Source organism: Lemur catta, chromosome 7 (genome assembly GCF_020740605.2).
Source record: "Lemur catta isolate mLemCat1 chromosome 7, mLemCat1.pri, whole genome shotgun sequence".
NCBI classification, from domain to species: domain Eukaryota; kingdom Metazoa; phylum Chordata; class Mammalia; order Primates; family Lemuridae; genus Lemur; species Lemur catta.
This window is the reverse complement of record NC_059134.1, coordinates 96,498,555-96,636,258: the sequence shown is the minus strand read 5'-3', so window position 1 is coordinate 96,636,258 and position 137,704 is coordinate 96,498,555. Positions and strand designations below refer to the sequence as shown.

The window sequence follows — 137,704 nt, the reverse complement described above, 5'->3', positions numbered from 1 at the left end:
AGGGAAATGGGAGCTCCTGAGGGGGCAATTATAGGGGCAGTCACTTTCCAAATCAGTGTAAGGAACAACTTTCCACCAGGGAAGTTGTCCCAGATGGAGGGGAACCCAGGCAGGAAGTGCTCACCTGGCATGAAGGCTGGGATGGATGAGAGACCTTTTCTCTTCTTCAGACTGCAATGCTCAGTATGAGAAGTTCTCGCTCGTCTTCACCCTGGCATCCTCCATGAACAACTTCATGACATTCCCCACCAGCTACATCTTTGACCGTTTCAAGACCACTGTGGCCCGCCTCATAGCCATGTAAGTCCCAAAGGCCCAGTCTGGGCAGAAGTGGGCAGGAGGAGTTCTTCGGGCAGCAGCCCAGCTTGGAGAGAAACCCAGATTGGGCAACTGGGCAGCCGTGCCAGGCACGGAACAGCTCCAGGAGGGTACGGAACCTCTCTAGGTCCACCCTCTTCCCACAGCCCTGCTTCCGTTTCCTCACTGCCTTCCCTACTCCACGTGAATGTGTCTTCTGTGTCATGTGCTGAACTGAGCAGGAGCCCGGGCTGACTTCCCGTGAGGGCTGGCCTGGGGCCAGGGTTCTGAAATTAGCAAGACCTAAAATTGCTACTCTCTCTGCTTTGTCCTCATCTCTTACACAGCCTCACATCCAGGTCGCTCAGGCTTAATCTTCATCCTTCTCACCCCCCCCCCCGTCATCCCCCAGTAGCTAAGCTAATGAAATTTCCAGGGTATCTCCAGTGGTAGAATTTCAGGTCCCTTCTGACTGGAGGGGAGACAGTGGGAGTTCCCGTGCAGATGACTCAGGGCGTTAGGGACTTGATCTCGCCCACACAGTGTGCTGCTGCGTCCTGATCTCTGTGCTCTGTGGCCAGGTTCAGTGATAAGCAGTACCTGCTAAGGGCTGACAATGCCCCAGAGCAGGTGACCCTGGGGAGGCATGTGTGAGATCAGCTGTCAGAGAGAGGGACTGGCGGGCTGGCCTGGTCTGGGCCAGGAAACAGCTGGAGAGTAAGGCCAGCCCTTACACGTTAAGCCTTTGGGTACATGGTGATTGTATCTCAGTCTGTCTTGGTCTTTGGCTGCCTGTGTTCTCCTCTTCCCTTCCTTCCTGTGCCCCTGCCTTCTTCTCCAGCCTTAGTGCACTGCTTTGATTACCCTATGCCTTACAAGACCCCCAACAGCTAAGGCAGCAGTCCCTAACCTTTTTGGCACCAGGGACTGGTTTCACGGAAGGGGTAGCGAAGCTCAGGCAGGGATGTCAGTGACAGGGAGCAGCTGTAAATACAGAATGAAGTTTTGGTGGCTTGCCTGCAGCTCCCCTCCTGCTGTGCAGCCAGGTTCCTAATTTTCATGGAAGATGATTTTTCCATGGGGAGGGTAGGCAGAGCTCAGGTGGTGACTCGGCCAGATTCCTAACAGGCTGTGGACCCGGTATCAGTTTGTAGTCCCGGAGGTTGGGGACCACAGGGCTAAAGGATCTCTATAACCTTGAGATTGTAGTCCTGAAATCATAGCACTCTTAGATCAGTCCAGTCATTTCCTTGTATAGAAAAGGCTTCTGGGCCGGGCGCGGTGGCTCACGCCTGTAATCCTAGCACTCTGGGGGGCCAAGGTGGGAGGGTTGCTTGAGGTCAGGAGTTTGAGACCAGTCTGAGCAAGAATGAGACCCTGTCTCTACTAAAAATAGAAAAATTAGCTGGGCGTGGTGGTGCACGCCTGTAGTCCCAGCTACTCAGGAAGCTGAGGTAGGAGGATCGCTTGAGCCCAGGAGTTTGAGGTTGCTGTGAGCTAGGCTGATGCCACGGCACTCTAGCCCAGGTGACAGAGTGAGGCTCTGTCTCAAAAATGAAATGAAATAAATAAAATAATAAAATAATAAAATAATAAATAAAATAAAATACTTCTGAGGCCCAGAGAGGGGCAGCACCTTGCCCCAAAGTCACACCAGAGGAGGAGTTGTAACTCCAGATTTTGATTTGCAGACAAGGCTGGAACTTCTTTCTCCAAGGGGTTGAGCTGTTGGAACTTCCAAGTGGGAGGGCCTTGTCTCTGCCCACTCTGCCCCTGCCTAAGTCCTGAGACAATCATTGTCCAGGGCTCCCCAGCCTGGCCTTGGACTTTGGGATGAGCAAAATGCATTGTGTGTGAGGTCGGGACCACATCTCAATCTTAAGACTTCTTGCACTTGGGTCTGAGCCCGGGGCTGAAGAGGCGCCGATGCCCATTGAGCTACCAGTTCAATGCCGGTTGAAAATGCAGTCAAGTCCTAAACTTGGAGGTTGGGTGAGCAGAATCATGTTTTGTCTCCTAGGTTTCTCCTTTTTTGACAATATTCTGCTTCTCCTGTTCTTCATTTCAGATTTCTCTACACCAGCGCCACGCTTACCATAGCTTTCACCTCTGCAGGTGAGTGCTGTCAGGTGCGTGGGAGAGACGCAAGCTCAGGGGGCACCTGGTGGAGGGGGCAGGTGCAGAGGTCAGGTCATGGGCAAGACGCACCGACCACATGGTTATTCAGAGAGTCACAGCTTGAAAGAATCCTTGAGGGATGTTGAGTTATTGCTGGTCTATGAAAATAGTTTCGTCTGCTGAGAAAACATGAAAAAGGATGATGGAGAGGGATTGCTTTAGAGAGCAGAATTCATTTAAAGCATTACATCCTTTTTTCTTATATGTGTTAAAATATCTTCTCTCTTTTTAATGAAATGGTAATATGAATGACAATTTTGAAAATATCCTTAGCAGGGTAAAAGTTGACAGCTCTGCTGTACTCAGAAGCTTGGTTTTCAAATTTTACCACTTTATAAAAGTCTGGGAATTGCAATCTGGTTTATCCCACTCACACCCCTTGACCCATTACATAGAGGAGAAACTGAGGCCAGAGAGGGACCCCTTGCAAAGACTTGCCCAAAGCCACAAAGAAAGTGAGTGGGAAGTGGGCCTGGGCTGCAGTCCCTGGTGGTTCTGTCCTAGCGCTTTGGTTATGGCGGCCACCAGATACCTCCCAATATTCCTCCCCAGTGTCAGATCACATGGCTCCGTTTTTGGTTTAGGAAAGGAAAGTAAGTAATTCTAGTGTGTGTGGTAGCTATGCTGAAGCCAGACAGCGTCATGAGGTCATCTCCACCCATGCTGGGCAAACAGATCTCAGGAGACAGCCTGGCACTTCAAGCCGGTTATTTCAGACCTCTCTCTCTTTATCAAACCAGCATCATCTACTCTAAAAGCCTGTAAATGATTTTCAAGAGGCCGACCATGGAAGTGGTAACTGGCTAATGTTTGACTCACTTTTAGGGATAGTCTGAGCAATAATACCCGCCTTTCCTCATAAAATAGCGCCTTTTGTTTTTTGGAAAAGGTGTGGAGGCTGCAAGGACTCTATTGTGAAAGGGATCTCCCACCTTTAGTACTGGGAGAGATGTACATTTTACAAAGACAGATTGGTGGTAAATAGCGTGAGAGCTCTAAAATTTGCTCTTTGCAGGGCTTCCCAAGGTATAGCACAGTAGTTAAGAGGCTATTAAGGGCACACATGTGCGACATTAACTTCACTAACCAACACTGAATCACCTGGTGGAAAAGTTGTTCCCTTTTTATATTCCCTTTCAGCCCTGCTGATTTCATGAAAGAAAGTCTCAATGCAGGGCCAGTATGATTTTAACACTGATGGCAAGAGCAGGTCTCAGGCTTTGAACATTCTAAGGGCAGCTGCATCTGGCTACAATTTAGTAACGTTGTTTTCCTTTCATTGTATTTATTTCTATAGTTACTTCCTATTCATGACAAGCAATGCAAATGTTTTCATCTACAGTAGTGATATAAAGTGTCCTTTAAACAATAGGTTTCTTTGGGCTACAAGTGAGTCAACTTAAAAAAAAAGCAACACATTTTAGCAAATAATAGGACAGGCATAGGTTATGGCCAGAATCCTGAAGGTGGGCCGAAGTCTGTGGTCTTTGAGAAAGACTAATTTATCAGGGACTCCTGTAGCTCTTGAGCAGTTCTGCTATCAGCCGACACTTACCAGACCTGTTGTAATGATTTGTTTGTCATCAGTCTATTCAAGGGCAAAGAGTTTGTTTTACTTATCCAGCATTTCTGATGCCAAGTACAATGCCTGGCACAAAGGAAGTACTCAGAGCTTAATGAACAAAGGAAAGACTGTGGCCATGCACCCCTGCGAGGTGGGAAGAGCAGGGACTGTTGTTCCCATTTAACAGATGAAGCGACTGAGGCACAGATTCAGAACCAGCTCAGGGTCATTCAGTAAATTAGGGGTTGGGCTTGGGGCCTGAACCAGGGGGCTGAGTCCAGGGTCCTCTTCCCCTACAGTGTTGAGGATGAGTAGGAGAGCTTCTCGTGGTTTGGTGAGGGAAGGGAGTGGTCAGCGGCTTCGCTTAGAGTAGGCGTCCAGGTCTGCCATAGACTGAGGACCATCTTTGATGGGGAAGAAAGTGGCTCAGGAGACCTCAGCAGGGACATATCAGGGAGCCTTGGCCAGTATCTTAAGACCCTTGGCCAGTATCTTAAGACCCTTGAAGGATGATAGAAGGCTGGCCCTGACCCCAGGGTTGTTGGGATTTGGAGGAGGTGGGAGCTGAGTTCGGAGCTCCATGTTTGGGTTGCACTATGACACACTCAACCTCTGTCTTTGGTGATCCAGGCTCAACTGTGCTGCTCTTCCTGGCTATGCCAGTGCTCAGCGTTGGGGGAATCCTGCTTCTCCTCACCAACCTGCAGGTAGGAGCCTGCCCTAATCCCAGCCACCTAGCAGGAGGGGATGATGGAAGGGAGGGTGGCGGGCGGAGGGAGGAAGAGGCACTTTCTGTGGTTGTCCACCTCAGTTGTGATTGCCCCAAGCCAGGGTGGAAGCCCTTGGGGTAAAGGGTGGATTCGGGTAGAGTGAGAACCTGGCACATGCTAGCCACTCAGGAAATATTTGTTTTATGAATAAATGATTCAGCTTGGTCCTATCTTTCCCAGATTGGGAACCTATTTGGCAAACATCGTTCCACTATCATCACCCTCTACAATGGAGCATTTGACTCGTCCTCTGCAGTCTTCCTTATTATTAAGGTAAAAAATAGCAATGGCTATTTACTGAGCAGTCACATATGCCAGACACTTGTCTTGTGAACCTTGGATGATTTCTCTCCGTCAACTCTCTCATGTAGGAACTGTTTTATCCCTATTTTACAGATAAAGCACTAAGTCTTAGAGAGGTTAAGAAGCTTGCTGAAGGTTCTGCAGCTAGTAACCATGATACTAGAACTTAGAGCCAGGCCTGTCTGGTCCTAGAGCCTGAGCTTATAACCACTAAGCCCCTTCTTCACACTTGCCCAGGCTTTTGGGCAGAGGCTAAGGGAGGGTGTGGCATGATGTGCTTGGGCAGGTGCTGGGCAGAGGCTGGGAGCCCTTTGGAATGGGGGTGTTTGCTGCTGTGAGCTTCTAGTTTGCACAAGGAGGTAGGAAGTGGCTAGTGGGGCAGGAAGGGAAGACACAGGCCTGTTCAGCTCTCCCAAAGGCTGATGTTGTATGTCAGAGACATGAACTGTTGCCAAGACTGTTAGTCCATCCACCGCCATTCTGCCTTACTCATTGCTAGCAATTTTATCTCGGCAGTGACCTTCCCAGCCCGGGGGATGGATCCTGACTGACCTAAGCCAACCATGGCAATCCCTTTCTCCCCTGCCAGTGGTGGGTAGAGGTAGGCAAGTGGTCCGGTCCTTTGTAATGAGATAAAGGGGATGTGTGTAGTGGAGGCCTTGGGGGACATTTCCTTCCTGATGGAAGGTGAGAGCAAAGTAAAAAGAAAGCCTTCCACCTTGGTCCCCCTTCTGACCCTTCCTCTTTGAATGTTGCAGTGGGAGGATGTGATAGCTGGAGTTGTGGCAGCCATGCTTTGACTATAAGGCAACACGCTGAAGGATAAAAGCCAACACACTAAAGATGGCTGAGCGAAAGGAATGAAAGAGTGTCGGGCCCAAGCTGCCTAACTTGGGACTTCCCTCTGTGTCCACCTGTGGGCCATGGGGGAAGAGAAGGGTCTCTGGCTGTCACTACCCAGACATGAGCCCAGTTTAGTCCTATAAGCACCTTGGCCCTGGGGCACCCAAGCCTTTCTACTCTTGGTACAAAAGCCACTTTCCAGGTTCTTCCTTCTCCTGGGTGCACCTTCCTTTCTCTCCTCTCTCTTTAGAGTTGGCAGGGAAAAGGGTGCTGGACCAGGAGCTGGAATTTTCAGTTCAATCTGACTTTGCTGCTGCTCACTCTGACCTTGGACAATTCATTGCTCCTCTCTGGACCTCAGTGTCATCCTCTGTAAAATGGGGAGGTTGGGCTAGATCAGTGGTTTTCAAACCAGGTATCGGGAACTTAGGGGCTCCCTTGGTGTTTTGACAGTCACCAAGAAGAATGCAGGGGAGGTTGAGTGGGCAGCTCCCCATTGATGTGTTTTGTAAGTTGAATTTTTGTGTAAAATCATGTTTGAACAAAAGGATTTTGCTGCTCTTGGGGAAAAAAGGCACTGGGCTAGAAGATCTCTAAGGAGCCCCACTAGGAAGCTCCACAGGCTGTGGGGATGGGTCACATGACGACTCCCTTGCTGCTGACTGGGCCCTGGGGGGAGGGTGAGTGTACCAGGTGTCCTTAGCTTCCAGGATGGTAGGCAAGAGCCTGTACTAGGACTCCCTGGAAACTGAGGTTCCAGCCCCTGCGTCTTGCACTGATGTTACTATGTATGATAGAATACACATAACATCAGATTTACCATCTTAACCATTTTTTTATTGATACATAATATTTGTACATATTTATGGAGTACACGTGATTTTTTATTATGTGCATAGAATGAGTAATGATCAAGTCAGGGCATTTAGGGTACCCATCACCTTCAGTATTTATCATTTCTATGTGTTGGGAACATTTCAAGTCCTCTCTTCTAGCTATTTTTTTTTTTTTTTTGAAACAAAGTCTCGCTGTGTTGCCCTGGCTAGAGTGAGTGCCGTGGCTTCAGCCTAGCTCACAGCAACCTCAAACTCCTGGGCTTAAGCGATCCTACTGCCTCAGCTTCCCCAGTAGCTGGGACTACAGGCATGCGTCACCATGCCCGGCTAATTTTTTCTATATATATATTTTAGTTGGGCAGATAATTTCTTTCTATTTTTTAGTAGAGACGGGATCTCGCTCTTGCTGAGGCTGGTCTCGAACTCCTGACCTGGAGCAATCCACCAGCCTCGGCCTCCCAGAGTGCTAGGATTACAGGCGTGAACCACCGTGCCCGGCCTCTTCTAGCTATTTTGATGTCTTAACAATTTTTAAACGTACAGTTCAGTGGCATTAAATATATTCACATGGTTGTGCATCTGTCACCACCATCCATCTCTAGAACTCTTTTCATCTTATGAGATTGGAACTCTGTACCCATTAAACACTAACTCCTCATTCCTCCCACCCCCTATCCCTAGCCCCTGGCAAACACCATTCTGCTTTTCGTGCTATGGACTTGACTACCCTAGGTACCTCATATGAGTGCAATGATGCAGTATTTGTCCTTTTATGACTGGCTCATTTCACTTCGCATAATGTTCTAGTGGTTCAATCCAAGTTGTAGCATGTGGCAGAATTTCCTTTCTTTTTTAAGGCTGGAGAATATTCCATGGTATGTATATAGCACACCGTGTTTAGCCATTCATCCATTGATGGGTGCTTGGGTTGCTTCCATCTTTTGGCTGTTGTGAATAGTGCTGCTGTGAACACGGGCGTCATGCTGACTCTTTCCTCCTCCTTCTGCAGCTGCTTTATGAACAAGGCATCAGCCTCAGGGCCTCCTTCATCTTCCTCTCAGTCTGCAGTGCCTGGCACGTCACGCGTACCTTCCTCCTGATGCCCCGGGGTCACATCCCCTACCCACTGCCCCCCAACTACAGCTATGGGTAAGGACTGTGATCTGGCAACTGTGGGCCAAAGCCCCTCTCCTGACCTAGGGTGGGAAGCAGGGGTGGGACAGACGGGGCAGAGCACACCTGTCACAGGAGAGGAGGACTGGAGCAGGGCTCTATCAGTTAGACATTGCTGCATGGTGAACTGCCCCAAAACTCAGCAGCCGAAAATGCTACGCATTTATTTTTCATGAGTCGGTGGGTAGCTGGCTGGTTCTACTGCTCAGGGCCAGACTGGGATGGTCCTGACAGGGCTTGCTCATGGCTCTGATCAACATCATGCAGACTAGCTGGGGACCGGCTGGCCTAGGATGGTGGATGGCTGTCTGGGTCACGTGGGTCTTGCCCTGCAGCAGGCTAGCAGGGGCTTGAACACACAGTGGTTTCGGGGTTCCGAGAGCAAGTGCAGCAATGCACAAGTTTTCCTGAGGTCTAGGCTTGGAATTAGCACATCACTTCTGCTGCATTGTCTTGGCTAAGGCAGTTCACAAGGCAAGCCTAGATTTAGGGCAGGGGGAAATAGAGCTGCAAAGCCCCATTGCAGGGAGTGGAGGTGCAGAGGAGGTGAGGAAATGGGACCATTTCAGTGACCACAAGGACTAGAGGGGGGCGTTCATTTGCTACTCGCTTTACGGATTGTCAGACCCGCATGCTCTCTGATTTCATCCTCACAACAATCCTCTCGGATGTCCTTGTCTCCTTTTGCCAAATGAGAAGAATGAGGCTCAGAAGGGTTAAGTCTGAGCCATGTTTCTGCTGGGAAGAGGCAGAGCTGGGATTTGAACCCAGACCTGTGCTACTCTTTCCAGGCCTCCAGTGGTTCCCAAACATTGCTGCATGTCAGAATCACTTGGAGATCTTAAAAAATAAAAAAAGAAAAAGAAAAAGAAAGAAAGGCCGGCTCTCACCTACAGACATTCTGATTTAACTGGTCTAGACTGTACACTGGACATTGGGGTGGTTAAAAGGTGATTCCAAAGTGTGGTGAGATTCGGGGTCCAGCCCGTGGTTCCCTCCAGTCTGAACCTCAGGTTCAGCTCACAGTCCTTGGCCTCACTGGTGGGGCTTCCATTTCCACAGCCTGTGCTCTGGGAACGGCCCCACAAAGGAGGAGAAACCAGCTGAGCATGAGAACAGGGAGCTGCAGTCAAAGGAGTTCCTTTCACCAAAGGAAGGTGAGCCCCCGCTTGTTCACCCGTCTCCCCCAGAACCCGCCTCTCCTCTTCCCTCCCCAGCTCCTCCCCTGCAGACCCCCTCACCGCCCCACCCACCAGAATCAGGAGAGGTCAGGCAGAGAAAGGACCTTAAGGATCTTCTGAGCCCCCTCACTTTATAGAGGGTCCAGGGAGAGCCTCTTTTCTGTCCTTGTCTCTTTTCTCTCTTTCTTATCCCCCCACCCCCACCCCCAAAGTCTGTCTGCCATGACTGCCCTCTTCTGTGATGTCATTGCCCTCAGTCTAGTTCAGTTGTCCCCATTTCTGCAGGTCTTCCGAGTCTGCCCTCTGTCATTGTCCCAGCTCCACCGCTGCCTCCTTTCCTTCCTCTGTCTGTTTTGGGTCTTCGGTTACAAACATCACAAACCGCAGCTGGCTACAGTGGGAATAAGAATGGGCGGGGGAGGGTAGAGAAAATGGGAGAGGGAGGTCAAAGGATACAAGCAGATACTCAGGGTGAACATTCTAGAGGTCTAGTGGACAACATGAGGACTATAACAAAATTATCTTGTATTTGGGATTTTTACTAAATGAGTAGATTTTAACAGCCCTTGCTACAAAAAAAAAAAGGTAAATAAGTGAGATGGTGGATACATTAATTTGCTTCCCTATAATAACCATCTTACCATCTGCATGTATCCTATGGTATCGTGTTGTATACCTTAAATATACACAATGGAATTTATTATTTTTTTTAAAGAAATAAGAATAGGATTCTGGGAGCCTACAAAATCAAGGGGGAAATTGAACTTGCCAGGCTCTAGGAAGAGTAGCACCAGGATACCTCTGGGCATCCCAACCTAAAAACCATGGCCAGTCTGTCTGTTTAGGGAGAGCAGTCTAACTGGTCAACCCGGGGTAAAGGACAGAACTCTCAATTCACAGTCCCATGCGGACCACGGAGAATAGGGCAGGGCATGGATTCCCAGGGCTGCTGGTACCAAAGGAAAGGGAGGGGTGAGGAGCCGGCAGGAGCAGTAGCTGCCCAGCCCTCATCCCCATCTCACCTCTAACTCTCTCCTCCCTTTGTCCTTTTCACCATTCCGGCTGAGAAAGATCAGGAAGGTGTTACTGCAAGAAGTGTCATTGACCAGGCTGTGCGAGACAGATCGGATTTCAATAGACTGAGAACTTGCGGGGAGGGTCATTCAAGGTGGTGGGGCCAGGATGACGAAGCAGGGAGGTGGGGAGGTGCGGGTTCTGAGACAAGGGCGGAAGGAGGGCTTGACCCAAGGCTGTCTCATGAAGGCCTCTGTGCTCTCGCCCATCGCCCATCGTATCCCTCCACTTCCCTTGTAATTCATGCCCCGATCCTTTCCCCATCAGAGATCCTAGGACCAGGGCAGCAGCAGAAACCCCGCTCTTTCTGGAGCTACGTCTTCTCTCAGCGCTTCGCCTGGCACCTGGTGTGGCTGTCTGTGATACAGTTGTATCACTACCTCTTCATCGGCACTCTCAACTCTCTGTTGACCAGCTTGGCGGGCAGGGACAGGGTGATAGGTATGTGGCGGGGCTGGGAGGCAGCCTGTCCTCCCGTCCCAGCTGGGGACTGGGGCCTCTGGCAGGGGTGTGTGCTCCAGGGGAGGCTCTGAGCGTGGAGGAGGAGGGCTGGGCAGGCCAAGTGCAGGGTGAGAGAGTCCTATCATGGAAGGCAGTCCTGGAGCCCTCTCATCACCACCCCCTTCTCTATCCTCTGCAGTCAGCACCTACACAAATGCCTTTGCCATCACTCAGTTCTTCGGAGTGCTGTGTGCCCCCTGGAATGGCCTGCTCATGGACAGACTTAGGCAGAAGTACCAGAAGGAAGCTAAAAGAACAGGTGAGATGGGGGGTTGGGGAACAGGGAGGGGAGAGATCTTCATTTACCCCCATGCCCACCCTCCCTTTTGTTCTTAACCCGTTCTACTTGCACTCATTCATTCATTCATTCAGCCACTAGTCACTGGGTGACAATTATGTGCCAGCCATAGTGCCAGACAGCGGGGATCCAACAGTGGACAAGACAGATAAGCCCTTTTGCTCAAGCTGTTCTCAGTCTAGAGGATGGAGAAAGGCAGGTCATCAGGCAATTGCAATTGGCAAAGTAAACCTACAGGTGGCTGTGGGCACACAAAGAACCACACCTGTTCTGGGTACGGATGGGGTTGGTGTCAGGGACGGCTTCCTGGAAGAAGTGAGTCTGAGCCAAGACCTGAAGGATGAGTAGGAAGTGAGGAGAGGAAGGGGCGGGGCCTGGGAAGGTGGCCAGGAACACAGTGGGGTGGAGTGGTGACGGGGACAGTGAGACACTGAGCAATCGGAGGGGTCTGGGAGGTGAGGCAGGCTGGCCAGGGCACAGAGCGCGCCAGGAGTGTCAGGGAAGAGGCTGGGGAGAGACGTAAGGAGGGGTCAGGCTGCTTCCCACGCCAAGGAGTTTTGGGGCCTGATCCTTGGGCTTGACTGGAGAAGGGAGCGGTGCTGAGGGGTCTTACCCTGGGGGCATCTGGGGGAAATAAGAGCAGAGAGTGACATCTGCCAGCATGTCTCTCTGTGCCCTCCAACTCCGTGCGCTGCTCCTTGCACCCGTCGGGGATTTCAGAGCAAATCTCAGACATCGTGTTGTTTCACCTGTAAATACTTCAGTACGTGTCTTCAACAAATAAGGCCTCTTTTACTTAAATATCACCATAATACTACCACACCTTAAAAAAATGACAATTTCTTAATATTATCTAATATGCAGTCACTGTGCAAATTCTCCTCATTGTCTCGAATATGTCTTTTTACAGTTTTTGTCCAAGTTAGGATTTGTACATGGTCCATGCACTGTGTCTTCTGTATCTTGGTTGCTGTGTCCTCTGTATCTTTTCAAATCTTTAACAGTATTCCCTCTCCCCACTTTTTATGTCTCATTTTTTTGTTGAAGAAACTGGTCATCTGTCCTGTCAGGTTTCACACATTTTGGATTTGGCATCCTTTTGGCATCATTTAAAAGTGTTCCTTGGATTATTTCCTATAAATGTGTGATTAGAGGCTTGGGGGAGATGCAATTTAATTTTTTTGTTTTTGTTTTTGGGAGAGTCTCACTAAGTTGCCCAGACTAGTCTTAAACTCCTGGGGTCAAGTGATCCTGCCTCAGTCTACCGTCAATTTATCATTATTGTTATTATTTTTGGCAAGCATAGCGCAGAGGTGGAGCTGTGGGCTTCCTCTGTCTCCCATCAGCAGCCCCTGGTGTCTGTTGTCTCATTATGACGTTAAGATTGATCAACTGGTTCAGACATTGTCAGTCTGATCCGTCCATCATAAAGTTTCCCATGGACTGTACACCTAACGGTTTTAGTAGCCATTACTGATCAATACCTAGACCCGTTATTTTATTAGGGTTGCAAAAGGAGGATTTTCTATCTTCTGCTTTTAATAGCTAGAATTCCTTCTAGAAAGAAAAACTTTCCCTTGCTATTTTGTCACCCTGAAATAAATGCTTGGTTTTCCCTTCTGTTTACCAGTTGCAAAATAATGAGTTGGTGCCCTAGCAACCTCCAGGGATGACTACTAGTTATTTCTTTTTTTAAAGTCTAGTTTTAAATACATTTGATATCTTTCAATCTGTTTATGATTCTTCTTAATGCTCAAATTGTCTCACCTTTGGCCATTGGGAACTTTATCAGTCCAGCATCTATGTCCTTTAGGCAGAATCCCATTAGTTTTTGACAGTGTCCTTACCTGAAATTGGCCATTTCTCTAAGTAGTCCTGGGGCCCTTTTAATGGGAAATAGTGTTTAGAGACTTCAGGCTGGATATGGGGTTTCCTATTGCTCCTGGGTTGTCATTGCTTTTGGGCCTTGGAGAGAGTTAAGGTGTATATAAATTTTCCTAAGGAAAAAAAATCATAAATACTTAATACTGATATTTTCATTCAAATTTTTATTTCCTTGATTATTCATTTCCAACTCTTTCTCTTCTTCTGAAAATCTTGGTTCCTCATAACACTATATATGTGTATATATACATGTACATATATGTATATGTATATATATATGTATAACATTTTAAATAGAATTACTGGTTTTAGCAACATCAATATTGCTAATAACAACACAATGCCTAAATGCTGTTGCTCTTCTCTGACTTCCCTCCCTCCTTTCTCATCCTTAAGATATATCCCACGAGAGATGTACAAATGACTGTGTTTTAAGAGTCCACCAACTTGCTATAGGGTTATGTTCATTGGTTTCATTTTATTTTGTTTTTGATTTTGGGGAATTGTTTTGGTTGTTTTCCTTCCTATTATTTGTATTTAATTTTATTTGCAAAACATACACATATCAAACATTCACATTTTACCAAAGCTAAAACTGCGAAACAAGATACATTCAAAGCAGTTTAGTTTCCTTCTCTGTTTACTGTAGCCCTCTCCTTCCCTCTTCTTTAGGTAACCATTTCTATTGTTTTTTTTAGGACAGACATTTTGTGTGTGTGTGTGTGTGTGTGTGTGTGTGTGTTTCCCTCCTTCTTAGATAAAAGGTAGCGTACTATATACACGGTTCGGCAGGGCTTTTTGTGTAACTCTGTTCTGACACTGCTCTGCGGCAGGGCCCTCTCCTCATTCCTTCTACCCACTGCCTAGTTCTCTGTTATGTGGCTGCTGCGCAGTTGACGCACCTTCCTCTACTGATGGCTCTTTGGGTTGTTTCCAGTCTTTTCTACTGCCCGTAGTGCTACGAGGAGTATCTGGCTACAGGCTCGAGGGAGCAAGAGCAGGTGTGCAGCCTGTGAGGAGGCCACTGCAATAATTTATGAGTGCATTAATGGTGGCTTAAAGCTAGGAAGAGTTAGTGGGGTTGGAGAGGAGTGGACCATTGGAATGGTGTTCAGGAGGTGAATGATCAGCATTATTGATGGACTGGAGATGGGGCCTGTGGGGGCAAGGGGGCTCAAGGATGACCCCCAGGACAGGTGGGTGGGCAGTGGCTCCACCTCTTCCCCCTGTCTTGGCCCTCCCCTGCCCTTGGTTGGGTTGGTCTCCAAGTAGTCTCTCCTCCTCCCTTTCGGACCAGGCTCCTCCACCTCAATGGTGGCCCTCCACTCGGCAGTGCCCTCGCTGACCCTGACGTCCCTGCTGTGCCTGGGCTTCATCATCTGTGCCTCAGTCCCCGTCCTCCGCCTCCAGTACGTCACCTTCATCCTGCAAGTGATCAGCCGCTCCTTCCTCTACGGGGGCAATGCTGCCTTCCTCACGCTCGCGTAAGTGGCCTTGGGATGTGCTCCATAGTGGGGACACTCTGGGACAAAGGGAAGCAAGCGAGGTAAAGAAATTGGGAAGCGAAGGTGGGCCTGGAGGTGGTCAGGTGAGGGAGATCGGGTTTGGGAGCAGGTGAGGAGGGGGTGATGCCCAGAGTTGGAGGCTGGTGGGAAGGATCTGCTGTGCCCTCTGCCTCTGTCCTCTACCTGGTGAACTCCTATTCACCCTCCAAAGCCCACTTCTGTTCCAGCTCTCCCAGGGAGGAATTGGAAAGAAGGTTTCTTCCCTTCTTTGTGCCCTTGGTACTCTATTCTTGCTACCTTTGGTGTGTACACATAGCCTGGAATATTGTGTTCTGTTTATGTGTCTGTCTTTTCCCTAAGGCCTGGGCACAGCCTGTGTCTGGGTCCCTGCTGTTTTCCCTGGGCCCCACGCGTACCTCCTCTGTATTCTGTGGTTTGAATGCCAGAGCAAAGACGAAGAGGGAAGGGTTGAGCAGGTATGGTGGGTGGAGGGCAGGCTTAGGATAGGCAGGTGGGAACAAGTGGCTGACAAAGGCCCCCTGAGGCCAGCTGTCTGCTTGGAGAGAGGGTTCCTGAAGCTCACTGGAGCCCCATTTTTTTCTCTCCCCAGTTTCCCTTCGGAGCACTTTGGAAAGCTCTTTGGGCTGGTGATGGCCTTGTCGGGTGTTGTGTCCCTGTTACAGTTCCCCATCTTCACCCTCATCAAAGGCCCCCTCCAGAATGACCCATTTTACGTGAGTACTGTGGGAATGGATGTCCCCAGCAGGGGCCCCGGCCTCAGACCTGGAAGGGGGCACCCAAGCCTGGCTGCCTGGGTGTGGTCCCTGCAGCAACAGTGCTGCACAGGGGTGCATCCTTGGTCTTGCTTTTCAAACTAGGGCGGTGGAAGTACCCAGGCTTGTGCTGGGAGTATCCGAAGCCACAGGATCAGTGTGGTGCAGCTTCCCAAAGAGTCCATGCTACTCAGATTTGGGCAGAAAATATTTTTGTGTGTATGGGGAGCAAATAGACATATTCTGGAGTAGGATGAAAAATCCTTGCAAAATTTCAAACATAAACCTAACACTTCAGGGGTCTTTTCTGCCTGTGGTGAGTGCAGGCCCACCCTGGCCTCTCCTCCAGGGCTACCACGTGCATCCATTTCCACCGCTGGCCCGAGGGGCAGGATGCCCCTGTGTCCCCACACCTGGACGGGTGCTCATGGGCCCTGCCCGAGGACATGGGCACGACTCTCCTGCTTTTTGCAGAGACCGAGGCTCAAAGAGGTCACGTGACTTCTGTATTCCGAGGCACCCAGTAAGGAGCAGAAATCTTTTGACTTTGAATTCAGTGTTTTGACCACTGCACAGCTCTGTTTGCCTCATTTTGTAAAAACTGGCAAAGTGTAGAACAGGAGTTTAAATCAGTCCCTTGGAGAAGAAAAGACTAAACTTAAAAACTGAGAATTACTTGATTATGGTATCAGGTGACCTGATCTAATATTCAGATGCGATTTCTAGCCGGTGCCTCTATCAGCTCTCCATGTGACCCTGAGCAGATCACTGAATGCTCTCTAGGCCTCTGTTTCCTCACCTGTGAAATGGGCATAATATTCCTCCCCCACCCACCCCAGAGGGCAGAGTGAAAAATACTGAAAATCCTTCCTCCAAGGCACCAGGGTGTCAGGTGGAAAGTAGAATATAAACTAGACGCATTCTGGTCCCCTTGTTGGTTATGGGCGGGGCCCAGATTTCCAGATTTCTTTGCCTCACTCCATCCTCCCTCCCATGCAGGTGAATGTGATGCTAATACTCGCCACGCTTCTGACGTTCGTCCACCCCTTCCTGCTGTACTGGGAGTGCCGTGCGCACAAAGAAAGTCCTCCTGCAGTCGCATAGTTCAGAAGCCCTCACTTTTCAGCCCTCGGGATGCTTTTCCTAATCATTCCCCCTTTGAGGACTCTGTGTCCAGAAAGACTCTGCCTACCCAGGCTACTTATATTAAGTAGCCATGATTTTTTCTTAAAAACAAAAACCCAAAACCTTATTTAACTGCCAGCCTGGACTTCTGATCAGCAAGAGAAAAATCTCAGTAGCCAAGCGGATTGATGTCACACAGACCGAAAGCAAAGGCAGGTGGAGGCTGGAGTGTCTCCCTGCACGTGGCCTTGGCAGACCTTGGCCCCAGGAGAGGTGACGGGAGGAGGAGGGTTGCCACCTACTTCTGTAGGCCTGTTTGGCCCTGAAGCCTGTGTGTGCCTGGACCCTCCGCCGCCAGGTAGATTCCCAGGTGAAGGGCGAGATTGTCGTGGCCTCAGCTACACCGCCTGGCATTCAGTGGCGGTCCCAGCCGCAGCCCCGGCTCTCCCTCAGTAGCACAGCCTTGGTGAGAGAACTGCAGTGAGCTTTGGGGGCAAGAGGAGCAGATGGGGGGGGAGGCACGTCCTGGTCCTGGTCCCAGCTCCGCCACAGATGCTGGATGACCCTGGCTTGGCCCTTTTCTGATCTGAGCATCATTTTCCCATCTGTAAAATGAGAGTGTTTTAGAGTTGAAGGTTCTTTCTAGAGCTAATGTCCTAGAAGGTGTTAAGAACAGTGACAGAGTCAGGCCACCCCAAGGGCCTTGGGAACCAGCTGACATGCTTGAGCGATGGATTTCTGATGAACCATCTTGGGGATGTTTTCCTCTTCAGTAGTTATTTACTTTGGACATTTTATAAAAAATTCTCTGGGCAATGATTTTATAGAAAAATAAAGCCTCTGTGTCTAAGGCAATTACTGTTTCCACCTCTCTAGGCTTTGGGGCTGGGGTGTGTGTGTGTGTGTGTGTGTGTGTGTGTTCCTGAGGTTGCCCCCTCCCCCACCTCGCCCCCCGGGGTATGAATGTGCTGGAGGAGGTGGAGGGGTCTGGCTGCACCCAGGGCTGGGGCAGGAGCCACCAGACTAGGGTCTACCTGCTGGTCCTGGGTTGCAGGCTCAGAGACTCCCTCCCCCGGGAGTCCCTTCTGTTGCCTCCTCTTCCTCCCCACATCCTTAACCCTCCACAGAACCCCCCACCCCCCCACACCCCCCCAGCTGGAGGCACTAGACGGAACCAGAAGGTCACAGTTTGAGTTTCAGTTCTGCCCCTGGGCTGCTGGGCAAATCCCTTAACTACTCTGAGTCACGATTTCCCCATCTGCAAAGTGCAGTTACTCATTTCTCCCCCTGGGGGCGATCGTGAGAACGTAAAGTAATCGCTGCTCCTGGCACGTGGTGAGTGCTCCTGTGTTTACTCACGGCGGGTGGGGAGAAGGATGGCAGGAAGGGGCGAGGGAGGAGAGAGGGTAGGTGGGCGAGACAGGAGAACCTGGAGCACACCAGCTGTTTTATTCCAATTAACCAAAATGGGGATGAGGAGTGGATGGGGGTGGGGCAGGGAGGGGACTGGCGGGCAGATTGGTCGTTGGTTCATCCATCTATTCAGACATTCAGCAAATGTCTTTTGAGCACCTACCCCTGTCAGGCCGGGAATGTGGCGATGCGCAGGGGTCTGAAGCACAGCGCTTCCTTCTCCCAGGGCCTGGGAACCTGTGCCTGAAGACGGACGCCAGAGTTGAAATGGGTGGATTTGATCTTGTTTCCTTGCTTAAAAACTTTCAGTGGCTCCGCTCTGCCCGCAGGACAAAACCCAGCATTCACGGCTCTCAGCAGTGTGATCCCACCCTCTCTCTCACCCGCTTCGCCTCCCACCAACAGGGGCAGACCCCATCCCCATGGACCGAAGGTCCTGATCTCTGGGCCCGTGTGCACACCAGTCCCTTTGCATGGGTGGCTCACTCTGTCCCACCTTGGGAAATCCACCTGGTCTGCTGGATCCTGTTCAAAATGCCTCTAAAGACCGTTCCCTGGGCTCCCCGGCATGTCTGAGGCCCCGACACTTGGCCATACCCTTCCTGGTGAACTTTCCTGACCTGCGCAGCAAGCTCTAAGAGTGGGGGGGGTCTGGTGTCCCCTGGCTCTGATCACTGTGTGTTTGTCATCCCCTCAGTGCCAGCTAAGGCTTTTGAATGAATGATCATTGGATGAGGGGATTCTTGTTCTGGCTTCAGAGTTGAGTGGAGGGACACAGAACACTTGGGGGTGGGGTGCAAGTGTTGCAGAGGGAAGGATCCTTTTTAATCCCAGCTCTGTCACTGGTGTGGCCTTGGGTGGGCCACTCCTCTACATCTCAGTTTCTTTATCAGCGTGATGGGAGAAACAGACGTGCCCTCTGGGCTGTTGTAAGGATTAGAAATTAGGCCAAGAGCCTGGCACATGGTAGATACTGAACAGATCACAGCTAGCATTACAGATAATATGTTAAAGCCAAAAAACATGCCTAATGTCCATCAGTTGGTGAATGGGTAAATAAAATGTATCGCACAGTGGATATTATTTGGCAATAAAAAGAGCTAAAGTACTGATCCATGCTACAACACGGATGAACCTTGAAAACATTATGCTAAGTGAAAGAAGCTAGTCACGAGAGATTGCATGTGGCATGACTCTATTTGCATATGAAATGTCTCGAATGTGGCATGACTCCATTTGTATATGAAATGTCCAGAACAGGCCAACCTATAGAGGCAGAAAGTCGATTCGTGATTGGCTAGGCCTGGGTGAGGAGGGAGTGAGGAGTGACTGCTAATGGGTTAGGAGTTTCTTTTGGGGTGATGAAAATCTTCTGAAATTGATAGTGGTAGTTGCACAACTCTAAATATACTAAAAACCATTGGATTTTACACTTTACATGGGCGAATTGTATGGTATGTGAATTATATATCAATAAAGCTGTTATTAAAAAAGAAAAGCCTGGATTCCCTGGGAGGTGCAGAGAACCTTTCTATTCTGAGAGTCAGAGAGGATATGGAGGGAAGAGGGGAGTGAGCTGGAGAAGCAGGCTCATCTTTCTGCCCCGAGGGCCCTCTTCCTGCTCAGAGGGGACCAACTGCTCTCTCAATTGGCGAAGCAAGCAAGCCAGGAGTTTCACAAGTTTTGATTTCACTCAGCAAGAGGCTTCCAATGCAACCCTTGCCTCCAGCTACCAGCCTCAGCAGAGAGGAACCGGAGGCGAATGTGCCCCCACCGGGCCCCACGGGTGGCAGGCCGGGCCTCCCATTAGGAGGACGGCACCTCCCGTGTGAAGCACAGCCAACCCCATGAAATAGGAACTTTGGGTGACGATCTCCTTTAAGCCTGTTCACCCCAGCAAATTGCGTACGATCAGCCCCAGTTTACAGATGGGGAAAATGAGGCTCACCACTTAGTGCGCCGTGGAGCTGGTGTTTGAACCGGGTCTGTCGGTCTCCTAAGGTCACATTCATTTACACGTGACCTTTACTGTACATTTATTTTTATGTAAGAAAGGTATGTTTGTTGTAAAATAGATCAGAAAATAAAGAGCTGCATGAAAAAGAAGCATCGCTGTTAATCGCACCATTAGCTGTGGTTAACGTGTTGGCGTCTTTCCTCCCGTCATTCGACTGGAGGTGTGTGATAATTAAAATAATCTCATAAGCTTTTCTTTATGTTATCAAATAGTCACCGAAAGCATGATTTTAAATGGCTGCTTACACCCCATCTTATGGCTAGGCCCCCATTTCCGTTCTGCTCCCCTCTGCTGCCGGTGCAGGGGTCCCAGACAGTGAGCCAGACCGCAGCTTGGTCAGCAGACCCGAGAGTACAGATAATATTTAACAACAGAACTCAGGGGCGTGAGATGTTGTCAAGGGGGCTTATCACAAAAGAGCCGCCTTGGAAGTTTCCAGAGAATGGCCTCATGTCCCCTAATCACTGTCCATAATCTGGTGCCAACTGTTTTTTAGCCAAAGGTGCCAGCTACCAACGGACTGGGTGCTGCATACCTTTCTCCCCAATCCAGAGCTCGGAGCAATGGCCCAGTGGTTACGGCCTGGAGGCCCTTTTCCTGCCAGCCACCCCCCCCCCCCCGGGGGATAGATGATTCCCCAGTGCTTTGGATGTGACTCTGGGGCACAGCAGTGAGTCCTTCCTCTAACATTCTTTGGGGAAGGACACTTCCCATCCAGGCTCCAAGGCACAGGCTCCGGCCCTTTGTCTGGCGATGAGGAGTCCCCGATGGGACACATCTGGCTGCCCCTGGGCAGACTGCAGCCCACTTCTGCCCACCTGGGGGCTGACTCACCAGCAGGTGATGAAACCCAAGATCATGGCTTGGGTTTGCACCAGCCCCTACTCCAGGGGTTTTGATTTCTTGTTTTCTAACCACAAGCATCTGCTGACAGGCCGCTCAGCATCTTTCGTGGGTCCAGTGTCACCTCCCAGGCCTGACGGGGGCCTAGAGAGTAGGGTGCAAGGGAAAGGCTCTGGGCTTTGCAGGCGCTGGCCAGCTGTGTGGCCTGGAAGAATCCCTTCAGCCCCCTGAGCCTCAGTTTCCTCACCTTAATGGAGATAATAAGTACCACAGGCGTTTGTTGCAAGGACTTAGAAACTTGGGGAATAAAAGGTAGAAGCAGCTTGGATTCAGGAGTTGGACTGTCCAAGACCAGCGTCCAGCTGTTCCCCACACAAGCTCTGGGACTTAAATTCACAGAGCCTCCGTTTCTTCACCTGTGAAATGGGGTAACAGTAGGAATACATTTGTAAGGATTAGGTGACTTAATGAACATCAAGCACTTCAAAGAGGACCTGGTGCGTGGTGAGTGATAGGCACAAACCACCTGGCTGGCAGCAGGCCTGCGGTGTGTAGTTGCAGATGTTAGTAACATCTGTGGTTCCCTGGGGGGAAGGCAGGGTGAGACACGTTCACGTTTCAGTCCTGCTGGAGTCTGAAATGCCACCGCCATCCTGCAAGTGCTTGTTTTAGCTTGTTTCTGCCTCACAAAGAAAGCGACTCGAGTTCTCCTTTATTATTTGGAATGAGAAAACTTCAAAGGCAAAAAGAAAAAAAAAAGAGACTTTCTAATTACCCAAAATCTTAAGCCAAAGTCAATGAGAAACATCAATCTTCATATTCAATTTTTGTGCTACTTTTGTTTCCCCAACAGTCAGTGTAGAAAATCCGAGTGCACAGAGATGTCAATTACTAGGGGCGGGGCTGCATACTCCTCTCCCAGAGGGGCCCGGGAGGAGCGCGGACAGTGCTTGAGTTCTCAGGCTGGGTTTCCTTGATAGGGTCATGTAGCCTCTAAACGCCTTTGTTCCCTCACCTGAAAACGGGGCTTACAGTACCCGCCTCAGAGAGTGGTGAGGATAAACGAGGCTCCACATGAAGAGTGCTTGGTCATGGCATATGGTAGGTCCTTAATTAATGGCAGCTGTTGTTATTATATATGCAAAATCGCCTTACAGGTCAAGTACACTATTTAACAGTGAAATGGTTTTCTTTTCCTTGCTTGGAATGTGTCCTACCCAACCCAAAGTTAACTCCTGCAGTTCCCTCAGCTCTCAGCTCAGATACCCCTTCCTTCCTTGTTACCTAGTACAGGATTTCATAGCACCAGGTACCGCTCCAGCATAGAGCTTGCCACAGTTGCAGTTTAGTGTATGATCATACTATCATACTATTAAAAATGGAGGCTCAGTAAATAATACTGGATGAGAGAGAGAGAGAGAGAGAGAGAGAGAGAGAGAGATACTCAACTTCCAATCCCAGCTGGGGAGAGCAGAGTTATAATTCCAGGTGCTCATGACTTAGCCCTTCAGTGGTGGGGACTGTGACTTGTCCCACACAGTGATGAGCATGTAGGTAGATGGTGCTCAGAAAATCTCTCCTGATGGATGACAGATGGGCTAGAGTTCTTTTCCAAGCTCCGCCATTTTGCTACTATGTGAAATATGGACCATCACTTAGCTTTTCAAGACTTGCTTTGTCTGTTTATAAAATGGGAATGGTTGTTTGTTTGTTGAAGGCCTATTATGTTTCAGGCACTTAGTAGATTATTGCAGTACTGCCTTTCAGTTAGTCCTCCCCAAACCCCGTGAGGTGGTCATCTTTAACTTAACTCATAGATGGGCAAAAACAGACTGGGGGATGAGGGGACCTTGGCAGAGGTGGTCCAGCCATGGGCAGCAGAGGCAGGAATAGAGCCAAGGACTTTTTAAATTGAGGACCACAGTCTTGTGTTTGTTTCCCAAATCATCACCTGCCCCCTGTAACTTACACGGTAAGTTACATTAGGGAACGCATGCAAATGCCTTGCTCCAGGGAGGCAGGAGAAGAGTGTGGGCTCTAGATTCAGGTCCTGGCTCTGGCACTTACCTGGCAAGTCACTTTGCCATTCTGAGCCTCAGCTTGTTGTCTATAATTTAGGGATAGCAATGGCACTTGCCTCATAGAGTTGTTTAGAAGATTAAATGATATAGAGCACTTAAAATACTTAGCACATAGAAAGTACTTCCTAAATACTAGTTGCTGCTGTTGTTGTCCTTATTAAAATTCCTGCAGGGAGTATCTGCCCAGCTCAATCTGTGGTGAACTTAAACAGGAATTGCTTTTCTTCATTTACTCATTTATTGGGCATACATGAATTGAGCCCCTGTCGAGTTTCGAGAACCATGCAGGGCCAGAGGTGCCCAGGTGAGTAAGGCAGGGCTCCGGCTCTACTGGGGAAACAGCAAGGAGACAGCTGCAGTGAGGTGGGAGGAGGGCTGGGATAGAGAGAAGCCCTGAGTAGGCTCTGTTCCTCGTCTCTCTGGGGGAGTCAAGGTGGGCTTCATGGAAGAGGTGATCCTTGGCTGAAACCTAGATGAAGAGAAGGAATAAGCACAGTGGTTGGTGAGGAAGGGGCAGTCTGAGTAGATGAAATGGCGTGTGCAAAAGCATGCAGGCCTGAGAGATCATAGAATGTTGGCGAAATAGCAGGGTATTCGATATGATTGGAGCACTGTGTGTGTGTGTGGGTGTGTGTGTGTGTGTGTGTGTGTGTCTGTCTGTCTGTCTTTCAGTCTGAGATGTGATGAATTCACCTTGCTCATGGGATATCCAAGTGCAGAAGCTTCTTGGGTGACCACATATGTGAGTCTGCAGCTCAGGAGCAGGTCTGGGGCTGGAGATGACGACTTTGGAGTGATCAGTACATATATTTGGTAGCTTGAGCCCTGAGAGTAGATAACATAACCCATGGAGGATGTGTAGAGTTAGGAGAGAAAGGCACCAAAAACCCAGCTGATTCCCAATATTTAACTTTCCAGAAGAAGAAGAGAAGCCCACCAGCAGAAACGGGGAAGGAATGGCCACAAAGGTTGCTAAGAAAGGAGATAGTTTTTAAGAAGGAGGAAGTGAAGGGTATCACGCACTACGGAGGTCAAGCAGGATAAGAACTGAAGAGTGTCTGTTGGGTTTGGCAATTGGGTGGTCAGTGGGTACCTTGGCAAGAGCAGTTTCGGTGGAGCAACAGGAGAACAGAAACCAGATTACTATGGTGTAAGGAGTAAGAGGGGGTTGAGGAACTGGCCAGCAAGTCGACCCCGCTTGCTGGAGGAGCTTGGCTTTGGTACAAAGCAGAGACACCATCTCATTCATGGACTTAACCTCCAGGAAATACCAAATCATCCATATCCTGGTTCAAATTCCAGCACTACAGGCCATGGTTTGGCCCCCAGAAGTGCCCTCTGACGTCTCCTTTGCCTATCCTATCCTCTCTGACAGTCCTCCTGAGCCTGGGCCAAGTGCCACCTCCTCAAGGAAGCCCACTCTGCCTGCCCTAGCCCTTTCTGTGACTCTGGTCACTCTGAAGGTTTGTGTCTTCCAGTCTGTGTAAGTTCTACACTTCTGAGTATGCCCTCAGTACAGTGCCCTGTCTTAATAATCAGCTCGTTCTGTTGGCCTTATTTGTCAGCTACCTTCAACCTCCCTGAGAGTAGAGACTATCTCTGAGTACTTCTGAGTGAACAAACAAATCAGTGATCCAGAGCAAAGGGCCTGGTCGAGGATTATGTCTAAGGTGGGTGAAGCTTGGAAAATACCTGTAGAGATTCATCCTCCCTAGTGATCTTTTATTGCCACTCAACAGAATTCTTCTCCCCCCACCCCATAACCCATGTTACCAGAAAGGCATATAAGCTTCTAAACCCCATCGCAGCGTTGAGTTTTCATTCTGAAGGCTCTTGTGTGTATACATGGTAAATAAACTTGTATCTTAACAAAAAAAAAAGAAAAGAAAAAGAAAATACCTATAGAATTGAAACAAATGCACTTTTACTCTGACCTAAACTCAGCTAAACTTTCCCCAAGGGTTGAGTTCAAGTTAATTAGTCAATTGATTAATTAATTCAGCATGTAATTAAAAAAATTTCTTCTATGACCTAGGCTGAGTTCTAGGCAGTGAACAAGACAGACAAAGTCCCTGTTGTCAAGAAGTTTACGTCCTACTGGGGGAGACAGTAAACAAGAAACCAATAAATACACAAGCTCATATCATTTTGGTAAATTCTCTCATGGGAATGCATGGAATGATGTGGATCAAAGTTACCAGATAAGGAGGGGGGTGGCAGGTCAGCTTCTTTAGAAAGAGTCCTCAGAGAAGGCTTCTCTGAGGAGGTGACCTTTCAGCCAGTACAAAGGCTTTTGCTTGGCCAATGGAGCTGGAACCAGTATGACAAGGGTCACTGGTTCCAGGGAGTTTGGACCAGTAGACAAGGGCCTGACCACGGGGGGCCTTGCAGGCTGTGGTAATGGGTTTGGGTTAATTGCTAGACTTTGAATGGGAAGTGTGGGGACAATGGGCTCTGATGCATGTTATCAAACATGGTGGTGGGGCCAGCAAGGTGGCAGCAGAGATGGAGACAAGTAGATGGATTGGGATGTACCGGAGGTGGAAGGTGGGCAGGGGAGGTACTGACTGCAAAGACATATTCCTTTTAAGCTTGCTGAGTGTTCATAGTCTCTGGGATAGGAGGTCCCTGGAGGGGAGGAGGGACATCTCACTGAGGAAGCAGGAAGAACACTGAACTGGGAACCAGGATATCTGGGTCTAGTCTGGGGCATCCTTCCACATCTGAGACATGGGCCTTGGACTGGCTCCTCTCTAAGGGCCCTTCTGGATCTAGCATGTCAGTCATCTTGGTCTATGTCAGTTGTTGGGGCATACGAATAGGGAAGTGTCAGAGGAGCTGTTGTCAAGGCTGATTTCACAGAGCAACGGCCCAGGTCCCTATCTCCGCCTGGGATGGTGTTAGCTCTTTTGCCACCTCTTATCTGCCCCATGGGGATGTTGGCCAAACTTGGCTGGCAAGCAGTTGATCAAGCCCAGAAGTTTCTCTGAGGGCAGGGAGAGTCCCCCTGAGCAAAACTTGGAACTAGAAGGGGCTATTTAGCTTCTCATACCCTGAAGGAGAGGAAGGTGGGACCTCTGGCCTGAGCCTAACATCTCTTTCTTTCTGTCCATCTTACCTGCTCTGCTGTCCCTGGGTTCCTTTCCAGCAGGTCCTCAGCCCATTCCTTTGGGACCCTTCTCTGCCAATCCCCCCACCAACTGCACCAACTATAAATTTCATCCTGGGAAGGAGATGGGACTTGAGGACTGTATTAGTCTTCCATGCTGCATAACAAATTGCCACCTGAAATTGAGTGACTTAAACAACATAAGTTTGTTAGCTCACAGTTCTGTAGGTCAGCTGTGTGGGCACATCATGGCTAGGTTTTCTGCTAAGGATCTCACAAGGCTAAAATCGATGTGTTGGCTGGGCTGCATTCTCATCCAGAGTTCAGGGTCCTCTTCCAAGCTCATGCGGTTGTGGCAGAATCCTGTTCCTTGTGGTTGTAGGACTGAGGTCCTGGTTTCCTTGCTGGCTGTTGGATGGGGCCACTGTCAGGTCCTCAGGGCTGCACACATTCCTTGCCATGTGGCCTTCTCCATTCTCAAAGCCAGCAGTGGAGAATCTCTCGTGGGCTGCATCTCCCTTGTGCCTGGAATCTCTGACTTCAGAAAGAGAGCTCAATCCCCTTTTAAGGGCTCACCTGATTGGCTCAGACACAACCCTGTACATTCTCCCTTTCCTAAAGTCAATTGTGCCATATAATACAATGTGACCACGGGACGAAAATCCAGCCTACTTGCAGTCCCAGGGATTATGCAGTGTGTGTACACCACAGGGTGGAGATCTTGGAGGACATCTTCAGATTCTGCCTATCACAAGGGTCAAATAGGACTTTACTGGGAAAGCAGGGGGGGAGGTCATTCTTGGCTATACGTTGTTTCTGATTGCAGAATTCATGGTCCCTGGAGCCTATCCTGAGTGCTGAAGAGTGTGGCTGCGTATCTGGAGCTGCAGTTTTCTGCCTTCAAGCTGCTGTGTGTTGGGAGATGGGCATGGGAGGGACATACTCAGAGTTCTTTGGTATTAGATGCCATTGTCCAGGTGACATCTGCTCAGTGCCTGGTGCACACACATAATACACCTTATGCAGCAGCTCACACCTGTGAGTGCCAGGTCTGCCTCTGGACAGGTTGTACCAGGCACTACAGCAAGCTCTCCCACAAGCCTAAATTTGGGATGAGCCCCTGAGGGTGAAATTAGGAAAGAATAAATGCAGAGGTGACCTGTCAGGGTCCACCATGGGAGCACTCTTATTGAGTTGGTTGATCGAGTCTGTCTAGGGCCATCCAAGCTCTGTAGTAACTTTAGGGGTAGAAAGGGGGATTCCTAAGACTAGGGATCCTGCAATGTTGATTCAACACTTCTTGGGGAAGGAGGCAGGTCTGAGGCTGAAGTTGAGATGTTGGGCATCAGGCACCCCTTCCTCAAATGCACCGGACCCCAAGACTTCTAGCTTTCTGCTCCCATTCAAACTCCAGGTCTACTGAGCACACTGTAGCTTGTGATGCAGGGAGAGAATGTGCTGATTAGCGGGCCCAGGCAACCACTTGGGGGTTCAGGTCAACCTAAATTATGTCATTGGCACCAGAAGTAGACATCAGTCTCCTGAGAGTTTGATTAATGTGGGTTGGCTCCAAAGACCCTGATCACTTTGGGGCCTAATAGTATAAATAGCGTTCATTTATGGAGCAATAACTAAATGCCAGCTCCTGTGCTAAATGTTGTACCTGTCAGGGTTCTTAGTGGCAGGCAACAGAAACTCTCCTTGGCTAATTTGAGCAGAAAAATGAATTTATTGAAAGGAAATGGGTTAGTTCATAAAATTGCAGGAAGGGCCAGAGAACCAGACATGGGGCCAAAACTGGGCTGCAGAATGGGTCTGGGGAGGATCCCACTGCTGCTGCTGAGATGCAGACCCTGTGCCTGGCACCCAGCATGTTGTAGGGCTCAGACCCTGGGTCCATCCTCTAGCACTGTGGGCATTGCAGCCCCAGGAACTTGAGCTTGTCGTTACCAGTGCCAGAGAAAAGTCTTCTTGGCCCCCATTTTTTTGGTCGTTGCTCCAGGTTGAACATCTGGAATATGGATGTTTCTCTTTGATAGAGCCTAGTCACATGCCTTAGCTGCAAAGGAGGCTGGAAATCTATTTGGTATTTTGTCTTCAATAGTGAGATGTGCATCTGCCACCAAGATATTTAGAAAGAAGAATCCCAGAAACCACAGGGAGGGGTGAGGTGGCCGGGCAGCTCACAGCTAGTCTGCTACCTACGCCTTGTCCCATTTGTTCCTCTCACCACCCCGTGTTGTAGGCATTGTTATCTCCACTTTATAAATGGTGATAATGAAGTACAGAGAGGTTAAGCAACTTGTCCAGGGTCACACAGCTATTAAGTGGTACACCCAGTCACCTTGAGTCTGACTTGGACTGTCTGACTCCAGAACCCACCCTCTCAGCCACTGCGCTACACCCCCCACCGAATGTTGATGAAATGGAATTTCCAGGGTCACTAAACTGTGAATTTCAGAGCCTGGATTGTGTAACCTAAAAGACAGACTTTGCTTAGTGGTGGGGTTGCCAGAGTAGCCAACTGGCTTCCAAGAATGGGCCCCATCTTGCTGCTTTGTGAGTGTTGTAGCTCTGCCCAGAGCACAAGGTGGCCCCGCAGGGAGGGCCTGGGATGGGACTGAGCAGAGCCCAGCTCAGAGCATCTGTCTGGGCTCTTCTTGAGTGTTCTCTTAGTGCCTGCATCTGTCTTTTTCAATCAGTGGTGACAAGGGAAGGCTATCTCCATCCTTGGCTCATGATGGGATGCATCCTTCTCTCTTTTTCCTGCCTTTTCCCAACGTGTATACTGTTAACTTTGGTTATGAAGGAAAAACACTGTCCTGTGCATATGCCAAGGTCGTCCCACTCCACACCTTTGCTCACGCTGTTCCTTCTACCTGGAGTGCCTGTGTCCTTCCCTCCTAGTCACACCTTTCCATCCAGACAGTTCTCAGGGAGCTTTTCCTGCCCTCTTTCTCTGTGGATGGACTTCCTTCTGAATTGGCAGAGAGCACTTCCAAGCTTGGGTCTTAACCCTTCTCCTCGTGTTTCACCTGGATTTGTTCCGTCTGACGTCATCTTACCAATTAGATAGTAGCACATTGAGGACAAGGACCATGCCTCACTCTGATTTTGTCTCCACCTGGACAGCATCGTTTTTGACACAAAGCAAGTATATGGGAGGGGAGAGAAGTTTGGCGCTGGAGAGAACCGAATTTAAATCTCACCTCTGAGCAATTTACTTAACCATGCATTTATCCACTCAATGAGTAATGATCGAGAACCTACTATGTGCCAGGACCTGTACCAGGCACCCAGGATACGCTGCTGAGTGAAGCGTCTCAGCCTCTGCCATCATGGAGCATATCATCTAGGGAGGGAGATGGATGTTAATCCATTAACCAGATAATTTCACAAAAAAAGGTAAAACAACTACCTGCCATAAGGACAAACCCTGGAGCTACAAAATGGCACATGGAGGGGAAGCTGCTCCAGTGTGGGCAGTGGGAGTGGGGACAGGTCACAAGCCACCCTGAGCCTTAGGTTCCCCACCTGGAAAGTGGAGGTAGCAGATACCACGTGCACTTGGTATTTTTAGAGGATTAAGTAAGATAATACTTGCCATGCACAGCACTTAAAACTGTGCAGTATGTTACCATAACGAAGGCTGGTAGGCTGGCCAACTGAGCGGTCAAGTCAGGAGGGAAAGGGGTGAGGCACACGCGAGCATTTCCTGTGCCTGGAGAGCCCCGGGACAGTGATTCCCAGACCCGCTTTCCATCAGAGTCATCTGGGAAACTTACAAAGTGTAGACATCTGCCCTCCACTCTAGACCTATGGGCCAATTTGAATTTCCCAGGGTGCGTATTTTAAAAATCTTTAATAAGGCCTCTTCCAAAATTACAGATTTAGCACACATTTATCGTAACCATGGAAAAAGGCAAAGTTATAAAAAGAAGGAAAACAACAACTTTCCTCAGCTCCCTTTTCCCTCCTCTCTTGCTCCTGGAGGCACGAGGGTCACCTGTCCGGTGGGAATCATTTTCTGTGTTCCAGCTCTATCAACGGTCACATAAAGGAAGCTCAAAGATAAGCACTTCCATGGAGTTTTCTCTTTGTAAAACTATCCTCATACAAATGTTTTCCTCTGTATCTTGCCCCCCTCCGCCCCCCACTCCATAACATAGCAGACCCATCACTTCAGGTTTATAGATACAGGTTCAACTCTTCTTTTCATAGCTATATAACATTCTGTAGAATAGATGTGACACATTGTATTCATGGTCCAGTTCACTATCCGTGTTCTTTTCATTTCTACAAACAGTCAAATAATTTTGTACGAGTTTTCTTACTTACAGGTGCTTTTCAGTCTCCAAAGAGTGAAATGGATCATATGAGAATTTTAACCCTAATAGATATTCACAGATTTGTTCCTGAAATATCTGTGGCAATTCACATCCCTACCAGTAAAACAGAAAACAAGTGTATTTTGGAAAAACTCCCTAGGAGATTCAGAAGTGCAGCCCAGGATAAGAACCATCGGCCCAGGGCAGCTCCAGATGGGCCCAGGCTCCTGAAAGGGGCGTCAGTAGAGAACAGGCAGTGAATGAATGAGTGGGCTCTCAGGGGAAATGAAGAAATGGTTCTTATCAGCCTTCCCATCTCCTTCCCCTCTGAGGCAAACCTTCCTGGGTGGACAGAACTTCCTCCAACGCCCCTATATGTATTAATGTCTTTGTGAGATGGAGTCAAGGAGGGCCTGAGCTCTGAGGATTCGCAAGGACCCAAGGCGGCTTCTGGGCAGGTGAGTGCTCTCTCTGTTGAGCTGGAGCTGACTCCAATGGTGGTGACGGTTGGGTCTCCTGGGAGGTGCCTGGCTTTGGCTGACAGGTTCTGGAGGGTTGGCGTGTCTGCATGTGGCTTTTAGGGTACAGGTGCCAGCAGGGCAGCACATCTCATCCTCTGCCTTGCACATTCCTTTGAGGTACATGAAAGCTCTCCTTGGCTGGGGAAGGCAGATGGTGGTGGGGGGAGTATGTGGCTTTTTGAGCTTTGAGGAAGGGACACATTTTATAAGTGCTGTGTGTTCCTAGGAAGGCCAACGATCATTGCTCTTCCCTCCTCTCTTGTACCATAGGCTCTAAGGGACCTATTAAGTACAAACAAATAAGCGTAATATTCCCTCCTTCACGTCCAGGTCTGCAGGAAAGCCAGCCTCGGACACATCATTCTATTCCGGAAGAGGTCTCTGCATCCTGGGTTCTGGAGCATCCAGGGGTGGGCTCAGCTTGAGCTTTTCTGGGCCATCCTGATTTCTATTCATGCCTTCTTTTTCTGCACCTCACTCCCACAGTCCCCTAACGGTGTGGCTGCAATGTGTGTGTGTGTGTGTGTGTGTGTGTGTGTACGCGCGCGCGCACAGGTATTTCAATGACGAACTGCGTTCTCCATTGTAGGACAAAGCCAAGATGAAACTCCCCCTACTTCTGGCTCTTCTATTTGGGGCAGTTTCTGCTCTTCATCTGAGTAAGTGTTCTTTGCCTTCAGTCTCTGCTCCTCTATTTTGTTCCTTTCTATAGTAGACAGGGTCAGAGTCACATACCCACCCCCTTCTCTGATCATCCCCTATTTCAGAATCTCTGAACATTTAAAAGGATACAGACCCTACGGCCAGGAGTTGAAAGGACTCCTCAGGGCAGCTGTTATGTCTGCGGTCTTGGTTCTACTGTGACATTCCCAATTTTGTCCTTTCTACGTGATGCTAATGATGGTCACAATAACAATAGCTCTCTTTCCCTTTGAGCTTACTCGATGCTTGGCGCTTGGCGCTAAGCATTTTCTGTGCATTATCTCCTTTAACCCTTGTGGCATCCCTGTGAGGTCGGTCGTGTTGTATACCCATTTCACCAATGAAGAAATGAGGCTAGTAAATGAAGCAACCTTGCTTTTAACCACCTTGACCTTGTGGGGGAGGTTGGGTGCTCCTCATGGAGACTTTGGTCCAGGTTCCTCTTTCCAGGCGGCGTTGAGCCCTCTGGTGCCCAGAGCAAGGTGGGAGCTGTCCGTGGTTTGGGCAGGAACAGGGGCAGATGTGAACGTGGGGAGGAAGGACATGTGGCCTTTCTTCCTGCCAAGGGCTAAAACCACCAACTTTGAGAGCACCTTGGACCCTGCCCCAGGATGGGGAGATGCCAGAACAGGGGGCCGAGGAGCCCCCTCCTGGGGAGACGGCACTGCTGGAGAGAGAGGAGGAGGGGCGCTGTGGCAGTGAAGATTCCCTGGAAGAAGAGGGGACTGTTCAGTCGGCCTCAGCCCTGGATGTGGTGGACAAGGACTTTCAGTGTCCTAAGGAAGAGGACACAATAAAACTGGAGGGCAGCCCTGGGTGCAAGACCTGCCGCTTCCTCGTGGTGACAGCTGCCAGAAATTTTAATCATGCTCAGGTGAGCGGCCTGTGGCTAAGGCTGAGGCCTGAGGGCAGGGAATCGGGGTGGAGAGTGGGGGACATGTCTCCAGCCTTCATGTCACTGGTTCTTTTCCCCATTGAGGGCCCTGGGGGTGTCAGCAGAAGCTGAGGCCCACAGAGGTGTTGGGGTGAGAGGGGAGGGCCATATGGAAACAAACAAATTGCATTTTGGTCTCCAGCCTTCAAATGGCTGTAGCAGGGGAGGGTGGGCATGAACTTTGGGGACTCAGAGACCCAAGACTGTGGTCATGTGAATTCATGTAGGAGGGACACTCCATTCTTCCCCTTTTATCCTGCCCTGCAGTCAACTTGCCAGAGGTGCTACCGGGGCAACCTGGCCTCTATCCACAACTACGGCTTTAATTCACAAATCCAATGCACCGCCCGCTCCTTCAACCAGGGTCAAGTCTGGATCGGAGGTGTGGCCACAGGCTGGGTAAGCTCTAAGTGGGGGGCACCTCCTGACCCCAGAAAGTTCTCAGTTCTGCAGATCTGCCTTCCCTTTGTCCCTTCCCGAGCCCACCCGTTCCCCTCTTGCCTTCCCCAGGGCATCTGCACACGATTGCACTGGGTTGACCGCAGCTGCTGGAACTTTGCATACTGGGCTCTCGGCCAGCCCTCGATCTTCAGTGGCAGATGTGTGTCCATGTATACCTCAGGTGAGGGGGGCTGGGGATGAACGGTGGGAAGGCCCAAGGAAGAGGCACTAGGAAGAGGCTGACCTTTCTTGGGAGAGGCTTCCTGGGTCTTTAGACTCCACCTCTACTGAGGTGTGGAGACGGACAAGGGGAAGACCCTCCTGGGGGCAGAGCAGGGGTGGACAAGGGGCTGAAGGTACCTTCCCGTTCTGCCTTTGCAGGAGGCCAGTGGAGTCTGTCTAACTGCAACGCGTGCCTCCCCTTCGTCTGTTCCTATTGAGCCAGTTCCAGCCGGGAGTTCAGAGCTGCTTCCTCCTGGGCAGCCGCCTCCCTCCCCTGCCTGCTGCCCCTCCCTCCAGCTCCTTGCAATAAAATGGCTTTACTGAAACGATTGGTTTTCTTCTCTGATCATTGATCCATTCTGCTTACCCTCACCCTTGACCTTTCTCCCTTGTTGTCCCTCCCGATGACACACCTTTCAGAGAAAGGGTCAGAAGTTACCACTCCTCGAGGAGAATGGAGGGTGGGGTGGGGTCTACGGAGCCTTTTGGACACAGAGGAAGGGGCTCAGATAGCTCTCCTCGTAGAACACCCAATTTCTGGGCCCCTGAGTAGCAGGTGTTGCCAGGACCCCACCCATACCTTTCAGACCTTTCAAGATTTTAGGTGGATTCCTGAGGGCCTGTGTTTGTATCTCCATGTCTGAGGGCCTTTTCTCTGTCTCCCCTGCCCCAAAAGTGTGGTTGGTTTGACATGCAAGGAAATTTACATGTCCCTGGGGACAAGCCACAACTCTCAGGAGTGAGTGTTTAGGTACCCCAGTCCCTTGCCCCTCCAGTGGCATGAATCTGACATGCACTGGGCACCATCCCCCAGGGTTTCCCAGTGAGATTAAACTCTGGTGACCTGCTGAGGTAGCTGGCCTTACAGCACACATTTTGTTGGCTGACTTCCCTTCCCTGTGCGAATTCTCTGCTCCCTCCTGGTGTCTCTGCAACTTCCAAATAAACTACTTGCATTCAAATCCTTGTGTCAGGGTCTGCTTCTGGGGAAACCCCACAGAGGACAACTTGCCATGCGTCAGACTCTAAATGAGGCCACGGGATATGACAAGACACAGTACCTGGCATTCAGGAACATATAGCTGCTTGTCACATAAGCACAACAACATCGACTGGTTGTTACCACTTGCAGAGCACTCACACAGTATCCTCTGCTGTGGTAGGCACCGTACACAGACGGCATCATGTGATCAATAATTATTATCCCCACTTTACAGAACCAGGTTCAGAAAAGTTATGACCTGGTAAAAGACCTGTGCAAGGTTGAACATCTCTGTGCCGACCAATGCTGGGATGCGACTCTATCTGCTCCAAAGCATGTTCCTTTAACCCTTATGCCTCCACGGCTGGAAGTCTCTGGCTTGCTGTTTGCATTTATGTTTAGAAGGGTTTCAAGCTCTGCCTCTTGTCCCAAGATTCATTCCAGGCCCACATTATGCAGAGGCTGGGCCGTGGCATCCTGAGAGGCAGTGTGGTGTGATGTATAATGAAATCACAAGCTTCTGGGCAGCCCCTCTCTGTCTCAGTCTTCCCACCTGTAAACTAAGGTTAATGACAGAGCCTGGTTCTAATGAGATCAGCACGAGAAAAGCTTTCAGAACAGTGTCTGGCACAGGGGCCACCCTCAACAATGTTGGCACCATTGGCTAGATTGTGTGGGGCAACACATCTGAGTGTATCAAAGAAAGCAAGGACTGGGGAGTCAGGCCAACCAGGGTCCAAGGTACCACTTGTTACTAGTCGTGGAAGCTTGGGCATTTAACCTCCCGGAGCTTTGGTAGTACATATGTAAACGAGAGACAGCCATACCCAGTTTGTAGGATGACTTTTAAGGATTGAGTAGGATAATGAATATAAAAACCTTAGTGAAGAATCATGTCTGGTCCATGGTGGACCTTCCAAAATGTTATTATTGTGACCATTGGCAAGGTCACTGAAGTCCTTGGAATGTCTTTGCCCAGGGTTTGTGTGCAAAGGAAACAGGGTTAACTGAGAGAGGGAGGAGAGAGGAGGCTGAGGAAAGGCAGCTATAGGGCGGACGAGGAGCTGGAAGACCTGGGTTTAGGCCTGTCTCTGACTTGCTGTGTGATCTCGAACAACTTGTTCAAACTCTCTGAGATGCCATTTCCTCATCTGTAGAAGGAGACAACACGTGGAAAGCGTATAGCGGTGCTGGCTCGCAAGAGTGGACAGCCTTGTTGATCAACCCAACCACCAGGGGAAATGGTGCCCCTGGCCCAGGCCCCTGGATGAGGAAGAATGACCCTCATCCTCTTCCATTAGGGAGGTCTCAAGCTTGAAATCTGGAAACCAGGTTTCTGGGCCCAGGAATTGCCTAATCCTCCCACAGTTAGGTAGATAAGGGATCTGGTCCGTTGGACTGGTGAGATAAGTGGTCAAGGCCGTTACTCTTCAATCAGGCCCAGAAGGGACCTCTGACTTACTTGTGTGTTTGTGGGTCCCTTGGGAGAGCAGAGGAGGAGAAGGACTCTGGGCCTTCCCACCCTCTGGACTACTTGTCCCTTCTGCCCGGATCCCCGGAGGGCTGGGCTAGAATACAGGGGTTGGATATGCGATCCCCGAGTTGAGTCATCCACCCCGACAAGTCCACTAGTTCCTGGCAGAGAGATCCAGCAAGTTCAAGGCTCATCACTTGCCGGCCTCTCTCTAAACTGCAGTAAATTTAGCTGGGGTTTGGTTAAAATTCTGATATTTTGTTCATCATAGATGTTTTGCATTGATTTCGATTTTTAAGAAAGATTGCATTCAAATATTACTTATCTTGAATAGTGAATTTCTTCGTACCCCCTTAAATTTTGCCTCATTGGCCTCATCCTAGCCCTGAGTCTGTGGTGGTGACAGGGGAAATGGGAGGTGAGCGGGGTGGGGAAGGCTGTCTACAGAGTGTGAGACTCTGCAGGAAGCTTTTCTTTGCAGCTGTTGCCTCATTGCCAGCCCTGAAGATACACCTTGAGGTTGGACAAGGTGGCACATTCTACACCAGTGACCCTCAGCTGGGGTCCTTCTGCTCCCCTGAGGACATCTGGAAATGTGTGCAGATGTTTTTGATTGTCCTAACGGAGGGAGGTGCTACTAATATGTAGCGGGTAGAGACAGGGGGTGTTGTTAAACCTTCTGCCACCCCCAGGACAGCCTCCCACAGCAAAAAGTTATTTGACCCCATGTATTAATAGCATGAAGGTTGAGAAACCTGGATCTAGATTCCCAGCACAAAAGAAAGAGCACAGGTTTTCCACACACTAAAGGTGAGAAGGAGAGGGAGAGAGAGAAAGAGAGAGCTAAAAAGACTTAGAAATTCTAGAGCCCTCACTTCCTGTGCAACCTTGGCAAGTCTCTTTCCCTCTCTGAATGCCATTTTGGGGTGGTGATGAGTGAAGATGAAGGTCAGGGACGGGTGCACATACAGCACCTGGTGTGGATAGTGCTCGGGAAGGCCGAGGCTCTCCCTTGCCTCAGGTGGGACGCCCTGGAGCTGATGACCCGCCTGTTAACACCTGCTAAGACCCAGGGCCGGCAGCCTCTCCAGGCTTCTCCCACGTGCTTCCTCTCCCCGCTTCCTGGTCTCTCGCCAGCTCCCTGGGATCTCCACCCCACTTCCTGGGATATTGACAGTAAGTGGGAGGCTGCTCCTGAAGTTAAGGCGTATTGTTCAGACTGGGGCATTTTAGGGGCACTAATAATAATCGAGCTTGAACAACAGGCATAACATCTGGGGCCTTCTTAGGCAAACTGGGTGTGTGTGTGGGCACCAAACAGGGCAGGAGGCCCCAGGAGGCAGGTCCCTGCTGTTCCAGTAGAGAGCAGGGCCCAGGGTGGGAAGACTGAGCAAACTTCGTTATCAGATCCACTGCCTCTCACCCTGGCCTGGGGCAATCATCCTACTTCCCCAAAATCCCAGTATAAGGGCTGCTTCTGGGGCCCTGCAGCCAGAGACACAGAGTGGAGGCCTCAGATTCTTGAGAGGTGAGTTCTCTCCTGGCTGCCCAGGGAGGAAGGGTCTGGGCCTGGGAGGAGGTAGCACCCTGTATGGCAAACACCTAGAAGGCCTGTCCTTAGGGCCATGCTGGCCACTGTCCTTCCCCCTCCCTCTTCCCTAGCATGAGTGAAATCAGCCCTGACCCTGAGCAGACCTGTCCCTGCAGGGACAAGGGTCTGAGCTGAGTGTGGTTCCAGGGAGCAGTGATGGAGATCTGAGGACAAAGGGACTTTTGTACCTGAGTTCCCCTCCCTCCATTCCTTTTCCACATTCTCCAGCTCAGGGTCTGTTCACTGGAGGAGGAGAAAACAATCTAGTTTGCTCTTTAATCAAGCAATTAAACACTGCATCTATGCTATGTGCCAGGGCTGTGCCAGACACACAAGGACGGCCCGGAGAAGGAAGGTGGAGCTGTGTTTTCGCACAAGACCGAGTAGATATGAAGCACCCCCTGCTCCTGCTCCTTGTCCTGCTGGGGACAGTGGCTGCGCTTCATCTGGGTAAGTCCTCTTCTTCCCTTCTCATCCCTTTTTCCTACGTGCTTTCTTGCTCTCATGGGGTTAGGGTCACAGCCGCCTCTTTTCAGTTGCCCCAGTTCATCGCTGGTAAGATTTCTCCTGGCCTCAGAACCATGACCCAAACTTTCAGGAGGAAAACCCACCCACCTGTTAAGATGAAGGGCTGGTGACCATTCCAGGCTTCTCACATGTGCTTCCTCTCACCCCCAAAATACACACCTGTGGTGGCAGCCAGAAGTCAGGCTCTTGTTCATTTGTGGGTGTGACCCAAGAGATCTCTTCTCAGCTAATACTGAGGAGATCTCCAGTCCTGGATCTAGATGGCTTGGCTAGGAAAGTCTTGAGTGAGGTTGTTGGAGCTGTCCATGGTCCTGGAAGACATTGGCCAGTTTTCTCTCTTTTTCCCAGAAAATGATGCTCCCCATCTGGAGATCCAAGAGCCAGAGGCAGACCTGGGACAGGATCTGGATGGTTCAGGGGATCAGGAGGGAGAGTTGGCCTTGACTGAGGATGTGATTAAGTCAGAGAGGGAAGAGGTTGAGACTTCTGCCTGTCGAGACACCTTTGAGGACGAGGAGGCCATGGAGTCGGACCCAGATGCCTTAGACGAGGACTTGGAGTGCCCCAAAGAAGAGGACACAGTTCAAGTGCAGGGAAGTCCTGGGTGCAAGACCTGCCGCTACCTGTTGGTGCGGACGCCCAAGACATTTAAGCGTGCTCAGGTAAGTAGCAGGGAGGCTACTGCAGGGAGAACAGAGTGGATTTGACCTGTGGTTCCCTATTCATTTAGACTAGTGGGTCTCAAAGACTAGCATGCATCAGAATCACCCGGAGGTCTTGTTAAAACACAGATTTCTGGGCCCCATCGCACAGTTCCTGGTTAGGAAGGTCTGTGGTGGGGCCTGGGAATTTGCATTTATAACAAATTTCCAGGTGGTGAAGATATAGTCGGTCTGGGGGCTGCACTTTGAGAACCACTGATTTAGCCAAGAAACTTTGGTATTATATATACCCATGTTAAATCCTGGCTCTGCCTTTTACTGGATGTGCTACCTGGGCAAATCACTTCACCTTTCAGAGCTTCAGTATCTCCATTTGTAAAATGAAGTTTTACAAATATATATAATATAGTGCCAACCCTTAGAGTTGTGGTGAGGATTAAATAAGATAATACATGGGAAGTATTTGGAATAATCCCTAGGTCATAATATACTCAATAAATGGTGGTTATAATTACTATCATTATATTATATCATTATCATTATATCCTACAAGATTATCCTGGCAGATAATTAAGGAGCAAAAGAGGATTGAGGGAAGCAAGTAGATCCCTTATTTTTAACCTGGAAAGGGGCGTAGGGCTCTTGCGTGTAGACTCAGAAACTTGATATAAATGAAAGGGCATTTCTGACTTCTCTTCTCTCTGCAGAATGTCTGCAGGAAATGCTACAAAGGCAACCTTGTCTCCATCCATAGCTACAGCCTCAACTCTCAGATTCTTTATTTCACTAGAAGACTCAATCAGGCCCAGGTCTGGATTGGAGGCTTCATCAGGCACTGGGTAAGTAAAGGGTCAACTCTCAGGCATAGGAAGTTTTTTCTGATTGTCTTGAGGGACCACCTGCTGGTGCCAAGCCTTAGCCCAGCAGCTAATCTGTCCTTAGAGTGGCAGGCAATGATGTGCTGGAGCTGGCTGGTACTGGCTCTGGAGAACGGAGGGTGCACATCTGTTCCCAACTCCCTGTTCAATGATTACATGCTTGTGGCTTGAAATTAGCCATGGTGGGAGTATTTACACCAAAGAAATTGGCAATTGCTACAAATCAGGTCTCCTTCCTACTCTCCATCTTCTCACCCTTTCCCAGAGCTGGTTTTTAAATACCACTGGAGTCAGGAGACAGATTCCAGGCCCAGGTTGGTCACTTACTAGCTGAATAACTTTATCTGAGTCTCAGTTTCTTCATCTCTGAAATGGGAACCTTTTTCTCTCAGGGTGGCTCTGAAATTATGGATGAATAGTGCCATGATATTTGGAACTCAAAGTGTGGTCCATGGGCCAGCAGTATCAGTATTACTGGTAGTTTGTTAGAAATGGAGAATCTGGCCAGGCACAGTGGCTCATGCCTATAATCCTAGTGTTTGGGAGGCCAAGGCAGGAGGATCGCTTGAGCCCAGAAGTTTGAGACCAGCCTGGGCAACACAGTGAGACCTCACCTCTACAGAAAAAACCCCAATTAGGTGAGTGTGGTGGCACACATCTGTAGCCCTAAGTACTCAGAAGGCTGAGGCAGGAGGATGGCTTGAGCCCAGAAGTTTGAGGCTGCAGTGAGCTATGATTATGCCAGTCCATTCCAGCCTGGGTGACAGAGTGAGACCGTGTCTTTAAAAAAAAAAAAAAAAAATTAGCATAATTGTAATCTTGGGCTCCACCCCAGATCTCTTGAATCAATTTGCATTTTAACAAGATCCCCAAGAGATGTGCATGAACAGTAAAGTTTGAGAAGCCTACTCTTGATGTGACGGCTGGGACAGACAGGTTTGCTCTTCCATTGTCATTGCCTGCAAACCCTCAGGGATGGGTCTTGAGGGTATCTGGCTCCTGGCCAGGTGGGCAGTGAGAGAAGCCAGCAGTGGGTATTCTCTGGGGCCCTGGGTCTGCCTGTCTTCCTGGACCTCTGCCATCTGACCTAACCTGTCACTTCTCCAGTTGCTGGGTAGGCGGTATCGCTGGACTGATGGGAGCCGCTGGAATTTTGCATACTGGGCTGCAGGGCAGCCCAGGAAAGGGAGAGGCCACTGCATAACCCTATGTACCAAAGGTGAGGGGGAAGGGCACCAGGGCAAGGAGAAGGGGTGGGTGGACTCACTACTGTCCCTTTGAGCTGCCTGAACATACCTCCCCAAAGTCACACCCTCCCATCACCATAGGAGAACCAAAGCCCTGCCTGTGAGGAGGGCTGAGACACAGAGATTCCTTAAACAAAACCAGGCGATGGGGGTGCTCTGGAGGGGGCTGGATGGGGACTCCTTCACCACCTCTGATATGAGGGTGACAAATTTGAATGACAGATGTGACAAATGAGAGCAGCAGATGTGAATATAAGGTGTGGATGAGGGAGAAGAAAGGATGTGGGAATTAGGGATGGCTGAGAGACAAGATGCCGGGTTCTAAGGGCAGATGTGGGCAGCAGCACGGATGCCAGGTGTGAGGGAGTTTAGTATGGCGGCCAAGACCCTACGTGCTGAAGCAGGACCGCGGCCATTCGCATACAGCGGGGCCACTTGCCAGCTGAGACGCTGAGACACAGGCAAGTTATTTAACTCCACGAAGCCTCGGTTTCCTCATCTGTGAAATGGAGAGGGTGATAGCGTGCACGTCTTGGCGTCATGCCACGGTGCATCTGAAGTACTCAGCACACCGCCTGGCTTGCTCTAAGAGCTCAATAAATGTTAGCTAGCAGGGCTGTGCGGGAAGTATACAGCCGGCAGATAATGACAACCGGCGTAGAAGGAGACATGACAGGTGCCCGAGGAGGGAAGGAGGTGGGGCGCACGCCAGACCCAGCCCGGCCGCTGACGTCGCTGTGATCTCTGCTGCTAGGGGGTCGTTGGCGACGAGCGCCTTGCCGGAGGCGCCTGCCCTTCATCTGCTCCGCCTGAGCCGGCGCATCTGCTCCTCCTGGGAGCCCCCTCTCCACACCTGCGGTGTGGCCGCCCCGTCCCCGCCTCGGCACGACCCGTCCCTAGCCTCTCCTGGTCATGAATACAGACTTCCCACAGCACTTCCTGACTGTCGTCTCGTTATTGCTCGCTTTGGGTGCCCCACAGGTCGGGAAATCCCGTCCCCTGCAGGCGGCGCTCCGGGGGGAGGGGAGCAGCTGGTGGGGGTGGGGGTCGGGGTGGGGAGCTGGTGCTCCGGCTTTGTTTGGCCGCGGGGAGGGGCGGCTTTCCAAAATGGAGACGGCGGGGCCGATTCAAGAGCTGGCGTGGAGTATTGCGATCCCAGCTGGTGAACAGACCACCAGGAAGTGCGGAGAAAGTCGTCTGGGGGCAGCCTGCTCCTCAGGCCCCAAGCCTTTTTTGGCCCCCATTTCCCATTCCCCGGCCACCGCTGCGTGAGTTCAAAGCCCCCAGCCTCTTCTGAGGTGTGTTCGGGTCGGTTCCCAGGAGGACCGTGTCCTCCCGTCCTCCGTCCTGGCTACCTCCCTAGAGGGGCCACATTCTTAGCAGGAAGCTGCCTCTGTCCGTTGGGCCTTGGACCAAAGGCAGGGTGTCTGGTAGCATCGTGGTTCCCATGCCCAGTTCTGCAGCCCAGGCCTCAGCTTCTGTCTGTCCCCTACTGTCTCAGACGTTGGGGACATGAGAATACTGTTGTCACTCTTTGTGCCAGGTGAGCTACTGGGCTCCAGGAAGGGTTTAGAGTTGAAGAAGTAGGGAGCTCAGACCTGAGACTAGGCAATTAAGAAGTTGAGAGAGACAGACAGACAGACAGACAGACTGAGAGACTGAGACAGAGACAAAGACAGAGACAAAGACAGATACTGACTTTTTGGGGGGAGGTGTTTCTATATGGGGCCCAGGGAGAATATATAACGATTTGTGTATGTGCACGTGTACATCTGTACATACATATCGTGGTGTGTACATGAGTTAATCTTTGTATATATGTGCATACCTGTATATATGTGAATCTATACATGTAAATATGCATAAATCTGTGAGTCAGTGTGTATTTGTGTATTGGGTGTGCATACATTCATACATCTTCGTATATTTATGGATATGCCTGTATGTGTACACCTGTGAATATGTATGTCTGTGTAGCTTTGCACTATTATATGCCTGAATCTGTGTGTACGCACATATGTATTCCTCTTTGTGTTTAGCCAGTATGTATGTGTGTGTGTGTCTGTGTCATGTGTCTGTGCACACCTGTGTACAAGTCTATGTTTGTGTGGGTACATGTGCATCTACACAAGCATCTGATGGGATGTGGTTTCAGGAGCAAAAAGAACAGTTTTCCTAGGTGTGCTGTGTCTCTAAGGGTGTTGGAGTTGAGGGAACAGGACAGGATCAGAGAGTCCTGGGGAAGGTGGGTGGTGGAGAAAACAGCTGGGATGAGTCCTTTGAACATGAGCAGGCCTCTGGCAACAGGAGAATAGGCCCTGGCGCTGCCATGAACCTCACCGACACTGGGCCCCAGGAATGGTCTCTAGGTGACAAGGCCGGTCCTCAGTAGAGGGATCTATCCATCTGCCTTGGCTGGAGATTGGGTCAGGCAGCTCCTAATCACACCAGGTTGACAGGGGTGGGCATTCTCCCCAGGGGCATGGAAGGGGAGCTGCCCAGGAGTTTGGGCCCCACATAGCCCCTGTACTGCACATTGCAATAAGCCAATTCTTGATGCCATGCTTCTAGAAGAACAGTGGCATCTCAAGGACAGGCAGTAGGGGAAGCTCTACATAGGTGACTCTGGGACTGGTATTTCAGCTGATTGCAAGCCCCTTTTATCAGCCTTCACTTATCTCCCTGATGGGGAATGGCACTAGCCAAACCTAGTGGCCCAACATCCTGCCAGCCCAAACCAGTAGAGGTAGGGAGGAGAGAGGAGATGGGCCAAGACCTCTCCAGGCTGAAGCTTACTTGAGGCAGGCCAGGGTAGATAAGATGTCCCTCAAATCTTGAGCACTATCTGTTATTGGGCCTTGACTTCAACCCTTACATATTCATTCCTTTGGCTGCTTAAGGCCTTCCAGTCTTGAATAGCCCTTGATTAAAAAGCAAATACTCTTGAGAGAAGAAATTCCCCAGAAATGTTATCTATTAATACCCCTGGGAGGCTGATAGGCAACTTGCTGAGAACAAGGTTTTGTGAGAAGGAACACAGAAGGGAAGGATGTGTGGAATTGTCAGTGGGCATGCTGGGGGAGGGGTGAGAAGGGGGAAAAAAGGAGCTATTAAAAAGGAGATAATAAAACAGAGACAGTGCTGTGCTCACTATTTCCAAGAAAACTAGGAATTTCCCAGTATTCCTTGCAGTAAAGATGGGCTCTGCACTCAATCCGGCCAATCGAATGTGGTGGGCAGTGAAGTAACCCAGTTCCGGGCCTGGTCTTTCAATGATCTCTTCTGATCCTCCAGTTTTCGCTTTCCCTGCCTCAGTGATCCCATGTCAATATCTCAAATGGCACAGCTACCAGATGGAGGGGGCTGTTTGACCTACTTTGTTGTATTAAACCTTGACATTTTACTTCTTCCTGCAGCAAAACCCGAGTTAGCCAAAGTAACACATAATAAAAGGTGCCAACAAATTTCCAGATATAGCCCAGAAGTCAAAATCCCCAACTCTAGACTCATAAAGTTCTAGGTTCAAGTCCCAATTCTCCCATTTCAGTTTCTTAAGCCTCAGTGTCTTCTTTTGTACAATGAGGGTTGAATTAGACAATGCCCGTCACCCACGTAGTCCAGTGCCTGCCGATGGTGAGCAATCAGTGAATGTTAGCTTTCGTGCTGAGTGATTAAAGCAGCAGTGTAGTGTTAGGCATGAGCATGGCTGCCAGTTCTCGTTCCCACGTACTGTAAATTTCTTTTTCTATCAATAGATTAATAATGAACCATAGCAACCTCACCAGGGTTGGTGTGAGAGTCCATGTGATTATGCTGGTGACTGTGCTGGGTAAACCACCATGCAACAGAGACAAGTTAGCTGTTGTCTTTACTACTGATATTAAACCTACATCTAGCACACAGAAGCAGTAACTTAGTTCTGATACAGGGAGGACAACATCAGGCTCACTGCTGGCCACACTTGCTGGCCAGCCCAGGACCACCCCAGTCTGAAGGGAAGGGAGGGACTGGGAGAGAGGGTCCCTCTAGGACACAGCTGCCTCCATCTCCTCATTAGAGAGCATCCCTGTGACCCCAGCCTCTGTCCAGCCTCCTGAGAGCTGGATTCACCAGGGAGGCGTGGGGAACTCCTAGTTGGAGGACATGCTGTTGCCTTCACTGATGTCTCTATCGGAGAAATGAAGTCTGGTCGGATCTGTGGACCCTGCCCGATTCCTGAGGCTGGCCCTGGGGGGATACTGCCCCACCATCCTGAGGATGGGGCAGTGGGTGAGGGCAGAGGGAGGGGAGGGGTGATGTCGGGGGAGTCTTACCCCTTCTCCCCTGGGGTGGGGGATCACTGGGGTCAGGCCTTTGCAAGTGCCCACTGTTTGAGCCTCCCGAGCTACTCCTGAGGCTGTCCCCTCCCCCAGTGCCTGCACCTTCTGTTGAGGGACCAGCTCTCCATCTGCAATTAGGCTCCTGTCTGCTTAGACCTCATGATTACGCCCACTCCAGCTTTTCCAGAGCCTTATCGTGAAGCTAATGAAACATATACTTTAGGGCCGGTCACTTGCATGAGCCCCTCCTAATATCTAATTCCATATTATTTTTCAAAAGATGCCCCCAGATTGCAGGTTCGCAGAACTGAGTCTGCCCCTGAGCTCTGCCCAGGTGTGATTTCTGGGCTTCTCGCTGTAGGAGGAGAGGCCAGAATTGGGACGGGAGACGTCTGGGCCAGTGGAGGCAGGGGTTCCAGCTTCCTGTTCTTGCCTCCTTCCCTGAGAAGCAGGACACCTGGGTCTCTTTTGGCCGCTAACTCTGTGTCACTGGACAAGTCGTTTTCCCTTTCTGGGCTCAGTTTGCTCATCTGGAGAGTTGGACGAGACAGTTTCTAGGGCCCCTTTACCTTCTAAGCTTAGGGGACTGAGCACCGTGTTGGGACTCTGTGGGGACAGGCCTGGTTGACCTGGCTGGCAGCTCTCAGGGAGTCGGGCCTCACTGGAGCCTTTTCACCACTGTGAGGACTGCCGACTTCCGGGAACAGGGCCCCCGCCTACAAAGACAGGACCCTAGGTCTGGAACCACCTCTCCCCCTGGGGGTGGCCTAATCAGGCTTCCAGAGTGGGGGGCCCCAGGTGTGTGTGGGAACGTGTGGGGTCCCAGAGGGAGAACAGGAATGGCCCCTTCCCTGGTTTGGGGACAGAGCTGTGGGGTGAGGGAAGGAAACAGTCACGCCTCCTGTTTCCTTCTGAATTTGAGCCCCACCCAAGTCCGAGATGAGACCTCCCACCACTGTCCGACTGGCCTCCCCTAACATGCGGCCGAGCTCCTGCGGAAAGCATGGGGCTTACTCGTTCTTAACCGAGGCATGGTCAGGGTGGAGGCGGCTGAAGCAGCAGAGCTGAACCCCCAGGAGTTCCTTCTTCTCTCGAGGAGTGTGGGTGGTGGAGTTAGTCAGACCCGGGTTCAAATCCCAGCCCTCCCACTTCCTGGCTACGTGGCCTGGGGCAAATGACTCAGTGTCTCTGAGCCTTGGTTTATCTTCAAAGCAAGGAAAACTAATATCTACCTTGTAGGATTATTCTAAGGATTAAATGAGATAATGTGTGTGAAAGTGCCTGGCACTCGGTAGGCCCTCGTGGCCACTTGTCCTAACAATATTATCTCTACTCTTTGGAAAGGGGATGACTCAGGTGCTACTGCCCCTGGGGTCCTGGGAAGCAGGGGAGGCAAGGGGCGAAGGTGAGACTGGGGTCTTAGCAGGGAGCCCCCCTGTCTGCCAGAGAGAGGGAGGCCCAGATGCCCGAGTCCCAGCTGCGGCCTCATGGGGTGAGTGGAAGAAATGACAGCCCCTCTTCTCCCCCACCCCCTTGCTCAGCTGGGGTCCCCTGTGGGAGGCCCGGAGCCCAAGGGTGAGTGTGGGGCCCTGGGAAGAGGCCCTAGTGGCCTATGGAGTATGCGCCCGAATCTGTGGACTGCTTTTCCTCCGTGGTCTGGTCGCTGGGGTACGCTGGGTTGGTCAAGGTGGCGACTTTCAGCGTGGTCTCATTCACCTGCAGGCAGAGGGTCCTCCTATGTGCCCCCATGTGACAGACTCAGCAGTGAGGGCCGCTGGCCTGGTCACTGGGGCAGCTAGAGCAAGTCTGTGTGACCCCAAGACTCTTTCCGTGTAGCCCAAGGGCAAACAGAAACCTGAGTCATCCCACAGCTGGAAACGGAGAGGGGCGATGGCGGGGGGGGGGGGTGGGGTGGGGTGGGGGATGTTGGCAGTGATGACCCGCAGAGCCCCCAAGATTCTCTTCAGAGCCCACTCTTGCCCAAACTCTCTTATGCGGACCTGAAATATTCACTGAGGCCCAGTGAACTCCCCTTCAGAAGATCCCAAAAGGGGAGCTCCTGAGAGTCCCCTGGGGCCCAGTGCCACTCCCTGCCCTGTCCCCAACTCACCTCCTCAAACTTCTTGGCTTTGTACTGGTCGGCCCCCTTGAGGAAGTTGAGCAGGATGATGTCACAGAGCACGGTCCCCTGGAGGAGGAGAGGCAGGGCAGGCTCAGAGGGTGCCCTGGAGCGGGTAGGGGCAGGGTGGCAGGCAGCGGTGGGCTCAGGCAGCGCCCGGGCTGCCCCAAGTGTGCAGACAGCAGGCCAGGGTGGGAGGCGAGTCCTTTAGAGGGGCCTGACGGATGCCCAGGGGCTTTGCAGGGTGTCTTCAGGGCCTGCCTTCCCCGCTCCTGGGGTCGTCCCCAGACCACAAAAAGCAGAGACAGGACTCACTGGGAGGAGCAGGACCGAGGGGTAGAAGCCCCTGGGAGCGGGCCATGTCCCCACCCAGCCATGCGGGCTCTGCTCCTCATTAAGGCATCTCAGGTCTGTGGCAACCCTGGAGTCTCTTCCCCACCTGCACAGTCGGAAACAGCAACTGTGTAACAGGTGGAGCCTCCTGAAGCCGGGAAGGCGCTAACGGAGGTGACGAGCGCTCCGTGCCTGGAGACGGTGCAGCCGGGGCCCACGCAGCAGGGACGTGCTGCAGGAGCTGCAGCGCCTGGCAGGGGGGCCTTGCCCCGGTCACTCCCCTGCCCACCCGTGCCAGGCTGGGCCCCACGCTGACTGGCCTCCTGTCAGCCTGCAGGGGCTGGACTTACCACTCCCACGGAAGTAAAGGCCGCCACGGAGCTGATGATGGTGGGGATGATGTTGAACTTGCCAGCCTGTGTGTACAAAGATCAAGGCGCGTGGGCAGAGGGTGGAGGTGAGACTTGTGGCTGAACTTGGCGCCAGAAGGGTTCTTGGTGGATCAGCGGGTCCCACCCCTTCGTGGCACGGGTGAGGATACGGGAGAGCCACTGAGGGTGTCAAAGCCGGTCAGCAGCAGACCCCTGCCCGCCTAGCGGAGCCTTTTCAGGGCCCATGAGCAGGTCTGGGCTGCCTCCCCTGTCTACCCGCCCTGTCCACCCCATCCGCCTGGCCCCGGAACTCACATTTCCATACACCAGCACATCGAAGCGGATGCCAAAAGCCTTCAGGAGTGTGCGGTACTCACTGCCGTTCTCCATTTTGTAGTACTTGGCGAACCTGGAGGCCACAGGCGAAGGTGGGTCTCACCGTGGGCTCCTGTCTCTCCGGCCTGAACCTTCTGGCTCCCTCACCTACTGAGCAGCCCTTACTGATGGTTTGTGAGACACCTGCCACGGTCCTCCCTGTGTGGTGAGCTGACCCTCTGCACCGGCATCATCTTGGGGGCTTGTTAAAAAAGTAGATTCCTGGGCCAGACCTCGAACCCACAGAATCAGCATGTCTGTGGTGGAGCCCTAGACTCTGCCTTTTAAATAATTTCCCTAAATGATTCTGGTGCGTACAAAAGTTTGAGCTATGGCTGGACTCCGGGCTTCTTCAGTTCTAACTATGTGGGTCTCCTCTACCACTCACCAGCTGTGCAACCCTGGGCCAGTTACTTAACCTCTCTGAGACTCAATTTCCTCATCTGTGAGTGGGAATGATACAAAAGTCTGGCTTCATAGGGTTGCCGTGAGAATTGAGTGAAACTACATGCGTCAGGGGTTTAGAACAGGGCCTGGAACATAGTAAGCACTCAGGGAATATTCGCTCATGCTGCCTGTTGTTATGGCTAAAGAAGTATGCTCACATTTATAGAACAGTTTTAAAAAGTGCTTTCAGACACCTCATCTCCTTTCACCTGTGCAACCAACCTATGGGATAGTGCTATGGCTTGAATATCCCCTCCAAAACTCATGTTGAAATTTAATCCCCGTGTGGCAGTATTGAGAGGCAGGGCCTTTAAGAGGTGATTGGATCGTGAAGGCTCTGCCCTCATAGATGGATTAATCCATTCATGGCTCCATGGATTAATGGGCTATGGTGGGAGGGGAACTGGTGGCTCTGTAACAAGAGGAGAAGAGACCTGAGCTAGCACATTAGCACGCTCAGTCCCCTTGGTACCCTGTGCCACCTCGAGACTGCAGAGTCCCCACAATCAAGAAGATTCTCACCAGATGTGGCTCCTCGACCTTGGACTTATCAGCCTCCATAACAGTAAGAAATAAATTCCTTTTCTTTATAAATTACTCAGATTCAGCTATTATAAACAGAAAACAGACTAATACAGACAGGCATGTGCTGCTCTGTTTCTCAAATGAGACTCCAAGGGGGTTAGGTGGCTTGTCCAGGAATTCCCAGCCAGCAAGACCCAGTGCTAGATTTGCCCAGGTTCAAGACTTTGACCTCTACACCTTCTCTGCCTTGGCTGCTGGGCGCCGTGTACTACGCTGGGGTCTTAGGAGAATGATCTGAGGTGGGTGTTTAACACGAAGAGGTGAGTGTTCATACCCGCATTTTGCAGATGCCTGTGGTGGGGAAGAGATTTGCCTATAGTTTTGCAGCTATTAAGCGCTGGACTTGGGATTCGAACTGCATCAGTTTTTGGCTTCTAAAGCCAGTGCATGTTCCCATGTGGCTGTGCCCATCACAGGCAAAATTCTAACATTAGCCAAGTGTAATCTCTTTGGGCTACTGCCCCCCAGCTGTAAAACGGGCCCTTGAAGTCAGTATCCTTGGAAAGTGGCCAGGATTGAGTGAGATGCTGGGAGTCAAAGGGCCCACAAAGCTCCTTCACGGTCTGGAGTCGACATCGCTCTTATCTGGTACGTCCCTTTCAGCATTTCCAGTCCCCACAGGTTCCCACAGCTTCCCAGGCCTCTCCCAGCAGGGTTCTGGAAACTCATTCCCTCAAAGTGTTCAATGATTGATGTGCTACTCCTCCCGGAGATATCTGCATTTGAAACTGTACGCCAGGTAGAAGGGTACACTCGGCCCAGGTGCATTAATAATGGAGGGATTACAGGTGCGGGAGGAAGAAAATATATGATGGGGAAGGGTCACCTTAAATCACAAAACATCGGCCACTGTCTGCTCTTGCCACCATCTGGTTGCGGGGAACTGTGGAGTCAGGCAGAAAGGAGCCTAAATCCTGGCTGCACCTGGCTAGCAGCTTGGCCTTTTGTGTTACTTAGCCCTTAGGGTGTTTAGTTTCCACGTCTATAAGAGTGGGTGTGCTCACGCGCCCCTCGCTGGTCTGTTGGGGAGAAGCGTAAGCACTTGCTGAGACCAGCCCTTCTAGCCGGGCATGGTCGAGATTCTTTTGTTAGGTATTCTGTCTGCTTACACGCCCATTCTCTGCTCCTTCTCTGCCTGGCACTGGGCCCTGGGAGTCTGTTTTGCAGAGACTAATTCCACCAAGCTCCCTGCCCTCCATTTCCAGGTGTGTTCAGCCGGTGGCAGGCCCTGACGGGAGATCAGAGGGTGGGTGGAAAAAAAGGTGCAGGGTGTTCAGTCTGCTGAGCCTCTACCAGTGGCTTAGCTCTGCAGGTTCTGGGAACTGCTCCCCAGCGCCCTTGCCCTTGCCAGCCTAGGTGATAGCAGGTGGCCCACGTTGCCAGCTCTGAGGTCCTTCACCAGCATTGCTGGTGCCCTTTGCCATGAGTGCACCTTTGTGCACAGTCCATTCAGGCACCCCTTTTGAGGCCACCCACTGTTTCCTCTCAGGACAACCACCCTCACCACCCCCATTTTACAGAGGGGGAAGTTCAGGCCTAGAGAGCTTTATCTGGGTCGGGAAGGAATGCAGAGAACAGGTGGCACATCTCCTGTCTCTGCCCGAGTGTGGGCAGGGCCGGAGCTGTGTGCCGGAGCGAAGCACCTGTTGCCCGAGTAAGGCTGGAAACTACTCAGTGAGAAAAAGGTTTCCGGGAGAGCCTGACCCGGGAAGTGTTTGCCTGCGCACTTTGCCACCGAAGGGGGAGGCAGGGAGGCCAGAGGATCTTCTCGAGAGAAAGGCCCAGAGTCGACATGACAGTGGCCCCAGGAAGGGGCCTGAGAGGAGTGCAACCACCTACGTGGAAGGAGCCTTGGAGGTCGGGGAAAGACGGGAGGGGCTCACCTGTCTTCAAAACTGTGGTCGGTTACGGTCTGGGTGGTGGGGGAGGGGAGCTTCACAATAAGGCAAAACAGAATGAATTCTAGTCGCAGCAGCAGGAGAACAGCAGGACAGACACCTGAAAGGATGCCACATCTACAAAGATGATGAGGTCCAAGAACATCATTCTCCAAGAGGCTTTCAGATTATTGTAAAGAAGTCTAGGAAAGAAGCATCTGGACTGGGCAGAAGGCCCCAGGAAGTCCTCACTGTGGCACTCAGGTTGGGCCGAGGGTATAGACCATCACCATCTCCACACCCACTGTTTATAGAGCCCCAGAAATAGAGGCAGATCCCTCGATATAAGCGTCTCCATTAATCTCATGAAGACCACACTGTTGGTGACCCACGTCACAGGTGAGGAGACAGATGAGAAGGTAACTGGCCTGAGCCAGGCTTCCCACCCATACTGACGCCCCCAGAGCCCATGCTCGTGCCCCCTGAGCTGTCCTGCCTCTGAGCTCTAGGTGGCTGGTAAGGACGGGGCAGCCCTTGTGCAAGATCTCAAAGCCCTTCCACATCCTGTGTTCTGTCTCACATCACTGAAGAATTCAAGGCCCTTGTCTCAGAGATGTGGCAACTGCTGCCCATGGGGACTGGGCAGGGGTGAAAAGGTGGGTCGCAGACGTTGGGGGCAGGGCAGAGGCTGGGCCTGTGGTGCTGAAGTCTTCATTGCTGGCCTAAGGCTGCAACCATGAAAATGGCTCTGACATCGACTCCGGGAACAAAAAGTCGCATCCCGGGCACTGCTGTTCAAAGCGAGGGCTGGCTAAATTTATCCTGGGAAGGAATGTGAAAGGAACAGGGAGAAAAATCAAAGCGGACTTGATTTTTCTCCAGCACCTGCCTTCCAAGAGGCAATAAGCATGGTAAGATCATTATCTCACCAACCACCCACCCTGTGAGGAGGCTTGGCAGGGACGGGTTCTCTTCCTGGGTGAGGGAAGAGGAACAGAGCGCAGGGAGGGCAGGCCCAGGCTGCAGACCGGGGATTGAACCGGGAGCCCCAACTTCTGCACTCCAGTGTGGTCGGTGGGGATCACAGACTCTGGCCCACCCGTGCGGCAGAGATGGCTCAGTGGTCACCAGGGTCTGGGTTATCTCCTCTCTTTGCACGTGATTGGAGCATGTTTCGCAGGCCTTTGCACCTAGCTGGGGCCCCATGACTATCCCTGTCAATGAAACGGGAATGGAAGTGAGGTTTGTTACGTCTGTGCTGAGGTGGTTTAGAGGAGTCTACCTTCCACATCCTCCCTGTCCTCACCTGATAGCCAGTTGCTCTGGAGCCAGGGGAGGACTCTGAGGCCCTAGGGTAGACTGAGTCAAGATGGCAGGAGCCCAGATCCCTGAATGGGTGGAGCTCTCCATTGCCCACCCCCCACCGGCCCACAGTGCGCTGAGCCAGGAGCAAGAAATACATCTTTGTGTTAAGCCACTGAGACGAGGGGTTTGTTTGTTACAGCAATTAGCAACACTAACCCTGACTGTTACAAATTCCCAAGACTTCACAGCTGGGAAGATTGAGGCTCAGGAAGGAGAAATAATTTGCCAAAGGACAAAGAATGAATTGAAGCTGGGGAGTTACTCAGGTTTAGACAGAGAGAAGGCAAGTTTCCACGATGCTACATCCTAGATTCAAGCCTCGTAAGAAGACCCTAGGGGAGCTGGGTGTGGTACGATGGCCGATGGCCATCTGTCGTGAATTAGCTTCTTGACCCTGCACAAGTCACTCCACCTCTCTGAGCTTGTTACCTACGCTGAAAGTGGGAAGAGAAAGGGCCAGGAGGAGGATGAGTTGAGAGAGTGCCCACATATTTTAAGTGCTTAAAACATGTCCGTTTTCTTTCTTATCCTAGCCTAGCATCAGGATAAAATGAAATAACTTCTACATTTACTTTAACCGTTATACTCTTTTGAGTCCTGAGGACAATTAGCGATGATAACAGCCACCATATATTGAGCGCTTACTCTGTGCCCGGCATTGTGCTAAGGGCTTTATACTCATTAGCTTGTTTTATGCTCACAGCCAAGCCATGAAATTAAGTTCTGCTGTGATTTCCATTTCAAAGCCAAGGAGTCAGGACCAGAGAGGTTAAGCTGCTCGTCTGAGGTCACAAAACCAACAGTGAGTGAAGCTGGGATTCAGACCCAGGCGTCAGCTGCAGAGCCCACACCCTTAGCTAGCATTCGAGATTATTCTTTCTGTTGCCTGATTTCTGTTAGGTCCTGACTAATTTCTTTCTGTTCTCTAGCTGGAGGTCCCTTTGGCATTTGCTAGCCTCTGGGACTTCACAGCCAGAGAGTCACTGACTGAGAGTAGAACAGGAAGCACAGAAGAGCCACGCAGTGTCGGGATGACCCCCAGCCTCCCCATCTGAAAAGGGGGAGGGCTGAGCTATTCCTTGGTTTCTCCCAAGTCCTCTGATTCTTACCAGATAGCTTTGGTTTTCTTGGCTGGGAAATGGGGTTGGTGAGAATGACACCACCATTGGTCCCTCTCAAGCTGGGCCAGGCCACCTGCCTCATCTGCAGGTCCCCCCACACACTCAAGTTCCAGTCTCACCAGACTACCTCTATTTCCTGAACACACTCCATAGACATGGACCTCTCTGCTTCTGCCCACTGCTCCCCTCTACTCCTCTATTCCACCTTGCAAACTCCTATTCATCCATTAGGGCCCCGCTCAGATGGCCTCTCATTCTTTCAGCATTCAACAAATATTTAGAGCACACCCACTCTGTGCTGGACACTGCGCTAGGCACTGCGGATGCATTGCTGAGCTCGGCTCTCATGAGAGGGAGAGAAATATGCACTAATCCCACAATCCCATGCACAGCTAACATTAGACACAAGGAAAGGCTGGGAGGAGAGGAGCACCGCTCTATGGGCCCAGTTAGGCTGGGGTCAGGCCAGGCTTCGTGTGACAGTGACACTAAAGCTGACACTTGGAGGAGAAGGGGTTAAAAGGCAAGAAGGGCAGAGGCCAGAGCAGCTTTCCAGGCGGAGGGAACTGCAAGCTCTCTCCTGGGAAAGGACAGGGTGTTTCTGAAGAAGCTGGAGGGTGGGAACTAATGGAAGTGGAGAGGCTGCCTCCGCACGCCCCAGCTGGCAGAGCCAACTGTGTGTGTCCCTTCCCAATTCCACGTTTAGTGGCTTCATGCTTGTAGTCTGAAATTGGCCATGGTGGTGTTCACACCACCGGAAATTGGTGAACACTACAAAGCAGGGTTTTGTTTTCCTTTCCACCAGGGAGCTGTTTGCCAGCTGAGCTGGGAAAGCCCCTGGGCTTTCCTGTCCCCACTAGGACTCAGGCCTCCACTACAGTGTCTGCCACACCAGACTGCAGTTATCATTTGGACCATGGACTATGAGCCACGTCTCACTGTCTCTGTTTGCCCAAAGGCCCAGTGGCCACAGTGAGCGGTGAGTAGATGCCTGCTGGGAGAACGAATTTCTGAGGTTCTGGACATCTCAAAGATTGGGTTTAGGAATGCCGTCCTCAGGGCTCCATCCTGCTGACCTTGACTTCTCCAAATGCTCCCAACTCTGCAGGTAGAGCTAGGTAAGGTGGCAACTGCAGGCTGTTTCTCTACCAAACAGAAAACATTTAGATACGGCAGCTGTCTAGGCGGAAAAGTAGGTGCTCTTGGTGGGAGCCAGGCCCTGTACCGAGGAAATGGGGAAAGAGGAGGTAAATAATATATGCGGAGCACTCACTCCTGCTAAGCACCAGGCTAGAGGATTCCATGCCCATTATTTCATTTAGGCCTCAAAACAAACAACAGTGCCAAGCGGTAGCTGGGGGCTTAGGGACCTTGAAATGAGACAGTCCTGCCTTTGCCACCTGAATTCATGTATATGACCTTGGGCAAATTACCTCTCTGGGTCTCAGTTTCCCTATCTGTAAAATGGAGAGAAAAGCAATAGATGTAGGGTTGTTGAGAGGATTAAATGAGCTACTGGATGTGGAGGCTGAGCACAGTACCTGGCACACAGCTTTTAATTAGTATTATCTATTGGTCATCAGGCAACACTGTCCTGATTTTACAGGCTGGAGAAAAGTACAGCAGTGCTCAGGCTACTGGGCCTGCAGGGCTACAGCTGGGGTCTGAACCTGGGCCGCTTGAATCCAAAGCACCTGCTTACCCCTGCTGCTTCCCTAGGAAAACACCTCAGCTGTGGAGGGAAGCACAGCATGGCTGTGCCTACGTGGATGCCATTAAGTATCAGAGAGAACAGAGCCCAGACACCTGCTAGCGCTGAGCTGGGGAAGGGGAAAGAAGCCCCCAGGGCGCGGTCAGGGCTGGAGTTGTCTTGGCCAGGAGCTTCTCTGATGGCCCAGCTGGAAGGGCCACCTGAGCCCAGGCACTGGAAGGAAAGTGGGGATGGTTACCTGGGGGGGGGGGCTGCTTGCCCTGCACGTGTTCCTAGACCCTGACTCTGGTCTCGGGAGTCCTGCAGGCTGTCCTCTACGGGCTACATTCCCTGGCTCTCCCCCACTCTGGTTTCTGAGGGGTTGGTCTGCAGGGGAGCAGAGGCAGGAAGGAAAGAGGTGGGGGTTATGGTTCCGTTCACTGCCTCCCTGCTTTGCCCTGGTTTTGCCATGGCTGTGTCACTCTGGCAAAACCAGGCTCCCATTTCTGCTACGGCGGCTGCGGGCCTGGGCTGGTAACAGCTTCCCACTTTGGTCGTGCCCGAGTGCCTCTGTGTTGGTTCCTGTTGTGTAAGTTTCTCCATGAACCCTGGCTGAATGTTCTTTCCCGCTGGGACCTTCACTGACACATCTGTTCTGTAGCCAGACAAAACACCCCCAGCACAGGACCAAATTGTGCGTGCCTGTGCTTCCTTGTGCCATTAGCAGCAATAGATAAAGAATGAGTAAGTACAAACGTCAATTACCGTAATAAATCATTTGTCAGACGTGCTTCTGCAGGGCAGGGCTGGAGCTCCATTCCAACGTGAGAGGTCTATAAATAATAGTGAATGCTTCAGCAGCCCGAGTTCCCAAAGCCCTTCCCCAGACACCCACACACACGGATTCAGACTTGTGGAGCTTGAAGGGACTCAGAGATTACTACGTTTAACAAGCCCATTTTACAGAGGAGGAAACTGAGGCCCACAGAGGGGATGAGAATTGCTTACAGTCCCACTGAGCGTCCATGGCATGGCCTAAACCCTAGCCCACAGCCTGGGCTCTCTCTGTTTCTCCTCTGCCCCATCTTTATTATCCTTGGCTTGCCGCAGCACAGAATATTTTTTTGTATAAACATTTTTGTTATTTGGGTTCAGATTTGTCATTTCCACTAAATTAAAACTCCCTTGATTCTAGGAACTGGTCTGGCTCATCTCTGTATCAGCCACAAAGCCCAGCACATGACATAAGCTGGAAGTTGGAAGAGACCTTGAAAGTTCTCCCCACATTATCCATGAGGGGGTTCCCTGCTGATGCCCAAGGAACCTCACTACCTGTAGGAGCAGCCCGGTTGTAGCTTTGGCTAGCTCCAACTGTTAGAAGCGCTTCCCCATGCTGAGCTGACATTTGCAGCAGTCAATAAACGTTTGCTGAATGGAGAAGGGTTTTCATCACGATGTACAAATCCCCTGGAAGCTCTCACTGTTTAGAAATGATCCATCCTCAGATAGAGTGGTGGAAATTCCTTCCTAAAGCAGGGACACGTAACTGTTGTAGCAGCAGGAAAAACAGCAACAAACTTGCCGGGAGCCTGGTTCAACTTGCAAGGGAAAACTTGGGCCTGGAATTTGGGTTTCTTAGTAAAGGAGGTGGTGTTCTCAGCAAAGCTTTGCCTGGTGAAAAGTAAATTTGCCAGCTGAAATACACTTTTACAGTTGATTTCATGCTGATAGGAAAATATCTCCTGGCAGACTCTGCATCAGGGTGGGGCAACCTCTTTGAGCAGGCTGGAACTCCTCCCCTTACAGAAAGCCCAAAGCCATGCTTACCTACCCGTATTCCAGGAAACTAATCAACTGCAAAGGCAGACATTTAAAAATGGTTTGTTATTGATCTTTTAAAAAATGTATTACTATTAATTTATCTTTAATTAAGGAGGTGGGGAAAGATCAACAGACGTGGAGCCAGAAGATGTACCTGAGAGTCAGGTGACTAGCTGTCTGCTCCCGGAAGTGATCTTCTTGGCCTCAGTTTCCTCATCTGTAAAGTGGGGGTAACCACATTGGTCCTACCAGGATACTTGTGGTTGCAAGCGCAGGCTCTGGAGTCAGGCTGCTGGGGTTTGAATTCCCGCTCCAGCAGTAGAAGCTGTGTGGCCCTGGGCAGGTCAGTGAAACCCCTGAGCCTCAGCTTTCCAGCTGCAAAATGCTCTCTCTTCAGGGTCGACGAGATGCTCCACGCAGAGCACTTGCCAAGTCCCTGGCTCATTGGTAAATGCTCAGTGGATGTTAGCTAATATTTTGTCCCAATAATACTGGTTGTTGTGAGGATCGGGTAGACATGAACGTTATAAAGGGCTGTGTAAATGCAGGATCGCTCTCATCGCCTCACCTCCCACTGAAACCTGACGAAGAAGGTGAAGAAGAAAACGGATCATGAGAATTCAAGCAAATGCATCCCCCGTGGAAGAGAGCCTTCAAGTGTTTCTGTGGAAATGATGGTGATGGCTGCTTTTAACACATATTCTATGACTTTTGGAAGGAGAAAAATCCAGATTGTAGAGAGAGTGATCAAAGCCAAGGGTGTACTTCAATTCTGTCTCTGTCAATTGGCCTAAGATCTTGCTGATCCACACGTTTCTGCATGGAAGTGGAACGGGCGCCAACTCTTAGAGCTCCATGAAAGCTGCTGTGGGTATATTTCCAACACGAGACGATCACTAGAAACACCTACTGCACCAGGAACATCTAGCAGCTGAACAAGTGTTTTTTTGTCCCAGACACCAAGAGACGAAATCCAAAACTGTGTTGCCTTTTAGTAGCAAAGCTGTCTTAGGAACTCACAGTGTAGAAACAATAAATCAGGCATTGCTAAATGCACTGTTTTGCTTCTCTCCCATCAATCACTCCAGCAATCACCACCGGGTATATCTCTTACAGCTTTTTTTTTTTTTGCAAGTCCTGTGATGGTGGAAGGTGTGCTAAGAGCGATGGATATAGATCAAGTTCCTGGGTTTGCATCCTGATGCGCCTCTTAATTAGGCTGTATGATCTCAAGAATCTCAAAATCTTTCTGAGCCTACCATTGGGGTGGATGGTAAGCCTGAATCCTGTCAAAAACAGGTGTGGGCCAGGTACAGTGGTTCATGCCTGTAATCCCAGCACTTTGGGAGGCCAAGGTGGGAGGATTGCTTGAGGCCTGGATTTCTGAGACCAGCCTGAGTAACATAGTAAGACCCTGTCTTTAACAAAAAATTAAAAAAATTAGCCAGGCATGGTGGCATGCACCTGTAGCCCCAGCTACATGGGAGGCAGAGGCAGGAGGATGGCTTGAGGCCAAAGGAGTTCAAGGCTTCAGTGAGCTATTATCGCTGCACCCCAGCCTGGGCAACAGAGCAAGTCCTCATCTCTTAAAACAAACAAAAAGTAGATGTGAAAGGGCTTTGAAAACTTAACTCCAGGGCTCTTAATCTGAGGTCCACGAATAGGCTTTTAGAGGTCCTCATACTCCTGGAATTTTATGCTGCATAAATATAAACACATAGAAAAAGACTGAAAGGAAACTCACTAAACTGTCCCGATGTTACCTTCCTGCAAGGGGAGCAGGCCTGGAGGATTGAAGGAGAGTTCCCATGTCATTATTTTGTGTATATCAGTATGGCTCGGATTTATCAATCTGAGAATGCATTTATATCTTAATCGTAGAAATACAAAGCATCCTTTAAAAAAAAGAAATTGTCTGCAAAATTGCTCATGTCTGTGAATACATGCATTTTTCTTGGGCAATGGTCCCTGATTTATTCAAGGGAATAAAGAGGTTAGGGGCCTCTGAAAGTTAATGAAGGGCTATGATTTCACAAATGAAAATTGTGAACAATTGTGAACAATTCTGCAGGTGCCACTTGGATCCACACTCCTCCCTTCCTCATCCACCCTGGGCTGCCTCAGTGGGCTGCTTTGCCTCAGCTCTGGCTTCTGGTGGGACTTGACTGGGTCACAGCCACCCCTCCAGGCTGCCCTCTGCTCACAGCTCTGTCTGTCTCCAGGTTCCGGTGATGGCTTCCTCCCCTCGCCCCTTCAGACCAAGGTCCTGTTACTGTTCCAGGCAGGGCACTCCCCTCTGTGGTTTCCATACACCTTTGAAACAGTCCCTTTAGTAAACTTGCCTCAAATTACCCAGTTTGAATGTGCCATCTGTTTCCTGCTGGGACCCTGATGGATTCAGTATTTTTAATCTGTCATTGCACCATCAATGCCTGTACGCTCACACATTCACTCACACACTGACACACTGACACACTCACTCTCAGCCTCACACATCCCTGACAAACACACCCACTCTCTAACGCACACGTGCACACGCACACTCATAACCCTGCCTGCCTGGAGAACACAGTGCTCTGGTTAAAATCCTGCCCGGGTGAACCAAGGGTCCACCTGGGCGGCAGGAACCTGGCCCCCGGCGCAGAGCCCCTTGTCTGAGATTCCGGGTGCTGCTGGCGGCGTCTCTCACCTGTGCACCATTGAACTGGTGACTCCTACTGGGTCTCATTTTTAGAAATGCTACACTTTGTCCGCTACAAATCCAGATGACCCCACCAACTGCACTCTCAATGTACTTGGAAAGAGGCTTCATAAAAATACTAAAACGGCCCACGGAATCTTTTAGCCGTGCAGAATAGACTGAGGAGGAGGAGAAGAGCAGAAACCAGGTAGGAGAAGAGCAGGTAGGAGAAGAGCAGAAACCTTTAGGGGTCACACAAATAAAGATTAACGTAGATGGACAGCACCAAGTACACTAGGTAGGAGTTGAAGGGAGACACGTGTTGGCTCAATGTGAGGCCACCTTTCCAATGACTGAAGCCATGCAATGACGGACAGGCCACCTCGTCTGTGGCTGTGTCACAGAGACATGATGTAGAAGTTGGGATCCAGTGACCTCTAAGGCTACTCTAAGATGCACCTGTGACCTTGGACAAGTCACTTCCCCTTTGGAGCTTCTGCTTCCTCATCTGTAAAATGACCACCTCAGTCTAGGTGTCTCCAAGGGCTCTTCAACAGCTATAAATTCTTGGAATCTCGGATTCTGCAGGCAAAGAGCTGCGCAAAGAAGGGGAGGGGGTGGCATTTGCAAAGGAGCTGCAGAAGTAATTAGTGATGGAAATGTGAATCTCTAGCTGCCTCTGGATGTCTGAGTTTGCAGATTAAAACAAGGCCAAATCTTGGCTGAATAATTCCTTTCCCTCCAGAGCAAACACGTTGAAAAATCTGGCCTCTGTTGGAGGGAGAGGCAAATGAATTTGTTTGGGAGACAAAAGGCCGGGCTATGAATTATGCCGCCAGCATCTGCTAGTCTTTTAGCCTCTCTGGAACTCAGATTCTTTGTTTTTAAGCAGGGATGAGAGTATCAACCACACAGGCATGTTTTTCTGAAGATTTACAAGTGCAAATGTCCCAAGCCTTACCGGCTGGGTGGAGATCGTCTCGGAAAATATGTTTTGCATCCAGCCTCCCACAGTTACTCTCTCTGTGACTTTGAGAACCTTATTCAACTCTGTGAGCCTCCGTTTTCTCATCTGTAAAGTGGGAGCACTGGAGCACCTATTTTGTAGGGTGGGTACGGAACAATGAGCCAAAGCACACAAAATGCTTTGCACATGGGGCAACCAGCATCATTCCTACTGATAAGTGGTTTTGTGAGATTCTAAAGAACAGCGTACATTTAACCATATCATAGAAACCATACTGTGGCCTGCCCTGAACCTGGCTTTGTGACCTTTTGTCTCTTATTCGAGGACTCAGAAAGGTGGCCTTGCAGCCTTCCACACGTGGGCTCTCAGCTAGGCCTTGGGTGTCAGTGTGGTGCCAGTGGCTTGAAGGCAGCATGAGGGTGGTTGGGGCATCCAGGTGGAGGGGGTTGGGGGGGCTCGGGCAGAGCCCTCTGCTTGCCATGGATGTTAGATGTTTCCCCACGTCAGGGCTGTTTCTTGGGCCCTCTGGAAACTCTTAAATCACAAGGGTTCAGTTAAGCAGCTTTGTCCCTTTCAACTCTGGCCTGGAGGCCTTTGGGGAGGGGATCAGTTACCTGGGGTCCAAAGAGGGGCCCACATCTCTCAGATGGCTTCCCTTAGGCCTCTGGGAATTATGCCAGCAGGGTCCTAGAGACCCTCTGTTCTGTCTCCCCAAATACAACCCAAGCTGATCCAGGACTAGGTCTATCACACGTCCTGCTGTGCCCAGGTGTGGAGGGAGGGAAGGCAGCTGTGGACCAATGCACTGGAGACAAAGAACTCCAAACCAATTCTTCTAGACGCTGTTCTAAAACTGTATGAAGCCAGTAGTTTGGGGTCTTCATAATAGTTACATTTTTCACAAGTGTTCCTGCCAAATGAGTTACTTGGAGGATTGAAGAATTCCCAACGGCCAGAGGGAAGTTATGAAGATGAAAACTTGCATTTTAGATCATGAGGATTTTATTAATATGTTACTATTTTAAGCCACCATACAAATATCCTTTGTATTGATCTCAGTGTGATGCACTGACTGAATAAATATGCCAATTTCTGCCAGTGAGCCAAACAGTATTTTTAACCTACTTTAAAATATGTGTTGTTTCCTATGATTTTTTTAAAAGTTTGGAGTTGATTATGAAAGCACTTTCAATTTTTAAAAATTCTTCTTTCCAGAGAATATACGTATTTTTTAACTGTTAAATACAAAGCTTAATGGGGTGGGTGATTTTTTTCTTAAAGCTACAAATTAGGGTAAAAAAGGGTGAAATGATTTTTTTTTGGGCCTACGTATGCCATTATATTGGAGAATATCACTACAACAGAGGACATCTGAGTAACAAATTCTTTGAATATATAACTGAAAATATGTGTATATTCTTACACATATTTTTTTCCCTGATCACTGCCCATTTACTCTACTTAGCCTGTTTAGTGTATTACACTGTGTACTTAATCAGGACCCTGCCAGAAACTTCAGGATCTTCAAATATTAAGAGAAATCGACAATGTATACATGTATCGAAACATCACATTGTACCCTATAAATATATACAATTATTATTTGTCACTTAAAAATAAAATATAACTTTAAAAAAAGTAGTGTTGGAGAACTGCTGACCTAAGATAACCATCTATGGTCCCTAGCAATAGTAGACAATCCGTGAGTGTTTAATGGATGTGTCAATAAATGAATGGCAAAGAAAAGAAATTAAGAGAAACACAAAACAGAGAGCCGAAGTTTTCATGAATTAGCTAGTAGGATCCTCACAGCCGTGCTATCGCCATTTCATGGGGTGGGGGGGGGGATATTAGGACAGGAGAAGGCCAAGGCCTTGCTCAAAGGCTTTCAGCTGCTTCCAGATAGTTTGTTCCCTGCTTCCTCTCTTTCCCTTTCTTCAAAATGGAAAAAAACCCCAAAAGATCCCTTAAGTCTCAAAGCCATTGGGATACTATAAAGACTGGTTTGAGTTCTTGTTTGGAAAGGCATTGAAGAAGAACTAGTAACAGTTATAATTGTTATCTGGGACTCATGAAAGTTCTAGTTATGGACAGAAATACAAAATTGCCATCTAGTAAAATGATAACCAGTTATCATCCTTTTTGGGGGGAATGAGAAACCTTAGAAAATTCAGGCACTGGACAGGAAAGGGGCCGTATGGGAGTTACTTAGACACATTATATTTCAGGGCCGGTGGAGCTAAGAAGAATCACAGAACCCCAACACTTCGAGAGACCTCGGCCATCTGGTCTAACTACTGACCTGGCGCCGGAACCCCTGGCATGAACCCTCCAGGGATGGAGGCCATTGTCTCCCAAGACACCCAACCATCACCACGTGGCTGTTAGAAAATCCTTCCAGATTTTGAGTCAAAACCTGATGGCGGGTTGAGCGGTGGGAACGTGGGACCTTCCCTTCCCAACACACATTGCTGCTGGACGGGAAGCTCTTTACAACAGCCCTTGCCTTCTCCTCCTGAGGTCCCAGGGAGCCCAGGGGATTACCTGAAGTTGTAGCCTGGGGAGACGCTGCTCTTCTCAGAAACGCTGTCGAGCCGCGTGAAGGAGTATCTGGGGATGCACTGGTCCCAGGCCTTGTCCAGGTCGCACACCCAGCCGATCTTGATGCCCAGAACTCCGCCCTGAAGAAAGGGGCCAGATGTGAGCTCTCCCCTGGCCCTCTGACCCCCTGTACCTGGCCAGGGTAGGAGTGGGGCATTTATGAGAAACAATTTCTTTCCATTCCCTAGGTGGAAAGAGGCAGGGAGAACAGTGGCTGGTCGCATGTTGCTCAGCGGCCAGGGTGAGAACACTGAGCCTCTGGATCCTACTTTAGAATCTCCGGTCCCAAGTTACACTTTCCCACTGGGTGGCCCTTTCCAGACATCTGAGGCCTCTCCCTGAGGTGAAGTGTGAAGACGGGAATGGGAACCTGAGGCTTGGGGGAAGTGGGTGAGGGGAGGCAAGACCGTTCCGGGCAGGGGTGGACACAAAGGATGCGGCCACAGAGCCAGCTGCGGGCCCCACGCGCTTCCACCAGGTGACGCTGTCTCGCGGCAGCTCCTTGCCAGTCCCCGCGGGCCTGCTGGAGGGCCAGGGGTTGGGTCGGGAGCCGACTCTGGGGGGGCCCTGAGTCTGGGGGAGGCCTGAGCTTCCCGGTTCAGGTTGTGCTAGGTCCTCACCGTGCGGGCCAGTTTGGCAAAATCCTGCCCCGCAAATTTGACCACGTCCCCCACCCGCAAGATGGGGCAGAAGGGGGCCTTGTCAGGGTGGAAGCGGCAAGTCTTCATGTCCCTGGCTGTCAGGTTGGGAAGGAGGTTGCCCCTGGGGAGGAAGACAGGAGAGAGGCAAGGCCACGGTTAACGCGAGCGGGCGGGCCTCCCCCTCCCCTCTTTCCCTGCGTTTTTCTTGTCCCACTCATCACCCTCTGCCCCTATGAGGGGTATGTGTGTCCCTGACTGATCTCCCCCAGCCAAAGTCTGGGGTTCCAGGAGGGCAGGAGTCCCTGCTGAGCACTCCACGCCCTTCTGCAGGGCCTGGCACTGCGCTCTGCACAGGGAGGGCGGATGCCCACCCTCTAGCCGGGGAATGAATGCGTGATGCAGGGGGCTGACCTGAGAAAAGGGTTATCCACACGTGGGCTTCATGTAGGGAATAAAATGGAACCAGCCCCTCGGCTGGACCTCTGAAGGCACCTGTGACCCAGGAACCTCCCCTGCCCCGAGCAAAACTCCCACTTGCGTTCTGAGCCCGCGGGCGGGGAGGCTGGCAGAGAACCTGGCCCCAAAGTCCACCTGCTACTCAGTGGTCAAGGCCCACTGGGAGGTTGGGACTGGGAGCCCCAGGGCGGTGGGTGGATGGGACATTTGCCCGCTCCTGAGGTGGGGTGGGGTGGGGTGCCTGCATCTCTGCTTTACAGAGGAAGGGAGGACTCACTTCTCAAAATTGAAGAGGGGGAAACGGATGCTGTTCTTGATGAAAATGGTGAAGTTTTCGGCTTCCATCATGATGGGCCTGTGGGCGACAGGAGGCCTTTGCCCCGGGGGCCACCTCTCCTGGGGGACTCCTCCAAAGGGGGCCTTGGCAGATAAAGGGCCCTCTGAGAGCTGGCACCCAGGGAGGGGCAGGCAAGATGGGCTGTGGAAGGAGGTGTTCTGAGGCCACTTCCCCACCCCAGCGAGGGACAGTGCTGGGGGAGCCACAGGCCCTCCTCCAGCTCAGAGATGCGCAGAGACACAGGCTCCCACACGTGGGGCCCTCGCTCCTCCCACCTGGCTCAGGGCCTTACATTTCCACCGTGTCCACCTCGGCGGGGCACCAGCCCTGGATCTCACAGGTCCGGAGCGCAGAGCTGTAGTTCACGCAGCGGCCAGTAAGGATCCCTGAAAGGGGGAGCCACAGCTGCTGGGGACACCTGCCCTTTCCACTCCCTTCGCCCTGCCCACCCCTCATCAAGGACACCCCCAGGCAACCCCCCTCCCAGGGACTGTGGCAGGTGGAGGAAAAGGACAAGCACACAGGCAGGGAAAGAGAAGCCGACCTCTCCCTCTTCTTCCAAGCCCCGGCCCCAGCCGAAGGGAGGTGACTGCACTCTGTTCTCATGTCCCAGCCACCCCGGGACCCTGGCATCCTTGCTCTTCCTTCCTTGCCTCTGAGCCTGCGCTGCAGCTATTCCTTCTGCCTGGAATGCCCCTTCCGAAGCCCCCTCTATCCTCCAAATCCTACTCATCTTCAGGGCCCATCCCAGATGTCACCTCACGGAAGCCTTTTGGTGCCACCCACCCCAAACTGATCTTTCTCCCTCCCCCGGCCCCCCTTTGTATTAATATCTCCTGGATAGCGCAGTGCCCCTGTCTGTCACCATCATCCCTAGACTGGGAAATCCTCTGGGGGTGGGGACCATGCCACCTTCATACACCCCACTGGGTGTGGCACCCAGGGAGCCTCTATAAATGCCTGCGGAATTATCTGGAACAGGCTGATTCCCACTTGCTCTCTTAGGGTGGGCTCTCCTCCATGGAGGTGGGGGCGGTTCCTGCCCCCAGGTCCTGCTAACACTTTGGGGTTGTGAGGAGCGGGGAAGGGGCTGCACTCACCCCCACCAGGGAAGCGCTCCGGCCCGCACTGGCTGTCTGACACGCAGCGGTACTTCTCCTCACTCTGTGGGCACACAGGTCCGCAGGCTGCTGAAGGACCCTGGCCAGGCCTGGCTCCCACAGCAGGCAGCCTCCGGAGGGTGGAGGCCCCTCCCTGCCCTCATGCCCACCAAGGTTCTCCTCCTGCACCTGCTTCCCCCAACCTTCCTCCCTCCCCTCACCTCTGGGCAGAATCCTTGCATCTGGTTTTCGGTAACGATCATCTTGGTGATGATGACAAAGACAGAGGTGCCCTTGGAAGGAGAAGGAGGGAGGGAAAAAAATGCAACAGTCTCAACCCGTGAGGCAGGAACTATTATTATCTCCACTCTACAGATGAGGAAACCGAGGCTTGGGTTAAGTGATTTGGCCAAGGCCACGGGGCGACTAAAGAGCAGAGCTGGGATTCATACCAGGCTCTTTCCAACCACAGCACAGTCCCTCTTGCCCCTCTGTGTGTTGTCCTTGACTGCAGCGAAAGTTGTGGCGGAGCCTGGAGAGGCCCCCAGCTTTCCTGATGCCCAGCATCGCAGGCCCAAGCTTCCCCCACGGCTTCCCTGCTGCTGGGAGAGAGTCTCTGGATCAGTGAGCCCACGGATTCTGGTCTGGGAATCCCGTCTGCACTCTCCTTGCCCTGCTGCCTCCTCTCCAACCCACCCAGCGTGTGGGCACCCACATGTCTCCCTGGGGCAGGGGACCATACCTGGGGTGGGGTCACATAATCAGACACATCCATGACCCTGTTGGCATAGAGTCCGAAGCCTTTCACCTTGGTTACCACCGAGGACTCAATGGCCGAATCCCGCACCTGGTATGCCTTCTCGTGCAAGAAAACCCACCTGGGGCCGGAGAGCAGAGATGAAGAGAAAGACAGGAGTCCATTAGACCCAGCAGGCGGAGGCCGGGAGAGGTGTCCTTCCTACCAACGTTAGGACGTGCCTGGCAGGGTGTGTCTGCAGGGGGGACAGCCCTTGCTGGAGGCCTGGGACCTAGACTGAGCCCTTGGTTGGCTTACCTTTTCCCCCGTTACCACCCGCCCTTGTGCCTTTTTAGACTTTCCCCCCTAATTGTTCTCCCCTTCATGAAACTTTAATGTCACAGGTATCTGTTTATGTAATGTCTGCATATTTGTGCTTATGCATAAAAAGAGTGAGAACCAATTTTCACCCCCTTGAGGGCCATATGGCCCTGTTGAGGATGCACGGGTTAAAGTCATTCCCTGCCAGCTGGAGGCCACCTTTCTGGCAGGCATCAGAGAGAGAGAGAGAGAGGGAGAGAGAGAGAAGGGGCTGAGAATCCTAGGCTTCTGGTCCTGTGCATCTCAGCTTTGTTCACGGCTGTATCCTGAGTGCCCAACACACAGTAGATGTTCAGTAAACACATCAATCTGCCAGGCACACCCTGCCTTTGGGAGCTGGGTGCCTGGCAGAATCTCCATCTGTCCAAATGTCAGCTGAGAAGGACACAGGAGGAAGAGAGGGGCAGTGACTGAGCCTTTACCTGGAAGGTAAATGAAACTGGGTTGGGGATTGGGTGGGGACAGCCCTATATCTTATTCCTTGGATCGTGCTGCCACCCGGTGGCCATTTACCTGTACTGCTACCTCCCTGCAGCTTCAAGCCATTATGGCAGTGGTCCCCAAGCTTTTTGGCACCAGGGGACTGGTTTCATGCAAGACAGTTTTTCCACGGGATGGGGGGGCGGAGGTTGTTTTGGGATGATTCAAGCACATACCTATATTGTGCAGTCAAACCTCTCTGCTAATGATAATTGGTATTTGCAGCCACTCCTCAGCTCTAGCATCACCACCTCAGCTCCACCTCAGATCATCAGGCATTAGATTCTTATAAGGAGCACACAACCTAGCTCCCACCCATGCGCAGTTTACAGTAGGGTTCGACGTCCTATGAGACTCTAATGCTGCTGCTGCTGTGACAGGAGGCGGAGCTTATGTGATGATGCGAGTGATGGGGAGCCGCTGTAAAGACTGATGAAGCTTCCCTCACCTGCAGCTCACCTGCTGTGTGGCTCAGTTCCTAATGGGCCCATACTGGTCCACAGCCCAGGGTTTGGGACCACGTGGATGGAGCAGGGCCTCCTTCCCTCCTATCCCCACCTGCCTCCTCAGACTCTCCCAGCCTTCCCTAGCAGCAAGAAAGACCTGCAGACACTCACTGACAACATTGCTTTCCTCTGCACTTCTGTTAGGCGCCTGCCTTCCATTTCCCTCGCAGCCCCCAAGGCTCAAGCCATGCTCAGCTTCACCTAACACTGCACTTACAGCCCTCTGTGCGGCTCCATTTATTCCTGGTGGCGCACTGGAAGGTAGCTGCTGTTACTGTCCCCATTCTACAGATGAGAAAATCTTACTGAATACATTTGGAAAATGCTGTGCGATACTCACCCCCCCTTCAGAGAGAAACATACAGTATCAACAAGCAAGTACGTATCTGCTAAATTTTGTTAACCTCATTGTCTCCCAATCTTATTTGACCTTAGAGACTAGGTCAGGTTTGGGAGAAGTGCCAATGACATCCCATAGAAACGAGGAGAGGGGACTTTTAGAAATGCTGGGTTAGGGTCATTGTCTGCATCTAACCAGGGTGGTACAAAGATGGAAAAACACATCGGATAAAGGTGAGTGGAAGGGACTTGAGACTGTGTAGCCCAGAGAAGACAAAGCTGAGGGAGTTCGAGGCCGAGAAGCTGCATGGCAGCACTTGGGCTGACCCCAGGAGTTTATACGGAGGTGGGTGAGGACGTCAAGCCCAGAACCAGGCCAGCTGCTGTGGGAGACGGTGAACGCCGCGTGCCTGGGAAGACTCCAGGACCACTTGATGCTCACCTTCCGGGTGTGCTGAGAGAGGGCTCCTTCCTTGGGTGGAGGTTGGCTTGGATGACCTCCGGGGTCTCCCACTGTTGGAAGACGCCAAGGGGAGCAGCTCCCAGGACATGCTGGGGTCACAGTCACTTGTAGGTTGGATGCCACTATCACATTTACTGCAAACACAAGCTGATGTTTTGCAAGTGGCTCCTTGTTCAGTTTCTAGTTGGAGGGTTTGGAGTTAGCCCCATAACTCCATTCACTCACTTGAATTCTTTTTTTCCTTCATATTTAAATTTAAATTTTTATTTTGATAAGTAAATAATATTTACCATTGACAAGTAATAATTATATATATTTATGCGGTACACTGTGAACTTTTTTTGATATATGTATACATTGTAGAATGATTATATCAAGCTAATTCACATATCCATCACCTCACATATTCATCACTTTTTTCCTTTTAACTTTTTGTAGAGACGGGGTCTCGCTATGTTGCCCAGGCTGGTCTTGAACTCCCGGCCTCAAGCAATCCTCCTGCCTCGGCTTCCCAAAGCACTGGGTTTACAGGCTTGAGCCACTGTGTCCGGCTTATCATTTTTTGTAGTGTCACTTGCTTGAATAATGAATGTTTGCTTTCCTGAGTGGGAGGGAAAGGGTGGAGTCGCAGCAGTGGCAAATAGCTCCAAACCTGTTACCTCTTTTATTGGCGCTGCCTTATAGCAGGTAGCATCCTGATTCACGCAGCATTAGGAGTTTATTCTCATGCTTGTAAAATGCTTTTATGAACACCGTGCCTCTATGGAGGCCTGTGATGTCGTTTGCTTTACCTTCCCAGCACTTCTGTTATCCTTTTTTACAGAAGGAGAGGGGTTTTATTAAGATCTCACAAGGAAGTATGCCTTACATGGAAATCTCATCGGCCATGTTATGTCCCAGCAGAAGAGCAGGGACCATCCCTGTTAGAGAACACAGTGAAGTTATCTAAAACAGCATTGTTAGCTCAAGTCCCCGGGCTCTATAGAGTGAAAGGGTGAGGTCTCGGGCCCAGGCTCTCCGCTCCCAGCTACGATGGCTTTTGCCGCAGCTGTACACTCACCAGAGAGCAAGCCGTAGTCTAAACACACCCTTCTGGAACCTCAATGTGCCTAGCCACAGAATGGACACATTTCTCAATGTTGATCTAAGGAAATGGTTTTCTGAGGCCGCTCCACCTGTCCTTAAAGTCCACAAAGATTTGCAGATGAGAAGCAGAGTTCAGATTATTATTATCATATAACCAACACAACACATGCTAACCTGAGTCCTTTGATGAATCCTTCCCGATAAGACAGCTTTATTACCTTCAGGCCATAAATGAGGAAGCTGAGACACAGAGGGGTGTGCCAACTTGCCCAAGGTCACACAGCTGGTCTCTGTGCTCCAAACCAGGCAGCTGGCTCCAGACCACTCATAAGCACCTCAGTCTGGGGTCTCCAGCTGTGTCCCAGCTCAGGGCTAAGCCATGCTGGCCCCTCAACTGGATGCTGGTGCTTGTCTTGCTGGCTCTGGCTCATCACCAGGGAGACCATCTCCTAGCTTAGGAAAGTCTCAGGAGGAAGGGGCCAAGGACTCTGAGGGACAATTAACCAATCTCTTTCCTCCTCCTCCTCCTCCTCCTCCCCTGCCTTCAAGGCTCCTTCTTGTGCCCAGCGGGGAGGAGAGACCACATTAGAATTCTCTCTGAGTTAAATAACAAGTGGAAGAATTTTAGCGGTCCCACGGGGCCTGAGGACTTCATCAGGGCAGCTCGAAAGAAGGGGATGCTTCATTTCCAGAACGGAGAGGCTGAGTCTGTCTCTGGAGGCCAGGGCTTAGGAGCTGGGGCAGCACTGAGCCTTTAGTTCTTGGCATTTACTCTGCGGCTCTGACTTACTTTGTTCTCGCATTCCTGGTTTATTATTTATAGAGCGGAAGGCGGGTGGCAGCTCCTTGGCAGGTGGGATGTGCAGGAAGGAGGCCAGAGCAGCGCCCCAGCACCCTCCCGTCCACCCCCAGGGAGTCAAGGAGGCGGCCAGGGAGCGGGTGTGAAGAGTGTGTGCTGTGTGTGCAGGAGGAGAGGGGTCTCCTAGGAAAGCGGGAGCTAGGCAGAGGGAAAGGGGGAGGCGCGATGGGGAGGCTGTGAAATAATAATAGTCACCAGCTCTTACTGAATCACCATCTCAGGCAAGGAGCTTGACATATGGTACCTCCCCTCCCCGTAACTCCCCGGGAGGAGCTATTCCTAAACCCATTTTCCAGATACAGGGACTGAGACTTAGAGATGTGAAGTGATTCAGCCAAGCCTTCGCTCCTGGCTGGGGTCAGAGCCAGGCTTCTATCCGGGTGCTCCATGTTCCAGCGGCTGCTGAGAGGCGGGAGGCAGGCGGGACTGAGATGCCCTCCTCTCTCGCGACCAGTGTGCTGACGAGGGCTGCGAGGATGGGTGGGGGGCCAGGAAGGTGGGATTCCAGGTTCTTCTCTTTAAACCAGAGCAGCTCCTCCCTTTTAACTGCTTTCTGCATTGAGTGCCTACCTACGATCTGAAATGAGGCTGAATATTACAAATCAAACGGGGTGGCCACGCAGACGGTGAGTTTGCGGATTGTGCCTCGTAGGGGGAGGGACAGGGCAGGGAGAACAGGGCTGTGATTGAGGCTCCATCCACCACGGCTGGTCCTCCTGAGGAACAGGGCATCAGAGGGCTGGGAAGTGTCCTCCCTGCTGGTTTTCAGGAAGGCCCTGGAAGGCAAGCTCAGGCCAAGCACCAGCCAGTGCTTCCGGGGACACAGGTCCCAGGGATCTCCTTCTCCTTGCTCCTCAGGTCCCCACAGGATCCAGAAAGGGGACTGGCTCTTAGGAAGTCCCGCCCCACAGAGGACACCGGGGATTACCACCTGGGCCCAGAAAAGATGGGAGAAAGTCCGGGCCTCTCTGTTCACCTGGGCTGGGGAGAGGAAAGCAGTGGGGAAGGTGCCGACCACAGATGAGCAGCTGGGGCGAGGGGTGGGGTGAGAGCACGACAGCCGCCAGGCCAGGCTGGTGTTGCTGCCATAAACGCTGGCTCGGGTTATGCACGCTCTGGAGAGGCCGTGCATCTTACCTGCCTGGGAGGCATAATAGGGAAGATATTCGAGTTAACACTGCAGCATTAAAAATCCTTTCAAATTCGAGTGCGTCCAAGCCATCATCTGTCTGCACAGGGCTGCATGGCCTCTGCAGGTTTTCCGGCTCTGTCCTGCTCCCTCTGTCCTCTGGCACACCAGCCAGGGCCATCTCCCCGACTCAGCTCTCATCACGTCTGTCTATCTCAATCTCACACACACATGCACAGGTTAAAACGCTTTTGTAGCTTCCTGTTCATTCCTTTCCTGTAAAAAATGAAAGCTCTCTCGGGGTGTCTGAGGTCCGGCCTCTGTTCCCATCCACCTTATACCACTCGCCTCTGCTTCCTCGACTCTGGCCACAGCGACCTTCTTTTCTTCCCCCTGTCCCCCTACCCCCGGTTTGCCAGGCTCCTCCCCTTGGCAGAGGGGGGCTTCTCTGCCTTGGACCCTCTTCCTTTCCTTTTTTTCACCTGGGTTGCTCCTACTTGTCCTTCAGGTCTTGGCTCCAGAAAACCTCATTCCCTGAGCTGGTCAAACAGCTCCATAGAAGCTTCTCTCCTGGAACTGGGCACCTCTGAGTCCAGTGAAATTTTACATTTGTTTGTGGAGATTAGTGGATTCATGTCCATCTCCTGCCTTACGCTGCAAGCCCCACGAGGGCAAGGACCCCGCCGTCTGCTTTCGCCCACCATTCTGTCCTCAGCGCACGATGCCTGGCATGTAGAGACACTCCGTACGTTTTTGCTAAATTACTGACAGTGGATTCATGAAGTCACAATAGCGCCTGGGTTTCTGTGCACACAGATGGGGCTCGGGCCAGGGGCTGGGCCACAGAGTGCACTAATGCAGCAGGAAGACGCTGTCCGTGGGGAGCTGTCAGGCTGGAAGGTGGATGAGGTTGGATATCAAGACGCCACAAGCCTCACATGCTTGCTCTGGCAGGCTGGGCTCCAGCCCTGAGGACTGGAGGATTCGATCTGATCACGATGGGGAGAAGAGACAAGGGCTGAGTGGGCCGGCCCAGGAGCTGGCTGTCTCTAGTCCCCATCAATCTCCCGCCTGGAGCCAGTGGAGCTGGGCTAGGCCGGGAATGTGGTGAGCCAGCTTTTGCACTCACCTGGACCAACATACCATCTTGCGGCCATAAACAATCACAGCATTGAATATACATGCAAACACCGCACATTCATGAACTAACTTTGAGCCAAGCAAGCCCTGGAGATACAGACATGAAATGTTAGCAGATCTCATGTCTCACAAAGCCTCAACATTGGAACTTCAAGGCCATTTAATCCTACTCCAAAGTTTGAATCCTTTTCTAATAGCACTGGATGTACAGCCTTGTTACAATACCCACGTACGACCGGAAGCCGACTGGCTCTCGCTGAGCACGCAGAGCAAAATACATCGCTTACAAAGTCGAATCTAGCCACCCTTCCACACACGTCCTCACACACTGCTCCCACCTTCCAGGCAAGCAGGCCGGGGCACACACAGCTCCAGCCCACATGCCCAAGGGATGTCCCCTTTGACCTGCTTGAATTAACTCAGGACAGTTAGGCAGTGGCTTGTTGTCTCACACAGGGACCCATTGTTTCAGGAACAGCATGACACCAGAGACCCGCACATCAGCAAAGAAAACCTTTGAAGTTTCTGCTCGTGTTTCCTGGTGCCCACCAGTGTGGAAATGACCACAAGAAAGACAGAACCTGCGTTTCTTCTGCCAGCCATTGTCTGCTCCGTGGGCCTTTGTGTGTGTGTGTGTAGGTGTGTATGCCCCCAGGACGTGGGGGCTGAGAGCAGGTGGTTGGACCTTCCTGGCTCTTCCGCAGCTCCCAGGATGGGTTACGTGGCCCAAAGTCAGGGGGAGGTAGAGACCTTATGTTTTGTGACAAAGGAGCATTTCTGGATTCTTAGGGAATCTGCCCTACGTTCAGAAAAGCTACTTGTCTCCTCAGCAACTCTTCCCTTCAGCGTTATTTGTGCCTGTGTTTCTCCCCACCTCAAGGGGCAGTTCCTCCTTTGTCCTACCCTCCAAGAGCCAGAGCTTCTTCCCTTGCCAAGCTCCCTCACCGTCTCAGCCGTCCATGTCAGGAGGGAATTCCTCCTTCCAAAGCAGATCCAGCTCTCTCCTTCCCCCCCATCGTTTTCAACTTGATCAACCTGCCATCATCTCCCTTGTCTCAGTGCCTTCCCTTCCCTCTTCCTGTGCTCCCTTGTCCTTCTGAGACCCCAAAGAGTCGACTGAGGGGAATGGGAAGATGGGGGTGGGGTGGGCTGCCTGTTCTCTCGTTGGAGGGATGAGAGGAGGGAGAGTGGAGATGGAGCACCTGGGACCTCCCTGGTGGACGGCAGTGCCGGGGCAGAGATCTTACTCCTTAGAGTGTGTGTCTCGAAACCACTCTCCAACACTGGGGGATTTACTGGGAAAAAGAATTCATCTGTGGACCAGATCCTGGGTGGGGGTGGCAGAGGCCAGACCTTAGGACACGGCTCTGCAGAAGAAAGGATTTCCCCCAAGAGAGGAGAAGCTCAGGAAGCTGGGTGGTGGCACTGAGACAAGAGGCGCGGGACAGGATGCCAGGCAGCCCTCCCTTCCTAGGACCTGAAGGGCCACAGACTCACCCCACAAAGTAGGAGATGATCAGAAGCTGAACGACTCGGTTGATGATCCCGATGGTCCAGCTCTTCACAACTACCGACTTGGTAGTCTCATAGGTGAAGAAGTCTGATATGCAGTTCATGCCGAGAGAGTGCTCAGGGGCCACTCGGACGGGCCGGATAGCGGACTCAGGAGAGCGAGGTCCTTGGGACAGGGAGACAGAGATCGCAGCCTGGAAGCGGCAGCTTAGAGGGGCTCAAGGAATGGGGAGCCTGTTCCTTTCAGTCAGGCAACCCTAGTCAGTGTCCAGGCTCTCTCTGCTCTTGTCACTCTGGCTGCCAAGATGCCAGGGCCAGGGCGGGGGACCCCCTTTATGTTCATCTCCACTCCACTCCCCTGTGATGTCACAGCAGGGGTGGGGTCTCCGGTTCTGGGCTCCTGATTGCCTGGGATGTAGCTGGCGGGGGCCCTCTGGGACTTGTGTTTTATCTGCACTCTGTCTACTATTTCTGTTCCGTTCTCTTCTGCTGCATCCTCACTCCAGCTCACCAGCTGCTCACGCTCTCCCTAAAGCCCCTTGCAGCATCCCATCCCCCAGTCACTTAACAGCTTTGCCTGAGCTGAGGACCTCCTTCATTCCTGAGTGTCTGTCGAATCCTACCCAGTTCTGCAGCCATCCCCTTCCTTCCCCTGAGTTGCCTCCGGTGGCATGGATTGGGGGGGGGGGCGTCTCTTGAACATTTTTCTGGGACTCCGGGGTTGGGATGAGTAAAGAGTCACATATTTCTAACTCCAGTTGGCTATGGCTGAAGGTCTACCTGTAGCATAACAGTTATCACATTTTTTTTTTTTTTACCGTCAGCTTAGTTACCTGAATCATTCATTAGATTATGTTTTCCTGAAACTTGTTCACTAGTTTCTCAAATGAATTTATATTGCCAGAGAGTGCTGGAATAGCCATACCCAGCGGTTAAAGCTATAAGTTCAGGGGAGACAAGGATGCATTCCTGTTATCTCTTATCCCAGGATTGAGTTAACAAACTGGTGTAATGATTGTTAGAGAAATCTTGAGTTTAAATATTCTGTCCTAATGTCTTTGTACAGGACATACATAATCAGTCCTTCTGAACATAGAGTCACTGTGATTCTGACAGAAGAGAACTGGGTTCTAGTCTCCAGGTTTGTTGCCAACTCACTGGTACCTTGGGCAACGCCTCTTTGGGCCTCAGTTTCCCCATCTGCAAAAGGAGGTTGGAGTAGAACTCAAACATCTCTTCCAGGTCTGGCCCTCTGTGATTTTGCAAGATGCACCCTGGGACTGTAGGAGGGAGGCTTGGCTTCCGCAACCCCAGGACCATGTGGTTTCAAATCAGTTCTGCCTCCAGGGAGAATCTGACACCAGCAGTTGAACTTGACACTGACATTTGCCAGCCTCCTGCGGGGGATCCATAAATTGTGGTTATGGATGTGAAGATTTTGGATGTAGACTCGTTTCAAAAACGACCTAATCCCACGACAGTACAGCCAGAGAGCAGTACAGTCACAAAGACACCAACGCCTGCATTTCTCCCCACGACTCTTTAAATTTTCTTCTTGTCCCACAGACTCCTTTCCACGCCACACAAACTATTTGGCAGAAGAGAGCGACCTGCATCATTCCAATGCCAGCCCTCCCTCCCCCGGAGAAAGTCTGATGAAATAAAAGATAAAAGTACACAATTTCCCTTTAGAATCTGGTCTCCACTGAGGAAGTATCTGCAGCTTTCTAAAGAGCCTCACACTGTCCCATTTATTCCTCAGACCCCACCTGGTGCGACTTCGCCGCAACCACCCTTCCCTCAGGTCATCCAGAGTCGTCGACGCTCTATGTGACCGTCTCGTAGGAGGGCCGGTTTGTGCCTCTCTAGCCAGCTCATCCTCTCTATGGTCCGTGCGCGGCTTCCGGTGGCGGGCCGCGGGGCCGCGCACGCGGGAAAAGCTTCCCCAGCGTTCCCCCCCAATCCCCCGCGTCCCCGCCCCCCTCCGTGTCCCCCCCATCGCGCCCACCTCCCGCGCCCGGGCGGTGGCGAGGCTGCAGCTTGAGGAGGTAGGTGGTCGGCGTTTCCTGGCCCCAGGGAAGGCCCCGCTCCCCCCCGGGACGCTCGAAATGGACCGTTCCGCGTTCGAATCCGCGGGCAGCGGGCGAATCCATTTTTAGGGGGAGGGGTGAACCGCGGGTCTGGGGCCGCGCCGTGGTGGGAACGGTACGAGGGGAAACCCTGCACTGTGAGCTGAGTTGGGGCGCGGGCAAAGTGCAGGCTCTGGGCAGGCCCTGTGGTTCCGCTGCTCGTTGCCATGGCTCCCAGTGGAGCGCCCAGGGCGGATGTGGGGTTGGGAAGTAAGCGCTACTCCAGGCCCGGTTCTCCAGCCAGGCCCGGGCCTGGCCCCACGAGCACTGCAAAGCGCGCCTGTGGGTTTCCAGGTAGAAGAGATGCCGAGACATCCCAGGCGTAGCCAGAACAAGCCACCTGGCTCCATCCGTGAGCAAAGTGAAGTGTTGTGTTTCTTGCTTATCTGTCTCCCTCTTGAATTCAGACTCCCAACCTGCTGAGTATCTGCACAGCCACCCAGGAGTTGGGGCCCAGCTCGCAGTTTATTCGGTTCCCCTTGTGCAGCCTAGGGCTCTGTGCCCGGGCCACCACAGGCAGGGCAGCATGGCAGAGACACTGGAGTTCAACGACGTCTATCAGGAGGTGAAAGGCTCCATGGTGAGAATGGCTTGGGCATCTAATATAGGTGAAGAGAGGGAAGGAGGGTAGAGTTTTTATCCGTTAACAAGAGCTTCGTTTCATAAGCTATCACTTTGGAAGAGGAAGACCCTGTACAACGTGTACACCTGGTGTTTTCCCCAACACAAGGCAGTGCTGAGTGTCTCAAAAGTCATGGGGACCGTATATGCTGTTCAATCCTAAATCTCTATGTTACAAATGAGGAAACTGAGGACCTTCAAGTGTTCTGGATGCCAGGGCCAGGTTTAGACTCCAGACTTCCTGGCCACTTGACTCTTATTACTGACCCTCACCACTTTAGCTGTTGCTCTTGCATTGCTAATTTGGCCAGCCCTTAGCAGCCAGAATGGGTGTTGCGTAGAGAATTGTACCCAGTACATGCTATGTACTGTCGCCATGCATCTGGGCCTGCTTTTCCCACAGAATGATGGTCGGCTGAGGTTGAGCCGCCAGGGCATCATCTTCAAGAATAGCAAGACGGGCAAAGTGGACAACATCCAGGCTGGGGAGTTGACAGAAGGCATCTGGCGCCGTGTAGCTCTGGGTCATGGACTTAAACTGCTCACAAAGAATGGCCATGTCTACAAGTATGATGGCTTTCGAGAATCGGTGAGATGTCCTGTTGGTATAAGCCTCCTGTTTACTGTGCCGTCTTGCTTTAATCTTCTTGAGATTTGGGGTTCCTTCCTCTGATAACCATGTAGTTGCTAGTTTGAGCTCCTTAGAGCAGAGCTACGGATGCCATTAAGCAAACAGTGTTCAGCTTTGAGTATCGAAGTCCTGTGAGTTTCCTTGTCTCTTGACTCCAGAAGATTTACTCCTATTTTGGTTTAGATGGTGGTTTCCACTTTTATCTGGGTTCAGAATCTTGATGCTTCAGCTTGGGTTTCATTTCTGAATTTGAACTGCTTGAGTTAAAGACTTGGTTTTCATTCCCACTTTTATTAAAGCAATACCTAGACAGAGTTTAAAAACTCAGATAGCACTGTGAGGCCCATAACCAGGAATGTCAGTTTCTTACTTTACTCCCCTAACCTGAGATCCAGTTCCCAGAAGCAACCTCTTTCAACATGTTTTAAGCAATTTTAGAGCTTGAGATGCTAAGTCACCATGGATTTCTGATAAAGCGTATTTGGGACAGTTTCTCAGAAATAGATAATCCCAGGACATTCAAGTCTGTGTTAAGGCCACCAGGGTTTATTGGGATTGTGCTTTCTCCCCTCCACCCACAGGAGTTTGAGAAACTCTCTGATTTCTTCAAAACTCACTATCGCCTTGAGCTAATGGAGAAGGACTTATGTGTGAAGGGCTGGAACTGGGGGACAGTGAAGTTTGGTGGTGAGTCCCAGGGAAGGTTGAGGTTTGGGGGAGAAGGTAGGATGAAGGGTTTCAGCCTTTAACTTGTTTTGCTCTCTTCCCTCTGCCCGTGTCTCTGATTCCCTATCAGTTTACATATTCATCGTGTATTTATCAAGCAACTACAGTGTGTTAGGCACTGTGCCTGGTCTTGGGGTACAGTGTGAACAAAATAACCCTAGTATGCTATTCTCATGGAACTTACAGTTTGGTGGGAATGTTTATACAGACATTAGAGGAGGAGCTTGTGGCTTGATAAGCTCTTTCCTCACAGGGCAGCTCCTTTCCTTTGACATTGGTGACCAGCCCGTCTTTGAGATACCCCTCAGCAACGTGTCCCAGTGCACTACAGGCAAGAATGAGGTGACATTGGAATTCCACCAGAATGATGATGCAGAGGTGTCTCTCATGGAGGTGCGCTTCTACGTCCCTCCCACACAAGAGGATGGTGTGGACCCTGTTGAGGTGAGGCTTCCCGTGGTTGCCTTGAGAACAGATGGAGCTTAGCAGGCCTTGGCTGGCTTGGGAGCAGGGGCCTGCTGCCTGATTACCAGTGTGCTTTTGCAGGCCTTTGCCCAGAATGTGTTGTCAAAGGCGGACGTAATCCAAGCCACTGGAGATGCCATCTGCATCTTCCGGGAGCTGCAGTGTCTGACTCCCCGTGGTCGTTACGACATTCGGATCTACCCCACCTTTCTGCACCTGCACGGCAAGACCTTTGACTACAAGATCCCCTATACCACGGTACTGCGTCTCTTTTTGCTGCCTCACAAGGACCAGCGCCAGATGTTCTTTGTGGTAAGCAGCAACCCCGGAGGGTGGATAATTCAGGTTTTTACCTCAGTTTTTAGCAGACAGATCTCACTGGGTTCAGGGTTCTATGTTGGTTAATTGCAAGCTCTTGTGGAGCATCTTGTTGTCCTCTTTTCATTACCAGATCAGCCTGGATCCCCCCATCAAGCAGGGCCAAACCCGTTACCACTTCCTGATCCTCCTCTTTTCCAAGGACGAGGACATCTCCTTGACTCTGAACATGAACGAGTGAGTGTCTCCCTGGACTTGCTTCCTGCCACTGTTTAGGCAGGAGACAGGCATGCTGTTAGAAGGCAGTAGTGCGTGTGACCTCATCTTGCTCTATTTCTAGGGAAGAGGTGGAGAAGCGCTTTGAGGGGCGGCTCACCAAGAACATGTCAGGATCCCTCTACGAGATGGTCAGCCGGGTCATGAAAGCACTGGTGAACCGCAAGATCACAGTCCCAGGCAACTTCCAAGGGTGAGAGTGCAGGCCCAGGGCCCTGGCCTGCCGGGGGATGGGAAATGCCTGGACTCTTTGGTAAACCCCTTTTGAGTTGGGAATGCAGCCTGCTAGAGGCCTGGATGGGACCTTGTGTCATGATGGGTGTCAGCACCTTTGTCAGAGCAGCTTAGTGAGATTTACTCAGTTGAGGGCCTGAGGACACACGTGTCATTGCTGCTAGATATGCCCTTTGGCTCTGCTGAGGTCGGCACTGACTGGGCTCCCTGCACACTCAATAGGCACTCAGGGGCCCAGTGCATCACCTGTTCCTACAAGGCCAGCTCAGGACTGCTGTACCCGCTGGAGCGGGGCTTCATCTATGTCCACAAGCCACCCGTGCACATCCGCTTCGATGAGATCTCCTTTGTCAACTTTGCCCGTGGCACCACCACCACTCGCTCCTTTGACTTTGAAATTGAGACCAAACAGGGCACTCAATATACCTTCAGCAGCATTGAGAGGTGAGAGCTCCGCCAGTCACTCCTGGGCATCCTGGTCCTGGTCCTGCTCCACCCTCGAACGGCAGCCTGGCATGGCCGGGGCCCCTCTCTAAGCCCTGAGCAGAATTTTTCATTTGCTTCATTGGGATTTAGTCCTTTTCTCTGGAGTAAGCAGATTTGGATGCCTCTCCGTTGCTTTCCTTCTGTTTGTTAAAAAAAGTTATTTTCCATATCGTGAAAGCTATGTGTGTTCAGTATTAGCCCTTTTTCTCTTCTACTCCCCCCATGATGGACATTCTGTCTCTTTCTTTCCTGGGATGAGCTTTGTGCTTGAGAACATAGCAGCTAGTGTCTATTGAGTGCTCACTGTAGCCTAAATGTTTTGCAAACATCTTCATGTTTAATCCTCACATCAACGCTGTGAAGTATGAAATGCCAATAAAAAGATGAAAACGTCCCCTCTCCCACACTCTTGCCCTGCTCAGTGCATATTTGGTAAACAGATACACACTCTTCTCTGCCTTTTCTTTCTCAGAGCTCTTCAGAGCCATGCAGGGCTCTGTCAGGCTAATGTCTGACTCTTTCTTGCTGCTGTCCTTTCGGGGGGGTCTCTGAGCTGTTGGGTTGGATAGTGTGGTCAAGAGCTCCAGGTCCCATGGTCTACCCTGGCCCATCGGTGTCAGAACACTGTTTACTCCACCCCTGTGTTGGCCCTACCTGTCTGCTGACACAGTGCATCTCCCCTCACAGGGAGGAGTATGGAAAGCTGTTTGATTTTGTCAACGCAAAAAAGCTCAACATTAAAAACCGAGGATTGAAAGAGGTACCTCTGTGTGGGAAGGAAGAGCCTCTCTCCTGTTCTTTCTGTAGGGGAGAAAGGGGCAGAGATTTTTCCAGCTTCTTTTTCATTCTCTCTTCTCTTCTTACCCTTGTAGAAAAAAGAGGTGCGTGTGACCCTTTCCCTTCCTGGTGCAGGTTTCCTCTGCATGACTTTAGATCAGTCTCTGCAGCCCCTCAAGAGCCCTGAGTGGGGCCAAGGGAGGGAGGGGCTTGGACTAACCCAGTTGGCAGGAGTACTTGGGCACAGGCCCTGCACGTTGGCTGTGTGTGGACATTCCAGCCCCAGGGTCTTCTGGGAGCTGCTGCTCTGGCTTTACAGGCATGGGGGAGTGCTTTTGAGTGTGCAGGGATTGTGGCTTGAGGGCAAGTTGGTCCTCACTCCGTCTCTTCCCTGGCTAGGGCATGAACCCCAGCTACGATGAGTATGCCGACTCTGATGAAGACCAGCATGATGCCTACTTGGAGAGGATGAAGGAGGAGGGCAAGATCCGGGAGGAGAATGCCAATGACAGCAGCGATGACTCGGGAGAAGAAACTGGTGGGCTAGCCTCAGTGCTGGGGCATAGGGACAGTCAGACTTTCTCCTCCTCGTGGCCTGGGTGGGGCTTGCCCTTAGGCCACAGCTGGGTGTCTGGGAAAGGGGGCGGGATTTCCACTGGGGGAAGCTGATGCATCCTGTGTCCTTTTTCAGATGAGTCATTCAACCCAGGTGAAGAGGAAGAAGATGTGGCAGAGGAGTGAGTTTTGGTTGTACCTTGTTGGGGTGAGATGGTGACCTACAAGCTTTAGAGACCAGAAGATTTCTGGACATTTCGTGTGCCCCAGCGTTAGGCACTGACTCAGGATGGGAAAGTGACCTCCAATGAAGCGATACACGAAAACATTTCAGAAATTGGCGAGGGGTTTATAAGTATAAGACATGTTTTGGAGTGAGAGCCCATGCTTGCCCACCTGCTCACTGGGAGTTGCTGGACAGGTCATTGAATCTGTTTCCTCATCTGTGAATGGCAGTAGTACCTGTGCCAGATTGGTTAAGGCTCTTGATTGCCAGTGGCAGAAATGTGACTCAAACTGACCATAAAAGGGAATGTATAAAAGGGAATTTTGTGAGTTCATGTAACTGCAGAGTCCGGGGATACACCTGGCTTCTGGCACTACTGGATCTAGGCACTCATCTGTTTTTTCCGATTTTCTTAGTTTTAGATAAGTTTGTCCCATGGGGTGCCTGGTGACTTTCAGAAGCTTTGGGCAGGCTTAATCTTACTGGTTTAATACCCAGAAGTGCCTCTTCTCTTGGTGAACAGCATAGTGAATGGCATGGTCACCTGCCCCCTCCTAGCCTGAATTAGGAGGATGTGCATGGCTCCAATGGGCCAGGACGAGGCAAGTGCCCACCCTTAGAGCCTATGGTTGGGTGAGCCCCTCCTGAGTAGGGGCAAGGTAGTTTCAAACAGAAAATTGGGACTCCACTGTCTTATTCCAGAAGGATTGGGAATGAATGTTGGGCAGCAGAAAACTCCCATATGGGTGCACACTGGGTTGCACTGAAGTTGATTTTCCTCATTTTTGGTAGTAGCCAATTATCTCTTAATCAGAATGGACTGTAGGGTAGATTACGATGATTAAGGGAAGTGGTGAAGTGGACCTGGGCCATGTTAGGCCAAGACCAAAGAGAGCAGCTAAAACCTGTTGGTTCATTTGTTTTTCATTGATTGATTCAATAACTAATCCATTGCTGTGTCTGGGTCTGGAGAGGGGGTTATGGAAGAAGCCACCTCAGCAAATGGGAGGAAGCAGGATTGGGGATTGGTGGGGGGAGACTGTCCTCTGGTCTTCCTCCCTCGCCCTTTCTGGGCACGTGTTTTTGGATTTATTGTCCTCCTGTCCTGAGGCTATGGGGTCTGGTCTTCCCTCCCCTCCCTGAGTGTAAACCCTACGCTCTGGCAGGTTTGATAGCAATGCCTCAGCCAGCTCCTCCAGTAATGAGGGTGACAGTGACCGGGATGAGAAGAAGCGGAAACAGCTCAAAAAGGCCAAGATGGCCAAGGATCGCAAGAGCCGCAAGAAGCCTATGGAGGTGCAGACTCTCCTCTAGATGGGAGGGGTGGGTGTGTGTCGGGAATCCATTCTCTTTACCTTCTGCCTACCACCAGTAGGACCTGTTGATTCGTCTTCCTGGGGCTGCTTTTTGTAGCCAGTAATTATTACGTTGAGGGGTATCATCTTGGAAATTTTTGTCTCTGGTCCTGAGGTAATTAGCTTCTAGAAGATCTGAATTAGCAGACAGGCTTCTTCTGTCTCAGGAGCCCAGAGGAAATGAGGTCCCTAGTAAGCTAGGCACTGGGGGACAGAGGGGAAGACATGATCCCTGCCCTTAGGGAACTCTCAGTCTAGCCTGATGCTGTTTTCCTCTGTTTTTTTCCCCAAGTTCGGTGATCCAAATAATTTCTTTGGGAGAATGTTGTCGTGGGGGAGTGGTCTGAGGGAAATAGATAGCTGAAGGCATTTGAGTTCTCTCTTACATAGGTGAAGAAAGGCAAAGACCCCAATGCCCCCAAGAGGCCCATGTCTGCCTACATGCTGTGGCTCAATGCCAGTCGAGAGAAGATCAAGTCAGACCACCCTGGCATCAGTATCACAGATCTTTCCAAGAAGGCAGGCGAGATCTGGAAGGGAATGTCCAAAGAGAAGAAAGAGGTGAGTAGCAGCAGAGAAGAGGGTGGCGAATCTCACAGGCTCGTGAGAGGGGCTTTCTTGGGGCGGTGATGTAACTGACAGAGGGGCCAGGGTGAGCTGTTGGTGGAACTTTTCTGTATAGATTTCGCCTGCATCGGGGAAGAGATCTCATTCTTTGCTGGTTTTGTGTGTTTGTGTGAGACAGGAGTGGGATCGCAAGGCTGAGGATGCCAGGAGGGAATATGAAAAAGCCATGAAAGAATATGAAGGAGGCCGAGGCGAGTCTTCCAAGAGGTGAGTGTTGGGAACAACATGGCCCAGTAACTGCCTTTTTGGCAGAGTATTTTTTGCAGGTCAGAGGTGAGCATAGGAATGTTAACGATAGTAGACACACTTTTGACCGCAGTAGGGCAGTGTTCTCAAACCTGGGAGCCATTGCCCAAGCATTGGGTGATGTGGTAGGGATTCAAGTCACCAGATAAACATAGCCCATTTTCCTGGAGGGTCCATTTTATTTGAAGGTATGGGGGAATTAAATTATTATGGGGCACAATGCACAATTCACATGAATTTTTAAAGATGAACCAAGAAATATCAAATAAGTTTTGTGTACGGGCTGCTTCAGGCCATGATCTCGATTCTTTTGGTGTGCTCTCTCTTCCAGTGACATGGCTGTTTACATTCAGAGTGAAATGGGCAGTGTGGCTGGGATTGGGAAAGGCCTTGTCAAAGCTGGGAGAGGTTTGGCCCAGCCCCTTTTCCCTCTTGCTAATATAGGGACAAGTCAAAGAAGAAGAAGAAAGTAAAGGTAAAGATGGAGAAGAAATCAATGCCCTCTAGGGGCTCGTCATCCAAGTCGTCCTCGTCGTCAAGGCAGCTAAGTGAGAGCTTCAAGAGCAAAGAATTTGTGTCTAGTGATGAGAGCTCTTCAGGAGAAAACAAGAGCAAAAAGAAGAGGAGGCGGAGTGAGGTGCGGTAGGCACGTGGGGGCTGTGGGGCTGGGCAGGTGAGGGCATGTGAGTGTGTGTGGGGTGGTCTGTAAGCATAATGAGTTGGAGTGGATGGGTGGGATTCTGAGGTTCCAAAGGTGGGTACTGCAGTTGTAGGGAGGGGCAGGGAATTGGAGGCCCTTCACCAATGGAGAGTGGCCAGGAGTCCAGCCAGGACTCCACACCTTTCCCCTTAAGAGACATTTGGTTTTCAGGACTCCGAAGAAGAGGAACTAGCCAGTACTCCCCCCAGCTCAGAAGACTCAGCGTCCGGATCCGATGAGTAGAGAGGAGGAGGATTCTCCCTCCTTGCGCTTGCCTTGTCACACCCCCAGGCTCCCCACCCATGTTTTGGTACCAGTTTCTCCTCAAGAAATGTAGCCCTTGGATTCTGTGCCATCTGAACAAGCTGTCCTGCTGGTATGCACTTCACTGGGGCAGCAGGGGAGGCCTCTTCACTCTGCTGCTTCATGAGGATGGCTCTTTATAATGTGGGGAGAGACTGGGTGGGAGGCAGGGCAATGCAGGATCCAAATCCTCATCCTACTTTCCCGACCTTAGGGGTATAGCTGCTTCTTGTCTTGTTCAAGTTGCTGCAGCAGGGGTCATGTGAGGTCAGGCCTGTAGCTCCTAACTGGGGTCTATTTCTACTTTTATTTTGTATTTCTGGTATGTGAAAATCATTTAATAAAGGGAACTGACTTTGGAAACTATGTTCTTATGTCTTTTTTCTGGCTCTGTTGTATTGCTCCCTCTTCTCTTGGTAGTGGTTACCGTTGTGTCATGACTGGGCAGGGCCCTCTTGGCTGGCCGGGAAGCAAGTCTCCAGGTACATTCTGTTCTGTTCCCGGCTGGACAAGCATTGGTTTTCACCCTCTTCTGCTGGGATGAGCAACCTGAGAGCTTAGAAATGAAAGCTGATCTGATTAGGAAGTCACTCTCACAGTTCCACTCCATTAGCCCAGCCAGGGGGAGGAAGCTCTTGGCTCCATCCTTAATCACCTATGAGTCCAGGGTCTTCCAAGGCTTTCGATAATACAATCAGGATTGACTATCCATCCTTCTTGCAACTGGGGGAGTGGAAACCTGAGCTGGGGAGTTAGAGAGGACGATGTGTGTGTGTGGGGGGGAGGGGGGCGGTTGTGGGGGGGGTGCAGTGAGATGGAAAGTTATGGAATATGTATGAAGCTTTTGTTCTTATGGAAAAGGAAATACCAAGTTTTAGGGTTGGGAAGAACCTATATCTGAGAAAGGGGCCTAAAAGGAGATAAAGGGCACCAACGAGGAAACTAGAGTTGTCAGACTTCCTAACGGTGGCTGTAAGCCTGAATTTACACACGTGGGGAGGCCACGTTGTGGACGTCCTTAGGAGGACTCAGGTGGTTTTAACAGGAAACTTCTCCAGTCCGCCAACGGCTACCTTCTTGCTAGCCGTGGCTCTATGATGCTGCAATCAGTGCAGGCGGCTGGGCCTGAGGCTGGGCAGTCTAGGCAGTCGTCTCGGTGGCCCTTTTCCCCAGCGCTTGTAGCTGGATTGCGTCAGTTTCGCTCGAGACCCAGCCTGGGGCTGGCCCCTCATTTGCAAGACTCATGAATAATTGAGCACTGGGACCCGCCTGTTTGCCTACAGTGGGACGGATCCCGCTCGGACTTCCACTCCCGGTTTCCACCGGCTCATGAATATTCATGAAGTGTCTTGGGGCGTGCCCCTGGGCGGGGCTAGGGGCGGGGCCCCGCCGGGCTCGCACAGGCTTGGTCCCGCGGTGACGGCGGCGGCGGCAGCGGCGGTGGTGGCGGGGACTGGCGTCCGGGCGCCGAGGCGAGCGGAGCCTGATCCCGGGGGAGCGCGTGAGTGCGCGGGGGCGGGCGGGCAGAGGGGGCGGGGTCCGAATGGGGCGGGGGAGGGGCATAGGAGTGGGCGCTTTCCAGCCGGGACCTCCGGTTGTGGGGAGGGTCGCCAGGAAAGTTTGCATGGGCCGGGGGCTCTAGAGACGCCGGGGGCCTGGGGGAGCTGGAGTGTGTGCGCGGGGACACAGGGCGCATGGTCTGGGGCTCGTGCTGGCGGAGCAGAAGAAAGGGGGGAGGGGGCGAGGCCTTGGGGCGGGGCCGGGGGCGGGCAGAGCTGCTGGAGGGACCCTTGCCTCCCGCTTCCCCGGGGCCGCGCTTCCCCCTCCTCCCGCTCTTCGGCACGCCCCCAGCCACCCCAGTCCTCCCCCACCCGGTCCGCGTCCCCAGTCCACCGTCTGTTCGCCTGCTGCTTCACATCCCGCGCGCCGGTCCGCTTCTGCCGCCACCCCCTCCTCCTCCACCCTCTCCTCCTCCTCCTCTTCGGGGGCCGCGGCCCCTTCTGTGTCCAGAGCTCCCCACTGGGCCCCTTTAGACAGCCCCTTGCCCCGGGCTGTTCCGTCTTCCCGTTGGCCCTCCCTCTACCAGCAGTTTACACGCTGTCCCTGCCGACCTCTCCGGCCTCAGATCGGGCCTGAGATTCAGTGGTGCATAGGGGCGACCCCGCCTGCGCGGGGCTGGAGCTGCCCAGCCAGCCCTTCTGGCGGCCTTCACTCCCTGGGGTCAGCTCATCTCTCCTCCCGCGTCCCCAAGCCCCCCAGCCTGGGCATGGGGAGTGCTCAGAGCTGCTGTGATTTTGCAGCTTCTGGCCACTGCCTTGGTCACCTGGGGCTCCTGGCTGGGGCCTCTGTGCCTGCCTTCATTGCTGCAGCCCCTCATACGGCAGAGGGGCCTATTAAGCCCCCCAGGTGAAAGGGCTCTTCGGTTTTGGGACAATTCCTCTGCATCTCTAACCACCTACACCATGTCCCTTGTAATAATTTTCAAGGACAAGGAAACAATCTTGTGTTTTTTAATTTTATTTTTTCCATCATATGCCCCTCCCCCCCACACTGGGGCTGGCTCTGCACAGTTATTCACCCACCCACAGTGGGCAGTCCTCCCTGGTAGTTGGCTGACCAATGGGTTGACAGTACTGGGTTTCTCTACTGTCTTCATACCCTCTCCCATCTTTGAAACAAGCTGGGGCAGGGTCAGAGATGGGGGAGGGGGACTGGGTTTTGCAAAGGTTGGGCACCAGAGTTTCCTTCTTTCAATGTGGTGCTGTCTTTCCAGCCCAGCTGGCCTGTGTGACTATAAGGGAGGCAGTACCCTTTGCTGGTTGGAGAGGGTTGGGTTGTCCACAGGGCTCTGTGCCCACCAGGTGATAAGAAACATCCTCCTTGCTTTTGAATGAAAGAGGCAGGGGTCTATCCCCCTGGCTGGAGAGCCTGGGGGTTCTTGACGGTGGGAGGGTGCTTCCTGAGCCGGCTGGGAACTGAGGAGGTGGTGGAGTACCTGAAGAACTGGTGACAGGACTAAGGCCTGGGGAATGAAGGAATGGTTTGGGAATGCTGATAGCCTGGGGTCAGGGGAGAGGAGGAGGTGGTTACCAGGGATGTTAGCTCGTTGCTGACACTGAATGGAATCACAGCAATAATGGCCAACATTTATTGGACACTTACTGTATGCTGAGGCATTGTGCTAAGCAGTTTGCATGCATTGTATCACTTAAGACTCCTAAGAGTCTCAATAACCCCATTTTTCAGATAGGGAAACTGAGGCTTAGAGAGGTCACATGGTTAGAAAGTGGTAGACACACCCAGCATTGAATCTTGCTATATCAGACCTTGAAGCTCCTGTTACAGGCTTCAGGGAAGGGTATCTTTGGCTTCTACCATAGTGCTGGACTATGTCACTTATTCTGTGTCCCTCAAAACTCCTTCAGGTCAACCCTGGGCTGGTGAGTGATGTCCACTTATTCCCTTTTCATAGGCTTTGGCTATCCCACCCTGACTGTGCTGGAAGGGGGAACCCCAGGGAGTTTTCCCCCAAGTCACTCCACCCCCCGGATGTTCTCAAGCCCTGTCCCGTTCTCCCAGCCCAAGCCTGGGCCGGCTCCTCCTTCCTCTTGGCGAGGCTCTGGAAATCCAGTGGGAGGCCATTGCTATGGCAACAGGACTAGGCCCTGGCTTTACCTCATCAAATTCCAAGCTGAAGCCAAAGCGATTGAGAAATTAAAGAAAAAAATGTATTCCAGATGTTTACTTTTTATTCCTTATTTTTCCGTGTTTGGATGAGACAGCTCTGAGGGAGGGGGGAGTAGGGCAGGGATGTGGAAGGAGAACCCGGGAGAGAGGGAGAGGGAACCACTCCCAGCTGCAGGGGGGAGGGAGGAAGGGTAGGGTGAGCGGGAAGGGGGAGGCAGGCGGTGGGGCGGAGCCCCAGGTTGGGGAGGAGCGGGTTTTTCCCGTCTCCCATGAGGTGATTCACGGAGAGACTTCAGACTTTGCGGCCCTCTTGCTCTGCCTCGAGTAGAGTAGATAGCTCCAGCGGGGTCGCCTGACCCAAGGGGCGCCTTGGGACTGTAAGTGGGGTGTCTGGGAGAGCTTGTCAGAGGAGGGAGCAGTGGGTGGCTCCCTGAAGCTCCTGGACTTTGGGGCTTAGGAGACCAGTTGGAGAGGATCTGGGAAGAGTTGACAATCTGGCTGCTGGGAACCTCCCATGACCTCCTGTACTCACCCCCCCTCCCCAGTTCCCTCTTCCTGTCCCACACTTGGCCCCTGCTGGAAAGAGGCGACTTCCTCGGCTAAACCTACTGCCAACGCCCAACTCTTTTTCTTTCTCTTCTCTGTCTCTCTGTCTCTCTGCCTGTGTCTTCAGACACCTGGCTTACACCCCTCTGCTTCCCACTTCTCAAGCAGGGTCTGCCGCATGTGATGAAAGTATCTACTCTCAGGGAAAGCACAGCTATGGCTTCCCCACTGCCCCGGGAGATGGAGGAGGAGCTGGTGCCTGCTGGCCCCGAGCCAGGTACGGATGGGTGCAGGGCGGGGTGGGGTGGCTGGGAGGAGGGCAGGAATGGCGGGGGCGGCACCCCCTTTCTGTTGTGGGGGTGGCTGAGTGATGGTTCTGTTGAGGCAGGAGGGAAGGAGTACTGAGGAAGTGCTGGATGAGTCTGAAAGGTTCTCAGCTTCTGTTGAGACTTTGGGACAGTTTGAGATCTTGGGTCTTCAGCAGGCAGCAGAGCAGATGGGGACCTTCGAGATGATGTGGGTTGAGCCACGTGTTTTCCGGAAGGGGAAACTGAGGCCAAGAGGGAGAAATGGAGTGCACCTATGGGGCTTGAGCCCAGGCCTCCTGGCTCCCTGTCTAGACTCTTTTCTTTTGCTGTCGGAATGAGTAGGTGTTATGGGACTCTATTAGAAGGATTGTGCCTGTGAGTAATTCCAAGGTCTTTTATTTGGCATTGGAATATCCTACACGGAAGGTAGGTTTCTGGTTGTGTGTTTTTTTTTTCCTGTAGCAGATTTATTTTGTTTGACTTAGGTCAACAGTAAGTTTGCATTCCTGATCACACACCAGATGACAGTGGGGAGGTGGCCTGGGGGTGCTTTAGGGGAGGGGAGGAGAAATTTAGCTGGGATGACACAGTAGGGCGTCATGTAAGGGGAAAGGACTAGACTGGGGAGATAGGGGCTGACTGCTTGATGTGGGCAGGGAGGCATTCGTTTATTGGCTTACTTGCTCTTTCATTCATTCATTCATTCATTTAATAAGAACTTGTGTCTGGTGCAAAGTAGGGTACAGGAGAAATAAGGTGCTGGCTGGCTGTTCAAATAGCTTTAGCTTATAAGAGGAATTGGCTAAACATTTTGGGAGTTTGGAGAAGGAAGAAGATGCTTCTGAGATGTGTGTAGAAAATCAAGGAAGGCTTCATGGAAGAGCTGGCATTTGACTTGTGCCTAGAAGGATGTGAAAATTCTTAAATTGGAGGGTGGGAGATGAGGTGGGACAAGAACCACAAGAGGTTCTACTTCCTGGTTCTTCTGACAGCGCTTCCCCCACCAACCCTTTCCTTTTGGTAGGTGACCCTCCGGCCAAACCGCCTGTCAAGCCCAAACCCCGGGCCCTGCCTGCCAAGCCAGCCCTGCCTGCCAAACCCAGCCTGCTGGTGCCCGTTGGGCCTCGGCCTCCCCGGGGTCCCTTGGCTGAGTTGCCTTCTGCCAGGAAGATGAACATGCTAGCGGGACCCCAGCCTTATGGTGGCAGCAAGCGTCCCCTTCCTTTTGCACCAAGGCCTACAGCCGAGGCCCCTGCTGGAGGAGAAGCCACCCAAGAGACTGAGAAAGAGGAGCTGCCCCCTTTGACACCCCCAGCCCGATGTGCCGCCCCGGGGGGTGTGCGGAAGGCCCCTGCCCCTTTCCGTCCAGCCTCAGAGCGCTTTGCAGCCACCACGGTGGAAGAGATCCTGGCCAAGATGGAACAGCCTCGAAAGGAGACCCCTGCCAGCCCTGACCGCCTCTGGGGCTCCCGTCTCTCGTTTAACCACGATGGCAGCTCACGATATGGCCCCAGGAGCTATGGTGTGGCCACAGGCCCCAGGGATGAAGATGGCAGGACCGTTTCCAGGGGATGGTCCCAGGAGGGGCCAGCAAAGTCTTCCACAGAGTGCCAGGAGGAGCACAGCAAGACCCTTGAGGAGAGGTGAGGGGGCGGTGGGAGGTTGGGGGGAGCTAGTTGGGGGCTGGGGCCCCAGCAGGTATCCCCAGGCTATGACCTTTACCTTCAGGTTAGTTACGTGTGGTGAGTACAGGTGGACCCTGATCTAAGTCACAAAGCATTCCCCAGCAGATGGTGGTGTCAGATTGTATGCCTTTAAAAGCTGCAATTCTCTTTACAGAGTTGATGCATGTTTATAGCAAAGAGTTCAAATGTACAGTGTAGAAGTTTGTTTTTAGTTTCTGTATACGGAGAGCTGGGCACCAAATTTTGCCTCATGGAATCCATGGCCATCCCGTTTGTTGAAGGGACTATTTATTAGGCCCATTTTAGAGATAAGGAAACTGAGGCTCACTGTGACTCTGCATAGCCTCTCAGGAAGTTTAGAGGCAGAGGATGGAGTTTGAAATTGGGTCTGTTTTGTTCCTGTCCTAACTGCTAGCTCCTACCGTGGCAGAGCAGTGTGCCAGTCCTGGGGTGGAGGTGGATGTGTCAGGACGAGTAGGGCACAGTCTCTGCCCGTGAGGAGGAATCTGATGGGACAGATAAGATAGGAACACATCTTGATGCCAGGCTAGCTGGTGTCTGCGCAGAGATTACGGCTGGCTGGAGACATTTGCGTATGATACACTTCTCTGGAGTTGGCACTAGTGTGAAGGAAGGCTGGCTACCACCCTTGGGGCGGTGGACCCAGGACATTGGAGGCAGAGGCGGAGGGGTCTCGGGAGTGTCAGCTGTGCGGGGATCATCCTCAGGGCAGGGAGAGCCCGCTTGGGGCCTGGCAGGTCCCCTGGGCTGGGCCCAGAGGCTCCCTTCCCCCTCCTGCTGCTGTGAGGGGAAGGGCTGCTGTGGCCTGGGCTGAGCTAGAAACTGAAGGCCTCTACCCTGCCCTGCCGCCTGGCCTTGCCTTCGCTCACCTGAAAGTGTCTGGAGGCTTGGCCCTGGAGTTAACCCTTCGCTTGTCCCAGACCAGTGTGCCATGAGGTCACACTGGTGCCCAGGCTGAGCTCCGCCCTCCGTCCTCCCTCCCTCCCTTGCTCCAAGCAAGGCTTAAGAGGAACAACTTCAACCTTGGAAAATCACTCTTCCCCCCTCCCCCTCCTCCTTGCCCTTCTTCAAGAAGTATTGGCAGGGCAGCGGGACCAGCTGTACTCTTCCTGGCTGGAGGAGAACTTTAACTCCTTATGGGTTCGGGGAAGGAGGATTTCTCTTTTTGGGAACCACTGAGGGTTCTGGGCATACAGGATGCTTTTCCTAGAGGAGCTGGAGGAATTTAACTGTTCATGTGCAGGCAGGGAGCGGCCACTTGCTCTGTGGCAACTGGACAGCGTCTGTGTCCCTCGTAATTCCAGGCAGGGCTCAGGAGTAAATGCCCGGGGGGGTTCAACCTTTGCCTGCTGGGAAAGTTGCATAGCGAGACTCTCGCCCTCTCTCTTCTGTGCCGGGCTTTAACATTCTTGCTTGCATTTTCTGTCTTTCTCCCTCACAGGACCCCCGCTTCTGACCTGGCCGTCAATGGGGACCTGGCCAAGCCGGCCAGCTCTGAGCCACTTGCTGCTGTGAGTTATCTTATCTTCCTGTTATGAATCGGAATCACAGTACTGTAGAGCTAGAAGGGTCATCTGAGATCATGTGTGTCATCTTCCTTGTAGTTCAGATGGGGAAACTGAGGCCCATGGAGAAGGTAACTTCCCTGAGGGCTGGGCCTGGGACCCAAGGCGGCTAAGTGTGGTTCAGGCCACGAGGCTGTTTGCTATAACAGTAATGATAATACCTATAACTGCTGCATTGATTAAGTGCCTGTTTTGTGCTGGGCATGTCACAGTCCTTGTGATGACCCTGGCTGGCGGGCCCTGTTAGTCCCACATGGCAGGCAAGGACGCCAGGGCCCACAAAGGTTCAGGCTGAGACAGGCACTGCGGCGTCTGCCTCCAGTGCTTGCCCTGGCTGGGCTGCCTTTCCTGGGTTCAGAAGAGGGGAGAGTTTTGGGGGGTTTCCTGTGACAGCCCCACTTCTTCCCACCAGTGTGCTCGGGGTATGGGGACCAGCTTTCTCTGGTAACCGGGGTATGGGGTGGCCCTTGCTCGCAGAGCCCTCACTGGCCAGAGGCTGTGCTGCCTGCCCTGTGTTGGAGACCTGACTCCACTCACTTGCCCGTCCAGCAAACAGTGACTGAGCATTTGCTGTGAGCTGGGTGCGGGGAGACAGTGCCGGGACCAGGGTGCCACCGTGAAGGGCAGGGAGCGAGCTGTGTGCCTGTTTGGGGAACGGCATTCTTGGCAGAGGGCACTGCAAGTACAAAGGCCTTGACGTCTGGATCAAAGTGAGAGAGGAGGAGGTGGGTGGTGGTGAGGGCTGAGAGGTAACAGGGCCAGATTGCGTTGAGCCTCACAGGCCGCCCTAAAGACTTTGGCCCGAGTGAGGGGAAGAAGCCATGGAGGGGTTTGGAGGAGAGGCGTGACATGCTGCTGACTTGGTTGTAAAGTGTCACCGTGCTCGCTGGGTTAAGAACCAGTTGCAGGGAGGTAAGATTAGCAGCAGGGGCCAGTCAGGGGGCTGTTGGAATAATCCAGGAGAGAGATGATGGTGGCTTGGACCCTGGAGGCAGCCTGTGGTGGAGATGGTGAAAAACGGTTGATTCTGGGCAGAATTTGGAGGTGAAGTGGACAGGACTTTCAGATAGACCGATGTGAGGAGAGAGAGCAGATGCAGGGTCCAGGATGACTCCAGGACTTTTGGCCTGAGCATCCGGGAGGATGAGGTCACCATTTACTTGAGATGGGGACTTCCAAGGGCGAAGCAGATTGGGGGAGATAGGAGGCACGTACTTCTGGATTTGCTGAGTGAGAGATGCCTTTCAGACGTTCCACTGGAGACGTCAAGCGGGAGGTTGGATAGTTGAGTCTGGTATTCAGGGAAGATAAGCAAGTTAGAAAAACTTGGGAATTGTCCATAGACTGGCTGAGACCGCCAGGGCAGTGGGGAAGGTGCAGGGTGGAAGGACCCCGAGGCCTAGCAGAGGAGATTGGAAGGAGTAGATGGGGAGACCGAGGAGAGCCCGGCCACGGGAAGGCAGCCTGCAGGGTGGGAGGTCAGCCACGGTGAGCACCGAGAGTCAGATTCAGCTCTGAGGAGGCCACTGGCAACCTTGATGAGAGTAGTTAGGTGGCGAGGCGAAGGGAAAAGCCTGTTTGGAGAGAGAGAATGGGACAAGAGGACCTATAGATAGTGAGTGTAGACGATGCTTTCAAGAAAATGGGTGGTAGCTAGAGAGAGATGTGGAGTTGAGTGGTTTTTTGGTTTGCTTCTTTGTTTTTCTAAGACAGAAGAAATTAGAGCAGTTTGTGTGATGATGGCAGTGATCCAGTAGAGAGGGAAAAATCAATGGTGCAGGAGGGAGAGGAGGGGTTGGCCTTAGCCGTGAGCGGGACAGTCAGTGCCTGATTGCAGAGCACTTGGGCTCACGTGCAGGGTGTGGGGAGTGTGAGGGAGCGGGTGGTGTGAGGGTGCGGGTGTGGGGTTCAGGTGGTATGAGGATGTGGGGCGTGGGTGGTATGAGGGTGCAGGTAGCAGATGGTGTATGGGTGTGGGGTGCAGGTAGTGTGGGGGTACAGGGTACAGGTGGTGTGAGGTGTGGGGTGTGGGTGGTATGAGGGTACGGGTGGTGTGAGGGTATGGGTGTGGGGTTCAGGTGGTGTGGGGGTAGAGGGTACAGGTGGTGTGAGGGTGCAGGGGGTGGGTGGTGAGCGGGTGCAGAGTGCAGGTGGTGTGAGGTGCAGGGTGTGAGGGTACAGGCAGTAGGTGGTGTGAGGGTGCCGGTGGTGGGTGGTGTGAGTGTGCAGGGTGCTGGTGTTCCCTGCTGGTGGCCTCTGTTCTCAGGGACAGGAAGCAAGGCTATCAGCTGAGAGAGGATGGGATGGGGGAGGTGGCGGTGCTTTGCCTAGGAGAGTCAGGCGGTGTCAGGCATGAATGAAAGGGGGAGTGAGGTGGGGTTCTGGGCGGCCCTAGGACCAGCTTGAGGTCAGTGGTGGGTCTGAAGTAAGGCCAGCCGTGGTGGTTGTGAGTTTTTTGGAGCCACCCTCAGCTGCTCAGGAGCTGGGCCAGGCCTGGTGCGGGGAGAGCTGCATCTAAACACATCAAACAGTATGATGAAGCGGCGAGGGAATTGGGCGGAGTGTAAAGAGCGACTTTAATGGTGGTACAAAGAGAAGCGGGGGTACGGGGCGGGCAGGAGGGGCGGTGAGAAGGAGTTGGGGTTGATGGGCTGTGCTTCCCAGAAGGGCTGACAATGAGGGCGCTGGGGAAATAGGGCTGGACAGACTGGCAGTGGGGGTGGGTGAGCGGGACACCGGGATTGACGCTGGGGTTGCTGTCACTGGTAAGGACAAGGTCTAGGGTGTGACCTTGGGAGAGGACGGGTTGCAAAACCACTGGGGAAGAGGAAGGAGGTCAAGGAACAGGATGCTGGAAGGGTCACCCTGGCTGTGGAAATCACGGCAAGTTACCGGTGGTGCCAGAGGGGCCTGCAGTGATCCAGGAGCTACGCTTTTTAAGGAGTGAGGGGCTTGTAGGGGACGATAGCAGGAGCATTGTGGGGGGCATAGTTTTAGGGTGTGAGCTCCAAAACTAGAGTGTTGCAGGGGGAGGGAGGATGAAGGAGCCTTGAGAAGCAAGCAGGACCTCCATTTCTGCCCAGACCTGGACCTAGTATGTGATGACTGGAGAGGACAGCAAGGGAAGCGTGACCTTGGGAGGGGAGGGGTCAGACAGAGCGAGACTCACTGGTCAGGGACAGGTAGAGTGGAGCGGTGAAGAAGCACCAGGTGCTTGGTGTCCCCTCCGCCCCCTTTCTCTCCCAGGTGTCCCACTGAAGCCATTGTGTAAGTCCTGTGCCGAGAGGCCAGTGCACAAATCTTAGGCTCTGTGACCCTAAGGAGCTTGAGAAGCCCTGCCGCAGGTCGTCTCGGGGGCCTCCCAAGTGTTCCTGAGAGGTGCCCCCCGAGTCCTGGTTTCCTCCTGGTCTGTGGGGTGAGATCCTGAGGAGGAGCTGAGTGGGGGGTCTCTGTGGGGTTGGAACGGGCCTCCCCCGTCCAGCCGAGGGGTGAATGACGGCTCTTGACTTCCTCTTGCAGGTTTCCAAGCCCCAGGTCCCCTCCAGTCCAGGCCCTGCCGCAGAGAACGGAGGCTCTGCCAGCCCAGGCCTCCCCGCCGAAGCCTCAGGCCCTGGCCCGGGGTTTCTCTATCTTCACTCGCCCGATGAGAGCTCTCCCCGCCACTCTCAGCTGCCTGAAGCCCAGAGTCCCGCAGCTGCCGAGGCTTCTCCCTGCCTGCCTGTGACTCCAGCGTCCCCAAGTGCAGCCCTGCCAGATGAGGGCCCCTGTCATACCCCTAGCCCGGGCCTCCCTGCGGAGGGAGCCCCAGAGGCTCCCAGACCCAGCAGCCCTCCCCTTGAGGAGGTCTCGGGGCCCCACAGCCCAGAGCAGCCCCCAGCCTCCTCGCCCCGGCCCCTGATCGAGGGGGGTGAGCTGCTGGGTCTCACTCGGACGTTTCCATCCAGGGAGGGGGGGGCATCCGAGGGTGACACAGCCCTCCGCCCCAGCAGCCTGGCTCAGCGCCGATTCTCCGAAGGCGTGCTCCGGCCACCTGGCCAGGACCAGGAGAAGCTGGGGGGCTCTCTGGCTGCCCTGCCCCAAACCCAGGGGAGCCAGTCGGCCTTGGATCGTCCCTTTGGGACAGAGTCTAACTGGAGCTTGTCACAGTCCTTTGAATGGACCTTTCCCACGCGGCCCTCGGGTCTGGGTGTGTGGCGGCTGGACTCCCCACCCCCCTCCCCCATCACCGAGGCCAGTGAGGCAGCTGAGGCCGCTGAGTCTGGCAACTGGGCTGTGTCCAGCAGGGAGGAAGGAGTGTCCCAGCAGGGGCAAGGGACCAGGTCAGCTCCAGGGGGGCCAGGAAGGCCTAGCTCCTGGGTGCAGGGGGATGATTCAGGCATCTCCCCAACCCAGAGGGGCGATGGGGAGAGTCAGCCTCAGTCCCCAGCTGTTCCCCTTGAGGCGTTGTCTACACCTGGGGGTGCACCTGCATCGCCCTTGCTGCAGGCAGAGGAGAGGTGCGAGGATCGGGAGCCCTTGGCTGGAGAGGAGTCCCCCCTCCCTGTGGCTGCCAGGGAGGCAGCCCTGCCCGTCCTGGAGCCGGTCCTGGGGCAGCAGCAGCCAGCACCTCCTGACCAGCCCTGTGTCCTCTTTGCTGATGTCCCTGGCCCTGGGCAGGCCCTGCCTGTTGAGGAGGAGGCTGTGACCCTAGCCTGGGCTGAGACCACCCAACCCAGGACAGAAGCTCAAGACTCCTATAGGGCGTCTCCCGAGCCTGCAGGCCCAGAAAGCAGCTCTCACTGGCTAGATGACCTCCTGGCTTCGCCACCGCCCAGCGCTGGCAGCGCAAGGCGGGGAGCTGGGTCTGAGCTGAAGGACGCACAGTCCCCCAGTGCCTGCTCCGAGGTGAGGATGGGCGTGGGGTGGGGGTGGGGGTGGGGGTGGCTCTGAGGGTGGAGGCCAGGGCTTGGGTGGGTTTCATTCTTTCAACATGGGTGTTGTTGTGTCAAGAGCTTGGGATCCAGCGGTGAGCAAGGCAGCTGGGGGGGGCAGGGGTCAGGGGACCTGCTCCTTAGTAGCTCTCAGGTCTGGCAAAGCTCTCAGAGCCGCACGGGGTGGCACGTAGAGCTTAGCGTGAGTCCCTGTCCCGACTCCAGCATTCACTAGCTGATTGGTCTTGGGAATGTGCCTTCATGCTAAGCTTCAGAGTTCTTTCATCATAATAGTGTTGGCCTCTTAGAGTTGTATTATGGGTCAGGGAGATATGCAAAGCCCTTGGTGCTGGGTATTCAGTCTGTGAATATCGTTCAAGGCAAAACAGCGTAGCCATTTGGAGTGTGGGCTCTGGAACCAGACTGCCTGGGTTCATCTCCAGGCTCTGCTGTTTCTTTGCCCAGAAGTGGCCTTGAGCAGGTTACTTTTCCACCCGCTGCCTCAGTTTCTGCATCTCGCGGACGGGCGTGGATAACAATGGCAAGTTATCAGAGGGCGATGGTAAGGAGTAAATGAGTTATAACATGTGTAAAGTGCTAAGAATAGTGCCTGGCTCATCGTGAGTGCTTAATAAGTGTTGGCTTTTACAAACATTAGTTATTAGCACTGAGCTCGAGACCTGCTTTGCAGACAGGCAGCTGAGGCCCAGAGGAGGCAGAGCCTTGTGCAGTTAGTTCCCCAGCAAGCTGGTGGCTGGGCCTGGGCCAGCACCAGTTCCCGGCCCAGTGGCCTTTCTCCTACCAGGCTGCCTCTGAATTTAAGGGCCAGGGGCCAGGTGGCTTTTGAAATTTATTTTTCAAGCCTGGCCTGTGCTGGTAGGGGCGGGGCTGGAGAGGAGGAGGAGCCAGGGGGCCCTGGGGGCAGGGGAGAAGGTGGAGGAACAGGAAGGGTTAAGACCAAGCCGACTCCTGCAGTAGGTGTGTCTGTCCCGGGATGTGGGTGACTCAACTGGCTCCTGGGCGGGGCTGCCAGAGCTGCAGCTGCTCCGGAGGGAGCAGGGCCAGGGTGAGCGAGAGCCAGAGCCGTCGGACAGGTCCCAGCCCTGTCCCTGCGCCCAGCCTGGCCGCACCCAGCAGCCCTGGGGCGGGCGGGCGGGGGGTGGGGAGCGGGGAGCCATGGCCTGGCCCGGGGACGGGGAGGCCAGCATGTCTGTCCTGGAGCGGCTGCTGGCCAACGCGGCGCTGCGGGATGAGGCCGGCAGGCTCCGAAGCCCTGAGCCCAGGGCTCTCCCGCCCGCGGGGGTGAGTCAGGGAGAGTGAGGGGGGTGGAGTACAAGAAGCCCTGGCTGGATTTTCTCCTGTGCCAGAGGCTGCCCCTCCTGCCTTCCTGGGGCTGAGGTGAGGGCTGAGGTGAGAGCCGAGAGGCCTTCCTGGGGAGGGCTAGGCAGGGGCGCCGTCCTTAGGGAAGAAGGGCAGGCTGGAAGGGGTCTGCTTGGTGTTAGAATTTTGCCTTGCAAGGCAGGTTGCGGAGGGGCTTTGAGTCTTGACCTTTCCTAATTGAAAGTGACCTCCTTTCCCCTCCCAGTCCCTACATGAAGACCTCTCCTCCAGGCAGGACTTCTGTGGCTGTCAGCCAGTTATTGCCCAAGGGTTGTAAACATGACCATGGGATCATGGATGCAGTGCCCGTTGTGTGTCAGGCACTGTGCTGGATGCTTGGTCATGCCAGCCCCACACAGTAGGAATTATCCTCATTTAAAAGTGAGGGCCCTGAGGCCCAGAGTGGTCAAGTTATTTGCTCAAGGTCACACAGCTTTCTGTTGCCAAAGTGGGGCTGTCAGGCACTAGGCAGGGTTGACTCCCATCTCGATTGACTCAGCATTCTTTCTTTGTCTGTCTCTATTCTTTTTCTGATTCCCAGGGACTCCTTGGCTGGGCCCAGAAAGATCTGCAGAGTGAATTTGGGATCACAGCAGACCCACATCCCAGCGGTTTCAGTCCTTCCAGCTGGTGCCAAGGTGCTTCTCAGGACTATGGCCTTGGGGGCACAAGCCCTAGAGGAGACCCAGGCCTTGGAGAGAGGGACTGGGCCAGCAAGTATGGGCAAGGAGTGGGGGAAGGGAGCACCCGGGAGTGGGCCAGCAGGTGCAGCATCGGCCAGGAGGAGGCTGAGGTCAGCAGTGGCCAAGACCAGAGGGAAGCGTCTGCCCCGGGGGGGCTCCCAGCCCAGGACCGGGTCGTTGGAAAGCCAGCCCACCTTGGCACTCAGCGGAGCCAGGAGGTAGACGTTCAGGACTGGGAGTTCAGAAGGAGGGATTCCCAGGGTACTTACTCCAGCCGGGACGCGGAACTCCAGGACCAGGAATTCGGGAAGAGAGACTCGGTGGGTACTTACAGCAGTCGAGATGCGAGCCTTCAGGACTGGAAGTTTGGGAAAAGAGATTCTCTGGATGCTTACACTGGCCAGGATGAGGATGAGCAGGGCCAGGAGTCAGGGAAGAAGGACCATGTGGGCAGGTTCAGCAGCCAGGATGCCGAGGAGCAGGGCCGGGAGTTTGAAAAGAGAGATTCTTTGCTTGGCTGCTACGGCAGCCGGGGTGCAGACGCTCAGGACCAGGAGTTTGGGAAGAGTGCTTGGATGAGGGACTACAGCAGCGGTGGCAGCTCCAGGACCATCGGCACCCAGGACAGAGGCTTCGGAATGAGGGCCCTGAGCTCCGGGTTCAGCCCCGAGGAAGCCCAGCAGCAGGATGAGGAATTTGAGAAGAAGACTGAGAGTGGTGAGGACAGCCTTGGCGAGGCCAGTGGAGACACAGGCCGGCCGGAAGAGAGAGAATCCGGGGGCTTGTTCAGCCCCAGCACCACCCCGTTGCGGGATGGGGCACTTGGGCACAGAGACCAGAGCACCTGGCAAGGCAGCGATGCCTTCCACGAGGCGGGAGGGCTGCAGGAGAGACAGCAGGCGGGGGCTCAGGGCCCTGGCGATGCCGACCTGGAAGATGGGGAGATGGGGAAGCGAGGCTGGGCTGGTGAGTTCAGCCTCGGTGTTGCCCCCCAGCCAGAGGTGGCATTTAGCCCCCGGCAGCAAGACTGGAGCGGGGACGTCTGTGTCGAGGCCCCCGAGAGGAGCTATCAGTTTGGCATCATTGGTGACGACCGAGTGAGTGGTGCTGGCCTGAGCCCTTCCAGCAAGATGGGAGGTGGTCACTTTGTGCCTCCTGGGAAGACCACGGCCGGGCCCATGGACTGGACTGATCAGCTGGGTCTCAGGAACTTGGAAGTGTCCAGCTGTGTGGGTTCTGGGGGCTCGAGTGACACCAGGGCGAATGCCTTGGGACAGATGGGCTGGTCAGACAACCTGGGCTTGGGAGACGTGGACCTGGCCAGCCGTTTGGAAGGTGGAAGGTCCGAAGAGCCCAGGGGGATTGGAGCTGGGGAGAAGGACTGGACTTCTGATGTTGGGGTGAGGAGCAGAGAATTGGCTATGGCGGGGGAGGTGGGCCACAGCCAGGCCAGAGGGAGTGGCGTGGGGCAGACCGACTGGTCAGGGGTGGAGGCCCAAGAGTTCCTTACATCAAGGGAGCGTGGAGTTGGACAGGCAGACTGGACCCCTGACCTGGGGCTGAGAAACATGGCCCCGGGGGCAGGCTGCAGCCTTGGAGAGCCCAGAGAGCTGGGGGTGGGCCAGATGGAGTGGGGTGACAACCTGGGCCTGAGGAATTTGGAGGTGCCCTGTGACCTGGAGTCTGGAGGTGCCCGGGAGCCACGGGGATGTGGAGTGGGGCAGATGGGCTGGGCCCAGGACTTGGGGCCCCGGAACGTGGAGCTTTTTGGGGCCCCGAGTGAAGCCAGGGAGCGTGGGGTGGGAGAGGTCAGCAAGTGCCCAGAGCTTGGCCTTGGGAACAGCAGCAGCTTGTCCCCTGGCCTGGAGGCCAGAGACCCCATGGTGGCCAGGGAGCTGGGGGTCGGCGAGACGAGTGAGCCAGAGACCCAGGGCAAGGACAGCTCCTTCCCTTCCTTGGAGACTCACCCTGAAGACCCCAGAATGGAGACAGGAGAAGGCCCCAGCTTTGGAGCCAGGTAAGGAAACCCCATCCTCGTGTGGGAGGGAAATGCCACAGCTGTCCGAAAAAAGGAACCTTTGAAGGGGGAAGAAAGAGTTTTTCCCAAGAACTTTTAGTGTTTGGAAAATTGAGACATTCTGAACTATGAATCTTTATTTCTACTTTAAAAAAAATGATATGACACACAGGTGAGTTCCTTTTTTGAAGGATGACTGTAATGTTTGAGGTGTTATTCTTTTGTAACCCACGTTTTGGGCTTTCTTGGCGATTTTGAATTGTGACAGTGCAGGGGGAAGTGGTACTTGTCACAAATTGGATAGTTTCTGGTGGTTTCTACTCTTATACACAGTGGTCATTCCCCAGGCCTCACAGGCCTGAGCCACAGGTGCTCCTGGGCCGTGGAACATGGGTGTTTTCGTTGGTGAAGGAAGGAGGATTCTGTGTCTTCTTGGCCATTGCCACTGCAGCCGGGAGTGCCACACTCACTGGTTCTCAGAAGGGTCTCCTGGGAACTTGGTGCTTCTTGCCTGCCCTGTCGCAGAGCCCGGAAGAGCAAGTTTAAGAACCTGAAGGGTGTTGGGACCTGGCTTCTGGCCCCATGACCTTGGCCTCTGTGCGCAAAGTTGCTGAAAGAGAACTTTCCAAAGGAACAGACTGGTAGTTTTACAGGCCAACCACAGTCTGTCTCAGGGATGTTTTACAACCCACTGACATGGTTTTGCGTTTGGGAAGGGTGCTAAAAAGACATTGCATCTATTTCATTAACATTTCCATCCACCGAGATTTTATTTTATTCTCTTTAGGGAGTAGAACATTTTACCTTTTCCAGCCTTGGACTGGGAGCTTCTCATGGGGCAGGGGGCAGGGAAGGGAGGTGTTGGTTGGGGACTGTTGTAAGTGGAGGGGGCTGGCTATAGTGGGAGGGGAGAAGGAGGGACCAGGAAGGGGCTGGAGAGGCTTGTTGGGGGTTTGGGGACAGGGAGGTCAGGAGAGGCATTTGGGATGGAGGAGGAAGAGGAGGTGGGAGAGAGGAAGATGGCAAGCATGGGCCCAGGGGGGTTGGGGGGAGGTGCTTTCTGGAGACTCAGCTGTCCAGGGGGGAGTTGGGGGAGGCTGCGATGAAGACTGCAGGGAAGGCCATACACAGGACTAGGAGTTGGGAGGCTCCTGTGAGCTTGAGCGAGTTGCTGGACTCTCTGAGCCTATTTCTAACAGCTGGACTTGGAAACCTGGGATTCCAGCTCTAACGTTCCGGTGCAGGCTCGGCGCGGTGGCTCCCAATTTCTCTTCCCGGGACTCGCACAACTCTGCATGCCCCATGCTCAGTGCACGTCTTACCTCATTGATCTTCACAGCTGCCCTGGGAAGCAGGAAAGGGGTTTTTATCCTCTGTTGGCAGGTCAAGAGGTGGTGTGACCCGCTCAAGGTGACAGAGTCAGCAATACCCTTTTCCAGCTTGTTTCTACTAACTGCTTTCAGCGGTGGCCGCTGGGTTCAAGACCCTTAGGCTAGCACGGGGTGGGACCCACAGCTCCGTTTTCCCTTCTGAGGGAGGCAGAGAAGCTCTCCGTTGTCTGAGTTTGGTCCCGTCGTGCCTTCAACATGCCCAGGTTTTTCTGTCCATGTTACCGTAATCTGGCCTGTGCTGACTTTACCCAAGTTCAGGGTTTGGCCGTGGTGGAAGGGGAGCCTCGTGGTGTGCAGCAGAAAATGTGCCCCCAAAGCTGAAAGGAAACTGTTGCCTTAGAGAGGTTTGTTTGAATTTTATGCTTTTGGGCAGCCTTTTCTAAAGCGTGTCCCCAAGAATACCAGTCCTTGGATATGTCTGGAAGATGCCGGGGCCGTGCGGGAGACTTAGCGTGCGTGTTAGCACGCATTAGCGCCCCAGACGTGTGTGGTGCAGCGGTTCCCAGACTTATTTGACTAAGGTTCAGGGAGCTAAGTAAGCATCTGACGCAGGGAAATTCTACACTATGGAAAGTTGCTCTTTAAAAGGCAAGAGATTTATACGATCTGAAGAGAAACCAGATTATAGCAAGTTGCTCTTTAAAGAAAATTTTGGAGGGTCCCTTTGTAATGAGAAGTCTTTGAGAGTAACTCAGAGTGATCTGACTTTGGGTCCATCTGCCAGGTTATGGCTTTGGTTCCGTCACCACCCCTGTGACCTTGGGCGAGTTACTTCTCAGGGCCTCTAATTCCTCATTTGTAAATTGGGAATAATTTACACGCAGTACTCATAGGCTTTTTGTGAGGACTAAGTTAATTAGTTCTCACAGAACTGGGGAAACCGAGGTGCAGAGAGGCAGTGTGGCTTGCCCAAGTTCCCACAACTGGTGATTGTGGGTTCTTCATGTCCCCGCGGGCCCCAGCCTTGTGGTCCTGCCTGGGCGCCCTGCTTGTGTGTCTGTCATCGAGGCCAGCTGCTTTTCCTCTGGCCACATCATTCCACCGGAACACTGGGGAGCTGACTGTTTGCAGATCTAGCCCCCACATTTGTCCCTGGAGCAGTGGCGGAGTGTGGGTTTGGGTAGAGTCACAGCCTTCAGGATACTCTAAAGTCTAGGCTGGGTGCAGGGTATAGGCAGTGTAAGATGAGGCACGTCCTCCCAGGCCAGGGACCCGCGTTGTGAGTGATGATAATTAGCCTATTAATTTGTTATATTTACCAAGTGCTTCGTATGTGCTAGGCACGTATTTCTGCCAACAAACACGGCAAAATTTAGGTACTTTTATTAACCTCATTTTACAGATGAAGAAACGGAGGCTCAGAGTGGGCAAGTAACTTGTGGCCAAAGCCACGGGTGCAGTAGGGGACATAGGCAAGCTCTGTCCTGGAGTGGCAGGGCTTGGCACCCACGTTCCCAACCACTCCTCTCTCCTGCCCCCCTGCCGGGAAGGCCTCTGTTGTGGGTGTTCCGGGGTGAAGGGTGAGTGGGGTTTTAGGCAGTCCTGCAGGGCTGACGTACCCTGTACTTTCAGGGCTCTCCCTACTCCCCACTCCTCAAGGCCACCCCCAGGGCCCCCGAGCTCCCTCCACTGACCTCTGCCTGCATGGCTTGGGGCCAGCTCTTGCTCTGGGGGTGCACGTTGCCAGCTCCTGTCGGGTGTTTCACATCCCCTTAGCTCGCGGGGCCTGCCCCACCCCAGGGAGAGGCTCTGGGCACGGCCTCTGCAGGCTGGGTGGGGTGCCGTGGCCGCCTCCTCCCTCCTGGGCCTCCCTGATTTTAAGCTGGTCGTCAGGGTGAGCTGGCTCTGGCCCCCGTCCAGGCTGTTCCCATTCTGCTGCCTTGTGTGCTGCCGCTGCCCCCACCACCGCGCCCCCCCCCGCCGCCTCCCCCCTCCCAGGCCGCTTCAGTTTCCATCTGTCAGCAGCTCCTGGAAGGACAGACTGACACGTGTTCTCTCTCTCTGCCCCCCTTCCTGCTCGGTATTGCCTCACCTGCCTCGATCTCCGTCCCCTCCAGTCCTGGTGGGAACCAGCGACCTGGCTCCTGGGCAGCCTGTGTGGTGTGCGTGTGCGGTGCATGTGTGTGTCGGGTGGGGCTCTGGGCTATGCCGGCAGGTGTGGTGGGTGCAAGGTGTGTCTCGAGGGAGTGACAGGCGAACAGTGTCATGCTTCCTGCCTCAGTGTGTGTGATGAGTGCGTGAGTGTGTGTCTGTATTTCAGGCAGTGGCAGCGGACAGTGTGAGGTGTGGATTAGTGAGTGTATGTGGTGCGCCTGTGTCGTGTTTAGGGGGAGCAGCAGGCAGGAGATGCAGAAGTTCCACCGAGGTCCAAGGTGACCCGGCCTCTCGCTCACTCTGCAAATGTTTGCTCAGCCCGGCTCCTGGCCAGGCTCTGGGCCAGGTGCTGGGGGCACAAAGGCAAAAGGACCCTGTCTTTGCCCTTGAGGAGCTCACAGACAGGCGGTGGGGCAAAGAATCGCAGAACAGCAGCAGGGGCTGGCACACGCAGGAGCTGAGGTGGCCACGGTGCCTGGGGAGGGGATGGGCAGCATCAGAAGGGGAATTGAATGGAGGGCAAAGGACATGAAAGGACAGTGGGGAGGACCTTTTCAGGCGAGGGAACGGCTTGTTCAACGACATCAGTGTGTGAGGGTTGAGGGTGACATGAGCCTGGACAGGCAGAGGGCTAGTCCTGGCTCATCCCACAGAGCGTGACCACCCAGGCAGGTGCACCTGGGAGGGGACACACCGACAGCATCAGCAATGATGATGGCAGCAGTAATGATAGCTGTTACTTATGGGGCACATACCAAGTGCTTTAGATTCTTGTTTCGTACCCGCATCGACTCCATACAGAGGAGCTTGAGGCGTCTGTGGGGGAAGGGACTCATCCAAGGTCTCAGGGATTTGAACCCGCCAGGCCTTACCCTGTGTGCTGTTGCTCGAGGCCTTGGCCATATCCTTGCTGAGGAGTCTGGGAACAGCATGGAAAGGAGGGAGAGGGAGAGGCTGGGGGAAGGAGAATGTCGTGAAGTGGGCTTCGGGGGAGGGACACGGGGCCTCACGGGTGACCGTGTCCTCCGGTCTGTCCATTTGCAGCCCCGGCGGGTGCCCAGCCCGCTCCCCGCCCTCTGGCTCCCAGGGCCTGCTGGAGGAGATGCTGGCCGCCAGCAGCTCCCGGACGGTGGCCCATGGGGAGTCGGTGACCTCGGGCCTCAGGGTCCAGTTGGAGGAGGAAGGAGCCACAGCAGGTGCTGACCAAGGGGCGCCTCTGGAGCCTGGCGGGGACCCTCTGCCCTCCTGGAGGCCCCAGCCTGATGGGGAAGCCAGCCGGACGGAAGACGTGGACGGCACCTGGGGTCCTTCAGGGGCAGGGCGGGGTGAGCAGGGGCCGGCCCCGACCCCTCAGCGCCCCTCCCAAGGGCCTCTCCCCAGCGCCCCCAGTCAGGACTTCTCCTTCATTGAGGTCAGTGGGTGGTGAGCCCAGGGCAGTGGCTGGGCTGTCGTGGGGGGAATGTGGGTGGGAATGTCGGAGTCCCATTCCTGGAGCCTCCCTGGTGGTCTCTGTCCAGGAGGCAGAAAGAGGGCTGTGGGCACGTCACGTGAACAGGAGCAGGGACGGCTCAGCTCGTGGCCTGCTGCTGTCGTGGGGCTCCTGTGGGGTGGGGCAGGGCCGTGGGGCGGCAATGGCAGTGGTGCCACCATTGTCTCGTGCAGGACACTGAGATCCTCGACAGTGCCATGTATCGCAGCCGTGCTAACCTGGGGCGCAAGCGTGGGCACCGAGCCCCCGCCATCCGGCCCGGAGGTACCCTAGGCCTGTCGGAGGCAGCAGACTCGGACGCACGCCTGTTCCAGGACTCCACGGGTAGGACCGATGTATCGTTTGATGGTGTCTCTGTGGACATCTGGGGCGTTGGCCCAGGTTGTGCAGAGACTGGGGCAGGTGATCTGGGTGTGCTGAGAGCCCCCTCCCTGGCCCTTTGCAGAGCCACGGGCTTCTCGGGTGCCGTCTTCGGACGAAGAGGTAGCGGAGGAACCTCAGAGCCGCCGGACGCGGATGTCCCTGGGCACCAAGGGGCTGAAAGTCAACCTCTTTCCCGGCCTGAGCCCGTCCGCCCTGAAGGTACCGTCTGATCACTCAGCAAGCACATCCAGCCTCGCTGGCATCCAGCCTTTCCTCTCTCCGTCCGTCTTCTCACTTCCCCAGTTGTCCTCTCCCGTTGCTTCTCCCCAGTGAGGGCCCCAGAAGATCCCTTTGTGCCCTGCTGGCCCCTGTGCTGTGTGCCAGGCAGGAAGGAGGGAAGAACAAGCTGGGTTCTTGTCCTGGAACCTCGGGGCGGTGGGCGGGGGGGACACGAGCCATGCCCAGAATTAGCTTGGGTGAGGGGAGAAGGGTAGGTGTCACTGGGGAGGCAGAGTAAGGGCTGGGCCTGTTCCGAGAGGGAGGAGTTATTTCCTAATGGGGGTGGTGGACATGGGGAAGGCGCTTGTAGACATTTGATCTTAGCCTTGAGGCAGGCACGGGAGTTGGCTGTGGGAGGCGCGGCGGGCAGAGGGAACAGGGGTGGGAGGTCGGCACTGGCTTTGTCCAGCCCAGTTTGTCTGAATTCAATCCAGCAGTATCTTCTTGAGGACCTACTGTGTGCACAGCTTGGCTCAGCTCTGAGGGAAGCGCATCTTTAAGTGACTCCACGTGCATGGGGGTGAAATTACTGCATGGGGGTGTCCGTCTGATTCTGGGGACTGCATACTCTTCGGAGAAGGCCCGGTGCTCTGTCGATCCTTCTGCCTCTTCCTCTAACGTCTGTCTGCATCTGGACTTGTCTCCCAGGCCAAGCTGCGCCCCCGGAACCGCTCGGCTGAGGAAGGGGAGCCGGCGGAGAGCAAGTCCAGCCAGAAAGAGTCCGCAGTCCAGCGCTCCAAGTCCTGCAAGGTCCCGGGGCTGGGGAAGCCTCTCGCGTTACCTCCCAAGCCGGAGAAGTCCTCAGGGTAGGTTCCCTGAGCTCTGGGCATTGACCCCACGGTATTAGCCTGAAAAGGGGAGCCCCCACTTGGAAACCAGAGGCTCAGAGAGAAGGTTGACATAGTGAACTGTGTTAATTGGTGGCAGAGTTCCGGTCCCTGCAGCCTTTGGTTGGAGGGGGGTTTCTGTCCCTACACGCCTCCTCATTGTGTTCAGTTTCCCCAAAGTTTGCCTTCTGGACTTTGCCCTCTGCCCTCTAGGTCAGAGGGATCGTCACCTAGTTGGCTGCAGGCCCTGAAGCTGAAGAAGAAGAAGGTCTGAGAAGTCACTGAGGTGAGGGCAGGTTCCTGGGCTTGGACCCAGCCTGGGACTTGGGCGTGAGTGGGGCCTGCCCTGGAGAACTCGGGAGGCCTGTTCCCCTTTGGCCCTTACCTCCCCGTGCCCCTCTCTCTGCGAGGCTGGAAACAGGCAGGCGAAGCCAACCTCCGGAGACTCGGTGGGGCCCTGGGCTCCCCCTAGATTTTGTCCACAGTGCAGGGTGTTATCTGGCAGGGATGGAAGAGGAGGAGGAGGGCTGTCATCCCAGCCTGCCTCCCTGGGCTCAGGGACAGACAAGACAGTCCCCTATGCCCTGTGTCTGGCCTGAGTGTGGTCAGCTAGCCTGTGTGATCTGAGACCCCTGGGGACAGCCCCCAGGCCCCAGGTCCCAGGAGGGACCTTTCTCACGCCTGGGCTCAGCTGTGGGAGCCGGGAGGGGTGTGGGGGAGAGGAAGCCGGAGCCTCCACGGTGTCCTCTCCTGACCTCTTTCCCTCCCTCCCCACTGCAGGGCCTCTCCCGTCTGGCAGTCTCAGGCAGTGCCTGTTCCTGCGGGGTCCCCGGGCGAGGAGACGGCTGGAGCCCCACCATGCCTCAGGCTGCAGCCTCTGTCCCCCTCCACCTCTGAGGAGTGTCTGGGAGGCACATTTATGCACTTTGTATCACCTCCCCAAACCCCCACCCCTGCACCTTCCCTCCCAGCCTTGATTCCGTCACTAGCGGTCGAAAGTTTTGGTCCCTCTCCCTCTCTGCTTTCTCCTCCAGCCTCCCTTGGGTTTTCTTTTGATACCAATTTATAGCATTTTTTATAAAAAGCCTCTGATTTTTGTAATGGGCAGAGTCCTACCCCTCCCCCAGCCCGGGTCTCCCTCTGCCCCGCCAGGTGCCCCACAGAGACCAATGACGTTTTGCCACTTGAAACAATAAATAAAGTTTTTTGGGAATTGGTGCTCTCCACGTTGTGGGGTGAGGTCATGGCTGCCCATTCCCCTCGTCTAGGGCCGTAGTTGGAAAACGCTGGTTCTAGCTCTGTCTCACCCGGAGCTCGCTCTGACATTGGGCACGTCGTGACCCTTCTGTGTACTGGGCTCAGCGTCCCTGAGGAAGCTGTATTGGTTATAATAGGCTGGTTGCTAATTGAGGTGCTGCCCCCACCCCCAAATCTCAGTAGCTTAACACAACAAGCTCACCCATGGCACAGTCCCGGGTGGGTTGGTGGGGGAGCACTCTGTGCCTCAAAGTCTTTCAGAGCCCAGGCTCTTTCCCTGTTGTGGCTCAGCCATCTTCTGGGGCCGAGTCCTCCGCAGCGTCGAGTGGAAAGAGGGGGAAGTCCTGTGGGAAAGTAAGTGCGTTCAGGCTGCTAATACAAGATGCCATAGACTTGGTGGCTTGGAAACGGCAGAAATATATTCCTCACAGTTCTGGAGGCTGGGAAGTCTCAGGTCAGGGCACTGGCAGATTCCGTGTGTGGTGAGGACCTGTTTTCACGTTCATAGATGGTGCTTTCTCACTGTGTCCTCACATGGTGGCAAGGGAGCTCTCTGGGGCCTTTTATAGGGCACTCGTCCCATTCATGTGGGCTCCAACCTTGTGACCTAATCCCCTCCCCAAAGGCCCCATCTCCTAATACCATCACCTTGGGGGTTAGGATTTCAGCATAGGAATTTTGGGGAGACGCAAACATTCAGACCATGGCAGAGACCCACATTCCACTGGGCAGAAGTCCCTTCATGGCCCTGGCTAACTGTGGGGGACTGGGAAATGCAGTTTAGCTGTGTGGCCAGGGAGGACTGGGTATCGGTGGAAATTTACCCTCCTTGCCAGGGGGTTGGTTCCTTTGATATCTAAGGGTCCTTTTGGCCCTGGCATTCTGGAATGCCCCCCAGGCTCTGTCCTTCCCCACCTGATCCCCTGGCCGTTGGCATCCTCTTGTCCCTCAGCCTGATTCTCTGTCTTCCTGGTTTCCCCAGACTTGCCAGCCTTTCAGGGCCGGCATCGTCTTTCCCTGGGGCTTCGGAACAAGAGAGGGTCCTGTGACCTCGCCCGGACGGAGGCCTGAACGGAATCTCCGAGCTATGGCAGATCAGAGCGACAGCTGAACTGAGACACCGTCTCATTTACTAGTGCTGCTTAGCCTTTTTTTTTTTTTATTTAAAGAGTATGGAGACTATCAACCGAATTTGAGAATTTGACCAAAGCTGTGTACACAATTTACAAAGCAGCCCAAATCCCTATTACTGACTTCCTGGAGCACGGTTTCTTTTTTTTTTTTTTTTTTCAGAGACAGAGTCTCACTTTGTTGCCCGGGCTAGAGTGAGTGCCGTGGCATCAGCCTAGCCCACAGCAACCTCACACTCCTGGGCTCAAGCAATCCTACTGCCTCAGCCTCCCGAGTAGCTGGGACTTACAGGCATGCGCCACCATGCCTGGCTAATTTTTTCTATATATATTTTTAGTTGTCCAGGTAATTTTTATTCCTATTTTTAGTAGAGACAGGGGTCTTGCTGAGGCTGGTCTCGAACGCCTGACCTCGAGCGATCCACCCGCCTCGGCCTTCCAGAGAGCTAGGATTACAGGCGTGAGCCACCGCTCCCGGCCAGGAGCAGGGTTTCTGAGACCACACTGTGTATCACAATTTCCTGCGGTGCTTATTGAAAATGCACATTCCTGGGCCTACCTCCAGGACTCCAATCCTAGAGGTGTGCCCAGGAATCTGCATTGTGGGAAGCCCCTGACGTGGAGGGTAAAGAAAGGCTGTGGGCCTCATGGGGGTGCCTGGCTGCAGCCCTGGGTGGGTCTGTGCCAGTCCTCCCTGGGCCCAGCAGAGCTGAGCTGGCATGAGCTTTGTCCCATTCTCTCCTGCCCCCTCCTCCCCACAGCAGTAGGCCTGGCAGAAGCCCAAGCCAAACACTTAAGACTCATTAGAGGAACAAACGGAGCCTGGGAGCCTGGGCCGATCCCAGCGTCCCGGGCTCTGTGCTGGGAGGGAGACGAGGCAGGGGCGCCACTTCCGGGAAAGGCAGAGCCAGTCCTGAGTGTGGATTGGGGTGTCCCACTCTCTCCCACTGTCGGGCAGTGGTGCCGTCAGGGAGCGAGGAGGGCAACACACACGGGCTGTGACCACAGAGGCAGGTGTCTGACAGATGACGTAACTGGGAAGGTGATGTTACTCATGTCATGCAGCCCTTTCTCCGACTGTGTCTGGGGTTCTGGGGAGTGGCCTCAGAGGGGCAGGTCTTGGTCTTTTGAACCTGAATTTGGATTTTGGAAACAGCTGAAGGTCACTTGGATGGCCCTGTTGGGGAATACTTTGGACAATCAAGCGGGCTGATCAATTCTGGTCAAAGGTGGCTCTGATTTATGAAGGGCTGAATGAGCTCTGGAGGAGTCACTAGACTAAGTGGGGACCACTTTGAAGGCAACAGCTCAATGTGTTTATAAAAAAATCAAACCCTTTTCTACCTGTTAGAAAGCCGAGCTGTTCCTCCCTGGGGTGCTTGTTACAACTGTCAGAGAATCTGGTCCCAATCCCATTACAGTTGGAAATGTCTAAACGCTGTCTCTCCCCTGGCCCCTGCTTGAGGCCCTCGCCGAGGGGAGGGACCATCCATGTATGAATTGGACCCCAGGGCGGCGGAGGATGCCTTTGGGATCTGCTTGGTAGTAGAGCTGGAGTGGGGGGGACAGTCCTAGGGGCTCCCCCATGTTCCCCATGAGCCAGGAGGTGGACCTGGTTTGGGCCTGAGAACAAGCTGGCCTTTGTCCTTCGCCCAGCCCTCGGTATTGGGGTGTTGGTGGAGCGGAGTGTCATGGGGTCCAAAGGGTGCTGCCACCCACAGTTTGGCTCTGCCTTTCTCCATCGTCCTGTCTCCCAAATGTGGTCCAGCCATCTGCCGTGGTCACAGCCTGTCCCCAAGAAGGGGAGACAGGTGCCCTTCTCGTGGGCAGCTCTGGAGGAGGAGTGAGCAGATCAGAGTTTATATCCTGCTCTGACCCTAGTGAGCGGGGGATCCTCTCTGAGCCTCAGTTTTAAAAGAGGTGCAGAAATAGAGAATCCACCTTACGGGACTGTTCCAGGTCTGGATGTTCCAGACAACGGTGAACCGAGTGCCTGGGATAAAGCATGAGTTCCTTGCTGTTCTGGTCTTTTCCTTTGTTCACATGGTGGGAGCTGAGGACCATTTGCAGCCCTCCTGCCTCCTGGGCCGATGACCCAGGCTGATGCTTGGCCTGGGAAGCTGGTGGATGAAATGTTCCCGGGGCTGATTGGCCTCTGGGCCCTCTCTGAGCCAGCAGGGCAGGCTCACCTGGGACAGTCCTGTGGCCGTGCCAGCGGCTGCCCTGGCTCCCCCGCTCTGTCCTGCCCGCAAGTGCCCATCACAGACAGGAAAAATGCTGGCAGGGTTCATAAACACACCACCCTCCCCTGGGGTGAGTGCCAGGCCCTGGTGGCCAGAGCTGCCTGGGTGCAGAGTGATAAAGTGGGTTTTAATCGCTGCCCACGGAACAACTCTAATTATCCTTTTATTTATATAGCACTCTGTCTCCAACGGGCCCAGTATCCATTCATTTTTTCCTAAAGCAATGTGTATTGAATTTTCTTCTGATGACAGAAGCAAAGCATATTCATCGTAGACCACTTAAAAAATGACCCAGCTACTCGGGAGGCTGAGTGGGGAGGATTGCTTGAGGCCAGGATTTCGAGGCTGCAGCGTGTGACAATCATGTCTGTCAATAGCCACTGCACTTGGAATAGACCCCATCTCTAAAAAAAAAATTTAAAAAGCAGACAAAAACGAAGAAAAGGAGTTGCCTGTAACCTCACCACCAGATATGCTAGTAGCATTTTTAAAAAGAATACTCTTTCTTAGAATAGATTCAGATTTACAGAAAAGTTGACATGATAGTACAGAGTTCTCCTGTACCCCACCCCCGGTTTCCTCTAAATATCTTACTTTAATATGATACGTTTGTTGCAACTGATGAAGCAATATTGACACAATACTGTTGACTAAGGTGCATACTTTATTCACATTTCCTTGCTTTCTACCTAATGGCCTTCTGTTCTGGGATCCTTTAGTCATCATGTCTCTGTAGGCCCCTCTAGATTGTGACAGTTTCTCAGACTTGTTTTTGATGACTTTGACAGTTTTGAGAGGTTTTGGCCATGTATTCGGTAGAATATCTTTCAATTTGGGTTTACCTGATGTTTTTTCTCATGATTAGACTTGGGGTTCTGTGTTTTTGGGAGACAGAGGTGAAGTGCCATCTATCTATGATAGTACATATTGCACATCGAGGGTGCGTGCTGTCAATACCGTTTGTCACTGTTAACCGTAGCCTTGATCAGCTGGCCAAGGTAGTGCCTGTCGGTGTTCTCCACTGTAAAGGTATTCGTTCCCCCGCTTTCTAAACTGTACTCTTTGGAAGGAAGTCAATAATCACTAGCATTTTCATAAATTTATCTCTGGTCTAAACCTATCCGCTTATCTATATCATCCCCAAAATGAAAGCCAAGTTCCACTGGGCACTTGCTAATTCTTGGCACTCGTCAATTTTGCCAGGAGTTGGGATCTGGGTTCCAGCCTTGCCACTTTTATTTTCTTATTTCTGGAGATTTTGGGCACAGAGGCACGTATCACCATTCTAAATGGGTCTGTGCCTTGGACTTGTCATTCATTAAAAACGAAAGTGTCCGGTGTTTGCTGTGTGGCAGGCACGGTGCCGAGTGCTTTCCGTGCCTTATTAATCCACCTGCGATCCCACGATGGAGGTGATGCTGCTCTCCTGGTGCTGTGGATGAAAACTGTAACGTGTGGTTGTGCAGTAAGTTGCCCAGAGTCACCAGCTTGCAAGTGGCAGACCTGGAGTTCAGTGCTTGGTTTATGATCCCTGAGTTTAGCACCAAACCGAGCTTGACCAGACTGGTTCAGAGTGTAGGCTCCGCGGTTAGAATCATAGCTCTTCCACTTACTGGCTCTGTAGGCTTGGGGAAGTCACCTCACACCTTTATGCCTCAGTTTTCCTACCTTTTCAATGGGAACAAGAACATTATCTTCCTCATAGGGCTGTTGTGAGAGTTCAGTTGGTTAGAACAATGCTTGGCCCAGGGCACGCAGTCAGTGAGGGCTCTTGTTGTTATTACTATGCTATTTTTTCACTTGTACTTCTATGCATTAATCTATCCACCATCTGTGCACCCATCCAACCAAGACAAGCCGTGCCTGCTCTGGGCCTCAGTTTCCCCATCGACATTGGGGGTCGAAACAGTAGGAATTCTGAATCTTTTGTTGTGTTATGGACACTTTTGTCAGGCTGGTAAAATAAAATACGTAGGATAACAAAGTTAACTACACTGAAATACAGTTACCAAACCATTCAAAAACAAATTTGTGATACAGTAATACATACACTTTTTCATTAACGCATGAAGCAACAAGATCTAGCGGTAGGCACAGTCATTACTTCAATTTTAAGGTAGTGATAATAAAAACGTTTTGAGAATTCTGCAATGCCTGTATGAGCTGTGAAAATACTTGTCCTTATCCTTGGTAACAAAGCCTTAGGTTCTCCTAATTCTACTGTAGTTTGTTGCCTATGTTCATAATAGAAAGAAATGCTACATTTCAGCTACAGATTAGTGAACCTTTTTCCCCTCAGTCTAAGTTCATAGATGGCTGAATTCTTAACAGGGACCCGGGGTGAAGAACTGAAATGGAGGATACCTGGGGTCTCCTCCAGCTCTCTGACTGGGGTCTGATCCCGAGGGGTCCTGGGGGTGAGGAAAGAGACCTGAGGACATCAACCCCAGGACCTAAGGGCCTTTGGAGCCTTGGCCTCGCCTTCCTGGATGGCTGTGTACGGGCTGTTGCGGAGGAACTGGCTGGCAGCTCCCCGCGGAGCCTTTGCCCTCTCTGATCAATGGCTGCTGCCGCAGATTTATTGACCCAGCCTTTTGTTTTCGGGAAACCGCCGCCTTTCTCCTGTTAACCCCAGCCAGCCTGGCCCCAGACAGGATGCCTTGTGTGCTCTGGACTCAGCACTAGCCGAGAGGGACCTCGGAGAAGAGCAGCATCTCAGAGGTGAAGGGCGTCCCCCAAGGCCAGGAGCTACGCTGGGCCCTTTCATCTGACCCTGTGGCTCATTTGATCAGCTGGCAGCCCAGGAACCAGGCTGCTCACCCAGTCTGTCTGAACTTCAAAGGCTGCGCTCTCCCGAGGGTTCTGGAAGCCGCCAGCTCTGTACTACACAGGTAGGTTTAGGGTTTTTTCCACCCAAGATGCACACATTCCCCTCCCTCCCCTGACCCTCTCCAAAACACACACACACACACACACACACACACACACACGTGCACTCCGCACACATACACATTTCCTCAGATTCGTAGACAGCTCAGGGCCGGTTTCACCCAGTGGGAGAAGGAGCTATTGACTGAAGCTTTGGGGTGCTGGCAAGGTGGGAAAGCTCCCCTGATTCAGCTATGTTTGCCCCTGACATCCTGCACTGTCATCACTAACAACCCGTGTCTCTGGGTTAAGCATTGCCCTTCCCTGGGCTTTTGTCTTAGAATACAGATGCTCCTCAGTCCTCAGCTTACCACAGGGTTATGCCTGATAAACCCACTGTAGGGTGAAAATATCATAAAGTTAAAAACGTATTTAATACACCTAACCTACCTAACGTCACAGCTTAGCCTGGCCTACCTTAAACGTGCTCAGAACACTTATTTACGACAGTTGGGCAATGTCGCCTGGCAACACAGTTCACTGTAGGGTATGGGCTGTTTACCCTCCTGATCGCGTGACTGACCGGGAGCTGTGGCTCCCTGCCACTGCCCAGCATCGAGCCACTATCCCATCACATACTGCTAGCCCAGGAAAAGATCAAAATCCAAAATGTGAAGTGCAGTTTCTACAAATGTGTGTAGCTTTAGCACCATCTTTAAGTCAAACAGTCATAAGTTGAGCCATCGTAAGTCCGGAACCGTCTGTATACAATCTCTAAGGCAGTGCTAATTCTTCTGACTTTAGGGGCTTTCTTAGCGTTTGAGCAGGGCATGAGGTCGATGCACTGAAGGGGAAGCCATGGGGTTCTGAGGACTGGAGACCCTGCTAGGGGATGCTGAGGCACTCTGCAGACTCCCCAATTCGATCCACTCCTACAGACGTTTTATGGAGCCATCTGTTAACCGTGCTGGGGATGCAGAGATGAGTCAGGGACAGCCCCTGTCTCCGGGCTCCAAGTCTGGCAAGAAGGTTAGCCAGAATGCGGTGTCATAGCAATGACAGTGTCGACATATGCACAGTGCCAGCCTTCGCAGAGCAATTGGCTGACTCGGGGCGGGGGGGGGGGTGTTGAGGGGACATGTCATTGAGCAGTGAGCAAGGCAGGCCTGGGAGGCGGAGCTTGTTGGAGGGTCAGAGGAGGAGGGAGGAAATGGGTGACACTCAGAAAGTGGCAGTTGTGTTAGTTTGCTGGGGCTGTTATAAAAAATGCCAAAGATTTAAACAACAGAAATTTATTTTCACACAGTTCTGGAGGCTGGAGGTCTAAGAGCAAGGCGCTGGCAGGTTTAGTTTCCTCTGGGGCCTCACACCTTGGTGTGCAGGTGGCCGCCTGCTTGTGTCTTCACGGGAGGTTTCCTCTGCACGTGCCCGTCCCTGGTGTCTCTGTGTGTCCACATTTCCTCCTATAAGGACACCGGTCAGATTGGATAAGGGCCTCATTTTAACTTAATTTACCTCCTTAATGGCCCTACTCTAACCATAGTCACCTTCTAGGGCCTAGAGGTTAGGACTTCAATATATGAATTTTAGGGGAACACAATTTAGCTCATGACAGGAGTTGACTGTAGAAGATGGGAGAAGTGGGCCTGGGGTGGGGGCTGGGGTGGGTGGGCAAAGCCAGATCAGGAAAGGCCTTGACTGTCAGGATTGGGCTTCACCTCTTAGGACTTAAGGTGCTGGCTCCTGGTTTAGACCTCGGGAGGACCCTTGGAAAGTGAAAGCATCTCATCTTCCTGTCCCTGGAGCTCTGGTAATTCTGGGAGGCGTGAGATCTCAGGCCCACAGCCTCCAGGGCTGGTAATCCGGGCCATGCCCCGAGAAGGGGCTAGCACTGGCCTCCTGCCTGGGCTCTGTGGAAAATCCCTGCCCAGCTGGCTGGGTCCCACAAGCTTATCAATTGGAGAATCTTCCTGCCTTCCAGAAACTCCCATTCGGATAGACATGGTTGTACAAAGCCTACACTAAGCAGAGTCTGATGGCTCATAGGGAGAAAGATCCAAGGAGAAGCCTGGTCCCTGCAGTGGGGCATGGCCTTCTTGGGCTGGGAGTCACGCTGCCTCCCTTGGTGCACGTCAAGTCCCTGCACCTCTCTGCTTCCTGTTCCCCACCGCCACAAAACCAGGGAATGGCCTACTCCATGTGGCGCTTTTGGATTCTGAAACCAAGAAGGCAGTAGGGACAGAAGGGCAGAGGAGGGGTGCACAGGCCCCGGTCCCCCTAGGGAGAGCCGCCTTCACACTCAGTCCTCGGCCAGAGTGGAGAGGACTGGGAATCTGCTCTCCCAGGGCATGCAAATCTGGCTGGGGGCAGGGATGGAGACTGACGTGCTCTGGCTGGATAATCCTTTTTAAAACTTTTTATTGAGGTGGAAAATACATAGTGTGGTCAGTGCATACATTTCAAGTGTAGGGCTTGATGAATTTTTTACATAGGAATGCATTAGTATAACCACCACGGGGATTAAGATATAGAACATGGCAGAAGTCCAGCAGCCTCCCTCCCTTGTGCCCCTTTGCACCCCGCCACCAGGTATCGACTATTCTGACTTCAGCCTTACCTTGAATGTTGCAGAAATGGAGTCACAGTCTGCGCTCTTTGGCAACCGGCTTCTTTCCCTTGTGATTCTGGGTGGGAGATTCTGCGTAGGAGATTCTGCCATTGGACTCTGCAGGAAATGAGTGGCTGGATCAGGGAAGAGCCTCTTCCGGCTCTTCCATATGTGCCCCTGAACTTGGCTCCTGCCTGGAAGTTACAGTGTGAAGGTTTTAAAGCACAGTCTCCAAATTCCTTGACATGCCTCTGCCTTATTAGCTGGAACACTGGTGCTTGGAGCACTGGGCCACCATGGAAGAAGTCTCAGTCCCCTAAGGCCAGCATACTGTGAGGAAGCCAAGCTTCCTGGAGGGGCCACACCTGGGTGCTCTGTGGTCAGTGCCAGCTTTGAGTCCCCCAGCATGTGTGTGATGGGCCCAGGTGACACAGCCCCTGACATAAATCACTCCCTGCCTCTGAGTCTTTGCAGTTGAAGCCCAGACATCCTGGAACAGAAACAAGGCATCCCTGTGGTCTCCTTGTTCACCCTGTGCCCTGCCCAAATCCCTGGCCCATAGAGCACAGGTGCATAATGAAATAGTTGTTTTAACATGCTAAATTTTGGGGGTAATTTGTTATGTAGCAATAATAACTGGAACACAGGGTGAGAGGCGGCTGGACGGTGGAATAGCGAGTTTAGCCTCCTTACTCGCTGGGAAACGGCAAGAAAACCTGCCTTCCTGAGTCCACTGGCTGCTTCACAGCCTGACCTCTGCCTCATCCTCTGGTCCTTTCTTCACAGCTTCTCTGATCTGTTTTAGGCGAGACATCAGTTCTCTGCCCTCTCTCCCCGCAGAGCACAAGGCATCTTCTGGGAAGAGTGTGATTCCTCCCACGGATTTTTGCCTCCCTGTCAGAGTCCACTGAGGAGGGGGGCACATGGGATATTTGGGGAGCTCGGACAGTCTCTGGAATGTGCAAGCAAATTGCTTAACACAGCCTCAGGCACATCATACTCAAGAGATGCACATATCAAAAACGTGACCCTTCCCTCCTTGTGCCAGGGGTTCCACCACTCAAGAAGGGCTTCGGCACCCTGGCTCTCAGAACTCTTTTCTGAGGGCCTGATTCTGTGTCAAGCTCTTTATCTACTTATGAAATGTCACCCTTGCTATACAGTATAGAATGGCATTTAAAGTGATGGGTGGGCATAGTGGCTTTGTCACTTGCTAGCTGTGTGACAATGGAGAAATTGTCTTTCTTCCCTGAAGCTCTGTCCTCTTGTCCCTAAAAAAAGGCATAATGAGGACTAGTCCTGGATTTGTCCAGGGCTGCAGTGAAGACTAACAGAAAGAATAATGCAGGTACGGCATTTGCTGAGTATGAAATACATAGGAATTCTTCCATAAATGGTAGCCAAGCAAAACAACACAAAACGGGTCCAGGGGGAGGCTGGAGTGGGGGCAGCTTATATGATAGGCATTATTATTGATTTTTTTAACAGATAAATATGGGCCTGAGGTCAAAGAGCTAAGAGAGGAGACGTGGTGCCAGTTTGGGTCTATCTGTTGCCAAAGCTCATCTCTGTCTGCAGAGCAGGTGCCTGCAGGTCTGGTGCCGCGTGTGCTGCGGAACTTCATGCCCCCACCCGGCCTCACAGCCGCACCCAGGCTAGTACTGCTGCGTCACTCACCTTGGGACATGGCGCCAGCCCTCTGTCGTGCATGCTCCAGCCTCAGTGAGCCTGGCCGCGCCGCCCACTGCCAACAAGCTGCTGCAGCCACCCAGGAGCCCTCTGGACATGGGCTCGAAGCACAGTAAAAGCTTCTGGCCTTCCAGAGGCCTCGTTTTGTTTCTATCTTTGCTTTTGTTTTCTGTGATCCACACTGGAGGGAATGCAGGGGCTTGGAAACTGCCCCTGCCTCAAGCAGGTGTACAAAGAAGAGTCTGATTTATTTTATTTTTTAACAGGTTTATTGAGGTATAATTCACCTTCCATATAAATCAACCATTTAAAGTATGCATTTCAATGGCATGCAGCGTATTCAGAGTTGTGCAATCATTATCGCAAACAGTTGAAGAACACTTTCATCATCCCATAACAACACCCTTTAGCCATAATCCTTTATCTCCCTGCCTCCCACCAGCCTAGGCAGCCATGAATCTACTGTCTGTCTCTATGGATTTGCCTATTCTGGACATTTCATATCAACGGAATTGTGCAATATGTGGTTCTTTGTGACGGCCTCTTTCACTGAACATAGTGTTTGCATGCTTCATACATGTTATGTGGCACGCATTAGTACTTCATTCCTTTTTATTGGCAAGTAATGTGACATTGTATGACTGTATCACATTTTATTTGGTGGGTGTTTGGGCTGTTTTCACTTTTTGGCTGTTATGAATCATGCCTTTATGAAAATCTGCGTGCATGTTTTTGTGTGCACACATGTTTCCATGTGTCTTGGGTATGTGCCTTGGAGTGGCATTGCTGGGTCATCTGTCTAACCTTTTGGGGAGCTGCCAAGCTGATTTCCAACCATTCGCACCCGTTTAAAATTCCCTCCAGCAGTGTGTGAGGGTTCCCGTTTCCCCACATTCTCACCCACACCTGTCTGTTTGATTCTAGCCGACCTAGTGCGTATGAAATGATCCGCCTTTGTGGTTTTGCTTGGCATTTCCTGTGGGTCACCCTTCCATTTGCTTATTGGCCTGGGTCAGACTTTTTGCTGATTTGTTTTTTTGTTGCTGGGTCGTCAGAGCTCTTTATATATTCTCAATGCAAGTCCTTTATGCTGGTTTATTTTTCAGGATCTTTCTGAAAGGCCATTTCATAACTTCCCTGTTCCCGTGTTTACTGGCTTGAGAATTGCATCAGAAACAAACCATTGGCCCTTCCCCGAGGCAGAGCTGCCACCCCTTGGAAGCAAGAGCTCACGCACCTTCCTGGTGCTGGTGAAAACAGATGGGTCCTCCTGGTTTCCTGTCCCCTCATCTCTCTTTTCAGCTTTGCCTAAATCAGTGGGTCTCAAGTGGCGCAGAGTGGAGGGCACGTCAGAGTCCCCTGTGGGGTTCTTTCAACCCCCCCAAGCCTCGCCCACCCCCAAGAGTTGGGTGTGTTCCCCCCCACCCTGCTCCTCCTCCCCCGACTTTCTTTTGAAAACCACTATCCTAAAAGGAGCACTTTTGAGAGTAACCCTGGCATGGCACGAAGTGGCCCCTGGGTGGCAGCAAAACTGAGACGAAGGCCTGGGGATTGCAGGCGATGGCCTGTGCGATTCTCAGACAAAGAAGAGAACGTTCCCTTCTACAGACAGTTGCAAGAGAAGCCGGGTTAGGTGGTCACATTGTTCTCCAGCTGAAGCCAAGAGTGTAAGGTAGCGAGTCACGATCATGCCCTGCGGAGCAAGGAAGGGAGAGTGGCATCTTTTTGTCTCCCAGAAAGCTCTTGGCAGCATCATTCAATGCTTATTATGCTTTAACATTGAGCCAGGGATCGCGCTAAGCAGTTTCTAATCCTTATCTCATTGACTCCCCACCATAACCTTATGGGTTAGTTACAGTTCGTCTTTATTGTGCAAACGAGGAAAGTGAGCACAACTAGAATAACTTGCCAGCTATCAGCCAGCTAGCAGGTGGCAGAGCTGGGACTAAAACCCAGGCTGTCTGACTTCAACACCTGCACTTTTAAACTCCTCCTTCTTGATGCACAAGCACCCACGCTTTTGGATCCAGATCCTGTTGATGTTCTTTTTCACATTGTCGATTTCCATAGATATTTGCATGGGATGCGGCTGAGCTGTAGAAGAAAGAGCCCTGAGTGCGGATCAGAAAACTGGCCCTGAGAAGTCCCCCGGCGTGCACAGGTTCTGGGTGACTTTGGTCAATGACATCATCCTACAGATTTCCTTCCACACAATGGAGATAGCACACCTACGTCATAGGGTTATCGTGAGGGTCAAATGAGATGATTGCTGTGAGCGTGATTTGTAAACTCTAAAGTTTGAAAAGTCAGGGATTGTTATTCTTGTTACATTGTTCCCTTAATTCAGGTCAAATCCTGTAATTAACAGCCCCAAATCCCGATAACAAGAGTTCTGAGTCTTAGCCAAGAGGTTGAGTGTTGGCTCACTGCTGAGCAATATTCAAAACAATAGAAATGAGGTCCCACCCAAGCACTGGGTTTTGGAGCTTTGTACTTGGTTAATCCCAGAATCCTTTCCATCCCTCCCCACTCCCCAACTACCAGCCTGGATCTTGGCCATTTTGCTCACATCCCCTCAATTTGCAGTGGCCGGCTGAGCGGGATGAGCCTTTATCTTCTGCCTGCCCCTTGGGAGAAGCCGTGTGGCTCTTTGTGGCAGAGATAGTATGTGTTTGCCAGTGTGTGTCCACACACTCATTGCTTGGGCCACAGAAATGTGAGCAGAAATGACATGTGAGCAGAAATGACATGTGAGCAGAAATGTCTCTAGGCTGAGACAACTAAGAGCTCACGTTCCTCTTCCATCTCCCCCTTCCCTGTTGGAGGCCGCCTTTAAGATGCAGGAGGGCCCTAGACCCACATCCATCTGTGTTGTGAGCAAGACTTTGTTGTGATAAGCTACTGAGACTTGGTGGTTTATTTGTTCAGAGTGTAGCCTAGCGTTACTCTGACACATGTATTTCCTGCTGTCAGTCTGCCTAGACTCTATTCCAGGCAGAGTAGTGAGAGTAAAGGGAGAATGAGAAAATTGGTGTGCGCAGAACTGAGAGTCCATGTTCACAGGGCCCTATAACATAGTGGTTAGAGTCACACACTTTGAATACAGCTCTGCCATTGATTGGCTGTGCTCCTTGGATGAGTTACTCTCTCTGGGCCTTGGTTTCCTTCACTGTAAATTGTAGTCAATAATGGCAACCATTATTGGAGCTGTTGGGAAGATCGAATGAGTACTTAGCTTGGTGCCTAAAATAGGGTAAGTCCTTGATAAAATGAGCCACGCTAAATGTCGGTCCTTGTTATGATAAAGAAGGACTGGGGAGCTGATTCCAGGACAAGGAAAAATGCTTTCTCTCCTTGCAGTAATCTGGAGCCAAGGATGGTAAGTATGAAAAGACGGGAAGATAGGGGGTTCTGAGGGCACCTGGAACCAAGTCATGCAGCCTTCATTCCGCCCATCCATCCACCCATCCAACAAGCTAAAGAAAAATTGAATACACATCATTCTCAGAATCAGCGAGGGAGTCTCTAACCAGCACGGAGATAGGGCCTAAAACACTGGGGTTATTGGAGAAGTCCTTTTACGGGCCTGCTGCCTCTTTAACAGGAGCTGGGAAAAAAATAGAAAAATCAGGAAGGGAGCCAGGGCCAGTGACGTCTTGGTAGGAAGGGCAGTGACAGGAAACCGGCATCACAGCTAAGTGCTTCTCCTGGGCGGGTCCGCCCGTGTGAGGGGCTGGGTGGGGGGGGGGGGACTCTCCATCCCAGGTACCATAGTCGACAGGTCTCTGGCTTTCAGTCCACCAGGCTTCTGGGATGGTGCGTGGAGAACAGGATGGTGGGAAGCCAGGCTGTGCTTCACTCAAGTGAGATCTCAGAGCCACCGTGAGTGGGATGCACCGCCGTGAGCCTCTGCAGCAGCATTTGTGGCATCCTCTGAGGTGTGTCAGGAGCACTGGTGCACAGAGTTGTAAAGACTGGCCAGAGTGAGCATGATGGGTTCTGTGTGCCCAGTGTCCGTTGCCCCATCTCCTGGCTACGGAGCCTACTCTAAATCCATCAGTTCCATGGGGCCAATTCCATCTCCAACTTCAGGGCTGCGGGAGGGACCTAGGCCTCACCAATCACAGTATCAGTTCTTCTAGGCCACTGTGATTGGTTCAGGGGTGAGGATGCAACCAAATTGGTCCCATGGGATTCTATTGATGAACTTTTATTTGAACTACTTGGGAATAGAATCTCTCTTTTTGGTGGACTCATAGTTGGAAGGATATGCCCTAGAGCTTTTGGAAGTTAGTTAAGTACAGAGAGAAAGTCTCCCTAAGAATGAGGCTAACACAGCAAAGCACAGTGCTGAGAGAAGGACAGAGGCCACACCCCAATGCCACTGTTTGTCAGCCCCTGCATCTCACCATACCTGAGGCCGCTGGACTTTTCAGTTGTTTGGGAGTCCTGACTGGTACACTGGCTTGGTTCTGTAAAAAGCATCTCTGGTTCTCTGAACATTGTGATGGGGACTCTCACCACCAGGATGCATTTCCACTTGCTCCCTTTCCACCCTTCCAGAGTGGACAGCTTACTCTGCACCAGCTTCAGAGCTATGCTCCTGGGATGGAAAAATGAGTGGGACCCAGGCCTTATCTTCAAAGAATCACAGTTTAGAGGGGCTGACACACACAACTAGAACAACTCAGTATAAGATGTGCAGAGATAAAATAAAAACTCAATGTCATGGGAACCAAGAGGAGAAAGGAAGCCTGAATCTCAGAGGTGGAGGAGTGTCAATTAAGGCTGTTGAGAGGAGGTAATATTCATTCATTCATTCAACAGGTGTTTATTGAGCATCTACTTAGTATATGCTATATACTCTGCTGTGTACGGGGATGTGTTGATGACCCCAAGTAGATATGGTCCCTGACCTCAAGGAGCTGATAGTCTAGTGGGAACAAGGACATTCAATTTCTCAGAACAACCTATGGGGGCAGAGCAGGAACGTGATGCTATGAGAACAAATAAAGGAACCAGACTTGGCTTTGGGACCTAGCAGCTTCAGCTGATGGTTTAAGGAGGATCAGGAATTAACTAGCCAAATGGAGTGAGCGTGGACGTGGAGAAGCCTCCTCAGCAGAGGGAACAGCATCTGCCAAGGTTCTGTGGAGGGAAGGAGCGAGCCATGTGGAAAGAACTAGCAAGACCCGTGCGTCTGGAGCACACAGAGAGGAGAGGGATGGTGTGAGATGAAGCTGGAGAAATAGACACAAGTGGGACTCTAAGGGCCTTTTCCTTCCTGTGATTCTTGGTCTCCCTTTGAACTGGGTCTGGAACAGCAGGCCAGGAGGAGGAGACAGCACGTGCAAAGGCAAAGTGGTAGGAAAGTTAGAGATCAGCACGTAGCTGTGTGTGCCTGGAGCACCAGGGAGCATCTCGAGAGCAGCCTGTAGACAACCTCCTCTGCCCAGCTAAGGCTCATGATGTTCTCCTGCTGGTTCTTGCCTGACCCCCCTTGCTCACCCTCTGCCTGTTTCTCATAACACACGTCCATATCTCTTCTCCCTCCAGGTAGTCTTTCAATGAACTCTTGCTGCACACAAGCTACTCCCAAACTTAATGTCTTAAAACAATGGTTTACAATTTCTCATGATTCTGTGGCTCAGGAATTTGGGCAGGGTTCAGCTGGATGGTTCTTCTGGTTGGCTGGATTCACTCACTCAGTTGCCTTCAGTTGCCTTCAGCTGGAAGCTGGCCTGGGATGGAAGATTTATGAAGGTTTTACTCCTGTATCTGGCACCTTGGTGTTTCTCCATGTGGCCCTTGTCCCTCTCCATGTGTCTTTGTCCATTGCTACCTTGGGCTTCCTCACAGCATGGTGGGCCCAGGGTACCTAGATTTTTACATGGTGGCTGGCTTCCAAGAAAAAGGAGGAGGAGCTGCCAGCCCTCTTTGGGTCTGGGTTCAGAACTGGCACAATGTCATTTCTGCCACATTTTATTGGTTAAAGCAAGTCATAAGTCTAACTTCGAAGGGGAGGAAAAAAGAGCCCTCACTCTCTGATGTGAGGAGTTGTGAGCAAGAGCAGAGAGGGAAGGAATATGGCACCATCTTTGGAGACGATCGCCAGTGTTATGGCAGCTTCTTTCAAACTCCATCTTCCCACCCACCGGCCAGGCCGACTGCCAAGCCTGCTCCTCCCAGGACTCTGCTCTAAGATCTCCAGGGAAGTGGGCTCCTTCTCCAGTTACCCCTGCCGTACTCTAATGTAGAGAAAACACGGAGTGGGTCAGGTGAATCCATGTTTAAGCTCCAGCCCTGCCATGTGCTAGGTGCACGACTTTAGACGAGTTACTTCACCTCTGTTTGCACAGGTTCAGCATGAATGAAATGCTGGTGTGTGTGTGTGTGTGTGTGTGTATGTGTGTGTGACACCGAGAGAGAGAGAGAGAGAGAGAGAGAGAGAGAGAGAGAGAGAGAGAGAGAGAGAGAGATTGAGATTTTGGTAGGTAGTAGGTTTTATTTATTTTTCTACTCAGAGAAGCTTTGTTATTAATTTTACATCATCACCAAAACAAATAGGATGAATTATCTGGCTGTTTACCTGAGAAGTTAGAGCCCATGACTCTTAACGCCATGGCTTCCCCACTCCAGATGGCTTTCATGTCCATCTGAGCATCATTTTCCTTATCCATAAAAGGGGATGATAACACCAACTTGTTATCAAGGCTTGCTGTGGAGATGAAGTGAGACGATGTGTTCAAGGGCCTGAGAGGTAGTCAGTAAATTGCAATGATTAACAACGCCATCCTTCCCCTCATCTGTCCCTGTCAGCCCCGGCGGACAGTGGTGGAGGCTGTCCTTTGGGGCCCAGAGTGTCTGCTCTCCTCCTGTGAACAGCCCTCTCCATTCCCAGCTCCCTGCAGTTCTGCCCCCAGAATCTTGTTCCCGCTGACTTTCCCAGGTGGCTGGGAAGTGGACTGAGCAGGAGGGATGGAGGGAGGTGGGGTGTGTTTTGGCCTGAACTGCTCCCCCACCTCTAATTCATATGTCACACCCACCTCCCCCCAGCAGCCCCCTCACGGGGGCTAGGGACCTGCATTCTTCTCTCCTTGGACACAGGTGATGGAGGGAGAGAGATAGAGAGGCCCTGGGAACGAAGGGGATCCATCCTCCTCCTGCTTCCTTCACCTGCACCAGGATATGGGCGAGTGAAGTGCGACATCTCTCAAGCCAGGCTGGAGCCAGACTTCCTGGGTTCTCATGTCCTGACTTCACCACTTCCTGGCTGTGTGACTTTGGGAAAGTTACCTCTCCTCTCTGTGCTTCGCCTTCATCACGAAAATGGAAATAATACGTGTACCTACCCCACTGGGTTGTTGTGGAGCTTCCAGGACAGTGCCCAGTACCCAGTAGATGCCGTGCAGGGCTAGTGAGTGCTGGGGTTACTCCCCTCCCGGAACCTCACTCTTACAGTGGGAGGGACGTCCCTGGCCTCCTGAGGTTATGCAAATGCCAAAATAGAACATGGAGTGTGAAAGGGTCCAGCAATGCTAGTCGCTGAATTATTCACACAGTTCAAGTCCTAGGTCGCCCACGCCTTCAAGAAGTCACGTGACCCTGGGCTCAGCTGACTCTTCCTGCCCCTGCCTGCCTCCACCGTGAAGTGCAAATGAGATGGTGATTCCGAAATTGATTTGTAGAACTGTGAGGCCCCATACCAGTGCGAACTTATATGCACATCCCAAAAGGTGTAGAAAGGGCTATAATTGGTAGTGTGTTTACCATTATTTGGCATTCTTCCAGGTGCCTCACATTTTTCATTTAGTCTTTACAACCACTCTGTGAGCTTGGCCCTGTAATCTCCCATTTTGTAGGTGAGAAAACTGAGAGCAAGGGGTGTTCAGAAGCTTGCCCAGGGTTACCAGCAAACAGTGGAGCTGGGATTTGCATCCGAGAGTCAAATCAGCGCACACACCCTCAATCTCGCGGCCAGTGCTGTCCAGGAGAATGTCTGTGGTGCTGGAGCTGTGCTCTAGCTGCCCCGTCCCATGCAGCAGCCCTGCTGAGCACTCGAGATGTGGCCAGTGTGACCGAGGAATTGAATGTTTAATCTAATCTAATTTTAATTAATTAAAATTTAAAAAGCTCCATGTGGCTCATGCTACTGTATTGGACGGGCACAGAACGAGGCTATACTGTCTCCTCATTTATGTGGTGAAGCTACATTTCAGACAGCAGGCAGATGACAGAACAGGGGATTCTCCAAGTCCTCCCCACTCCCAGCCACAAAGCTGGACTCAACTCTGCTCCCGGCATCAACCCCAGGCTTCAAGCCAGGCCTGGCTCTTCCCTGATGAACCTTAGAGCACAGGCCCTAACTGCCCGTTCCTGGGAGGTAACAGAGGTCAGGGAATTTTCCTGTGGCAAAGACCAGACCTGCCTGTCCCTGGGGGGAGGAGGCCTCTCTGAGGTTGAAGGCCGCCTCACCTGCTCCCCTCCCCTCCCCTCCCCGCTACCCCACTCACCCCCTCGCCTGCCTGGATGGGCGAAGAGGCCCCCGGGCTCTGAGCTCTGTGGCCCCTGCAGGGCAAAGAGGCTGGAGGGGAAGTTGGGATGGCGCATGCCTGCATTTCCTCTCTGAGCTGGCCGGTGCTCAAGGTTTAATGAACTGAAATAACTGTGCATGATAATCCTTAAAATGATAGTGGTTAGAGCTCAGGCCTCACTGCTTCTGATCATTCAGCCGCCCGGCATGAGCATCCTGCTGCCGGCTCAGCCGTGCCAATAAGTCTGCCAGGCCGAGCAGGGCGACTCCCAAGCCTTGTTGAAGTTCTCCTGCCACTCACTCCTGGTGTGACTGCAGAGGCCAGGCTCACGTCTGGAGCTCAGCTCTGCGTCTGGGGGACGGAGTTTATACCCATCAAGCAGAATAGCTGGGATGAGTCCGCTAGAGGCTTTGTAAAACCAGACCAGACTGAGTCGGCTGCATGGATATCACAGGCAAGGGGACACTGGCCCTTGCTGCTGAGTGACCTTGAGCATGGCACATTGAGTCTTGAAGCTTATTTCCTTCTCTGGAAAATGGGGAGCGCTCACTTTTTAAGGTTGTCCTGCAGGATCAAATGAGCATTTGTACATGCAACACTTGGCCCAAGGGCCTGACCACGGCAGGTGCTCAATTAACACTACTTTCCCCCTTTTTGGTTTTCTCTTTCCTTTCTGCTAGATCTTTGGAAGCTTTCCTGGTGCAGAACGAGAGGGACAGACTTGGTCAGGGGGTTGAAAGGAGCAGATGCCCCAGGATCAGTTCTTTCCCCCAGTTCCTGCCGACACTTTCTCTGAGGGATGAGAGTTCAGGGGATGCTGGGCCAGCGGGGTGGAGCCAGCGAGTGGCACCCCTGCGAGGACCGGCTGTGTTGGTTCTTTCCTCGAAACCCAAGCAAGGAAGAGGCCTCCAAAGCCAACAGGTTGCTTTCCACAGTACAATTGTCAGGTTGAACCACAGGAAATTTCTATTTTTCTGGGTCAAAATTGGTTGAATGTAAGTAAGGCTTATAATACAAATAAGGCCACTACATTTGGCTTTAATTAAATGATTAATTCAGTCTGCATTAAGGAATGTACTGCTTCCATGGGCCTATTTAATGACATAAGATAAAAATATAATTATTTTAATAATGAGATTTAAATATCTTCTCAAAACACGACAGGAGAGAGGCCAGCATGCAGGATATAACTAATAGGCAAGTAATTTATAAGAAAACAACTGGTGGAGGAGTCGAGAGGAAGGAGAGGGTGCTCTGGAGTAAGTGGGGTGATGAGTGGATTAGGGAAGGAGGCGGGATTGAAGTTGTGTCTAGAAGGATGGTGAGCAGCTAAAACAGGCCGAGGGGGTCGGAGCAATGCTCTTGGCAGAGAGAAATGGCATGACCAAGGTCTGGGGACTCAGTCTGTGTAAACATTTCTGCACCAAACACCCCCCTGTGACAGAGCAGGCACTGGTATATATCGGATAAAAGAGTGAATAGCGCTGGGCACGGTGGCTCACGCCTGTAATCCCAGCACTTTGGGAGGCCGAGGTGGGAGAATTGCTTGAGGCCAGGAGTTTGAGACCAGACTGTGCAACATAGCGAGACCCCATCTCTAAAAAAAAAAAGGAGTGAATGAATGAATAAATGAACAAATGACTTTTGGGGTAATGGGAGATAAAGCTGTCAAGATTGGCCTGGAGAGTTGTGAATACAGATGAAAGAGTTTGGATATTATTCGGAGGAAGCCAGCATTCCCTACTATGAATTTAACAAAAGCATATTATGTGTAAAGCCAGGTCCTAGAGATTAGAGAAGAGCCCCCTAGGACCTCGTAATTTGCTGATTTTAAGTTGATGTGGACTTAGGAAATGAAGCCATTCTGTGTTATTAATAGTCGGGATAAGTTAGATTATGTTGCAGTCACAAATAACCTTGAATTGTAGTGCCTGTGAATGCAACAAAATTTCTCTCTTACTCACTGTACATTTCCACCTCAGCTCAGCTGTGGCACCTCCCCAGGACACTGTCACTTCAGGATCCTGGCTGATAGGGTAGCCATTTATGTGGGGCATTACTGGTTTAATAACAGAGGGAAAATAAACCACGTGCAGGGGCTTACAGCCTCTGCTTAGGAGGGAGGCAGTTCCTCTGCTAAAGCAAATCATAGGGCCAAGCCAGGTGCCACAGGGGCGAGGAAGCACAATCCCCTCTCCCTAGGGGGCAGCGGTAAATGTCTTTGAACAATAAAACCACCGCAGTTCCTCTGTTTAGGACTTTTTCCCAACTGTACAGAAGCCATGTTTGCTCCCATGGCCACCCTTGGCCATGTTCTGGACAGGTGAGCATTCTTTATAGGGCAGGGCAGGTTACATTACTTGTGAGGCCCAGTGAAAAATAAAAACGTGCAGCCCCTTATTCAAAACTTGTTAAGAATCTCAAGACAGCGACAGCAGAATACGAAACCAGCCAGGGAGCCGGCAACTGCTCAGGTGGCACGCCCACGAAGCCAGCCCTGCTGATAGGTGACCACTGGTTCAGTCATGTCCAGGCTGGAGCTGGAGTCTCCCTCTCCTCCGCCCTTCTGTGCTGACTTGCTCCTCTCTTTTGAACTTCTCTGTTGCTGTTCTCCAGGTCTGAGTGATGCTGTCTGTTCCTCACTGGCCTGGCAACCATTTCCCTCCACCCCTTCCATGAGCACTTATGTCGGAGAAGCCCTTCGGAATTGCACGGAGGACCAAAGGCAGAAGGGGACACCGGGGAGCCAGACGGAAGGAGTGTGGGGCAACATCAGGCTGCATCATTCTCAGTGACCCTCCTCTCACCTCCATGACGACTTTGTACCTTCTCCATTCTCTCCAAACTTCAGGCCTGCCACCCTCTGTCTACCTGGTCACCCACCAGATCAGAACAGCCATCGTCTCAAATCCAAATCTTTGGACCTCCGGACGTCTGCACACCCCACCTGTTTGTGCTAAAGTTCACCTGTCTTACCAGAGCGGCTGGTGCCTGAGAAATAGGAAAATGGATTTCCAGAGAGAAAAAGAGAGAAAAAGAAAAGGCACATACACATTTTAAGAGACATGATTAATTAAATCTCTAAGTGACCTCCAGGGTCCCAGGGCTAAGATCGGAATAGCTTGGAAGGGTCATGGATAAAAAATATCTCCATAGGCACCTTCTTGCTTGGGCCAACTTAACTGCATTAAGAGTGCATTGAGCGTATGCACTCTTTTTCCATGATAAAATTAGTGGATGTATGGAAAGAAATTTCAGTGCAAATTTCATCGAGCTGAAAGGTCCAGATAAGGGGCTTAGAAAAGGAACCGAGGTGAAAGGGCACATAAGAATGCTCAATAAATAAATCTGGGGGTGGATGAAGAAATGAGCAGAGGCTGGGGTCGCTGTCCCATAAGCAACCACAAGGCGGCGCCGGATGCTCAACAATGAGATTCCTGCCTCCAGGGACGTAACAATCAACTTTTTAAAAATCAATTGTCAGTTTACTAAAAAAAAAAAAAAATTTCTTCGTCTCTTTCAAGTCCATAGTTTTCCATAATAAGCCAGAGTTACGTTTTCCCTTTCATGTGTTATCTTTACAGAATGACACGCTTGAGGAAGAGTCGTGAATAACATTGAGGATGATTCAACGTCTCTCGGTTTTACTCCCGCATCACCCAAAGAAAAAATAATAAGACAAGAACACTTCGTTTCCTAAATCAGTGTCACAATATGATATTGGATTATTACAGAGCAGTGTAACCACATTTCAGGAGAGGCTGCGTAGCTGGAAACACCGAGCTGGGTGGGGGGACCGAGGGGCTGATGCTCCAGGCGCCCCGGGCCTGTGCCGGGTCTGGGACCGGCTCAGCCTCGGAAGCGTCAGCGGATCTGATGGGGGGTAAGTAAAGCCCCTTTGCTGAGGGCCCTTCCAGCCTCACAGCGGTGAGATTCTGGGGTTGGCATTCCAGATGCCGCCGCCGAGGCCTGGAGGAAGGAGAGAGGCCGGGCTTCGCCGGGCCCTCTGGGGGCTCAGCCTGCGGGGCCTGCGTCCCCCGGGCTGGGCTGGGAGCCGGGGCGGGGACTCGCGCAGGTCCGGCTGAGCGGCAGCTCGTCGCCACCAGAGGTCAGTAGCATCGAGCCGTTGGCGGCACAGCAGAGAGCAGAGTGGGCCCAGGACGCAGCTTTGTGCTCCGGGCGGGCTCGCCCCTGTCCGGGGCTGCTTTCCACCTCCCCAGACACTCCCAGGGCCCGAGCAGTTCCAAGAGCAGGAGATGCTGTAGCCCCAGCGTCGTGCCCTCTCGGCAAGGGTGGCTTGCGCCTGAGTTCCTGCGCAGCTCGTCAGCTGAGCCCCGCAGCACCTGGGGCAGCTGCCTCTCCGTGCTCACCCAGAGCTGTGGACGGTCCCACCCGTGGCTGCCAAAGCCCTGGGCAGGCAGAGCAGGCACTTTCCACACCTCAAGAAACTGAGATGGAAAGTGTCACTAAAAAAGAAGAACAAGGAAAAAAAAATAAGACTTTAGAAATTGTTCAAGATCCTGAATTGTCTACCGCGGTGGTTAAGATTGCAGATCCCAGAACCAACCCCCGCCCCCGGGTTTGAATACCACCTGCAATTCTTAGAAATGGCCTCAGACAAGTTTCTCATCGTCTAAGGCAGTATCTATATTCCCACTTACCATTACTGACCCTCTCTGCCCCCAGGGCTGTTGTGAGGACTCAGTGAGATCACTGTAGCAGGCAGTGCTTACTGAGCATTTGTTCTGCACCAGGCACGGACCGGAGGCTTTACGTCTGGTATCTGCATAATTCTGACAACTGCTGTGTGCTGTCTCCTCCATTTCACAGGTGATGAAACTGAGGCTTGGACCAGGAGCAGAGCCGGGATTTGAAACCAGGCATTTTTGTTTTTTTTTGCCTCCAGAGTTTACTGTTTTAAAATCATCATCCTTCGCTAGAATAGTACCTGTCAACATAGAGTCAGCATTCAACTATTAGCCATTACTATTAACTACTATTTTTATTTTATGTCTATACTATGTAATCAAGAGGCATACTGGTCTTGCAAATTATCCTTTTATTGTTGTAGCTGTGAGCCTATGTGCATTTTTCTCCCCTTAGCCTCCCTCTCCTGCAGACAGACAGGTGGAGGACAGAGCAGGCTCCATCTATGAGCATTCAGGTCATATTGGGGTGCAGAAGCAGGGCCCTGAGCTGACAGAGAACACCCTGACTGTAGAGCTCTTGGGCTTCTGGAGGCAAAGTTAAGGGTTCAAATCCCCTCTCTCTGTTGCTCAGACACAACATGATCCTGAACCGGTGATGTAACTCTCTGGACCTTGGTTTACCAATCTGTAAAATGGGGATCATAGCGTAGATTATCTTATGGCATTTTTAAGAAAAATGACGTTGGGAAAAAAACATCTCAGTGTGCTTACACAGTGCCTGATGATAAACTTTACCTATTAGGATACCATAAGCTTTACCTATTACTAGTGGTTGTGTTTGTATGGGGCCCGAGCTTAGGGAGGACAGAAATCACATGTCTCTCCAGTTCTGCCTTGTGGCAAACTCACTGCGATTGGAAGACTTAAGTCTGAGTCCTCTCCTTGATACAAGCCTTTGGTCTGGAAAACCCTATCTGTTTTCTAATGAACCTGCGCATTGCAACCCACCCTCAAAGATGCCTCCAGAGCGAGTGTCCTAAAGCTTAGATCCGATTCTTCAGCTCAGCACCATCCGGTAGGAACATAAGCCACATACATGATTTTAATTTTCCTAGTAGCCACATTAAAAAAGTAAAAGAAGCAAAGAAGTAAACCTCACTTTAATAATGTCTTTATCCCAATATATCCAAAATACTATCATTTCAACATGTAATCAATATAAAAAATTACTAATGAGATATATTACCTTCTTTTTCACACTGAGTCTTTGAAGCCAAGTGTGTATTTCACCCCTGCAGCTCACCTCTACCCACCTGGCCACGTGTCCAGTGCTCCACAACCAAGTGGGGCGTGTGGCTAATGCACACCACGGTGCGGGGCTAGCTTTTCAGTATCTCCTTGCAAGCAACAAAATGGTGTTTGCTGACTTCTCTGGCCTTATCTAACTTCAGTCCTGGGACATTTTAAGCTCTTTCCTTTGCATCTCTGTGTGTTGGCCCACATCTCTGCCTGTGTGGCATGTTGAGTCCTTTAGTTACACTCTCTTGTCAAATATTAGCACCAGCTCTGGGAGGTAGATACTGTAATGACTTCCATTTTACAGATGAGACAACTGAGGCTCAGAATGATTGGGCTCCTTGGCCCTGGCAATGTGATTTGTAAGTGGCCACCTGGCTCCAGCCCCTCTGCTCTGAACCACTCTGCTCTACTGAATGAACAGAGACGCCCAGACTGGAACGAAGATGGGCTGCTTGGGGCAGCAGTGAGTGTCCTGTGAACAGAGGTATTCAAGAGGCCCCTGGATGGTTCTCAGACTGGGGGCAGTAGAGGAGATTTCTGCACTGGATGGGGTTGGGGAGGTGGGTTGAAGATGCTCATTGCAGATTCAGGAGTCTAGGATGTTTTTCCTTCTCCAGGCAGGGTGATGGGGCACAGCGGTGTCCAGCGCCTGCTCCGGCCCCAGGGTGGAGGGCTTGGTTTCCTCCTTCAGCTGTGCAAGGCCGGCCTCCCCCAAGTGCCCACTGCCCCTGCACAGCCCCTGTGCTGATTGCGTTGGGCTTCTCCCCTGGAGGGCCTGGCCCGACATCCTCCCATTGTCAGCGCTGATATAGTACCTCGTTAATTTAGACTCACTGTAAATATTTTTAGAAACTCCGCCTTGCTCTCCTGAAGGTTGGCAGGGCTGAGTGTGAGCTGGGACAGTCCCGTCAGCCTCTTCCTGACCTCCTTCCTGCCTCTGCTGGGCTTCCTGTCCACGCTGCCTCCTGCCCAAGCCCCTTCCCACAAGCGCACAAAGGCTTCCTCTGCTCCAGCTCTTTGGGATGGGCGGGGAAGACGGGGCCACACAGGGACACCTGCATGGACCCCTTTCGCTCACTGTCCCGTGCTTTCCTCAGCAGTGAGGTCAAGTGCTCAGAGTAGATCAGCAGCGGCATTTCGCCACCAAAGGCCACCTCGTTCACCTCCCTGTCCTCTCCCCACCGTGAGTCTTTGTTTTGGAAAGGATTCTGTTTATCTGACCCACCTCATTGATTAAATCGCAATGAATTCGTCTTCTCAGTTTTTATTCATCGAAGGCGTGCTGAGCAACATGGAGCAGCCAGAGTCCCCATGTCGACTTGTTAAATTCCGAGTTGGAGATGCCGGCGCTTGATACCTGGAGAGGGTTATCTTATTGTGGGCGAGGGGAATGTGCATTTCCAAAAGATTTTATGAAATGCTGATGCTGGCCTCAAGCTACTGCCTCTCCCCCATTGCTGTCTTCTAGGACCTCTGACCTCAGCTTGGGAGTCAATGGGCTAAGTGACTTTAGGAGTCTTTCCTGTTCTAAGTCACAGGCACCCATTCCCCCTTCTGGGCTGTCCTAAGAAAGTCCTGATTATTCCTGAGGTTGTAGAAAGTGGGGTCCTATGGACCCTGTGCATTTTCTTTGTATGGGGGGCTGGGCTCAGTGATGGGGGTGGGTGGGTAATGGTAGGGAGGCGGGTGGGGGATAAGGAAAGGCCTCCAGACCCCTGTTGCCCACAGTCTAACACATAACCCGTCAGACGGGCATGGTGCCGTGGCAGGGAGAACGGACTCTCATTGGATCCCACCATCCATCGCTGACAGGGTCAACTTGTCTCCCCTTTTGACATTGTTAGCCAGGAACCCACTTCTCCAACCACTTCTGGGAGCCGCTGCCACAATTCCGAGAATCACAGAAAGCCAGACCTGGCTGGTCCAATGTCCTCATGTACAGGTAGGAAAACTGAGGTTCAGAGAGGGGACAAAGCTTCCCCAGGTGCAGCAAGCTAGTCCTTTGGCTTCAGCCAGAATGCCAGTGACCCCAGGAGACCTCTCCAGTCTACACTGTCTACAAACGCCGGTTTCCACTTACTCTTTGCATCATTACCCAACATATCTTTCTTTGCTTATCACTCTATGAGCTTATTGCACTTATTAATCATTCATGTCCTGTCTCTGTCCCACTTTGAGAGTGTAAGTGCAGGAGACTGGGGACACGTTCTAAATTGTTCACACTGTGTGCCCAGTGCCTCAAATAGAGTCTGGCACATAGTAGCTGCTCAATAAATATTTGCTGAGTGAATGGATTAGTAGCCAGAATGGGATTGGAACTCATATTCCCGGGTCGCAGGCTGGTGAGTGGGATTTCCTGCATTTGCTGTCCCCAAAGCCCGGGGAGTTCTGGGAGTTTGAAATGGAGCCAAATGGTGGGGCGGGGAGGAGTTGCTGGGGGTGGGGGGGTTGGTCTCAATTGCCAGAAGGCAGCTGGCCATTTGTTTTTGGTCAGATAAGCTGCTGAAGTAGGGTGTGTGTGTGTGTGTGTGTGTGTGTGCACATGCTCACGTGGGCCTGGGGTGGGGTGGGGGGGGTATAGAGCTCCAGAGTGGCCGGACTGTTTCCCTGTCCTCCCCTCCCCTTTCCCTCAGATAACACCTCCAGCTGTTAGGGACACAGCTGTGGAGGCCTCTTGGGAAGGAGAGAAAAACTGCCCTGTTGCCCTGGGTGAGTTCCCAAGCTGTGGAGTTCAAAGCAGACCTGTGAAGTGAGGGGGCTGGAGCAGAGGCTGGGAGGGAGGAGGTGAGAAGTCAGGAAGGGCAGGGAAAGGCAGCATTTCCACTTTGATGTCCCCAGCCCAGAGCTCCGGGCAGAGTCTGGATGAGGACCCAGCAGAGGGGTTCAGCTTTTCTCCCTGCATCCCAAACTCTTAGAGAGATCCAATTAACCATACCTTCCTGTCCGCCAAGCAGGATGTTTATCCAGATCTCTGATCCTGCTAACACAAGCAAGCACAATCTTCTACACACCCAACATACGCTTGTTGGGTGAATGTTTTCACCCAGTGCACACTCATATCCCACTACACTCAAGTGAACACACTCTTCTTCATGCACGAATGCACACACCCAATGCACATTTGTACCCCACTACACACAGGCAAGCACACTCTTCTACATGCACAAATGCCTGCACCCAATGCACATTTATACCCCACTACACACAAGCAAGGACACTGTTCTCTTCACCCTATGTATGCTCATTGGGTGAATGCTTGCACCCAACACATATTCCTGCCCTACTGTACACAAGCAGGCTTATTCTTCTACATGTATGTGTGCACCCAATACACACTCATACCCCATGCACACACAAGCAAGCGTACTCTCCTACATGCATGAATAAGCACAC

General features: G+C 52.3%; 6 protein-coding genes and 1 long non-coding RNA gene across 12 annotated transcripts in view; 5 read left to right on the top strand and 2 right to left on the bottom strand.

The window, feature by feature from the left end:
• Positions 1-17,160, top strand: part of SLC43A3 (solute carrier family 43 member 3) — an 18,714-nt gene extending 1,554 nt beyond the window's left edge. For all 3 annotated transcript variants that reach the window (XM_045558083.1, XM_045558081.1, XM_045558082.1), the window contains exons 3-13: positions 171-300; positions 2,366-2,412; positions 4,670-4,746; positions 4,990-5,082; positions 7,801-7,940; positions 9,027-9,121; positions 10,487-10,660; positions 10,860-10,979; positions 14,200-14,386; positions 15,018-15,141; positions 16,180-17,160. In XM_045558083.1, the coding sequence (XP_045414039.1) occupies positions 171-300; positions 2,366-2,412; positions 4,670-4,746; positions 4,990-5,082; positions 7,801-7,940; positions 9,027-9,121; positions 10,487-10,660; positions 10,860-10,979; positions 14,200-14,386; positions 15,018-15,141; positions 16,180-16,284 (1,292 nt within the window). In that variant the 3' untranslated portion in view covers positions 16,285-17,160. The remainder of the gene's footprint in view (positions 1-170; positions 301-2,365; positions 2,413-4,669; positions 4,747-4,989; positions 5,083-7,800; positions 7,941-9,026; positions 9,122-10,486; positions 10,661-10,859; positions 10,980-14,199; positions 14,387-15,017; positions 15,142-16,179) is intronic.
• A 13,353-nt stretch (positions 17,161-30,513) lies between these two features.
• Positions 30,514-33,236, top strand: LOC123642135 (bone marrow proteoglycan-like). Its single transcript, XM_045557045.1, is given in 7 exon segments — positions 30,514-30,554; positions 31,207-31,276; positions 31,756-31,915; positions 31,917-32,193; positions 32,521-32,652; positions 32,764-32,875; positions 33,076-33,236. Coding segments are annotated over 6 exon segments (798 nt in total). The 5' UTR covers positions 30,514-30,554; positions 31,207-31,218; the 3' UTR covers positions 33,135-33,236.
• A 3,646-nt stretch (positions 33,237-36,882) lies between these two features.
• On the top strand, positions 36,883-41,213 carry LOC123641874 (proteoglycan 3-like). The gene is made up of 6 exons (XM_045556805.1): positions 36,883-36,900; positions 37,280-37,413; positions 37,840-38,153; positions 38,861-38,992; positions 40,139-40,250; positions 41,033-41,213. Exons 2-6 carry the CDS (start codon positions 37,353-37,355, stop codon positions 41,089-41,091), a joined length of 678 nt encoding a protein of 225 aa, XP_045412761.1. The 5' UTR covers positions 36,883-36,900; positions 37,280-37,352; the 3' UTR covers positions 41,092-41,213.
• A 4,972-nt stretch (positions 41,214-46,185) lies between these two features.
• P2RX3 (purinergic receptor P2X 3) lies at positions 46,186-74,327 on the bottom strand. Its single transcript, XM_045558080.1, has 12 exons — positions 74,100-74,327; positions 66,226-66,361; positions 65,705-65,776; positions 65,484-65,547; positions 64,676-64,769; positions 64,324-64,401; positions 63,570-63,711; positions 62,893-63,029; positions 47,736-47,829; positions 47,400-47,465; positions 46,708-46,785; positions 46,186-46,313 (listed from the first exon to the last, which is right to left on the bottom strand). The coding sequence occupies exons 1-12, from the start codon at positions 74,216-74,218 to the stop codon at positions 46,200-46,202; spliced, it is 1,194 nt and encodes a 397-aa protein (XP_045414036.1). The 5' UTR covers positions 74,219-74,327; the 3' UTR covers positions 46,186-46,199.
• Positions 74,328-75,993: 1,666 nt separating this feature from the next.
• On the top strand, positions 75,994-85,152 carry SSRP1 (structure specific recognition protein 1). Its single transcript, XM_045558079.1, has 17 exons — positions 75,994-76,162; positions 76,651-76,823; positions 77,268-77,453; positions 78,077-78,182; positions 78,475-78,665; positions 78,768-78,998; positions 79,138-79,241; positions 79,345-79,473; positions 79,737-79,958; positions 80,688-80,760; positions 81,177-81,315; positions 81,469-81,514; positions 82,725-82,854; positions 83,304-83,474; positions 83,659-83,747; positions 84,231-84,423; positions 84,658-85,152. Exons 2-17 carry the CDS (start codon positions 76,770-76,772, stop codon positions 84,727-84,729), a joined length of 2,136 nt encoding a protein of 711 aa, XP_045414035.1. The 5' UTR covers positions 75,994-76,162; positions 76,651-76,769; the 3' UTR covers positions 84,730-85,152.
• A 1,050-nt stretch (positions 85,153-86,202) lies between these two features.
• TNKS1BP1 (tankyrase 1 binding protein 1) lies at positions 86,203-109,247 on the top strand. 4 transcript variants are annotated; one of them, XM_045558076.1, is made up of 12 exons: positions 86,203-86,290; positions 89,191-89,299; positions 90,355-90,973; positions 92,478-92,547; positions 96,121-97,485; positions 99,433-101,591; positions 106,121-106,487; positions 106,739-106,889; positions 107,011-107,147; positions 107,856-108,013; positions 108,248-108,320; positions 108,815-109,247. In XM_045558076.1, exons 2-11 carry the CDS (start codon positions 89,206-89,208, stop codon positions 108,306-108,308), a joined length of 5,181 nt encoding a protein of 1,726 aa, XP_045414032.1. In that variant the 5' UTR covers positions 86,203-86,290; positions 89,191-89,205; the 3' UTR covers positions 108,309-108,320; positions 108,815-109,247. The 4 variants fall into 4 exon arrangements, with proteins under 4 accessions (XP_045414032.1, XP_045414034.1, XP_045414031.1 ...); XM_045558078.1 differs by having other exon boundaries at positions 86,229-86,290; positions 89,188-89,299; XM_045558075.1 differs by lacking the exon at positions 86,203-86,290 and adding an exon at positions 88,744-88,853 and having other exon boundaries at positions 89,188-89,299.
• Positions 109,248-132,061: 22,814 nt separating this feature from the next.
• Positions 132,062-136,722, bottom strand: LOC123642695. Its single transcript, XR_006736509.1, has 3 exons — positions 135,537-136,722; positions 133,025-133,311; positions 132,062-132,829 (listed from the first exon to the last, which is right to left on the bottom strand). It is a non-coding gene; the product is annotated as an uncharacterized LOC123642695 (long non-coding RNA).
• Positions 136,723-137,704: the final 982 nt, after the last annotated feature.

Bases quoted from the DNA above. Each gene is read 5' to 3' on its own strand.
- LOC123641874 (XM_045556805.1), top strand. From the start codon at position 37,353: ATGAAGCACCCCCTGCTCCTGCTCCTTGTCCTGCTGGGGACAGTGGCT. The intron at 38,993-40,138 runs GTAAGTAAAGGG...TCACTTCTCCAG, and splicing joins GAGGCTTCATCAGGCACTGG to TTGCTGGGTAGGCGGTATCG. The intron at 40,251-41,032 runs GTGAGGGGGAAG...CTCTGCTGCTAG, and splicing joins CATAACCCTATGTACCAAAG to GGGGTCGTTGGCGACGAGCG.
- P2RX3 (XM_045558080.1), bottom strand. From the start codon at position 74,218: ATGAACTGCATATCAGACTTCTTCACCTATGAGACTACCAAGTCGGTA. The intron at 47,830-62,892 runs GTAATCCCCTGG...TGTGGCCTCCAG, and splicing joins TCCCCAGGCTACAACTTCAG to GTTCGCCAAGTACTACAAAA. The intron at 46,786-47,399 runs GTAAGTCCAGCC...CTCCTCCTCCAG, and splicing joins CCTTTACTTCCGTGGGAGTG to GGGACCGTGCTCTGTGACAT.
- SSRP1 (XM_045558079.1), top strand. From the start codon at position 76,770: ATGGCAGAGACACTGGAGTTCAACGACGTCTATCAGGAGGTGAAAGGC. The intron at 76,824-77,267 runs GTGAGAATGGCT...CTTTTCCCACAG, and splicing joins AGGAGGTGAAAGGCTCCATG to AATGATGGTCGGCTGAGGTT. The intron at 81,515-82,724 runs GTGAGTTTTGGT...ACGCTCTGGCAG, and splicing joins GAAGAAGATGTGGCAGAGGA to GTTTGATAGCAATGCCTCAG.
- TNKS1BP1 (XM_045558076.1), top strand. From the start codon at position 89,206: ATGAAAGTATCTACTCTCAGGGAAAGCACAGCTATGGCTTCCCCACTG. The intron at 89,300-90,354 runs GTACGGATGGGT...TCCTTTTGGTAG, and splicing joins GCCTGCTGGCCCCGAGCCAG to GTGACCCTCCGGCCAAACCG. The intron at 106,890-107,010 runs GTAGGACCGATG...GGCCCTTTGCAG, and splicing joins CCTGTTCCAGGACTCCACGG to AGCCACGGGCTTCTCGGGTG.